At 48.5% G+C, this 144,179-nt stretch overlaps 2 protein-coding genes across 10 annotated transcripts in view; both read right to left on the reverse strand.

Annotated features, from left to right (window-relative positions):
- Positions 1-17,179: 17,179 nt before the first annotated feature.
- Positions 17,180-99,383, reverse strand: CSPG5 (chondroitin sulfate proteoglycan 5). 6 transcript variants are annotated; one of them, XM_040431456.1, is made up of 6 exons: positions 99,158-99,383; positions 92,124-93,693; positions 32,575-32,763; positions 30,373-30,448; positions 19,890-19,933; positions 17,419-17,551 (listed from the first exon to the last, which is right to left on the reverse strand). In XM_040431456.1, exons 1-5 carry the CDS (start codon positions 99,231-99,233, stop codon positions 19,931-19,933), a joined length of 1,914 nt encoding a protein of 637 aa, XP_040287390.1. In that variant the 5' UTR covers positions 99,234-99,383; the 3' UTR covers positions 17,419-17,551; positions 19,890-19,930. The 6 variants fall into 6 exon arrangements, with proteins under 6 accessions (XP_040287388.1, XP_040287386.1, XP_040287387.1 ...); XM_040431455.1 differs by having other exon boundaries at positions 30,292-30,448; XM_040431454.1 differs by lacking the exon at positions 19,890-19,933 and having other exon boundaries at positions 17,180-17,551; positions 30,373-30,445.
- Positions 99,384-137,052: 37,669 nt separating this feature from the next.
- The window catches only part of SMARCC1 (SWI/SNF related, matrix associated, actin dependent regulator of chromatin subfamily c member 1), a 21,868-nt gene continuing 14,741 nt past the window's right edge, over positions 137,053-144,179 (reverse strand). The window contains exons 20-28 of one of the 4 annotated variants that reach the window (XM_040431446.1): positions 144,103-144,179; positions 143,742-143,903; positions 143,034-143,095; positions 142,353-142,467; positions 142,117-142,262; positions 141,712-141,846; positions 140,956-141,262; positions 139,967-140,134; positions 137,053-138,408 (exon numbers count right to left, since the gene is read on the reverse strand). The exon at positions 144,103-144,179 is cut by the window's right edge and continues 182 nt beyond it. In XM_040431446.1, coding sequence (XP_040287380.1) covers positions 138,311-138,408; positions 139,967-140,134; positions 140,956-141,262; positions 141,712-141,846; positions 142,117-142,262; positions 142,353-142,467; positions 143,034-143,095; positions 143,742-143,903; positions 144,103-144,179 — 1,270 coding nt within the window. In that variant the 3' untranslated portion in view covers positions 137,053-138,310. Of the gene's footprint in view, positions 138,409-138,465; positions 138,610-139,945; positions 140,135-140,955; positions 141,263-141,711; positions 141,847-142,116; positions 142,263-142,352; positions 142,468-143,033; positions 143,096-143,739; positions 143,904-144,102 lie in introns of those variants that run through there. The other 3 variants (XM_040431447.1, XM_040431449.1, XM_040431448.1) reach the window with 3 other exon arrangements.

Genomic DNA, 144,179 nt, shown 5'->3' on the forward strand with positions numbered 1-144,179 from the left:
TCTCAGGAGTGACCAGCAGAGGGAGCCAGAGGACAGAGGACACTGTATATATGTACACTACAGATCCCAGGAGTGACCAGCAGAGGGAGCCAGAGGACTGAGGACAGAGGACACTGTATATATGTACACTACAGATCTCAGGAGTGACCAGCAGAGGGAGCCAGAGGACAGAGGACACTGTATATATGTACACTACAGATCCCAAGAGTGACCAGAAGAGGGAGCCAGAGAGCAGAGGTCGGAGGACACTGTATATATATATACACTACAGTCCCAGGAGTGACCAGCAGAGGGAGCCAGAGAGCAGAGGACGGAGGACACTGTATATATATATATACACTACAGTCCCAGGAGTGGCCAGCAGAGGGAGCCTGAGGACAGAGGACACTGTATATATGTACACTACAGATCCCAGGAGTGACCAGCAGAGGGAGCCTGAGGACAGAGGACACTGTATATATGTACACTACAGAGCCCAGGAGTGACCAGCAGAGGGAGCCAGAGAGCAGAGGACGGAGGACACTGTATATATGTACACTACAGATCCCAGGAGTGACCAGCAGAGGGAGCCAGAGGACTGAGGACACTGTATATATGTACACTACAGATCCCAGGAGTGACCAGCAGAGGGAGCCAGAGGACAGAGGACGGAGGACACTGTATATATATGTACACTACAGATCCCAAGAGTGACCAGCAGAGGGAGCCAGAGAGCAGAGGAGGGAGGACACTGTATATATGTACACTACAGATCCCAGGAGTGACCAGCAGAGGGAGCCAGAGGACTGAGGACGGAGGACACTGTATATATGTACACTACAGATCCCAGGAGTGACCAGCAGAGGGAGCCAGAGAGCTGACAGTTCTGATTCTTACCCCCTGAAGTTGCCACATGATTTGTACAGTATATTTTAGGAAGATAAATGTTCCTGATCAGTGGACGGCTACCTGTTAACCCCTTCACCCCCTCTAAACCACCAGGAACATAACGAATAGGTGGTGTACGCTAAAGGACCCGGTCTTGGGATTAGCAGTATTAACCCCTAATCCTCCAGAGACACTACTGAGAATGCCACCACCCCCTCCCCAAACATGTAGCAATAATTTTGGGAGGGGGTATAATAACTGTGGGGGTTGTATTATACGGGCTGGGGGTATGATTGGGCGCAGGGGTCACTTGGTAATAACCCCCTCATTTGTATTTGCCCCGTGCTCCATCACTGCCCCCGATGTCTTCAGAGCCCACCCTGACGGGGGGCATGTTGCCTGGATTTCCCCCCTTCCCCACCATGCTGTTGGCTCTCTGATGTCTGCCATTGCTGGCTGATCGGCTCCTGGGGCCCTCATACTGATTCCATGCTGTCCAGCAGCAGTACGGGGGCCACAGGCCCTTCATCCGGTGAGGAGGGGGCGCTGCTCGGTTCTCGATTCTTGAGACTCTTCAGGATCTTCCTCATCGTAACACGTGAGCGTCACACCGAGAGCGGCGAGACCTCGCGCGTCTATTCTGAGAGTGTCAGAAATCCACAGAAGTGCGAGGTCGTCTGAGGAGCCGCTCACCGACTCAAGATGTCTACTCCAGCATCTACAGCGGGGGCTCAGTCTCACCTATCCAAGGGCCACACAGTTAAAGGGCCACATTGTCATCCCCAAGGGCCTCAGAAATACTGACTGGGGTTCTGCCATGAAAAATATTCTACATTTTTTAAACCAGGAACCGGAGCTGCAGGAAAGTAAAGGCTCTGAGTAAAAAATGTGTCAGTAGAGCTCCCACTGCCCCCCATAACAGTGCCAGGCACACAGTGCTACCCATAACAGTGCCAGGCACACAGTGCCCCCATAACAGTGCCAGGCACACAGTGCTACCCATAACAGTGCCAGGCACACAGTGCCCCCATAACAGTGCCAGGCACACAGTGCCCCCATAACAGTGCCAGGCACACAGTGCCCCCATAACAGTGCCAGGCACACAGTGCCCCCATAACAGTGCCAGGCACACAGTGCCCCCATAACAGGGCCAGGCACACAGTGCCCCCATAACAGTGCCAGACACACAGTGCTACCCATAACAGTGCCATAGGGCCTCCATGATAGTGGCTTTACATCGTGCACCATTACTACTTATCTGTGCCAGGGACCGGACACTAAACCACTGACATAGAAGATACATGTCGGCCACTGTATGTCCTGCCCTGTGTCCCAATGATAGGAGCAGTATTATTCGGGGAGGGGCCGCAACTCTTTTTTTTTCCAGTTTGTGGGGGGGGGGGGGGGGGGGAGTTTTATTATATAGGACCGTTTCCCTTCTGTCTGGCTGCTGCCCTCCTACCCCACTTTATTATAAAGGGCAGATGCTCCCCTTTAATCCCCCTTCACATCTAGATGATGGCCGTCTTTAAATCTGACACCTAATGAAGCGTCGCTAGGCCGTGAAAGCCATGACCGCTCCGCTCAGCGATGATGGAGGTGACTGGAAATCGCTTGTGACTCCAGTATGAATATAGTGACCAGAGACAAAGAGCGAATCATCGGGCCTATGAGGCAGGGGCTGATCCAGAGAGGCGATAAAAAGCTGGTAATGGGTCGGCTGCCCGTACGTTCTCTTCTAGAACCTCACACTCATTCATGTGCAGAGAACTGCAACAATGTAACAACAATGTAAGAAATAAAGCTGCTGCTACAAGGGCCTGTTCCAGGTTCTGCTTTGCTGTTTCTACTTTCTCTCACTTCCAGTTACTACAGTCCAGTGGTTTAGTGTCCCAGTCCCTGGTGTCCTGCTGTTTTAGTGTCATAGTCTCTGGTGTCTAGTGGTTTGTTGTCCCATTCCCTGGTGTCCAGTGGTTTAGTGTCCTGGTCCCTGGTGTCCAGTGGTTTAGTGTCCCAGTCCCTGGTGTCTAGTGGTTTAGTGTCCCAGTCCCTTGTGCCCAGTGGTTTACTTTCCCAGTCCCTGGTGTCCAGTCATTTAGTGTCCCAGTCCCTTATGGCCAGTTATTTAGTGTCCCAGTCCCTAATGTATAGTGCTTTAGTGTCCCAGTCCCTGGTGTCCAGTGGTTTAGTGTCCCAGTCTCTGGTGTCCAGTGGTTTACTTTCCCAGTCCCTGGTGTCAAGAGGTTAGTGTCCCAGTCCCTTGTTTTCAGTGATTTAGTGCCCTAGTCTCTGGTGTCCAGTGGTTTAATATCCCAGTCCCTCGTGTCCAGTGGTTCACTTTTCCAGTCCCTGGTGTCAATAGGTTAGTGTGCCAGTCCCTTGTGTCCAGTGGTTTACTTTCCCAGTCCCTGGTGTCCAGTGATTTCGAGTCCCAGTCCCTTATGGCCAGTTGTTTAGTGTCCCAGTCCCTGGTGTCCAGAGGTTTAGTATCCTGGTCCCTGGTGTCCATTGGTTTAGTGTCCCGCTTCCTGGTGTCCAGTACTGTAGTGTCCCAGTCCCTGGTGTCTAGTGGTTTGATATCCCAGTCCCTCGTGTCCAGTGGTTTAGTGTCCCAGTCTCTGGTGTCTAGTGGTTTGTTGTCCCATTCCCTGGTGTTTAGTTGTTTAGTGTCCCGGTCCCTGGTGTCCAGAGGTTTAGTGTCCCGGTCCCTGGTGTCCATTGGTTTAGTGTCCTGCTTCCTGGTGTCCAGTACTGTAGTATCCCAGTCCCTGGTGTCTAGTGGTTTAATGTCCTAGTCCCTCGTGTCCAGTGGTTTAGTGTCCCAGTCTCTGGTGCCCAGTGATTTACTTTCCCAGTCCCTGGTGTCAATAGGTTAGTGTGCCAGTCCCTTGTGTCCAGTGGTTTACTTTCAAAGTCCATGGTGTCCAGTGATTTGGAGTCCCAGTCCCTTATGGCCAGTTGTTTAGTGTCCCAGTCCCTAATGTCTAGTGCTTTAGTGTCCCAGTCCCTGGTGTCCAGTGGTTTAGTGTTCCAGTCCCTGGTGTCCAGTGGTTTAGTGTCCCAGTCCCTGGTGTCCAGTGGTGTAGTGTCCCAGTCCCTGGTGTCTAGTGGTTTAATGTCCCAGTCCCTGGTGTCCAGTGGTTCAGTGTACCAGTCCCTGGTGTCCAGTGGTTTAATGTCCTAGTCTCTGGTGTCCAGTGGTTTAGTGTCCTAGTCCCTGGTGTCCAGTGGTTTAGTGTCCCAGTGCCTGGTGTCCAGTGGTGTAGTGTCCCAGTCCTTGGTGTCTAGTGGTTTAATGTCCCAGTCCCTGGTGTCCAGTGGTTTAATGTCCCAGTCCCTGGTGTGCAGTGGTTTAGTGTCTCAGTCCCTGGTGTCCATTGGTTTAGTGTGCTAGTCCCTGGTGTGCAGTGGTTTAATGTCCCAGTCCCTGGTGTCCAGTGGTTTAGTGTCCTAGTCTCTGGTGTCTACCGGTTTAGTGTCACAGTCTCTGGTGTCTAGTGGTTTGTTGTCCCAGTCACTGGTGTCCAGTGGTTTAGTGTCCCGGTCCCTGGTGTCCAGTGGTTTAGTGTCCCAGACCGTGGTGTCCAGTGGTTTAGTGTTCCCAGTACTTTCCCAGTCCCTGGTGTCAATAGGTTAGTGTGCCAGTCCCTTGTGTCCAGTGGTTTACTTTCAAAGTCCCTGGTGTCCAGTGATTTAGAGTCCCAGTCCCTTATGGCCAGTTGTTTAGTGTCCCAGTTCCTAATGTCTAGTGCTTTAGTGTCCCAGTCCCTGGTGTCCAGTGGTTTAGTGTTCCAGTCCCTGTTGTCCAGTGGTTCAGTCCCTGTTGTCCAGTGGTTTAGTGTTCCAGTCCCTGGTGTCCAGTGGTTTAGTGTCCCAGTCTCTGGTGTCCAGTGGTGTAGTGTCCAAGTCTCTGGTGTCCAGTGGTGTAGTGTCCCAGTCCCTGGTGTCTAGTGGTTTAATATCCCAGTCCCTGGTGTCCAGTGGTTCAGTGTACCAGTCCCTGGTGTCCAGTGGTTTAATGTCCTAGTCTCTGGTGTCCAGTGGTGTAGTGTCCCAGTCCTTGGTGTCTAGTGGTTTAATGTCCCAGTCCCTGGTGTCCAGTGGTTTAATGTCCCAGTCCCTGGTGTGCAGTGGTTTAGTGTCCCAGTCCCTGGTGTCCAGTGGTTTAATGTCCCAGTCCCTGGTGTGCAGTGGTTTAATGTCCCAGTCCCTGGTGTCCAGTGGTTTAGTGTCCTAGTCTCTGTTGTCTACCGATTTAGTGTCACAGTCTCTGGTGTCTAGTGGTTTGTTGTCCCAGTCACTGGTGTCCAGTGGTTTAGTGTCCCGGTCCCTGGTGTCCAGAGGTTTAGTGTCCCAGACCGTGGTGTCCAGTGGTTTAGTGTTCCGGTTCCTGGTGTCCAGTGATTTAGTGTCCCAGTTCCTGGTGTCTAGTGGTTTAATGTCCCAGTCTCTGGTGTCCAGTGGTTTACTTTTCCAGTCCCTGGTGTCAAGAGGTTAGTGTCCCAGTCCCTTGTGTCCAGTGGTTTACTTTCAAAGTCCCTGGTGTCCAGTGATTTAGAGTCCCAGTCCCTTATGGCCAGTTGTTTAGTGTCCCAGTTCCTAATGTCTAGTGCTTTAGTGTCCCAGTCCCTGTTGTCCAGTGGTTTAGTGTTCCAGTCCCTGTTGTCCAGTGGTTTAGTGTTCCAGTCCCTGTTGTCCAGTGGTTTAGTGTTCCAGTCCCTGGTGTCCAGTGGTTTAGTGTCCCAGTCCCTGGTGTCCAGTGGTGTAGTGTCCAAGTCTCTGGTGTCCAGTGGTGTAGTGTCCCAGTCCCTGGTGTCTAGTGGTTTAATATCCCAGTCCCTGGTGTCCAGTGGTTCAGTGTACCAGTCCCTGGTGTCCAGTGGTTTAATGTCCTAGTCTCTGGTGTTCAGTGGTGTAGTGTCCCAGTCCCTGGTGTCCATTGGTTTAGTGTGCTAGTCCCTGGTGTGCAGTGGTTTAATGTCCCAGTCCCTGGTGTCCAGTGGTTTAGTGTCCTAGTCTCTGTTGTCTACCGATTTAGTGTCCTAGTCTCTGGTGTCTAGTGGTTTAGTGTCCCAGACCGTGGTGTCCAGTGGTTTAGTGTTCCGGTTCCTGGTGTCCAGTGATTTAGTGTCCCAGTTCCTGGTGTCTAGTGGTTTAATGTCCCAGTCTCTGGTGTCCAGTGGTTTAATGTCCCAGTCCCTGGTGTGCAGTGGTTTAGTGTCCCAGTCCCTGGTGTCCATTGGTTTAGTGTGCTAGTCCCTGGTGTGCAGTGGTTTAATGTCCCAGTCCCTGGTGTCCAGTGGTTTAGTGTCCTAGTCTCTGTTGTCTACCGATTTAGTGTCACAGTCTCTGGTGTCTAGTGGTTTAGTGTCCCAGACCGTGGTGTCCAGTGGTTTAGTGTTCCGGTTCCTGGTGTCCAGTGATTTAGTGTCCCAGTTCCTGGTGTCTAGTGGTTTAATGTCCCAGTCTCTGGTGTCCAGTGGTTTACTTTTCCAGTCCCTGGTGTCAAGAGGTTAGTGTCCCAGTCCCTTGTGCCCAGTGATTTAGTGTCCCAGTCCCTGGTGTCCTGCTGTTTTAGTGTCCTAGTCTCTGGTGTCCAGTGGTTTAGTGTCCAAGTCTCTGGTGTCCAGTGGTTTACTTTCCCAGTCCCCGGTGTCACAAGGTTAGTGTCCAAGTCCCTTGTGGCCGGCGATTTAGTGCCCTAGTCTCTGGTGTCTAGTTGTTTGTTGTCCCGGTCCCTGGTGTCCAGAGGTTTAGTGTTTCAGTCCCTGGTGTCCAGTGGTTTAGTGTCCCGCTTCTTGGTGTCCAGTGCTGTAGTGTCCCAGTCCCTGGTGTCTAGTGGTTTAATGTCCCAGTTCCTCGTGTCCAGTGGTTTACTTTCCCAGTCCCTGGTGTCAAGAGGTTTGTGCCCCAGTCCCTTGTGTCCAGTGGTTTACTTTCCCAGTCCCTGGTGTTCAGTGGTTTAGTGTCCCAGTCCCTTATGGCCAGTTGTTTAGTGTCGCAGTCCCTAATGTCTAGTGCTTTCGTGTCCAAGTCCCTGGTGTCGAGTGGTTTAGTGTCCCAGTCCCTGGTGTCCAGTAACTTAGTGTCCTATTCCCTGGTGTCCAGTGGTTTAGTGTCCCAGTCTTTGGTGTCCAGTGGTGTAGTGTCCCAGTCCCTGGTGTCCAGTGGTTTAGTTTACCAGTCCCTGGTGTCCAGTGGTTTAGTGTCCCAGTCTCTGGTGTCCAGTGGTGTAGTGTCCCAGTCCCTGGTGTCTAGTGGTTTACTTTCCCAGTCCCTGGTGTCAAGAGGTTAGTGTCCCAGTCCCTTTTGTCCAGTGGTTTACTTTCCCAGTCCCTGGTGTGCAGTGGTTTAGTGTCCCAGTTCCTGGTGTCCAGTGGTTTAGTGTCCCAGTCCCTGGTGTCCATTGGTTTACTTTCCCAGTCCCTGGTGTCCAGTGGTTTAGTGTCCCAGTCCCTGGTGTCCAGTGGTTTAGTGTCCCAGTTCCTGGTGTCCATTGGTTTACTTTCCCAGTCCCTGGTGTGCAGTGGTTTAGTTTACCAGTCCCTGGTGTCCAGTGGTTTAGTGTCCCAGTCTCTGGTGTCCAGTGGTGTAGTGTCCCAGTCCCTGGTGTCTAGTGGTTTACTTTCCCAGTCCCTGGTGTCAAGAGGTTAGTGTCCCAGTCCCTTTTGTCCAGTGGTTTACTTTCCCAGTCCCTGGTGTGCAGTGGTTTAGTGTCCCAGTTCCTGGTGTCCAGTGGTTTAGTGTCCCAGTCCCTGGTGTCCATTGGTTTACTTTCCCAGTCCCTGGTGTCCAGTGGTTTAGTGTCCCAGTCCCTGGTGTCCAGTGGTTTAGTGTCCCAGTTCCTGGTGTCCATTGGTTTACTTTCCCAGTCCCTGGTGTGCAGTGGTTTAGTGTCCCAGTTCCTGGTGTCCATTGGTTTACTTTCCCAGTCCCTGGTGTCCAGTGGTTTAGTGTCCCAGTCCCTGGTGTCCAGTGGTTTACTTTACCAGTCCCTGGTGTCCAGTGGTTTACTTTCCCAGTCCCTGGTGTCCAGTGGTTTACTTTACCAGTCCCTGGTGTCCAGTGATTTAGTGTCCCAGTTCCTGGTGTCTAGTGGTTTAATGTCCCATTCTCTGGTGTCCAGTGGTTTACTTTTCCAGTCCCTGGTGTCAAGAGGTTAGTGTCCCAGTCCCTTGTGTCCAGTGGTTTACTTTCAAAGTCCCTGGTGTCCAGTGATTTAGAGTCCCAGTCCCTTATGGCCAGTTGTTTAGTGTCCCAGTTCCTAATGTCTAGTGCTTTAGTGTCCCAGTCCCTGGTGTCCAGTGGTTTAGTGTCCCAGTCCCTGTTGTCCAGTGGTTTAGTGTTCCAGTCCCTGTTGTCCAGTGGTTTAGTGTTCCAGTCCCTGTTGTCCAGTGGTTTAGTGTTCCAGTCCCTGGTGTCCAGTGGTTTAGTGTCCCAGTCCCTGGTGTCCAGTGGTGTAGTGTCCAAGTCTCTGGTGTCCAGTGGTGTAGTGTCCCAGTCCCTGGTGTCTAGTGGTTTAATATCCCAGTCCCTGGTGTCCAGTGGTTCAGTGTACCAGTCCCTGGTGTCCAGTGGTTTAATGTCCTAGTCTCTGGTGTTCAGTGGTGTAGTGTCCCAGTCCCTGGTGTCCATTGGTTTAGTGTGCTAGTCCCTGGTGTGCAGTGGTTTAATGTCCCAGTCCCTGGTGTCCAGTGGTTTAGTGTCCTAGTCTCTGGTGTCTAGTGGTTTAGTGTCCCAGACCGTGGTGTCCAGTGGTTTAGTGTTCCGGTTCCTGGTGTCCAGTGATTTAGTGTCCCAGTTCCTGGTGTCTAGTGGTTTAATGTCCCAGTCTCTGGTGTCCAGTGGTTTAATGTCCCAGTCCCTGGTGTGCAGTGGTTTAGTGTCCCAGTCCCTGGTGTCCATTGGTTTAGTGTGCTAGTCCCTGGTGTGCAGTGGTTTAATGTCCCAGTCCCTGGTGTCCAGTGGTTTAGTGTCCTAGTCTCTGTTGTCTACCGATTTAGTGTCACAGTCTCTGGTGTCTAGTGGTTTAGTGTCCCAGACCGTGGTGTCCAGTGGTTTAGTGTTCCGGTTCCTGGTGTCCAGTGATTTAGTGTCCCAGTTCCTGGTGTCTAGTGGTTTAATGTCCCAGTCTCTGGTGTCCAGTGGTTTACTTTTCCAGTCCCTGGTGTCAAGAGGTTAGTGTCCCAGTCCCTTGTGCCCAGTGATTTAGTGTCCCAGTCCCTGGTGTCCTGCTGTTTTAGTGTCCTAGTCTCTGGTGTCCAGTGGTTTAGTGTCCAAGTCTCTGGTGTCCAGTGGTTTACTTTCCCAGTCCCTGGTGTCACAAGGTTAGTGTCCAAGTCCCTTGTGGCCGGCGATTTAGTGCCCTAGTCTCTGGTGTCTAGTTGTTTGTTGTCCCGGTCCCTGGTGTCCAGAGGTTTAGTGTTTCAGTCCCTGGTGTCCAGTGGTTTAATGTCCCGCTTCTTGGTGTCCAGTGCTGTAGTGTCCCAGTCCCTGGTGTCTAGTGGTTTAATGTCCCAGTTCCTCGTGTCCAGTGGTTTACTTTCCCAGTCCCTGGTGTCAATAGGTTTGTGCCCCAGTCCCTTGTGTCCAGTGGTTTACTTTCCCAGTCCCTGGTGTTCAGTGGTTTAGTGTCCCAGTCCCTTATGGCCAGTTGTTTAGTGTCGCAGTCCCTAATGTCTAGTGCTTTCGTGTCCAAGTCCCTGGTGTCGAGTGGTTTAGTGTCCCAGTCCCTGGTGTCCAGTAACTTAGTGTCCTATTCCCTGGTGTCCAGTGGTTTAGTGTCCCAGTCTTTGGTGTCCAGTGGTGTAGTGTCCCAGTCCCTGGTGTCCAGTGGTTTAGTGTCCCAGTCCCTGGTGTCCAGTGGTTTACTTTACCAGTCCCTGGTGTCCAGTGGTTTACTTTCCCAGTCCCTGGTGTCCAGTGGTTTACTTTACCAGTCCCTGGTGTCCAGTGATTTAGTGTCCCAGTTCCTGGTGTCTAGTGGTTTAATGTCCCAGTCTCTGGTGTCCAGTGGTTTACTTTTCCAGTCCCTGGTGTCAAGAGGTTAGTGTCCCAGTCCCTTGTGTCCAGTGGTTTACTTTCAAAGTCCCTGGTGTCCAGTGATTTAGAGTCCCAGTCCCTTATGGCCAGTTGTTTAGTGTCCCAGTTCCTAATGTCTAGTGCTTTAGTGTCCCAGTCCCTGGTGTCCAGTGGTTTAGTTTCCCAGTCCTTGTTGTCCAGTGGTTTAGTGTTCCAGTCCCTGTTGTCCATTGGTTTAGTGTTCCAGTCCCTGTTGTCCAGTGGTTTAGTGTTCCAGTCCCTGGTGTCCAGTGGTTTAGTGTCCCAGTCCCTGGTGTCCAGTGGTGTAGTGTCCAAGTCTCTGGTGTCCAGTGGTGTAGTGTCCCAGTCCCTGGTGTCTAGTGGTTTAATATCCCAGTCCCTGGTGTCCAGTGGTTCAGTGTACCAGTCCCTGGTGTCCAGTGGTTTAATGTCCTAGTCTCTGGTGTTCAGTGGTGTAGTGTCCCAGTCCCTGGTGTCCATTGGTTTAGTGTGCTAGTCCCTGGTGTGCAGTGGTTTAATGTCCCAGTCCCTGGTGTCCAGTGGTTTAGTGTCCTAGTCTCTGGTGTCTAGTGGTTTAGTGTCCCAGACAGTGGTGTCCAGTGGTTTAGTGTTCCGGTTCCTGGTGTCCAGTGATTTAGTGTCCCAGTTCCTGGTGTCTAGTGGTTTAATGTCCCAGTCTCTGGTGTCCAGTGGTTTAATGTCCCAGTCCCTGGTGTGCAGTGGTTTAGTGTCCCAGTCCCTGGTGTCCATTGGTTTAGTGTGCTAGTCCCTGGTGTGCAGTGGTTTAATGTCCCAGTCCCTGGTGTCCAGTGGTTTAGTGTCCTAGTCTCTGTTGTCTACCGATTTAGTGTCACAGTCTCTGGTGTCTAGTGGTTTAGTGTCCCAGACCGTGGTGTCCAGTGGTTTATTGTTCCGGTTCCTGGTGTCCAGTGATTTAGTGTCCCAGTTCCTGGTGTCTATTGGTTTAATGTCCCAGTCTCTGGTGTCCAGTGGTTTACTTTTCCAGTCCCTGGTGTCAAGAGGTTAGTGTCCCAGTCCCTTGTGCCCAGTGATTTAGTGTCCCAGTCCCTGGTGTCCTGCTGTTTTAGTGTCCTAGTCTCTGGTGTCCAGTGGTTTAGTGTCCAAGTCTCTGGTGTCCAGTGGTTTACTTTCCCAGTCCCTGGTGTCACAAGGTTAGTGTCCAAGTCCCTTGTGGCCGGCGATTTAGTGCCCTAGTCTCTGGTGTCTAGTTGTTTGTTGTCCCGGTCCCTGGTGTCCAGAGGTTTAGTGTTTCAGTCCCTGGTGTCCAGTGGTTTAGTGTCCCGCTTCTTGGTGTCCAGTGCTATAGTGTCCCAGTCCCTGGTGTCTAGTGGTTTAATGTCCCAGTTCCTCGTGTCCAGTGGTTTACTTTCCCAGTCCCTGGTGTCAATAGGTTTGTGCCCCAGTCCCTTGTGTCCAGTGGTTTACTTTCCCAGTCCCTGGTGTTCAGTGGTTTAGTGTCCCAGTCCCTTATGGCCAGTTGTTTAGTGTCGCAGTCCCTAATGTCTAGTGCTTTCGTGTCCAAGTCCCTGGTGTCGAGTGGTTTAGTGTCCCAGTCCCTGGTGTCCAGTAACTTAGTGTCCTATTCCCTGGTGTCCAGTGGTTTAGTGTCCCAGTCTTTGGTGTCCAGTGGTGTAGTGTCCCAGTCCCTGGTGTCCAGTGGTTTAGTTTACCAGTCCCTGGTGTCCAGTGGTTTAGTGTCCCAGTCTCTGGTGTCCAGTGGTGTAGTGTCCCAGTCCCTGGTGTCTAGTGGTTTACTTTCCCAGTCCCTGGTGTCAAGAGGTTAGTGTCCCAGTCCCTTTTGTCCAGTGGTTTACTTTCCCAGTCCCTGGTGTGCAGTGGTTTAGTGTCCCAGTTCCTGGTGTCCAGTGGTTTAGTGTCCCAGTCCCTGGTGTCCATTGGTTTACTTTCCCAGTCCCTGGTGTCCAGTGGTTTAGTGTCCCAGTCCCTGGTGTCCAGTGGTTTAGTGTCCCAGTTCCTGGTGTCCATTGGTTTACTTTCCCAGTCCCTGGTGTGCAGTGGTTTAGTGTCCCAGTTCCTGGTGTCCATTGGTTTACTTTCCCAGTCCCTGGTGTCCAGTGGTTTAGTGTCCCAGTCCCTGGTGTCAAGTGGTTTACTTTACCAGTCCCTGGTGTCCAGTGGTTTACTTTCCCAGTCCCTGGTGTCCAGTGGTTTACTTTACCAGTCCCTGGTGTCCAGTGGTTTAGTGTCCCAGTCCCTGGTGTCCAGTGGTTTAGCCCCTGATGGTCCTGCATCTAATGTCTCTTGTTAGTCTTGTGGACCAAGGGTCCACATGAAATCGGTCCTGGTATCCAGGAACAGCACATGATGAGACTTGTAGTCCCCTTTGTATAAGCCGTGTTATTGCAGGTCTGCTCCCCATGTTCTGTTCTTCTGTTTTGGCGTCACTAGATCGTCAGCTCCTGGGGTTTCTCCATGATCAGCACATGTATCATTCAATGTTCGGAGCCTCGTTCATTAGACACACACTAATTCGGGTGGCTGTCGGGGGTGATGCCGCGGTCTGAGGGGTCGTCCTGTCACTTCACATTACAGTATAATAACACCCTCTGATCCTGACACCGGAGAGCCCGCAGCCTCATCTCCAGCTGCGCGCTGATCCACATATCCCGTCTGTCGCCATGGAAACAGCATTTGTCCGACCTTGAAACAGCCCCATTAATGCGAACAGCGGCGCCGTTATCGGAATCGGGAACCGTAGATGAAGCTGCAACATCAGCAGAAAGACCCCGCAATTAGAGCGCACCCAGTGACCCCCGCAATTAGAGCGCACCCAGTGACCCCCGCAATTAGAGCGCACCCAGTGACCCCCGCAATTAGAGCGCACCCAGTGACCCCCGCAATTAGAGCGCACCCAGTGACCCCCGCAATTAGAGCGCACCCAGTGACCCCCGCAATTAGAGTGCACCTAGTCACCCCCGCAATTAGAGCGCACCCAGTGCCCCCCGCAATTAGAGCACACCCAGTGACCCCCGCAATTAGAGTGCACCCAGTGCCCCCCGCAATTAGAGCACACCCAGTGACCCCCGCAATTAAAGTGCACCCAGTGACCCCCGCAATTAGAGCGCACCCAGTGACCCCCGCAATTAGAGCGCACCCAGTGACCCCCGCAATTAGAGCGCACCCAGTGACCCCCACAATTAGAGTGCACCCAGTGACCCCCGCAATTAGAGCGCACCCAGTGACCCCCACAATTAGAGTGCACCCAGTGACCCCCACAATTAGAGTGCACCCAGTGACCCCCGCAATTAGAGTGCACCCAGTGACCCCTGCAATTAGAGCGCACTCAGTGACCCCCACAATTAGAGTGCACCCAGTGACCCCTGCAAATAGAGTGCACCTAGTCACCCCTGCAATTAGAGCGCACTCAGTGACCCCGCAATTAGAGCGCATCTAGTTACCCCCGCAATTAGAGGACACCCAGTGACCCCCGCAATTAGAGCGCACCCAGTGACCCCCGCAATTAGAGCGCACCAAGTGACCCCCGCAATTAGAGCGCACCAAGTGACCCCCGCAATTAGAGTGCACCCATTGACCCCCGTAATTAGAGCACACCCAGTGACCCCCACAAATAGAGCGCACCCAGTGACCCCTACAATTAGAGCGCACCCGGTGACCCCACAATTAGAGCGCACCCAGTGACCCCCACAATTAGAGCGCACCCAGTGACCCCCGCAATTAGAGCTCACCCAGTGACCCCCACAATTAGAGCGCACCCAGTGACCCCACAATTAGAGCGCACCCAGTGACCCCCACAATTAGAGTGCACCCAGTGACCCCCGCAATTTGAGTGCACCCAGTGACCCCTGCAAATAGAGTGCACCTAGTCACCCCTGCAATTAGAGCGCACTCAGTGACCCCGCAATTAGAGCGCATCTAGTTACCCCCGCAATTAGAGCGCACCCAGTGACCCCGCAATTAGAGCACACCCAGTGACCCCCACAAATAGAGCGCACCCAGTGACCCCTACAATTACAGCGCACCCAGTCACCCCCGCAATTAGAGCGCACCCAGTGACCCCCACAATTAGAGCGCACCCAGTGACCCCCGCAATTAGAGCGCACCCAGTGACCCCCACAATTAGAGCGCACCCAGTGACCCCGCAATTAGAGCGCACCCAGTGACCCCCACAATTAGAGAGCACCCAGTGACCCCCGCAATTAGAGAGCACCCAGTGACCCCCGCAATTAGAGTGTACCCAGTGAACCCCGCAATTAGAGCACACCCAGTGACCCCTGCAATTAGAGTGCACCCAGTGACCCCCGCAATTACAGGACACCCAGTGACCCCCACAATGAGTGCACCCAGTGACCCCTGCAATTAGAGGACACCCAGTGACCCCTGCAATTAGAGCACACCCAGTGAGACCCGCAATTAGAGCGCACCCAGTTACCCCCGCAAATAGAGCGCACCCAGTGACCCCTGCAATTAGAGCGCACCTAGTGACCCTTGCAATTAGAGCGCACCCAGTGACCCCTGCAATTAGAGTGCACCCAGTGACCCCTGCAATTAGAGTGCACCCAGTGACCCCTGCAATTAGAGCACACCCAGTGACCCCTGCAATTAGAGCGCACCTAGTGACCCTTGCAATTAGAGCGCACCCAGTGACCCCTGCAATTAGAGTGCACCCAGTGAACCCCGCAATTAGAGCACACCCAGTGACCCCTGCAATTAGAGTGCACCCAGTGACCCCCGCAATTACAGGACACCCAGTGACCCCCACAATGAGTGCACCCAGTGACCCCTGCAATTAGAGGACACCCAGTGACCCCTGCAATTAGAGCACACCCAGTGAGACCCGCAATTAGAGCGCACCCAGTGACCCCCGCAAATAGAGCGCACCCAGTGACCCCTGCAATTAGAGCGCACCTAGTGACCCTTGCAATTAGAGCACACCCAGTGACCCCCGCAATTAGAGCGCACCCAGTGACCCCCGCAATTAGAGCCCATCTAGTGACCCCCGCAATTAGAGAGCACCCATTGACCCCCGTAATTAGAGCGCACCCAGTGACCCCCGCAATTAGAGCCCATCTAGTGACCCCCGCAATTAGAGAGCACCCATTGACCCCCGTAATTAGAGCGCACCCAGTGACCCCCGCAATTAGAGCGCACCCAGTGACCCCTACAATTAGAGTGCACCCTGTGACCCCTGCAAATAGAGTGTACCCAGTCACCCCTGCAATTAGAGTGCACTCAGTGACCCTCGTAATTAGAGCACACCCAGTGACCCCCGCAATTAGAGCGCACCCAGTCACCCCCGCAATTAGAGCGCACCCAGTCACCCCCACAATTAGAGCGCACCCAGTGACCCCTGCAATTAGATTGCACCCAGTGACCCCACAAATGGAGCCGTGTACAGTGACCCAGAACATCTGTCTCTCTGTCCGGAGCTTCTGTTCTGAACCCTTGTCCTGTGACAGCCGGGGACATGATGCTCAGTGTCAGTAAGCTGCAGTGAAAGGCCGTACATTTTTGTAGCGAGCCCCCTGTGATTTCAGTGAAGACAGGGAGTCATAAGTTTAAAAACGTTTTATTTGGATTCTTTTCCTTTTATCCTTTTTATTTTACAGTATTTTCAAAAAAAGTTGGGGGAAAGTACAAAAAAAGTCAGCTGCGCACAGCAAAGGTTTCATATTTTTATCCTTTTAGAAATCACACATGGCAGTAGTACAGGGGCCGATTCAAGCGGAAAAACGGAACACGCGGGGCACACACGCACACGCCAGACAACACTCATTACATGTTTAATGCCTGTCTTCATCCCACGTAGCTCTGTCTTATTGTGATCGCGGTCACAACGTGTCATACGAAAGAGGAAACACAAGATGAAGTGTGTGGGGGAGGGGGAGGATTTAGATGCATGAACGGTCCGTGTGTCTCTCCCAACTAGTGGCTGCTCCAAGCGGAGGACCCAAGGTCCTTATCCAAACCACCGGCACGAGTCACGGGGTCAGAAATCATTTCCCATCAATTGTCTAATAATAAATCAAAATGACGAACTTCCTGTCAATGGGCCAATCAGAGAGCTGACCGCTGCCCAACTTCCTGTCTGGTAATGGCACATTGATCCTTATCAGTGATCCCCAACCAAAGTGCTATCCAGTAGCCAATCACAGCACTGATCACTACGCAATGTCCTGCCCAGTAGCCAATCACAGCACTGATCACTACCCAATGTCCTGTCCAGTAGCCAATCACAGCACTGATCACTACCCAATGTCCTGCCCAGTAGCCAATCACAGCACTGATCACTACCCAATGTCCTGGCCAGTAGCCAATCACAGCACTGATCACTACCCAATGTCCTGGCCAGTAGCCAATCACAGCACTGATCACTACCCAATGTCCTGGCCAGTAGCCAATCACAGCACTGATCACTACCCAATGTCCTGCCCAGTAGCCAATCACAGCACTGATCACTACCCAATGTCCTTTCCATAAGCCAATCACAGCATTGATCACTACCATTTCCATTAAAATGCCACCAGTAGCCTCTCACCACCGTCAATCCCTACCTACATGGCCCATGACTGACGGCAGCTTCCTCACTACCAGGTGCCCGACCCCTATATAAGGCAGTTTGGGCCAGGAGGCCATAAAATCCTCGGCCATGGATTCTTCTCACAGCTTACGAGTCTCTGAGAAGAACCCACTGTCCCGTCTTATCTGCTCCTCTCCGGGAAAGAGGATTACACTGAGATAAGAGCAGTAACCTTAAGGTAAGATGGTCGCCAGCCGCAGATTACGGGCTTATCCTCGTCTCAGCCATGGTGGAGTGTGATGTGTATTGTGTGGACGTCTCTATAAGATATCTCATGGAGTGCTCTTCAACCTGCGGCTCCCTGACTGCTGCAAAACTACAACTCCCTGCCACAGAGTAAAATAAGCGCGAACCTTGCCCAATGCAGCGTATGTAACTACTATGGGGCCCACATTCAACTACTATGGGGCCTACAGAAGCATAAGATGAGGCTCCTGTGTCCTAAGCAACACGTATGTTACAATCCGTTAATGTGTGATCAGATCATGTTATGAAGCGCACTGATTGGATGCACAATTTGCCGCTGTGATGTCACTGGTTCCCAGTGACATCACAGGCCACACACACATGCACGTTCCCACATGCACTTTAGCCTATCTCGGTTTCCTCTTTGTATAGTATTATCAGACCCGTCCTCAACACAGTGGAATCGTTCCTTCAGCATCTCCAAATCACCATTCCATCTTTTTTTTTTTCTTTTTTTTTTTTTTGCATATCTCTGTACAAAATACATCAAAGCATGCCAAGGAATGGGGGCACATTAGAGGGGCGGTGTGGTAATGAAATGTTGAACTCTGTCAGTGCTGGAGGAAATGGTGACTGGCTTTTTCACTGGCTCCTTCGGCACTGAAGAAGTTCCAAGAAGATGGTGCTCACATCTTCTAAGTCTTCGCTCTTTCCTCATGTTAAGTTGTTAAGAACGCAGTTGACATCGACAATATCTGGGTCCCCTTTGACGCTCTCGTGCTTGGGCGACAGAGAGTTCTGTATGTTGAAAGGTTCCTCGTCTTTCAGGCAAGCCTTGGGCAGATCCTGCACCTTCTGAGGAGCGTTGGGATCCTCCTATAAAACAAATAAAACATGTAAGATTAAGCATTAGAGGAAGTGGGGCTTGAGTTGTGCCCATGGCGGTTCCGCAAGATTTAGCTGGAATGATACAGTCACCTCGAAACAATGTTACATCTGGAGAGCAAGGTAAAGTCGTGATGTGTCACCTGATATACGATGTACTGGGGGTTCCACCACTGCAACTAATGGGTTGGTAAAAGTCCTGTGTTAATAACTGGTATTGTTATTAAGTCTAAGGGAGGCCAACTGTGCTATAAACATGACATTTATTCATCCTCTCCTCTACTCATCCAGTGTTTCACCAGTATTCTGGTTCTACTCATAGATATAGGACAATTGCTGACCCAAACCCATCACCAGAAAGACGAACAGTTGCCAGGTAAACCAGGAACCACTTAAAATCCAGAAAAAGTCCATCCTAACTCTTGGCCCTCCTCAGGAACGGCTCTCCTAGGTCCTGTAGACATTTGATATTTACTGACAACTATCTATGTCTATAGCCAGACATCAGATTAAGATGGAGGCAGGACTGGGTGATCAAATAATGGGCTTTCAGACTCTCCTCTGATGGCCGAGGTGAAGGGAAATAAAGGTGCATTTACACAACCTAAGAATCGGACAGATTAACAAAAACGACGTTTCCTGCAAATGGTCGTTCCCGACAATCTGGCCATGTAAATGTGCCATCAATCCTGATCCTGACGTTCATGCAGGCACCATCGCTCATGGCTTCTAGGCAGCAGAATGTGTGGTCTAAACAGTGTGATCTGCTGCTCAGAAAGCATGATTCTGTATGATGACGAGTGGTCGCAATAGTGATCCCTCATCTTCATACAGTGATGGAAATCGCTGCATGTAAATGTGTTTCCTTCACTGAACGAGCCGCCGACTGTCGGGATAGAACGCTTTCTTCCCAACAATCGGCCGCTCAGTCGGCCCATGTAAATCCACATGCATTTCAATTGCCTGATTCTTTTCTTCTCGAAGACATAAGCCACTGCTAGAGGAGGCTGAAAGGGACAAGGGATTCCAGAGGTGACAGAGGAGTCTGGAGAATTCCAGAGGGGATAGATGGGTCCAGTGGGAAAAGAAGGGACCAGAAGAGATAGGAGGGTCTGAAAAAGGACAGAGGAGCATGGAAGGGACAGAGGAGTCTGGAAGGGGAGAGAGGAGTCTGGAGAACAGAGGAGTCTGGACGGAGACAGAGGGGTCTGGAGGGAGGACAGAGGAGTCTGGAGAACAGAGGAGTCTAGAGGAAAACAAAGGAGTCTGGAGGAGGGTAGAGGAGTCTTGAGGGGACGGAGATGTCTGGAAGGACACAGAGGAATCTAGAGAAGGACTGAGGAATGGAGGAAGACAGAAAAGTCTGAAAGAAGACAGATGAGTCTGGAAATTACAGGAGTCTGAAAGGGGAGAGAGGAGTCTGAACGGAGACAGAGAGGTCTGGAAGGAGGACAGAGGAGTTTAGAGGAAAACAAAGGAGTCTGGAGGAGGGTAGAGGAGTCTTGAGGGGACGGAGGAGTCTGGAAGGACACAGAGGAATCTAGAGAAGGACTGAGGAGTCTGGAGGAAGACAGAGAAGTCTGGAAGAAGACAGATGAGTCTGGAAATTACAGAGGAGTCTGGAAGGGGAGAGAGGGGTCTGGACGGAGACAGAGGGGTCTGGAAGGAGGACAGAGGAGTTTAGAGGAAAACAAAGGAGTCTGGAGGAGGGTAGAGGAGTCTTGAGGGGACGGAGGAGTCTGGAAGGAGACAGAGGAATCTACAGAAGGACTGAAGAGTCTGGAGGAAGACAGAGAAGTCTGGAAGAAGACAGATGAGTCTGTAAATTACAGAGAAGTCTGGAGGAAGGCCGAGGAGTCTGGAGTGACAGAGAGGCTTGAAGGAGGAAAGAGGAGTCTGGATGAAACAGAGGAGTTTGGAAAAAGACAGAGTCTGGAGGGGATAAAGAAGTCTGGACACAAGGGTTTGGAAGGGGACAGAGGAATCTGAGAGGTCTGGAGTGGACAAAGAAGTCTGGAAGAGACAGAGGAGTCCAGAGGGAACAGAGGTATCTGACAGCAGCTTTCTTCCCATCTCCCCATTCAGGACACATGCATGCTTGGTTGAATCGAGCGTGCATGTATGTGGGGGTGTCGGAAGAGCTGAATGTTAATTTGCACAGCCAGCAGTCGTAGGGATGGTTTGTCAGTGGGGATGAAGAATTTAAGGGGTTTTACCCTTTAGTCCGGTACAGTGATACAACGACTCAACCACCAAGTGTAATGGCGCAGGCTGACAACTACACACGTAACGCTGCTTAGCTTCATCGTAGTGTAAGGGTTGTACTTACTTTCCATGAGATTTTTTATTTTTCCCGTCGGATATCAGTAATTACTGCAGTCAATGAGAAAAACAGTTTGTGAGCACATAGTACAGCGTCAGTGGCGCAGAAGCGGGGGAGGGGGGCTACGATCTACCAAATCAGACTATGGAGAGATACAAGCAGCAGAGCAGAAAGAAGCAGAGATCCAGATTTTTTGTCCAGCACAGATTGAGTAAGGGGGCTGCTGCCTCTATGACCCCCCTCCATACTGCTAATATCAGCTCCTGCAGACCGCCAGGAGATGGGAGGCAGCCAATGGGAGCATCACGCACAGCGAACGAATAGCAACAATGTATAGATCCAGAATCAGGGGCCAGGATACTTTGTAACAAGCTTCTCTTACAGAAAGCTGTGTGGGGGAGGGGAAGTGACAATCCCTACACAAAAGGGACTTGAGAGTGGTTGTCACCTTTCATATACCTGAACTGTTGTCTACAAGGTTAAGAGACTGACACGCAGGTAACAATCCACCCTGATAATGGCGCCATTGTGTACGAATCTTATGTGCACACTACAACAATGGTAACATTCGGTCTCCCCGTAATCATCACTTCTTCCATATGTATTTATAGGAGATACATGAATCGGTATTCAGTGAGCTCCCCCTAGTGGCGGTGACATTTTGCTTCATTGAATTTGGACGTCCAGTTCAATAAACAGTGGGAAATCCGAACAAAATGGGACCAACAAAGTTTAATTTCTTTTCTAGGGATACTTTGGCTGTGACAGGGCGTGTGCTTGCAATGGGGCGGAGTCTTCTGGAGTGTGGCTTTTCAAAGGGTGGGGCGTTTGTCAGGATATACATTTCCCAAATATTTCCCAAGTATATTGTTTTTACTATAAGCATCTTACAGTGAGGACAGAATAGACAGGGGCCCGCAGCTGTGATCTCAACTCCAATGGTGACTACCTGGCTCTTGAATTATCCCAGACCAAACCCCATCATTCATACCCCAGACCAAACCCCATCATTCAGATCCCAGACCAAACCCCATCATTCAGACCCCAGACCAAACCCCATCATTCAGACCCCAGACCAAACCCCATCATTCAGACCCCAGACCAAACCCAATCATTCATACCCCAGACCAAACCCCATCATTCATACCCCAGACCAAACCCCATCATTCAGATCCCAGACCAAACCCCATCATTCAGACCCCAGACCAAACCCAATCATTCATACCCCAGACCAAACCCCATCATTCATACCCCAGACCAAACCCCATCATTCAGACCCCAGACCAAACCCCATCATTCAGACCCCAGACCAAACCCAATCATTCATACCCCAGACCAAACCCCATCATTCAGATCCCAGACCAAACCCCATCATTCAGATCCCAGACCAAACCCCATCATTCAGACCCCAGACCAAACCCAATCATTCAGACCCCAGACCAAACTCCATCATTTAGACCTCAGACCAAACCCCATCATTCAGGCCCCAGTCCAAACCCCATCATTCAGACCCCAGACTAAACCCAGCATTCAGACCCCAGACCAAACCCCATCATTCAGACCCCAGACCAACCCCCTAATTCAGACCCCAGACCAAACCCCTAATTCAGACCCCAGACAGAACCCCATAAATCAGACCCCAGTCCAAACCCCATCATTCAAATGCCAGACTAAACCCCATTATTCACACCCCAGACCACACCCTGTCATTCAGATCTCAGACAAAACCCCATCATTCACACCCCAGACCAAACCCCATCATTCAGACGTCAGACTAAACCCCATCATTCAGACCTCAGACTAAACCCCATCATTCAGACCCCAGACTAAACCCTATCATTCAAACCCCAGACCAAACTCCATCATTCAAACCCCAGACTAAACCCCATCATTCAGACCCCAGACCAAACCCCATTATTTAGACCTCAGACCAAACCCCATCATTCAGACCCCAGACCAAACCCCATTATTTAGACCTCAGACCAAACCCCATCATTCAGACCCCAGACCAAACCCCATCATTCAGACTCCAGACCAAACCCCATCATTCTGACTCCAGACCAAACCCCATCATTCAGACTCCAGACCAAACCCCATCAGTCAGACTCCAGACCAAACCCCATCAGTCAGACTCCAGACCAAACCCCATCATTCAGACTCCAGACCAAACCCCATCAGTCAGACTCCAGACCAAACCCCATCATTCAGACTCCAGACCAAACCCCATCAGTCAGACTCCAGACCAAACCCCATCAGTCAGACTCCAGACCAAACCCCATCATTCAGACTCCAGACCAAACCCCATCATTCAGACTCCAGACCAAACCCCATTATTTAGACCTCAGACCAAACCCCATCATTCAGATCGCAGACCAAACCCCATCATTCAGACCCCAGACCAAACCCCACCATTCAGACCACAGACCAAACCCCTAATTCAGACCCCAGACCAAACCCCTAATTCAGACCCCAGACAGAACCCCATCATTCAGACCCCAGTCCAAACCCCATCATTCAGACCCCAGACTAAACCCCATTATTCAAACCCCAGACTAAACCCCATAATTCAAACCCCAGACCAAAACCCCATCATTCAGACTCCAGACCAAAACCCCATCATTCAGACTCCAGACCAAACCCCATCATCCTGACTCCAGACCAAACCCCATTATTTAGACCTCAGACCAAACCCCATCATTCAGACCCCAGACCAAACTCCATCATTCAAACCCCAGACTAAACCCCATCATTCAGACCCCAGACCAAATCCCATCATTCAGACTCCAGACCAAACCCCATCATTCAGACTTCAGACCAAACCCCATCAGTCAGACTCCAGACCAAACCCCATTATTTAGACCTCAGACCAAACCCCATCATTCAGACCCCAGACCAAACCCCATTATTTAGACCTCAGACCAAACCCCATCATTCAGACCCCAGACCAAACTCATCATTCAAACCCCAGACTAAACCCCATCATTCAGACCCCAGACCAAACCCCATCATTCAGACTCCAGACTAAACCCCATCAGTCAGACTCCAGACCAAACCCCATCAGTCAGACTCCAGACCAAACCCCATCATTCAGACTCCAGACCAAACCCCATCATTCAGACTCCAGACCAAACCCCATCAGTCAGACTCCAGACCAAACCCCATCAGTCAGACTCCAGACCAAACCCCATCATTCAGACTCCAGACCAAACCCCATCAGTCAGACTCCAGACCAAACCCCATCATTCAGACTCCAGACCAAACCCTATTATTTAGACCTCAGACCAAACCCCATCATTCAGATCGCAGACCAAACCCCATCATTCAGACCCCAGACCAAACCACACCATTCAGACCACAGACCAAACCCCACCATTCAGACCACAGACCAAACCCCTAATTCAGACCCCAGACAGAGCCCCATCATTCAGACCCCAGTCCAAACCCCATCATTCAGACCCCAGACTAAACCCCATCATTCAAACCCCAGACTAAACCCCATAATTCAAACCCCAGACCAAAACCCCATCATTCAGACTCCAGACCAAAACCCCATCATTCAGACTCCAGACCAAAACCCCATCATTCAGACTCCAGACCAAACTCCATCATTTAGACCCCAGACCAAACCTCATCATTCAGACTCCAGACCAAACCCCATAAGTCAGACTCCAGACCAAACCCCATCAGTCAGACTCCAGACCAAACCCCATCATTCAGACTCCAGACCAAACCCCATCATTCAGACTCCAGACCAAACCCCATTATTTAGACCTCAGACCAAACCCCATCATTCAGACCCCAGACCAAACTCCATCATTCAAACCCCAGACTAAACCCCATCATTCAGACCCCAGACCAAACCCCATCATTCAGACTCCAGACCAAACCCCATCAGTCAGACTCCAGACCAAACCCCATTATTCAGACTCTAGACCAAACCCCATCATTCAGACCCCAGACCAAACCACATCATTCAGACTCCAGACCAAACCCCATCATTCAGACCTCAGACCATACACCACATTTTAGTCCTGAGATCCCACTATTCGGTCTCCTCTCTCTCTGGCCTCCAGGCACACATGACATTCTGAGTCTGACCAGTATCAAGACATCATCTGCAATGGCAACTGGAGCTGAAATGGAGGGTGGCCTGCGGAGGAGGAGCGAGGAGAGGCGAGTGACCGATATCGGACATTACCTATTAATCCAAGTGCAGTAAAACGCAGCAACTACAATAGACCCGCCTGAGTCACAGAAACTGCGCCAAGACTGCCCTCCAATCACAGTTGATAAAATATCTGAAAGGGCGGGAATACGGGAAATAAATGAGGTGTGGCCGAGAATCTGCGATTGCTGGCGCTTGTTGTGCAGAACCCCCCCCCCTCAAAAAAAAGTAAGAAACCATAAATAAGGAATCCGATGGCACCGAGTGGCAGAGCCGGACTCTCTTCATGCTGTAAATGGCGCCAGGACGGCTCTGCTCTGACTTGTGCCGCGCGTCACATGATATGACTCAACACTCCTGACTGGCCGCTCGGTTACACAATTCGCCATGGGCATCTCTTCTGCTTTCTGTAAACCGAAACCCTAGGAAACCTATACCATAACATAAAAAAAAAATAAAAATGCTCAAACCTCTATTTCATCTCGTTCCTCTCTTGTCACGAAGCGTAAAATAAATATTCGCTAAATGACCTCAAATTCTGACAGAAGAAGGTTAATTATATTACAAAACCCGGGCGGATTAGCCGCGGCCGTGCGCTCAGACTGTAATCGCCGTCCCTGGGCCTTCTTCCCGCCTGAAGCCTGGACCCGGTTGCCTAGCAACTGCCGTCTCTGCACACAACGGTCCAGTGAGCATCCCTCGCACAGAGCGAGCCCCCCAGAGTCACGGCGATGGAGAGATATTCATCCTGACCACACTGATGGATTGCAGGGAGGACACGCTCGCCGGATCACGCCGCTGCGCTGCTAAATCTTCACATCCTTTAATACGAGTATCCCGTCCATTATACTGTTATAATGGATGTTCTATAACATCATCATAGGCATGTGCACTGAGCACTCCACCCATGTGTGGCCGCCTCAGCGATGCATGAGCACGACGCGGTCACATGTTTGCGATAATTGTGCCAAATTTATAATTGACTTATTTGCATAAATGTGCATAAAAACTGCTTGCTGTCAGTGACTGGAAACGTTCTTAAGGGTTTCGTACAATGCACACACTTCTCTCTCCTGCACTAATACACTGTAACAAAGCCCCAGCTGGGCAGGTTTTCAGAATCTCAATGTATACAGTAATGGTGGGAGAATCTAGATGAGAACATCCCGGTGTACACCTGTCCTAAACTGTTTCTGCTGAGGGTTTGTTACAATGTAGCAGTCCATACAATCCTTGAGTTTTCATGGTTCCTCTAGTAATTTGTCACCTTCCTGTACGGTGTGCACCTAATGCTGCTCCCACTGCGGACGGACGATGATGGCATTACACTTGGTCCAGGTTATCCCAGGACTCCTCCACCCACAGCGGGTCCTGTCTGTGATGCCAGGCGTGGACGCCCAGATGTTGCCAGTCAATCTGTGCGTCGCGTGAAGGAATAAATGTCGGATTTAAGCGCAGACTTGGCCGGACGCCACAGCTGCTGTTTTTTTTCCAGCTGGAACCATATTGCCGCACACAGAACTCTTTTAACCCTTGACGCTCCTCGGCGATTTATATGCAGACGGCAGAAATAGCTCCGCGATCATCAGCTCCAGCTCAGATGCATTGTCTGTTAGAGTCTGAAGTTGCCTGAAATCCCCCTCCTTTCTCATCAAAGGCTCAAGCTGCTGTCTTATTCTTTCCAATGCTTTACACTGCTGCGTTGCTCTATTTGGCTCCACTATTATCAGTGACTCCAGTTTAGCATCATGGCCTATAGAATCTTGAGGTAGTCTGAAATCCATATCTTGTCACTCTGCTCCAAACCCATGATCTACACTGCAGCTAAGCTTCTTCTGTTTAGCTTATCATATTATATTACATGAATCTTAAAGGAACAGTTCAGTTCCATGTAAATAACGTTTAATTGCTGTGTAAAGGAAAGTCCTGCCATTATACTTTGTATAGTTCACCATTTTGTAGATCTCTGACTTCTGTATGTTGAATTCTGAGAGTCATATGAACTGTCTATAATCTTTGGGGGTCAGCACTGAATTATTTTATTTATTACTTATCCTGTACTGATCCTGAGTTACATCCTGTATTATACTCCAGAGCTGCACTCACTATTCTGCTGGTGCAGTCACTGTGTACATTACATTACTTATCCTGTACTGATCCTCAGTTACATCCTGTATTATACTCCAGAGCTGCACTCACTATTCTGCTGGTGCAATCACTGTGTACATACATTACTTATCCTGTACTGATCCTGAGTTACATCCTGTATTATACTCCAGAGCTGCACTCACTATTCTGCTGGTGCAGTCACTGTGTACATACATTACTTATCCTGTACTGATCCTGAGCTACATCCTGTATTATACTCCACAGCTGCACTCACTATTCTGCTGCTGCAGTCACTGTGTACATACATTACTTATCCTGTACTGATCCTGATTTACATCCTGTAATATACTCCAGAGCTGCACTCACTATTCTGCTGGTGCAGTCACTGTGTACATACATTACTTATCCTGTACTGATCCTGAGTTACATCCTGTGTTATACTCCACAGCTGCACTCACTATTCTGCTGGTGCAGTCACTGTGTACATACATTACTTATCCTGTACTGATCCTGAGTGACATCCTGTATTATACTCCAGAGCTGCACTCACTATTCTGCTGGTGCAGTCACTGTGTACATACATTACTTATCCTGTACTGATCCTGAGTTACATCCTGTATTATACTCCAGAGCTGCACTCACTATTCTGCTGGTGCAGTCACTGTGTACATACATTACTTATCCTGTACTGATCCTGAGTTACATCCTGTATTATACTCCAGAGCTGCACTCGCTATTCTGCTGGTGGAGTCACAGATATTACATGACTTATCCTGAGTTATAGTCATATATACATTCAGTAGGAACGAGCATTACATGCAGACTGACGTACACGGTGATAATGGTGGACACCTGATGCGGGCCATGAGAGGGTGACAGGAGGGTGTTGGGACATATAGAGAAGAGCCTCGAGCAGAGAGAATGGTCTAGCCGGGTGTCACTGTTGGTAGGGGGGTTCAGAGGGCGCCCATATATAAAAATGTATACAACATGATCCTGACTGTAAGGTGTATTCAGTACTTCATCTCCATACACAGGGGAGAATGTGCCGCCCTATAACTTATTTAGGACTGAGCAGCCACCATTCTGTACTCCACCTATATAACAGCACATGGCTGTGAGGGACCTCTGACCCTTACAGGATCCTGTCAGAAACCAAGGGCCTAAGCTTCCTATGACCACAGCAATACATAAAGTGAACATCAAGGAGAAGAGAAGGTGTTTGAAGACGATGTGTAATGGAGGGGGCGGCAGGGGTCATTGTCGGTGCGGCGTTATATAGAATAGCTGCAGTTGTAATAGTGCAGACATTATACAACAGAACAGTGACCATTCTAGAAGATACAAGGGATGGAGAGAATGAAGGACAAAGAGAAAAGATCCAAGACTTGGAGAAGAGGAAACCATGTGGAGAACAAGGAACGAGAAGAGACACAACTGGTGGAAAACTAGATAAAAGTGATAGAGAGGAAGAGAGGGTACAGAGGATGGGAGAGCGAGATGGAGAAAAGGAGATCAGAGATGGAGATAAGAAGATACAGGAGATGGAGACAGAAAGTGGAGATGGAGACAAAAGAGATACAGGCGATGGAGAGAAGGAGATACGGGAGATGGAGACAAGGGGATATGGGGGATGGAGAGAAGGAGATATGGGAGATGGAGATAATAAGATAGGAGATGGAGATAAGGAGGTACATGAGAAGAAGACAAAGAGATAGAGGAGATGAAGACAAGGAGGTACAGGAGATGGAGACAAGGAAAAGGAGACAAAAAGATAGTGGAGATGGACACAAGGGGATACAGGAGATGGAGACAAGAAGATAGAGGAGATGAGACAAGTAGATAGAAGAGTTTGAGACAGGGAGATATTAGAGACAGAGACAAGGGAATCCAGAAGATGGAGACAAGAAGATACAGGGTGATGGAGACAAGGAGATGGAGATAAGGAGGTACAGAAGATGGAGACAAGGAAATAGAAGAGATGGCGACAAGGAGGTAGAGACAAGGAGATATAGGAGATGGAGACAAAGAGATAGAGCAGATAGAGTCAATAAGATAGAGATGGAGACAAAAAGATGGAGGATGGAGATGAAGACAATGAGATACTGGAGATTGACACAAGGGGGTACAGGATTTGTAGACAAGAAGATAGAGGAGATGGAGACAAGGAGAAAGAGGAGACGGAGACAAGGAGAGAGAGGAGATAGAGACAAGGAGAGAGAGGAGATAGAGACAAGGAGAGAGAGGAGATGGAGACAAGAAGATAGAGGAGATGGAGACAAGAAGATAGAGGAGATGGAGACAAGAAGATAGAGGAGATGAGACAAGGAGATATTAGAGACAGAGACAAGGAAATCCAGAAGATGGAGACAAGGAGATAATGGAGATTGACACAAGGGGGTACAGGAGATAGAGACAAGGGGATATGGGAGATGGAGAGAAGGAGATACGGGAGATGGAGAAAATAAGATAGGAGATGGAGATAAGGAGGTACATGAGAAGAGACAAAGAGATAGAGGAGATGGAGACAAGGAAGTACAGGTGATGGAGACAAGGAAAAGGAGACAAAAAGATAGTGGAGATGAACACAAGGGGGTACAGGAGATGGAGACAAGAAGATAGAAGAGATGGAGACAAGGAGATAAAAGAGATGGAGACAAGGAGATAGAAGAGATGGAGACAAGGAGATATTAGAGACAGAGACAAGGAAATCCAGGAGATGGAGAAAAGGAGATAGAGACTAGTGATGAGCGGCATAGACAATATTCGAATTCGCGATATTTTGCGAATTTTTGGCCGAATATTTGCCATAAATTCGCAGATTCGAGAATTTGTGATCTCTAGTCATTGTTTACTTGATTGCAAAAAATAGGCAATGTAATATATTCGCGATTAGAATATTCAACACTATTCGCGAATATGAATATATAGCACTATATTCTAAATATTTGCGAATTCTTGAAGTGGTGATATTCGCAATTAAAATTTGCGATTCGAATATTCGCGATCAACACTAGTAGAGACAAGGAGATATAGGAGATGGAGACAAAGAAATGGAGGAAGGGGGTACAGGAAATGGAGACAAGAAGATAGAGGAAATGGAGGAAGGGGGTACAGGAAATGGAGACAAGAAGATAGAGGAGATGGAGACAAGAAGATAGAGGAGATGGAGACAAGAAGATAGAGGAGATGGAGACAAGAAGATAGAGGAGATGGAGACAAGAAGATAGAGGAGATGAAGACAAGAAGATAGAGGAGATGGAGACAAGAAGATAGAGGAGATGGAGACAAGAAGATAGAGGAGATGGAGACAAGAAGATAGAGGAGATGGAGACAAGAAGATGGAGGAGATGGAGACAAGAAGATAGAGGAGATGGAGACAGAGGAGATGGAGACAGAGGAGATGGAGACAGAGGAGATGGAGACAGAGGAGATGGAGACAGAGGAGATGGAGACAAGAAGATAGAGGAGATGGAGACAAGAAGATAGAGGAGATGGAGACAAGAAGATAGAGGAGATGGAGACAAGAAGATAGAGGAGATGGAGACAAGAAGATAGAGGAGATGGAGACAAGAAGATAGAGGAGATGGAGACAGAGGAGATGAAGACAGAGGAGATGGAGACAGAGGAGATGGAGACAGAGGAGATGGAGACAGAGGAGATGGAGACAGAGGAGATGGAGACAGAGGAGATGGAGACAAGAAGATAGAGGAGATGGAGACAAGAAGATAGAGGAGATGGAGACAGAGGAGATGAAGACAGAGGAGATGGAGACAGAGGAGATGGAGACAGAGGAGATGGAGACAGAGGAGATGGAGACAGAGGAGATGGAGACAGAGGAGATGGAGACAGAGGAGATGGAGACAGAGGCGATGGAGATGAGGCGATACAGTGGATGGAGGGAAAATGAGGAGGGTGGAGAGGACTTGTTCTTTTTGCAGGTTAGTATTGATCATGCAGCATTCGGGGCTCCGTTGCAGGCAGGCTATCAGTCAGTGTATGAGGTGATTGTTCCTGGGGGGTCATGCTGCAGGAGATATGGGGGTCCCTGCATACCCCTGCCCCCGCTCTCTGAACCCACCCTCCTCAGTGCTTGCAGCATGCAGAAGCATAGACATGAAACAGACGAGTTACCTGACAGATAACGTTATCATAGTAAGCCATGGCACGGACATGGGGGGACAGTTTAGATGGAGTGTCGCATAGTTTCCTTACATTTGGGTGGGAGCCTTCCGCAATGGTGGAGAGCGAGAAATTATCGTTGTGGAGCTCGGAGGGAGTCCGGTACCTGCTGCGAGAGAAGAAGCATCAGCACCACTGCATACCTAGGTATGGCGGTGTACACAGGCATTCAGCCCATCACTGCCCAGGCATTCACTCTCTGTTATCAGCCAGACAGATCGCGGCTACTAGGCACGGACTGGCCCAGCAGGATCCCACCAGGGGCCCGGTGGGCTCCAGAATAGTGACATGCACGGACTGGCCCAGCAGGATCCCACCAGGGGCTCGGTGGGCTCCAGAATAGTGACATGTACGGACTGGCCCAGCAGGATCCCACCAGGGGTCCGGTGGGCTCCAGAATAGTGACATGTACGGACTGGCCCAGCAGGATCCCACCACAGGCCGGTGGGCCCCAGAATTGTGACATGTACGGACTGGCCCAGCAGGATCCCACCAGGGGCCCGGTGGGCTCCAGAATAGTGACATGTACGGACTGGCCCAGCAGGATCCCACCACAGGCCGGTGGGCCCCAGAATTGTGACATGCACCTGTTCTGTACACTGGGTGGGGGCCTCATCTGATGCCCTCGGTGGACTGGAATCATTCTGCCATGCAGCGACACCAAGTATCTATCAACGAGACGGGCCCTAAGAGGTGGCTGCCCCCCGCTGGTAGGGAGAGGGACCCCTGACCTTGTCGTTTTCTAGATTTATTATGCATTTGGCAACCCAAGACATTTCTATGAGCCCACCAAGTTCTTCTCTTCACTTCTGTGTGGGGGAAGGGTAGTGACAACTTCTGTGATGTCAGGTGATGGGTCGTTATCTCTTTACTACTCCTTGGCCCACGAGGTAGACCCGTACCACTGTAACTGAACGCGCCGTAGAGCGCAGAGTGAAAACGCCGGCTACAAGGCTGTCATCTCAGGGGCCCCCGATGCAAATTCATCCCAACTCTCTAAAGTTGCAGAGAACTCGGTGCCCCCGCTCCACCCGCACAATGCTTACCTCCGCCTGGCAGAACACCCACAATACAAGCTCCTTACACCCCCCACCCGCTGTAAATCCGCAGACAGATGCCGCCCAGTGGGGGCTCCTTATTCTGGGCCTGACAGATGGGGCTTTGTCCGGAGCCGCCATGAAAAGCTTAGACCAACAACCGCCGGACACAAACTACTACAAAGAAGGAGAGGAGAAGAGGCAAGGACGCAGCAAGATGATGGGGGGAGTAGTGCTGTGGGATTCTCTGAGTATCACTCATGAGAGGCTTAGATACAGCGGCCCAGCAGACAGTATCACACGTGACAGGCTAACATACACAGCTCAGCAGACAGTATCACACAGGAGAGGATTAGATACACAGAGGAGAGGATTAGATACACAGCTCAGCAGGCAGTATCACACAGGATAGGATTAGATACACAGAGGAGAGGATTAGATACACAGCTCAGCAGGCAGTATCACACAGGATAGGATTAGATAGACAGAGGATAGGATTAGATACACAGAGGAGAGGATTAGATACACAGCTCAGCAGACTGTATCACACGTGACAGGCTAACATACACAGCTCAGCAGACAGTATCACACAGGATAGGATTAGATACACAGCTCAGCAGACAGTATCACACAGGACAGGATTAGATACACAGCTCAGCATACAGTATCACACAGGATAGGATTAGATACACAGCTCAGCAGACAGTATCACACAGGATAGGATTAGATACACAGCTCAGCAGACAGTATCACACATGACAGGATTAGATACACAGCTCAGCAGACAGTATCACACAGGATAGGATTAGATACACAGCTCAGCAGACTGTATCACACAGGATAGGATTAGATACACAGCTTAGTAGACAGTATCACACATGACAGGATTAGATACACCGCTCAGCAGATAGTATCATACATGATAAGTTTAGATACACATCTCAGGATACACAGCACAGCAGACAGTATCAGGCATGATGGGCTTAGATACACAGCTCAGCAGACAGTATCAGACATGATGGGCTTAGATACACAGCTCAGCAGACAGTATCACACAGAACAGGATTAGATACACAGCTCTGCAGATAGTATCACACAGGATAGGATTAGATACACAGCTCTGCAGATAGTATCATACATGATGGGCTTAGATACATTGGCTATATAGATGATCATTTTCCAGACAGGGGTCACTTACTTTCTTTTACGTAGTTTGTAGTTCTCAGTTTTGAGTAAATAGAGTTTTTTGGCAAAGAAGACGGTCATCATGAAGAGCAGGAGGACGACGAGCGCGGCGGTGCCCACGGCCACACACATGACCTGGAAGTCGGTGATGATGGACTCACAGCGCAGCCCCTTGTGCCATATGTAGTCCTGCGTGTTACACCTGCAAAGCACAAGAGACAGAAGGTTACTGAGCCTGGAGGACCAGGACCCCCACAGACCCCCCAGCAGCCCCATCACCACCAGTTACATGTACAAAATTAAAATGGGATTGTAGATACTAGTATAGAGCCTCCCAGTCACTGTCACCACATCAAATCAGTGAGATAGTACTGAGCATGGAGATAGTACTGAGCATGATGGAGATAGTACTGAGCATGGAGATAGTACTGTGCATGGAGATAGTACTGTGCATGGAGATAGTACTGAGCATGGAGATAGTACTGAGCATGATGGAGATAGTACTGAGTATGATGGAGATAGTACTGAGTATGATGGAGATAGTACTGAGTATGATGGAGATAGTACTGAGCATGATGGAGATAGTACTGAGCATGATGGAGATAGTACTGAGCATGGAGATAGTACTGTGCATGGAGATGGTACTGAGTATGATGGAGATAGTGCTGAGTATGATGGAGATAGTACTGAGCATGGAGATAGTACTGAGCATGATGGAGATAGTACTGAGTATGATGGAGATAGTACTGAGTATGATGGAGATAGTACTGAGTATGATGGAGATAGTACTGAGCATGATGGAGATAGTACTGAGCATGGAGATAGTACTGTGCATGGAGATGGTACTGAGTATGATGGAGATAGTGCTGAGTATGATGGAGATAGTACTGAGCATGGAGATAGTACTGAGCATGGAGATAGTACTGAGCATGGAGATAGTACTGAGTACGATGGAGATAGTACTGAGCATGGAGATAGTACTGAGTACGATAGAGATAGTACTGAGCATGGAGATAGTACTGAGCATGGAGATGGCACTGAGTACGATGGAGATAGTACTGTGGATGAAGATAGTACTGAGCATGGAGATGGCACTGAGTACGATGGAGATAGTACTGAGCATGGAGATAGTAATGAGCATGGAGATAGTACTGAGCATGGAGATAGTACTGAGCATGGAGATAGTACTGAGCATGGAGATAGTACTGAGCATGGAGATAGTACTGAGTATGATGGAGATAGTACTGAGTATGATGGAGATAGTACTGAGTATGATGGAGATAGTACTGAGTATGATGGAGATAGTACTGAGTATGATGGAGATAGTACTGAGCATGGAGATAGTACTGAGCATGGAGATGGCACTGAGTACGATGGAGATAGTACTGTGGATGAAGATAGTACTGAGCATGGAGATGGCACTGAGTACGACGGAGATAGTACTGAGCATGGAGATAGTACTGAGCATGGAGATAGTACTGAGCATGGAGATAGTACTGAGCATGGAGATAGTACTGAGCATGGAGATAGTACTGAGCATGGAGATAGTACTGAGCATGGAGATAGTACTGAGCATGGAGATAGTAATGAGCATGGAGATAGTAATGAGCATGGAGATAGTACTGAGCATGGAGATAGTACTGAGCATGGAGATAGTACTGAGCATGGAGATAGTACTGAACATGGAGATAGTACTGTGGATAGAGCTGTATGTGGCGATAATACTAGATATACAGGCTGCCTGCATTACATGTTCAGCTCTGTTTTCCCTGAGCTTAAATACTCTGTGCTGCTGTAAATAGTCTAATAGTCATATGTAGATGGCCTCTTCTGCAGGAGATTGCGGTGCGATCACAGACATCTACTCCTGTGATTTTCTGCCTGGATTTGGTTTGTGGGTAAAGAGGTCAGAAGTCCCCGGGGCGGCTCCAGCACCGCTCCCTCCGCTGTGCGCCATTCCTGCTCTTCGGAATAAGTTTGTGAATCCTAAATACATCATAACTTTCAGATGAGGAAGAAGGTGAAGATAAAGGGGCCTCTCTGGCCTAGTGGTGCAGTCATGCAGATCACGCTGCAGCAGCATCCATTAAATATGGACAAGTGGAGTCCAAATTCTGCAACAAGATGTAAATCTAAAAGGGGCGACCCCACTGTATATCAGAGGAGGGACCCTGACCCCCTGAGGTCTTCTCCTGCCGCCCCCACCTGAGCTCTTCTAGCGGTGCAGTCATCCATACCGCCACGCTCGCACAGAACAGCATCATTTATAAAATATAAACAAGTTGAGTCCAAGTTCAATGGCTGGAAACACATCCAAGAGAAGCAGCTGTATATTCCTATATACTCACAGCTAATGACCCCCAGTATACAGGGTCAGGGTTAGAATGCGGGTAGACCCCTCATGGTGTGTCACCCACTCCGCGCTTCAGCTCCTCTGGTGAGGACCACTCTCCGGACTAGTGGTGCAGTCATGGCTAACCAGTGGCAGCGCTATTGGGGACACAGTGGCGACCAGGCCTCTAAGACACAGGGGGCCTGGAGAGGTGAGTGACCCTTCACTGCCCTAGACCAGGTACACCAGAAGTAACCCCTTCACTGCCCTATACCACCAGGTATACTAGGATTAACCCTTTTACTGCCCTAGACCACCTAGTATACCACTGTCAGCACCTTGACCACCACATACTAAATCGACCCTATAGTGTGTCGGTGTAGAGTGCCTATATGGCAGCCACTGACTTCCAAGGGAGTTGCCTAGCCACACAACTATCCCTGTGAGAAAAGCGCTTTACAAATGATTGTCATTGTATACCAACATTAACGTCTTCACTGCCCTAGATCACCAGGTGTACTAATAGTCATCCCTTCACTGCTCTAGTGAAGGGGCAGGTATACCAACAAGAACCCATTGGCTTCCCTAGACCACCAGTTATAGTAGAAATAACCCCTTTACTGCCCTAGACCATCAGGTATACTAACAATAACCCCTTTACTGCCCTAGACCATCAGGTATACTAACAATAACCCCTTTACTGCCCTAGACCATCAGGTATACTAACAATAACCCTTTTACTGCCCTAGACCATCAGGTATACTAACAATAAGCCTTTTACTGCCCTAGACCATCAGGTATACTAACATTAACCCCTTTACTGCCCTAGACCATCAGGTATACTAACAATAACCCCTTCACTGCCCTAGACCATCAAGTATACCAACATTAACCCCTTTACTGCCCTAGACCATCAGGTATACTAACAATAACCCCTTTACTGCCCTAGACCATCAGGTATACTAACAATAACCCCTTTACTGCCCTAGACCATCAGGAATACCAACATTAACCCCTTTACTGCCCTAGACCATCAGGTATACTAAGAATAACCCCTTTACTGCCCTAGACCATCAGGTATACTAACATTAACCCCTTTACTGCCCTAGACCATCAGGTATACTAACAATAACCCCTTCACTGCCCTAGACCATCAGGTATACTAACATTAACCCCTTTACTCACCTAGACCATCAGGTATACTAACAATAACCCCTTTACTGCCCTAGACCATCAGGTATACTAACATTAACCCCTTTACTGCCCTAGACCATCAGGTATACTAACAATAACCCCTTCACTGCCCTAGACCATCAGGTATACTAACATTAACCCCTTTACTGCCCTAGAGTCTAGACCATCAGGTATACTACCATTAACCCCTTTACTCCCCTAGATCACTAGGTATACTGATGTTAGCGTCTTCACTGCTCTAGACTACAGAGGACACAGACAATAGCCATCACAACAGAAATCTTGCAGTACCCCCCCCCCAATAGCATGGATTTTGGGAAGAATTTGTAGCTCCATGTCCTGACATTTCTAGACAATATAAAGGATGCAGGATATTAATAATAGAACTAATAATTGACCCACAATTTGTACTGAACTCTCCACAGAATCTATGAAGATTGCGCCGCTCTTCACGTGGCGGAGCCCGGACCCCTGCCCGCCCAGATTGCGGCTCCGCCAACACAAACTGTTTCTATAAAAAAGAATTTGCTTCCTTTGCACTAACGTTCCCGACTCAAACCGTTGTGTTTTGCATCATGAATATTTATGACCACGTCCTTGCAGGAAGCCGAGGCGGAGAGGAGACTCCATAAACGCTTCTGAAGACCCTCAAGGTGATTGCGATGAGAAAACATCTGATTTATCCAGGGAGGGGGCAGAGAAGACAAAGGCAGGAGAACAACATAGGAGGGGGTTCATCGTTACTAAAACCAACACTGCGCCCTTGTAATGTCCCCGCACGACCCACGGTGATCACCTCCTACTGATGTCAGAGAAACCAACTGCACAATGAAGATATGTCCAGAAAAATACAAAGTAACAACCGATATATAATAGTGATACACAGAGCCAGGTAGGTACTGCAGGAAATAGGATCAGACATAGCCCTGAAAGTACCGCTACATGGCCCCTTATCTTTTACACTAATACAATGTTACAGTACGAAAGATGGAGGATTGACCAAAGAAATAGAAAGGGACTGAATTATAGCAGTGATATTCTTGTACATAGGAGGCAGTATTATAGTAGTTATATTCTTGTACATAGGAGCAGTATTATAGTAGTTATATTCTTGTACATAGGAGGCAGTATTATAGTAGTTATATTCTTGTACATAGGAGGCAGTATTATAGTAGTTAGATTCTTGTACATAGGAGCAGTATTATAGTAGTTATATTCTTGTACATAGGAGCAGTATTATAGTAGTTATATTCTTGTACATAGGAGGCAGTATTATAGTAGTTATATTCTTGTACATAGGAGCAGTATTATAGTAGTTATATTCTTGTACATAGGAGGCAGTATTATAGTAGTTATATTCTTGTACATAGGAGGCAGTATTATAGTAGTTAAATTCTTGTACATAGGAGCAGTATTATAGTAGTTATATTCTTGTACATAGGAGCAGTATTATAGTAGTTATATTCTTGTACATAGGAGGCAGTATTATAGTAGTTATATTCTTGTACATAGGAGCAGTATTATAGTAGTTATATTCTTGTACATAGGAGGCAGTATTATAGTAGTTATATTCTTGTACATAGGAGCAGTATTATAGTAGTTATATTCCTGTACATAGGAGGCAGTATTATAGTAGTTATATTCTTGTACATAGGAGCAGTATTATAGTAGTTATAGTCTTGTACATAGGAGGCAGTATTATAGTAGTTATATTCTTGTACATAGGAGCAGTATTATAGTAGTTATATTCTTGTACATAGGAAGCAGTATTATAGTATTTATATTCTTGTACATAGGAGCAGTATTATAGTAGTTATATTCCTGTACATAGGAGCAGTATTATAGTAGTTATATTCCTGTACATAGGAGCAGTATTATAGTAGTTATATTCTTGTACATAGGAGGCAGTATTATAGTATTTATATTCTTGTACATAGGAGCAGTATTATAGTAGTTATATTCCTGTACATAGGAGCAGTATTATAGTAGTTATATTCCTGTACATAGGAAGCAGTATTATAGTAGTTATATTCTTGTACATAGGAGCAGTATTATAGTAGTTATATTCTTGTACATAGGAGGCAGTATTATAGTATTTATATTCTTGTACATAGGAGCAGTATTATAGTAGTTATATTCTTGTACATAGGAGCAGTATTATAGTAGTTATATTCCTGTACATAGGAGGCAGTATTATAGTAGTTATACTCTTGTATATAGAAGCAGTATTATAGTAGTTATATTCTTGTACATAGGAGCAGTATCATAGTAGTTATATTCTTGTACATAGGAGCAGTATTATAGTAGTTATATTCTTGTACATAGGAGGAGTATTATAGTAGTTATATTCTTGTACACAGGAGCAGTATTATAGTAGTTATATTCTTGTACATAGGAGCAGTATTATAGTAGTTATATTCTTGTACATAGGAGCAGTATTATAGTAGTTATATTCTTGTACATAGGAGCAGTATTATAGTAGTTATATTCTTGTACATAGGAGCAGTATTATAGTAGTTATATTCTTGTACATAGGGGACAGTATTATAGTAGTTATATTCTTGTACATAGGGGACAGTATTATAGTAGTTATATTCTTGTACATAGGAGGCAGTATTATAGTAGTTATATTCTTGTACATAGGAGCAGTATTATAGTAGTTATATTCCTGTACATAGGAGCAGTATTATAGAAGTTATATTCTTGTACATAGGAGCAGTATTATAGTAGTTATATTCATGTACATAGGAGCAGTATCATAGTAGTTATATTCTTGTACATAGGAGCAGTATCATAGTAGTTATATTCTGGTACATAGGGGACAGTATTATAGTAGTTATATTCTTGTACATAGGAGGCAGTATTATAGTAGTTATATTCTTGTACATAGGAGCAGTATTATAGTAGTTATATTCTTGTATATAGGAGGCAGTATTATAGTAGTTATATTTCTGTATATAGGAGCAGTATTATAGTAGTTATATTCTTGTACATAGGAGCAGTATTATAGGAGTTATATTCTTGTACATAGGGGGCAGTATTATAGTAGTTATATTCCTGTACATAGGAGCAGTATTATAGCAGTTATATTCCTGTACATAGGAGCAGTATTATAGTAGTTATATTCTTGTACATAGGAGGCAGTATTATAGTAGTTATATTCTTGTACATAGGAGGCAGTATTATAGTAGTTATATTCTTGTACATAGGAGCAGTATTATAGTAGTTATATTCTTGTACATAGGAGCAGTATTATAGTAGTTATATTCTTGTACATAGGAGGCAGTATTATAGTAGTTATATTCTTGTACATAGGAGCAGTATTATAGTAGGTATATTCTTGTACATAGGAGGCAGTATTATAGTAGTTATATTCTTGTACATAGGAGGCAGTATTATAGTAGTTATATTCTTGTACATAGGAGCAGTATTATAGTAGTTATATTCTTGTACATAAGGGCTGCATAATATGTGCTAGTCACAATAATGACTACACCCTGTACAGAATTATTAGGCAAATGAGTATTTTGACCACATCATCCTCTTTATGCATGTTGTCTTACTCCAAGCTGTATAGGCTCGAAAGCCTACTACCAATTAAGCATATTAGGTGATGTGCATCTCTGTAATGAGAAGGGGTGTGGTCTAATGACATCAACACCCTATATCAGGTGTGCATAATTATTAGGCAACTTCCTTTCCTTTGGCAAAATGGGTCAAAAGAAGGACTTGACAGGCTCAGAAAAGTCAAAAATAGTGAGATATCTTGCAGAGGGATGCAGCACTCTTAAAATTGCAAAGCTTCTGAAGCGTGATCATCGAACAATCAAGCGTTTCATTCAAAATAGTCAACAGGGTCGCAAGAAGCGTGTGGAAAAACCAAGGCGCAAAATAACTGCCCATGAACTGAGAAAAGTCAAGCGTGCAGCTGCCAAGATGCCACTTGCCACCAGTTTGGCCATATTTCAGAGCTGCAACATCACTGGAGTGCCCAAAAGCACAAGGTGTGCAATACTCAGAGACATGGCCAAGGTAAGAAAGGCTGAAAGACGACCACCACTGAACAAGACACACAAGCTGAAACGTCAAGACTGGGCCAAGAAATATCTCAAGACTGATTTTTCTAAGGTTTTATGGACTGATGAAATGAGAGTGAGTCTTGATGGGCCAGATGGATGGCCCCGTGGCTGGATTGGTAAAGGGCAGAGAGCTCCAGTCCGACTCAGACGCCAGCAAGGTGGAGGTGGAGTACTGGTTTGGGCTGGTATCATCAAAGATGAGCTTGTGGGGCCTTTTTGGGTTGAGGATGGAGTCAAGCTCAACTCCCAGTCCTACTGCCAGTTTCTGGAAGACACCTTCTTCAAGCAGTGGTACAGGAAGAAGTCTGCATCCTTCAAGAAAAACATGATTTTCATGCAGGACAATGCTCCATCACACGCGTCCAAGTACTCCACAGCGTGGCTGGCAATGAAGGGTATAAAAGAAGAAAATCTAATGACATGGCCTCCTTGTTCACCTGATCTGAACCCCATTGAGAACCTGTGGTCCATCATCAAATGTGAGATTTACAAGGAGGGAAAACAGTACACCTCTCTGAACAGTGTCTGGGAGGCTGTGGTTGCTGCTGCACGCAATGTTGATGGTGAACAGATCAAAACACTGACAGAATCCATGGATGGCAGGCTTTTGAGTGTCCTTGCAAAGAAAGGTGGCTATATTGGTCACTGATTTGTTTTTGTTTTGTTTTTTAATGTCAGAAATGTATATTTGTGAATGTTGAGATGTTATATTGGTTTCACTGGTAAAAATAAATAATTGAAATGGGTATATATTTGTTTTTTGTTAAGTTGCCTAATAATTATGCACAGTAATAGTCACCTGCACACACAGATATCCCCCTAAAATAGCTAAAACTAAAAACAAACTAAAAACTACTTCCAAAAATATTCAGCTTTGATATTAATGAGTTTTTTGGGTTCATTGAGAACATGGTTGTTGTTCAATAATAAAATTAATCCTCAAAAATACAACTTGCCTAATAATTCTGCACTCCCTGTATGCTTGCTGCTCATTAACATTCACCATGCTATCTATATTGGGACTTGTACTTGTCAAGCGCTGAATTCCTCATTCGGTACAATATTTCGCAGACACTATCGGCATCTAACTTTCTATTCCAGGGACGTCTCTGGTTTTTCATTGTTTCAGATGTGAAGCTTTTTTTTCCATTTCTTAGATAATGGAGGGAGTATTTGCATCACAAAACTTCAAAAAGTCCCTCACAGGGCAGTTACTGGCAGAGCCTGGACTCTCCCATCTTTCATGGCTGCTCCAATTACATGAGGAGGACTGAGCAGGTCCCATATCTTGCCAAATACAATTAGTATGTTGGCAGTGGGGAGAGCTCTGGGGTCAGTTTAAACCTCCAGTGATTAGCTGTCTTCGAGGCCATCATCACCACAATGCCAGTCTGTCTCTGGTACAATGCCACTGAGACCCCTTTTATAGTGCGGCTCCCATGTACTCGGAACACATCCAAAGTGACCCCAGTTATCACCGGGTAGAAAACGGTTCAGTGACAAATCAGAGACTGGAAAATAACCTGAGGCTGCGGGGACCTTAACTAAACACCAGGAGCTGGACAAATGTCTGCTGAAGATGGCGTCATATACTATGTATTATCTACCGGTCATTCAGGAATTCTTCACACCCTTTCACTTTCCTCACATTTTGTTCTCTCGCTCCTTGTGCTATACATGCCCCCATCAGTCTGTCCTCAATCCCCCATAATGAGAACGAGAGAACAGAAGGCGAGGAATCTTTACTGATTTTATTAAAAGGTAAAACTAGAATCTTACATTGACACAAGTCTTCAACCCCTTTACTCGGGACACAAGTCTTCAGCCCCTTTACTCAGGACACAAGTCTTCAACCCCTTTACTCGGGACATAAGTCTTCAGCCCCTTTACTCAGGACATAAGTCTTCAGCCCCTTTACTCGGGACATTAGTCTTCAGCCCCTTTACTCAGGACACAAGTCTTCAACCCCTTTACTCGGGACATAAGTCTTCAGCCCCTTTACTCAGGACATAAGTCTTCAGCCTCTTTACTCGGGACATAAGTCTTCAGCCCCTTTACTCAGGACATAAGTCTTCACCCCTTGTATTCAGGACATAAGTCTTCAGCCCCTGTACTCAGGACATAAGTCTTCAGCCCCTTTGGCAGTGATTCTGGAGAGTCTTCTTGGAGATGATGCTACAAGGTTTACTCCTGGATTTGGGGACTTTCGGACGTTCTTCTCTGCAGATCCTCTCCAGCTCTGTCAGGTTTGATGGGGGCCATCGGTGGACAGGCATTTTCAGGTCTCTCCAGAGATGTTCCACTGGGTTCAGGACTCTGGCTGGGCCGTTCCTGTGTTGTCCTGGCTGTGTGCTTAGGGTAAACCTTCGGCCCAGTCTGAGGTCGAGTTCTGGATCAGGTTCTCATTAAGAATATCTCTGTACTTTGCTCAATTCAGCTTTCCCTCCACCATGACCAGTCTCCCGGTCCTCCCAGTATGATGCTGCCACCACCATGCTTCACTGTACGGATGGTATTCAGCAGGTGATGAGCGGCGCCTGGTTTCCTCCAGACATTACTGAGAAGAGGCTTCTTTCCGGCTGCTCTGCCATAAAGCTCAGATTGGTGGAGGCTGCAGTGATGGTCGACCTTCTGGATGTTTCTCCCATCTGCACAAAGGATCTTTGGAGATCAGTCAGATCGACCATTGGGTTCTTTGTCTCCTCTCTTATCAGGGCCCTTCTCCCCTCGATTACTTAGTTTGGGGGGCAGCAGCTCTAGGAAGAATTATGGAGGTCACTGTGCTCCTGGGAACTGTCAGTGCAGCATACATTTTTTCCCCCATTTTTGCCCCTTCTCCAGATCTGTCCCTCCACACAATCCTGTCTCTGAGCTCTACAGGCAGTTCTTTCCTCCTCATGACTTGGTTTCTGCTCTAATATTGATTGTCAGCAGTGAGATCTTCTATAGACAGGGCTGTCTCTTTCCATATCATGTGCGATCCACTGAATTTACCACAGGTGACTCCAATCAAGATGTAGAACATCTCAGAGATGATCTAGAGAAATGGGAGGCCCCAGAGCGAAGTGTCACATGTCATAGCAGAGGGACTGAAGACTTATGTCATAGCAGAGGGACTGAAGACTAATGTCCCGAGTGAAGGGGCTGAAGACTAATGTCCCGAGTGAAGGGGCTGAAGACTTATGTCATAGCAGAGGGACTGAAGACTTATGTCATAGCAGAGGGACTGAAGACTAATGTCCCGAGTGAAGGGGCTGAAGACTAATGTCCCGAGTGAAGGGGCTGAAGACTAATGTCCCGAGTGAAGGGGCTGAAGACTAATGTCCCGAGTGAAGGGGCTGAAGACTTATGTCATGAGTAAAGGGACTGAAGACTAATGTCCCGAGTAAAGGGACTGAAGACTTATGTCCCAGGTGAAGGGGCTGAAGACTTATGTCCCGAGTAAAGGGGCTGAAGACTTATGTCCCAAGTAAAGGGGCTGGATTTCTACAATTCTGTTTTCACTTTCTCATTATGGATTACTGAGTGCAAAATTATGTTTTTTTAGTACAAGAGCCAACATAACAAAATGTAGATGAGTGTGACATAATAATATACAGCCACGTGCAGGTCCACATTACACGTAACAGCGCACTACACCGGCCGCGCTCATCTCTCCTGGAGAAGTCACCGGCGTTCTCTGACTAACTGCTCACCACCTGAGGCTCCAGTTATTGGCACTCTGGCTGGTACTACAGTCAGGTCCATAAATATTGGGACATCGACACAATTCTAACATGTTTGGCTCTATACACCACCACAATGGATGTGAAATGAAAGGAACAAGATGTGCTTTACCTGCAGACTGTCAGCTGTAATTTGAGGGGATTTACATCCAAATCAGGTGAACGGTGCAGGAATTACAGCAGTTTGCATATGTGCCTCCCACTTGTTAAGGGGCCAAAAGTAATGGGACAATTGGCTTCTCAGCTGTTCCATGGCCAGGTGTGTGTTATTCCCTCATTATCCCAATTACAATGAGCAGATAAAAGGTCCAGAGGTCATTTCAAGTCTGCTATTTGCATTTGGAATCTGTTGCTGTCAACTCTCAAGATGAGATCCAAAGAGCTGTCACTATCAGTGAAGCAAGCCGTCATTAGGCTAAAAAAACACAACAAACCCATCAGAGAGATAGCAAAAACATTAGGACTGGCCAAAACAACTGTTTGGAACATTCTTAAAAAGAAGGAACGCACCGGTGAGCTCAGCAACACCAAAAGACCCGGAAGACCACGGAAAACAACTGTGGTGGATGACCGAAGAATTCTTTCCCTGGTGAAGAAAACACCCTTCACAACAGTTGGCCAGATCAAGAACACTCTCCAGGAGGTAGGTGTATGTGTGTCAAAGTCAACAATCAGGAGAAGACTTCACCAGAGTGAATACAGAGGGTTCACCACAAGATGTAAACCATTGGTGAGCCTCAAAAATAGGAAGGCCAGATTAGAGTTTGCCAAACGACATCTAAAAAAGCCTTCACTGTTCTGGAACAACATCCTATGGACAGATGAGACCAAGATCAACTTGTACCAGAGGGATGGGAAGAGAAGAGTATGGAGAAGGAAATGAACTGCTCATGATCCTAAGCATACCACCTCATCAGTGAAGCATGGTGGTGGTAGTGTCATGGCGTGGGCATGTATGGCTGCCAATGGAACTGCTTCTCTTGTATTTATTGATGATGTGACTGCCGACAAAAGCAGCAGGATGAATTCTGAAGTGTTTCGGGTAATATTATCTGCTCATATTCAGCCAAATGCTTCAGAACTCATTGGACGGTGCTTCACAGTGCAGATGGACAATGACCCAAAGCATACTGCAAAAGCAACCAAAGAGTTTTTTAAGGGAAAAAAGTGGAATGTTCTGCAATGGCCGAGTCAATCCCCGGACCTGAATCCGATTGAGCATACATTTCACTTGCTGAAGACAAACTGAAGGGAAAATGCCCCAAGAACAAGCAGGAACTGAAGACAGTTGCAGTAGAGGCCTGGCAGAGCATCACCAGGGATGAAACCCAGCGTCTGGTCATGTCTATGCGTTCCAGACTTCAGGCTGTAATTGACTGCAAAGGATTTGCTACCAAGTATTAAAAAGTGAAAGTTTGATTTATGATTATTATTCTGTCCCATTACTTTTGGTTCCTTAACAAGTGGGAGGCACATATGAAAACTGCTGTAATTCCTGCACCGTTCACCTGATTTGGATGTAAATACCCTCAAATTAAAGCTGACAGTCTGCAGGTAAAGCACATCTTGTTCGTTACATTTCAAATCCATTGTGGTAGTGTATAGAGCCAAAAATGTTAGAATTGTGTCGATGTCCCAATATTTATGGACCTGACTGTATATGATTTGGCATTTGTGGTTGGCACTGTTAGTCTACCTGCACCTGGTGCGGGCTGTGTTGCAGAAATTCCACATATCTGATTGGATTTCTGTGCATTTCCACATCAAATCAGCACTAAAAGCCACATACTGTATGGTATTTGCGGTTGCGGATTTTGCTGCAGATCTCACCCTTGCATTGAAAACGGTGAAATCCGCACAAACATCTGATGTGCTGCAGGTCACTGGTACTGTATTAAGCTGCAGTTTTTCTTCATGAGAATCCATGTGGAATAAATGCACGTAATCCACAAAGTTGTCACGGAAGGTGTACAGCAAACTAGAAGACACAAAAGGAAGATCCGACTGACTGGATCCAAAACTAAGGGACAAAAGGGGGAGCCCTGCAACAGACCTGGCTCTTTCCCTAACTGCTCAGCCTATGCAAAATTCTCAATGGTAGAAGATCGCATATCCTCGTACCTCGACTGGATAACACCTGAACACCCTATAATAGTGAGGGGACATGACCACCGGCTCCCTACACTGATACGGAGGGAGTCAGGGTCACCTGAGATCCAGCAAACAGGGAAATACAAATGGATGAACAAAACTTATCTGTAGAAGATTCAGTAGTAGCATCCAGCATGCACACACTCCAGGAAGTTGTATAAACCGCAAAGTGATGCAGTATGGGAAGGGATTTAAAGGGATGCAATTAGTGCGACTACATGACAGCTGAGAGATTCTAACAAGGAAAGGAAACTAAAGCAAAACAAAAGGAACCTCAAGGAGGAGGTTCTGAGGGACGTCTGTCAGAGCTTCTCAGATGTCTGGTGGTGACAAAAGTGTGTAGGTAGCCTTATGGGGACATTTGTAACTTACACCGATGTCTCATATGTCGTCCAATTGCCTTGACCTGACTTGATGAAGACTCTGGAAAGACTGATGTTGGGTCACCTGAAATCACTAGTCAGTCCTGCTCTCTTTGCACATCAGGATGGCATTGGAGTGGAGGATGCGGTCATCTACCTGATGGACAAAGTGTACACCAACTTGGATACTGTAGGCAGCACGGTGAGGATCATGTTCTTTGATGTCTCCAGTGCATGTAACGTATTACAGCATATGAAACCATCATCTCAAGGATAATGGACTACCTGAATGGTCAACCTCCAGGGTTGTGTTTCTGATACAGCCAAGAGCAGTGTAAGGGCTTCTCAGAGACAGTATCATCACCGCTCCCCTGTTCAACATCTACATCTCAGACTTCAGATACAACTCCAGGAAATACCATCCGCAGAAACTCTCAGATGATATTGTGGGGTGTATTAGGAATGGACAGGGAGCTGGTGTCAGACTTTGTCAGCTGGTGAGAGGCGAACCATCTGCAGCTCAATATCAGCAAGAAGAAGATGAAGGTGGTAGACTTTAGGAAACGTAGACCCTTCCTCTCCGTTACCAGTTTCCATCGATGGAGTGAAAGTGAAGGTGGTTAGCGCTTGCAAGTACCTGGGAGTGCACTTGGATGACAAATTGGATTGGAGAACTAATGCTTGCGCTGTGTTTAAGAAAGGTCAGAGCCATCTGTACTACTTGAGGGAACTGAAATCCTTTGGAGTGTCTCCTAAACTGAATATTCTACCAGTTGTTGTTGCTAATGCTATTCTTTGTGCTGTGGTATACTGGGACGACAGAATAAACACAAGTGCACTAAAAAGACTGGACAAACTGAGCAGAAGACTGGCTCGGTGGTCGGAGTCAAACTGGACACTCTGGAGGTCGTGGCGGAAATCGATCGCTTAATAATCTGCAGGCCATGGATAATGCCTCACACCCCTTGGACACTACTGGGGCAAATAGAAGCTCGTTCAGTGGAAGACTGATATTACTGTGATGCACTAAAGAGCGTCACGCCAGGTCGTTTCTTCCACAACGAGTCTCCTCAGGGTCTGGTCGCACGGTCAGGCTTCCTGATGCAGCTTTGGAAGCCAAAACCAGGAGTGAATTCAAAAAAGAGGAGACATCGTATCTGTCCTTTATATTTTCTCTCCTTTTAGGATTCACTCCTGATTTTTGCTTCCAAAACTGCATCAGGAAACCTGACCGTGTGACCGGACCCTTATAGCAGGACTGCCGCTGACCTCCTAGTACATGCACTGTGCTGAGCTCCATCTCACCGTACATCTCCAGTTCATATGGTCATTTATATTATCATCTTCTTCTGTAGTATGAACAGCACTGTGACCTTCACATTTCCTTCAGGATCAATAAAGTTGTATGTTATATTATGTTATAATGTCTAGCATTGTACCGCGAAGACGGACATTGTGGTTGGCACTGTGATAGTGACGCTGAGGCTGACACTATTATGGGGCACCTTATGGGAGTCTCTTATTAAAGGCCCTGTGGCCTATACTGTTTAGGGGCATTGAGGCTGACATTACGATGGGGACATCTGGTAATTATTGTGACTGGCACTATTTAGGGGCACTGTGGCTGACAGTATTGGCAGGAGATTGTGGGGCCTTGTGGTGGTACTGTAATGCAATCAATGACAAAAAGCCGCTCCTTCCTGTTGAAAACATGGTTTGTCAGCACTGAAGAGTAATATAAGGAATAATGTGCCCGACTATAAGGAATATTAGACCTTGGCCCTGGTGCTCCCTATAGGTACTGCACGTCCTTCTGGGGGCCTGTGTGTAAGTAGCGGTTATCTCTAGAGCCGGCTGCTGGAACTGCCTGTAAACCTGAAGTCACAGCAGAGATACATTGTTGCTTTATTGTTATTGCCATTGCTACAAGTAAAGTTACTTTGTACCCAGCTCATGGCAGGATCTTTACAGTCATCAGCCTTGTGTCTATTATGGGAGGGGGGCTTTATATTAGTCTAATGTCCTCCCACCACCGCCTCACAGGGAAGCTTTCTAATAGATCGAGTATCACAGTTTTCCTTTCCATTGAAATTGGTCAGACATGTTTTCTGCTTAAAAGGCAATTTCCATTGAGTTGTATGAGACACAACGGCTGCTCCCATGACACAAAGGTATTAATGTTATTTCTTGTAGGACAGGAGAATACAGTCTATTGCCCCCTGTTATCAGCCATTTCAGGGGAGAGGATGACTGTAGGACAGGAGAATACAGTCTATTGCCCCCTGTTATCAGACATTTCAGGGGAGAGGACGACTGTAGGACAGGCGAATACAATCTATTGCCCCCTGTTATCAGCCATTTCAGGGGAGAGGATGACTGTAGGACAGGAGAATACAGTCTATTGCCCCCTGGTATCAGCCATTTCAGGGGAGAGGATGACTGTAGGACAGGAGAATACAGTCTATTGCCCCCTGTTATCAGCCATTTCAGGGGAGAGGATGACTGTAGGACAGGAGAATACAGTCTATTGCCCCCTGTTATCAGACATCTCAGGGGAGAGGACGACTGTAGGACAGGCGAATACAATCTATTTCCCCCTGTTATCAGCCATTTCAGGGGAGAGGATGACTGTAGGACAGGAGAATACAATCTATTGCCCCCTATTATCAGTCATTTCAGGGGAGAGGATGACTGTAGGACAGGAGAATACAATCTATTGCCCCCCTGTTATCAGCCATTTCAGGGGAGAGGATGACTGTAGGACAGGAGAATACAATCTATTGCCCCCTGTTATCAGCCATTTCAGGGGAGAGGATGACTGTAGGACAGGAGAATACAATCTATTGCCCCCTATTATCAGTCATTTCAGGGGAGAGGATGACTGTAGGACAGGAAAATACAGTCTATTGCCCCCTGTTATCAGCCATTTCAGGGGAGAGGATGACTGTAGGACAGGAGAATACAATCTATTGCCCCCCTGTTATCAGCCATTTCAGGGGAGAGGATGACTGTAGGACAGGAGAATACAGTCTATTGCCCCCTGTTATCAGCCATTTCAGGGAAGATGTTGACTGTAGGACAGGAGAATACAGTCTATTGCCCCCTGTTATCAGCCATTTCAGGGGAGAGGATGACTGTAGGACAGGAGAATACAGTCTATTGCCCCCTGTTATCAGCCATTTCAGGGGAGAGGACGACTGTAGGACAGGAGAATACAGTCTATTGCTCCCTGTTATCAGCCATTTCAGAGGAGAGGATGACTGTAGGACAGGAGAATACAGTCTATTGCCCCCTGTTATCAGCCATTTCAGGGGAGAGGATGACTGTAGGACAGGAGAATACAGTCTATTGCTCCCTGTTATCAGCCATTTCAGAGGAGAGGATGACTGTAGGACAGGAGAATACAATCTATTGCCCCCCTGTTATCAGCCATTTCAGGGGAGAGGATGACTGTAGGACAGGAGAATACAGTCTATTGCCCCCTGTTATCAGCCATTTCAGGGGAGAGGATGACTGTAGGACAGGAGAATACAGTCTATTGCCCCCTGTTATCAGCCATTTCAGGGGAGAGGATGACTGTAGGACAGGAGAATACAGTCTATTGCCCCCTGTTATCAGCCATTTCAGGGGAGAGGATGACTGTAGGACAGGAGAATACAGTCTATTGCCCCCTGTTATCAGCCATTTCAGGGGAGAGGATGACTGTAGGACAGGAGAATACAGTCTATTGCTCCATGTTATCAGCCATTTCAGGGGAGAGGATGACTGTAGGACAGGAGAATACAGTATATTGCCCCCTGTTATCAGACATTTCAGGGGAGAGGATGACTGTAGGACAGGAGAATACAGTCTATTGCCCCCTGTTATTAGACATTTCAGAGGAGAGGATGACTGTAGGACAGAAGAATACAGTCTATTGCCTCCTGTTATCAGCCATTTCAGGGGAGAGGATGACTGTAGAACAGGAGAATACAGTCTATTGCTCCATGTTATCAGCCATTTCAGGGGAGAGGATGACTGTAGGACAGGAGAATACAGTCTATTGCTCCCTGTTATCAGACATTTCAGGGGAGAGGATGACTGTAGGACAGGAGAATACAGTCTATTGCCCCCTGTTATCAGCCATTTCAGGGGAGAGGATGACTGTAGGACAGGAGAATACAGTCTATTGCCCCCTGTTATCAGCCATTTCAGGGGAGAGGATGACTGTAGGACAGGAGAATACAGTCTATTGCTCCCTGTTATCAGACATTTCAGGGGAGAGGATGACTGTAGGACAGAAGAATACAGTCTATTGCCCCCTGTTATCAGCCATTTCAGGGGAGAGGATGACTGTAGGACAGGAGAATACAGTCTATTGCCCCCTGTTATCAGCCATTTCAGAGGAGAGGATGACTGTAGGACAGGAGAATACAGTCTATTGCCCCCTGTTATCAGCCATTTCTGAGGAGAGGATGACTGTAGGACAGGAGAATACAATCTATTGCCCCCCTGTTATCAGCCATTTCAGGGGAGAGGATGACTGTAGGACAGGAGAATACAGTCTATTGCCCCCTGTTATCAGCCATTTCAGGGGAGAGGATGACTGTAGGACAGGAGAATACAGTCTATTGCCCCCTGTTATCAGCCATTTCAGGGGAGAGGATGACTGTAGGACAGGAGAATACAGTCTATTGCCCCCTGTTATCAGCCATTTCAGGGGAGAGGATGACTGTAGGACAGGAGAATACAGTATATTGCCCCCTGTTATCAGACATTTCAGGGGAGAGGATGACTGTAGGACAGGAGAATACAGTCTATTGCCCCCTGTTATTAGACATTTCAGAGGAGAGGATGACTGTAGGACAGAAGAATACAGTCTATTGCCTCCTGTTATCAGCCATTTCAGGGGAGAGGATGACTGTAGAACAGGAGAATACAGTCTATTGCTCCACGTTATCAGCCATTTCAGGGGAGAGGATGACTGTAGGACAGGAGAATACAGTCTATTGCTCCCTGTTATCAGACATTTCAGGGGAGAGGATGACTGTAGGACAGGAGAATACAGTCTATTGCCCCCTGTTATCAGCCATTTCAGGGGAGAGGATGACTGTAGGACAGGAGAATACAGTCTATTGCCCCCTGTTATCAGCCATTTCAGGGGAGAGGATGACTGTAGGACAGGAGAATACAGTCTATTGCCCCCTGTTATCAGCCATTTCAGGGGAGAGGATGACTGTAGGACAGGAGAATACAGTCTATTGCTCCCTGTTATCAGACATTTCAGGGGAGAGGATAACTGTAGGACAGGAGAATACAGTCTATTGCCCCCTGTTATCAGCCATTTCAGGGGAGAGGATGACTGTAGGACAGGAGAATACAGTCTATTGCCCCCTGTTATCAGCCATTTCAGAGGAGAGGATGACTGTAGGACAGGAGAATACAGTCTATTGCCCCCTGTTATCAGCCATTTCAGAGGAGAGGATGACTGTAGGACAGGAGAATACAATCTATTGCCCCCCTGTTATCAGCCATTTCAGGGAGAGGATGACTGTAAAACAGGAGAATACAGTCTATTGCCCCCTGTTATCAGCCATTTCAGGGGAGAGGATGACTGTAGGACAGGAGAATACAGTCTATTGCCCCCTGTTATCAGCCATTTCAGGGGAGAGGATGACTGTAGGACAGGAGAATACAGTCTATTGCCCCCTGTTATCAGCCATTTCAGGGGAGAGGATGACTGTAGGACAGGAGAATACAGTCTATTGCTCCCTGTTATCAGACATTTCAGGGGAGAGGATGACTGTAGGACAGGAGAATACAGTCTATTGCCCCCTGTTATCAGCCATTTCAGGGGAGAGGATGACTGTAGGACAGGAGAATACAGTCTATTGCCCCCTGTTATCAGCCATTTCAGAGGAGAGGATGACTGTAGGACAGGAGAATACAGTCTATTGCCCCCTGTTATCAGCCATTTCAGAGGAGAGGATGACTGTAGTACAGGAGAATACAATCTATTGCCCCCCTGTTATCAGCCATTTCAGGGGAGAGGATGACTGTAGGACAGGAGAATACAGTCTATTGCCCCCTGTTATCAGCCATTTCAGGGGAGAGGATGACTGTAGGACAGGAGAATACAGTCTATTGCCCCCTGGTATCAGCCATTTCAGGGGAGAGGATGACTGTAGGACAGGAGAATACAGTCTATTGCCCCCTGTTATCAGCCATTTCAGGGGAGAGGATGACTGTAGGACAGGAGAATACAGTCTATTGCCCCCTGTTATCAGACATTTCAGGGGAGAGGACGACTGTAGGACAGGCGAATACAATCTATTGCCCCCTGTTATCAGCCATTTCAGGGGAGAGGATGACTGTAGGACAGGAGAATACAATCTATTGCCCCCTATTATCAGTCATTTCAGGGGAGAGGATGACTGTAGGACAGGAGAATACAATCTATTGCCCCCCCTGTTATCAGCCATTTCAGGGGAGAGGATGACTGTAGGACAGGAGAATACAATCTATTGCCCCCTGTTATCAGCCATTTCAGGGGAGAGGATGACTGTAGGACAGGAGAATACAATCTATTGCCCCCTATTATCAGTCATTTCAGGGGAGAGGATGACTGTAGGACAGGAAAATACAGTCTATTGCCCCCTGTTATCAGCCATTTCAGGGGAGAGGATGACTGTAGGACAGGAGAATACAATCTATTGCCCCCCTGTTATCAGCCATTTCAGGGGAGAGGATGACTGTAGGACAGGAGAATACAGTCTATTGCCCCCTGTTATCAGCCATTTCAGGGAAGATGTTGACTGTAGGACAGGAGAATACAGTCTATTGCCCCCTGTTATCAGCCATTTCAGGGGAGAGGATGACTGTAGGACAGGAGAATACAGTCTATTGCCCCCTGTTATCAGCCATTTCAGGGGAGAGGACGACTGTAGGACAGGAGAATACAGTCTATTGCTCCCTGTTATCAGCCATTTCAGAGGAGAGGATGACTGTAGGACAGGAGAATACAGTCTATTGCCCCCTGTTATCAGCCATTTCAGGGGAGAGGATGACTGTAGGACAGGAGAATACAGTCTATTGCTCCCTGTTATCAGCCATTTCAGAGGAGAGGATGACTGTAGGACAGGAGAATACAATCTATTGCCCCCCTGTTATCAGCCATTTCAGGGGAGAGGATGACTGTAGGACAGGAGAATACAGTCTATTGCCCCCTGTTATCAGCCATTTCAGGGGAGAGGATGACTGTAGGACAGGAGAATACAGTCTATTGCCCCCTGTTATCAGCCATTTCAGGGGAGAGGATGACTGTAGGACAGGAGAATACAGTCTATTGCCCCCTGTTATCAGCCATTTCAGGGGAGAGGATGACTGTAGGACAGGAGAATACAGTATATTGCCCCCTGTTATCAGACATTTCAGGGGAGAGGATGACTGTAGGACAGGAGAATACAGTCTATTGCCCCCTGTTATTAGACATTTCAGAGGAGAGGATGACTGTAGGACAGAAGAATACAGTCTATTGCCTCCTGTTATCAGCCATTTCAGGGGAGAGGATGACTGTAGAACAGGAGAATACAGTCTATTGCTCCATGTTATCAGCCATTTCAGGGGAGAGGATGACTGTAGGACAGGAGAATACAGTCTATTGCTCCCTGTTATCAGACATTTCAGGGGAGAGGATGACTGTAGGACAGGAGAATACAGTCTATTGCCCCCTGTTATCAGCCATTTCAGGGAGAGGATGACTGTAGGACAGGAGAATACAGTCTATTGCCCCCTGTTATCAGCCATTTCAGGGGAGAGGATGACTGTAGGACAGGAGAATACAGTCTATTGCCCCTTGTTATCAGCCATTTCAGGGGAGAGGATGACTGTAGGACAGGAGAATACAGTCTATTGCTCCCTGTTATCAGACATTTCAGGGGAGAGGATGACTGTAGGACAGGAGAATACAGTCTATTGCCCCCTGTTATCAGCCATTTCAGGGGAGAGGATGACTGTAGGACAGGAGAATACAGTCTATTGCCCCCTGTTATCAGCCATTTCAGAGGAGAGGATGACTGTAGGACAGGAGAATACAGTCTATTGCCCCCTGTTATCAGCCATTTCAGAGGAGAGGATGACTGTAGGACAGGAGAATACAATCTATTGCCCCCCTGTTATCAGCCATTTCAGAGGAGAGGATGACTGTAGGACAGGAGAATACAGTCTATTGCTCCCTGTTATCAGCCATTTCAGGGGAGAGGATGACTGTAGGACAGGAGAATACAGTCTATTGCCCCCTGTTATCAGCCATTTCAGGGGAGAGGATGACTGTAGGACAGGAGAATACAGTCTATTGCCCCCTGTTATCAGCCATTTCAGGGGAGAGGATGACTGTAGGACAGGAGAATACAGTCTATTGCCCCCTGTTATCAGCCATTTCAGGGGAGAGGATGACTGTAGGACAGGAGAATACAGTATATTGCCCCCTGTTATCAGACATTTCAGGGGAGAGGATGACTGTAGGACAGGAGAATACAGTCTATTGCCCCCTGTTATTAGACATTTCAGAGGAGAGGATGACTGTAGGACAGAAGAATACAGTCTATTGCCTCCTGTTATCAGCCATTTCAGGGGAGAGGATGACTGTAGAACAGGAGAATACAGTCTATTGCTCCATTTTATCAGCCATTTCAGGGGAGAGGATGACTGTAGGACAGGAGAATACAGTCTATTGCTCCCTGTTATCAGACATTTCAGGGGAGAGGATGACTGTAGGACAGGAGAATACAGTCTATTGCCCCCTGTTATCAGCCATTTCAGGGGAGAGGATGACTGTAGGACAGGAGAATACAGTCTATTGCCCCCTGTTATCAGCCATTTCAGGGGAGAGGATGACTGTAGGACAGTAGAATACAGTCTATTGCCCCCTGTTATCAGCCATTTCAGGGGAGAGGATGACTGTAGGACAGGAGAATACAGTCTATTGCTCCCTGTTATCAGACATTTCAGGGGAGAGGATGACTGTAGGACAGGAGAATATAGTCTATTGCCCCCTGTTATCAGCCATTTCAGGGGAGAGGATGACTGTAGGACAGGAGAATACAGTCTATTGCCCCCTGTTATCAGCCATTTCAGGGGAGAGGATGACTGTAGGACAGGAGAATACAGTCTATTGCCCCCTGTTATCAGCCATTTCAGGGGAGAGGATGACTGTAGGACAGGAGAATACAGTCTATTGCCCCCTGTTATCAGCCATTTCAGGGGAGAGGATGACTGTAGGACAGGAGGATGCAATCTATTGCTCCCTGTTATCAGCCATTTCAGGGGAGAGGATGACAGTAGGACAGGAGAATACAATCTATTGCCCCCTGTTATCAGCCATTTCAGGGGAGAGGATGACTGTAGGACAGGAGAATACAGTCTATTGCCCCCTGTTATCAGCCATTTCAGTAGAAATAGAAAATTCTGATCAGGCGCAAAATCACAGGCTCCAATACAGTTTATTGCTCCCTGTTATCAGCCATTACAGTCTGGCTATGTATGAGACATGTTCTTATATACTATTATGGTAACCTTCAGTATTACACCACTATGAACCCGACACCACAAGTGTTTTCCCTGCAGGTAAATCATTGCAGCTATGACTGCGTCGGGTCAATTTCCATTTGTTCTGTTATTTTTCTTCTACCACAAAATACCAAAAAGTACCTGCAGCTCCTGCCGGGCTTACGGTAATGTATTCACCTAGAGATGGCGCCTGCTGCCGTAGTACACTCGTGTGGATCAATCACGGGATTGTAAGTAAAGTGTAATCAGTTCAAGTTGAGGTAATTATTTCCTGCACAATTACGGCTGGTTTATTATACAGTAATGGCATCTCCTGCTGGTAGATAACAATGCCGTCCCTGGCACTTGAACACGTCACCAGCCACAACTCTGCTCCAATCAGAGAGTGTAGTGTGACATCCGACCACAGAAGATGAGAGGGAACGAGCAGCCCAGCCCTGTCTATGCTGAAGGGCCTACATGTCCCACCATGCCTCACATAGACATCCCATGGCTGGTGTGAGGTCTATGAGAAGCTTTGATTCTATAGATTAGACCATATTGTGAACTGTAGTCTGCAGATACAGATGAAAGTGTCTGGCCCAGGAGAGGCGCAGCCTGTGCAGCAGCACGCAGCATGTCACAGGCCGACCACTGCAGGGAGGAACAGACATGATTGGCTGGCAGCAGCCGACAGTAGTGACAACAGACATCACAGCAGATCATATTTACTAGGTGTTTTTTTAAATTGCCGGACACAAACTTTAATTCCGCAGAGTGGAATATCAGAACATTCACAATGTTTATCGACTCTTCTGTTTGAGACATTAAAACGGTGTTGTTTTTAAAATCATTGTTATTGCCCAAAATACAGGAGGGGAAGCAGAATGACAGGTACAGGGTAGGGGTTACGAGGCGGGAGGGCTCAACGGCTTAGGTAGGTTTAGCGTAGGACCCGCCTGACCTGAGACCACCTTGGCGCTTGGTAGGTGGGCACAGATGTGTTTTGATCAAAATATATTGGCTAAGTGTCTCAGATTTTATCATATGAGAGTGAGGACTTTGTCCATATATAATGCTTGCATCTACTTTACTAAGTGCATTATTATCTTATTTCTGTGATTACTATATGAGGGTAATATACTCTGACTGTAAGGCTGAAGCCTCACGCTGGTGGGTCCCTAGGGGAAATTGAAAAAAACCAAATGGGCCCCTTCAGCCTTTTCTTATGGGAAATATGGGGGCCCGTATTTCTATATTATTTCCTAAAGTGTTTAATATGTGAACCCTTGCAGATCTGTTGAATGACATTTGACCTGGTGGTCTTCTTCTGGCACAGCCCTTTATGCACTATTCACATTCTTAAATAAAATTAAAGAGGATTTATTTTTCTAAAATCAATACGTTATACCAGTGGTGGCGAACCTATGGCACGGGTGCCAGAGGCGGCACTCAGAGCCCTCTCTGTGGGCACCCACGCCCTGGAAAAAGTCTACAGTGTACCAATGTGCCTTAGACTTTTCCTGTCATTCATCGGCACAGGGCGGACTATGAACAGCACAGGCAGCACACTGAATGTAGGCTATTATAACTAAATGATAAAGTACATGGAAGATATACTAATATTAGCATATTAGGTGTCAAAACAGAGCGGGGGGCACCATGGTGCAGTGGAGGGGCCAATTAAAAAAAAAAAATAGCGCAATGGCATCTGCTCGAGGTGGACTACAGTATACGGTATTGATTTTAGAAAAATAAATCTGGTGACAGGACCTCTTTAACCCATCACGTTCTAGTGTGCAGCACAAAGAGCCCTACAAATCACTGAACCATTTGCTGTTTTTCTCTATTCTTTTGCTTTTAACTTCGGGGACATCTCTTCTAATCCGAGTTCACCTGCTTGTGGTAATTTTAACCCCTTTCCCATTGTACATAGAAATCCTGCTAATCTCTAACATTCATTGCATGTCTTCTCTTTTATCTGTGCGCTCTGGATCCCACGGTCGGTGTGCAACAAGCTTTCCTACATTCATGACTTCTTTCATACTAATTCTCATAACCTGCAGCCCCCAGCCTACATCAGCCTCAGATCAGACTCCCATCAAACCTTTCAGCCTCAGATCAGACCCCATCAGACCCCCCAGCCTCAAATCAGACCCCATCAGACCCCCCAGCCTCAAATCAGACCACCATTAGACCCTCCCTAGCTTTAGATCAGCCCCCATCAGACCCTCTCTAGCCTCAGATCAGCCCCATCAGACCCCCAGCCTCAGATCAGACCCTCCCTAGCCTCAGATCAGCCACCATCAGACCCCCTAGCCTCAGATCAGACCCCAATCAGACCCTCCCTAGCCTCAGATCAGCCCCATCAGACCCCGCAGCCTCAGATGAGACCCCCATCAGACCCTTCCTAGCCTCAGATCAGCCCCCGTCAGACCCCCCACCCTCAGAACAGACCCTCAGCCTCAGATCAGACCCTCCCCAGCCTTATATCAGACCCCATTAGACCCCCCAGGATCAGATCAGACCCCCCCAGCCTAGTCTCAGATAAGACCCCCATGAGACCCTCCCTAGCCTCAGATCAGCCCCCATCAGCCCCCCAGCCTCAGATTAGACTTCCATCAGACCTCCCAGCCTCAGATCAGACCCCCAGCCTCAGATCAGATCCCTATCAGACCCCCCAGCCTCAGAACAGACCCCCATCAGACCCCCCAGCCTCAGATCAGATCCCCATCAGACCCTCCCTAGCCTCAGATCAGCCCCCCAGCCTCAGATCAGATTCCCATAAGACCTCCCAGCCTCAGATCAGACCCCCATCAGACCCCCAGCCTCAGATCAGCCCCTATCAGTCCCCCCAGCCTCAGATCAGACACCCATCATACCTCCCAGCCTCAGATCACACCCCCATCAGACCCTCCCTAGCCTCAGATCAGCCCCATCAGACCCTCCCTAGCCTCAGATCAGACCCCATCCAACACCCAGCCTCAGATAAGACCCTCCCAGCATCAGATCAGCTCCATCAGACCCTTCCCAGCCTCAGATCAGACCCCTCAGCCTCAGATCAGACCCCTCCCAGCATCAGATCAGACCCCATCAGACCCCGCAGCCTCAGATCAGACCCCCAGCCTCAGATCAGACCCCCAGTCTCAGATCAGACCTTCCCCACCCTCAATTAGCCTCAGATCAGCCCCTATCAGACCCCCCAGCATCCAATCAGATCAGACGATAAAAATAAAAAAAACTTAACTCTCCAGCTCCGGACGATGCTGCCACTTGGCAGATTCCCTTACCCTTCCTAGTCTTCTTCCAGCCACGTTGTACTGTGACCTGTTAGGACACTGAGCGGGGCCGGAAGAAGACCAAGGAAGGTGAGTACAGCCAGTGCAGTGCTGTTCTCACCTCCCTTGCCTCCCGCATGCTAATGACCACTTCCATAAGCATTTTCACAATATGTTCTGGCAGAGGGCCGGGGGCCACATGAATTGATCTCGGGGGCCATATGGGGCCCACGGGCCGGAGGTTCCCCACCCCTGCTCTACACTTATCATTGTCCTCAATCTTTTCCCTCTCCTGTCCTGATCTGGCTGTAAATCACTATAAATCACTATAATGACACCCTCAGAAGCACCCCGGACGAAGTAGAGCCCCCTACCCCCAAAAGCTCAAAACAGAGACCAAAGCAGCCCTGGCTTACACTGCAAACTTGCTTTCTCCAGTGTTCCTCCAGGAGTGCCGAACACCTATGGAGAAAAACTCACACACCTGAAAATTTCCTCCTTTACAGATTTATGCTAAGAACCTATAACTCTGCCCTCTACCTCGCCAAACAGACCTACTGCATCACCCTAATCTCCTCCTCACTATCCAACAACCCCAAAAAAACTCTTTGACACTTTCCACTCCCTCCTCAGACTTACAGTGCAGGCGCCTATCACCGACCTCTGACCTCAAACTCTCATTACTAATCGTCTCCCCCTCACCAGACTCTCCTCTCTCCAATCTATCCTTAATGCAACAACCAGGGTCACCTATCTCTCCAACCGCTACTCCGATGCCTTCACCCTATGCCAGTCATTGCACTGGTTGCCATTGTGTAGAATCCAATTTAAACTGCTTTTTCTTACCCACAAACTCTCCACAGTGCTGCCCCTCATCTATGTCTACCCCCCCACCCCTGCTCTCCACAGTGCTGCACCCCCAACATCTCTTCCCTCATCTCTGTCTACCCCCTACCCCTGCTCTCCACAGTGCTGCACCCCCTACATCTCTTCCCTCATCTCTGTCTACCCCCTACCCCTGCTCTCCACAGTGCTGCACCCCCAACATCTCTTCCCTCATCTCTGTCTACCCCCTACCCCTGCTCTCCACAGTGCTGCACCCCCTACATCTCTTCCCTCATCTCTGTCTACCCCCTACCCCTGCTCTCCACAGTGCTGCACCCCCTACATCTCTTCCCTCATCTCTGTCTACCCCCCCACCCCTGCTCTCCACCGTGCTGCACCCCCTACATCTCTTCCCTCATCTCTGTCTACCCCCCCACCCCTGCTCTCCACAGTGCTGCACCCCCTACATCTCTTCCCTCATCTCTGTCTACCCCCCCACCCCTGCTCTCCACAGTGCTGTACCCCCTACATCTCTTCCCTCATCTCTGTCTACCCCCCCTGTTCTCCACAGTGCTGCACCCCCTACATCTCTTCCCTCATCTCTGTCTACCCCCCCTGTTCTCCACAGTGCTGCACCCCTACATCTCTTCCCTCATCTCTGTCTACCCCCCCCCACCCCTGCTCTCCACAGTGCTGCACCCCTACATCTCTTCCCTCATCTCTGTCTACCCCCCCACCCCTGCTCTCCACAGTGCTGCACCCCCTACATCTCTTCCCTCATCTCTGTCTACCCCTCCACCCCTGCTCTCCACAGTGCTGCACCCCTACATCTCTTCCCTCATCTCTGTCTACCCCCCCTACCCCTGCTCTCCACAGTGTTGCACCCCTACATCTCTTCCCTCATCTCTGTCTACCCCCCCACCCCTGCTCTCCACAGTGCTGCACCCCCTACACCTCTTCCCTCATCTCTGTCTACCCCCCCTACCCCTGCTCTCCACAGTGCTGCACCCCTACATCTCTTCCCTCATCTCTGTCTACCCCTGCTCTCCACAGTGCTGCACCCCTACATCTCTTCCCTCATCTCTGTCTACCCCCCCACCCCTGCTCTCCACAGTGCTGCACCCCCTACATCTCTTCCCTCATCTCTGTCTACCCCCCCACCCCTGCTCTCCACAGTGCTGCACCCCCTACATCTCTTCCCTCATCTCTGTCTACCCCCCCCACCCCTGCTCTCCACAGTGCTGCACCCCCTACATCTCTTCCCTCATCTCTGTCTACCCCCCCACCCCTGCTCTCCACAGTGCTGCACCCCCTACATCTCTTCCCTCATCTCTGTCTACCCCCCCACCCCTGCTCTCCACAGTGCTGCACCCCTTACATCTCTTCCCTCATCTCTGTCTACCCCCCCACCCCTGCTCTCCACAGTGCTGCACCCCTACATCTCTTCCCTCATCTCTGTCTACCCCCCCCACCCCTGCTCTCCACAGTGCTGCACCCCTACATCTCTTCCCTCATCTCTGTCTACCCCCCCACCCCTGCTCTCCACAGTGCTGCACCCCCTACATCTCTTCCCTCATCTCTGTCTACCCCCCCACCCCTGCTCTCCACAGTGCTGCACCCCCTACATCTCTTCCCTCATCTCTGTCTACCCCCCACCCCTGCTCTCCACAGTGCTGCACCCCCTACATCTCTTCCCTCATCTCTGTCTACCCCCCCCACCCCTGCTCTCCACAGTGCTGCACCCCCTACATCTCTTCCCTCATCTCTGTCTACCCCCCCACCCCTGCTCTCCACAGTGCTGAACCCCCTACATCTCTTCCCTCATCTCTCTCTACCCCCCCACCCCTGCTCTCCACAGTGCTGCACCCCCGACATCTCTTCCCTCATCTCTGTCTACCATCCTACCCGTGCTCTCCACAGTGCTGCACCCCCTACATCTCTTCCCTCATCTCTGTCTACCCCCCCACCCCTGCTCTCCACAGTGCTGCACCCCCTACATCTCTTGTGTCTCCTCTATCTCCTCATAGATTGTAAGCTGTTTGTACATGAACCCCGGAACTGTAAAGATTCATTTATTAAGTGTTCTTGCATGGCAAGAACACTTACTGTTATCTCACATATATATTCTTATTATTATAGCCAAATTTACCACCCTAACTCCTCCCACAGATTTTACACTACATAGACCGTAATATACCGAAACGTGCGGATTGTTCCCAATTGGAGTGCTATTACTTTGTGGAACGTTTCGCCGAATGGTTCACAAAATATCGGCGTTTTAGTGGCCAAATTTGTCCCATAGGAATGAATGGCGGAATGTTTAAAGCTAGAGTGTGAGCTGAAAAATCAGGACATGATTTCTAAACTGCCGCCACTCCCTCTTTTTCAAGCCCACCTACACAAATCTTATATCAAAACGTTCAGCTATCCCTGCTGCCACTAAAAATGTCTACGGCTAAGCCATAGTCCTGATAGTTTTCACAATATGACCATTTGCTTGCAACTCACGCCACCCATTGACATTCATTGATACTCCACTCTAGCCACCTCAAATTTGAAGGGCAATTTCTAAACTGCGACTGTGTCTTCATTTTTAATATTTCAGAGACATACTATGCATCAAAATGTAGGTCTGGGTCTTGTGATTCTCACAATATAAAGCTTTTTAAACTACAACCCTTTGAAGATGGCAACTGCCAGTGCAGTGAGGGAGTTGGAGCAGTTTGTTTTTAACCGCTCTTCTCTGCCCTTGCTGTAGAGTGAGTTGCCATAGGAACCCAGGTGTGTGAGCAGCCAGCAGAGTGACAAAAGCTAGAGTGTGAGCTGAAAAATCAGGACATGATTTCTAAACTGCCACCACTCCCTCTTTTTTGAAGCCCACCTACACAAATCAGCTGCTAATGTTTTTTATAAATGTATGTTTTAATGTGAAGCACTTTGGGCAACAACATTGCAATTAAATGTGCTATATAAATAAATAAAAGTTGAAATGCATTTCTCACTCTCATGTGCACTTTTTAAATTTGACCAATCAATTGGTTAGTGTAATGTTTACTATCTTTACTCACTCCAAACACTCCACACAGTTACTCTGCCTACTCCATAAAGTTACTCTGCCCAGTCTAACCTGTCCACAGTTACTCCAGCCACTCCAGTTGTAGACTACTGGTGGAGGCAAGAACACTTCACACAATTTCCCCAGAAATTGTAGCTTTTCTGGTTATTATTATTATCTCTTACTCTCTCATCTGACTGCAAAACACTATAATGACACCCTCAGAAGCGCCCTGGATGAAGTAGAAACATAGAATGTGTCGGCAGATAAGAACCATTTGGCCCATCTAGTCTGCCCAATATACTAAATACTATGGATAGCCCCCGGCCCTATCTTATATGAAGGATGGCCTTATGCCTATCCCATGCATGCTTAAACTCCTTCACTGTATTTGCAGCTACCACTTCTGCAGGAAGGCTATTCCATGCATCCACTACTCTCTCAGTAAAGTAATACTTCCTGATATTACTTTTAAACCTTTGCCCCTCTAATTTAACACTATGTCCTCTTGTAGCAGTTTTTCTTCTTTTAAATATTCTCTCCTCTTTTACCTTGTTGATTCCCTTTATGTATTTAGCAGTTTCTCTCATCTCCCCTCTGTCTCGTCTTTCTTCCAAGCTCTACATGTTAAGGTCCTTTAATCTTTCCTGGTAAGTTTTATCCTGCAATCCATGGACCAGTTTAGTAGCTCTTCTCTGAACTCTCTCCAAAGTATCAGTATCCTTCTGGAGATATGGTCTCCAGTACTGCGCACAATACTCCAGATAAGGTCTCACTAGTGCTCTGTAGAGCGGCATGAGCGCCTCCCTCTTTCTACTGGTAATGCCTCTCCCTATACACCCCAGCATTCTGCTAGCATCTCCTGCTGCTCTATGACATTGTCTGCCTACCTTTAAGTCTTCTGAAATAATGACCCCTAAATCCCTTTCCTCAGATACCGAGGTTAGGACTGTATCACTGATTGTATATTCTGCTCTTGGGTTTTTACGTCCCAGGTGCATTATCTTGCACTTATCAACATTAAATTTTAGTTGCCAGATTTTTGACCATTCCTCTAGTTTTCCTAAATCCTTTTCCATTCGGTGTATCCCTCCAGGAACATCAACCCTGTTACAAATCTTTGTGTCATCAGCAAAAAGACACACCTTACCATCGAGGCCTTCTGCAATTTCGCAGATAAAGATATTAAACAGTATAAAGTAGTGCCCCCTACACTCAGAGCGTCCATCGGGATGGGGGACCTGGCTTACACCCCAGGTTCGATTTCTCCAGCTGGGCGGCAGAAGTGCCAAACACCTATGGAGAAAACCTCATACATCAGAAGACTTCCTTCACTATAGGTTTATACTCTGCCCTCCACCTATTTCACCTCTCTCATCTCTTCATTATCTGATAATCCTAAAAAACTCGTCAACACTTTTCACTCCCTGAGGTGCAAATATAGAGTCTCTGATCATTTGGAATCCATTGGGTCTGATACAAATATCCTGACCTTTGTCTTAGGCTACATTCACACTAGCGGCAGACTCCTCCGGCAGGCTGTTACCGGCGGGTGAGCCGCTAGTGCACGCGTGCCGCCGGAGGGCCGCTCTGGCCCCATTGACTATGAGCACGGCAAACATGCCGAGAGGCGGCCGGAATAAAACTACGACATCTTGTCCATTTGTGTCTGATAAAATAAACAAAGAAACTGTTGTGGAAATGTTTGTGGAAAGCTTTGTTAATTTTATGTGAAGTATTGTCCTGTGTATCTGATGAGGTGTCAGTGAACGAGGAGCTGTTGGGAAAGGCGTGCGCAGGAGGGTTCGCATTGTCTGCACAGTGTGTCTTGGATTCTGATTTATTGTGACTCTAAGGCCCCTTTCACACGGGCGAGAATTCCGCTCGGAATAACATGGTTATAAGGGAAAATAATAGCATTCTGAATACAGAATGCTAAGTAAATTAGGGGTGGAGGGGTTAAAAAATACCTGGGAGGAAAAGGACCTTTGGTGACGTCACCGCACTTATCACATGGTCCATCACCATGGTGATGGATCATGTGAGGGACCATGTCATGAGCGCAGTGACGTCACCAAAGGTCCTTTTACTCCCAGGTCCTCAAAGAAGAAGAAAGAAGACGAGCCGGGCTGCCCGAACAAGTGGATGAGGTGAGTTTAATTTTTATTTTTTATTTTTTTAACCCCTCCATCCCTAATTTACTTAGCATTTTGTATTAAGAATGCTATTATTTTCCCTTATAACCATGTTATAAGGGAAAATAATAAAATCTACACAACACCAATCCCAAACCCGAACTTCTGTGAAGAAGTACGGGTTCGGGTCTGGGTACCAAACATGCTGATTTTTTTTCACGTGCGTGCTAAACGCATTAAAACGCTTTGCACTCGTTCGGAAAAATCGTGCATTTTCCAGCAACGCACCCACATCTTTTCCAGCAACGCACCTGCAACGCCTATGTGAACCCAGCCTAAGAATTGGCCGCTCTAGGGTTCATAATAATAACAGATGGACAAGATACGCACAGTGACCATTAGGGGTTGCAGCTCTTTGGTTAAAATAGTATAAAATCTGGACCTTTTCAGAAAGCCATTGGAGTTCACCTATGAGAGAGATGTTTTGCATAGGAAAATTGTGGTTCCCAATCAAGCCTCTGATTGCTTTTGCTGAAACGGGCTCCCCGGCGGATGTGTGTCACTGTCAGATGAGGCTAACTACATTGGTGATGTAAGTACCTTCATTCTGGATGCAGTAAGGAGGACTCTAGATGAAGTGTGGTTGTAATTATGTAATTAGTAGTTGTGTGTTGTCTTTTGTTTAAGTCTTATTGATTGTAAGTTTTCCATTCTGTGTATTTACCTAATTTGCTAAAAAAGAACATACATTTGCCTGATTATCCCTATTCCCTTAATACATTTACCTACAGTACAGACCAAAAGTTTGGACACACCTTCTCATTCAAAGAGTTTTCTTTATTTTCATGACTAGGAAAATTGTAGATTCACACTGAAGGCATCAAAACTATGAATTAACACATGTGGAATTATATACATAACAAACAAGTGTGAAACAACTGAAAATATGTCATATTCTAGGTTCTTCAAAGTAGCCACCTTTTGCTATGATTACTGCTTTGCACACTCTTGGCATTCTCTTGATGAGCTTCAAGAGGTAGTCCCCTGAAATGGTTTTCACTTCACAGGTGTGCCCTGTCAGGTTTAATAAGTGGGATTTCTTGCCTTATAAATGGGGTTGGGACCATCAGTGGCGTTGAGGAGAAGTCAGGTGGATACACAGCTGATAGTCCTACTGAATAGACTGTTAGAATTTGTATTATGGCAAGAAAAAAGCAGCTAAGTAAAGAAAAACGAGTGGCCATCATTACTTTAAGAAATGAAGGTCAGTCAGTCAGCCGAAAAATTGGGAAAACTTTGAAAGTAAGGGCTATTTGACCATGAAGGAGAGTGATGGGGTGCTGCGCCAGATGACCTGGCCTCAACAGTCACCGGACCTGAACCCAATCGAGATGGTTTGGGGTGAGCTGGACCGCAGAGTGAAGGCAAAAGGGCCAACAAGTGCTAAGCATCTCTGGGAACTCCTTCAAGACTGTTGGAAGACCATTTCAGGGGACTACCTCTTGAAGCTCATCAAGAGAATGCCAAGAGTGTGCAAAGCAGTAATCAAAGCAAAAGGTGGCTACTTTGAAGAACCTAGAATATGACATATTTTCAGTTGTTTCACACTTGTTTGTTATGTATATAATTCCACATGTGTTAATTCATAGTTTTGATGCCTTCATAGTCATGAAAATAAAGAAAACTCTTTGAATGAGAAGGTGTGTCCAAACTTTTCGTCTGTACTGTATATATTTTAATATTCTTACAGTATTGTGTGTAGTCTCTCTTGACAGAGTATCTGAGCTAGGTATCGACCGATTATCGGTTTGGCCGATATTATCGGCCGATATTGAGGATTTTGAACGTTATCGGCATCAATTTTGCCGATATACCGATAATGTATGGGGAACACAGAACGCGCTGCTCTCAGCGCTCTCTGTGTTCCCTCCGCAGCACAGGGGAGAAGGAAGCAGTGTCTCCTCCCCCTGTGATGCTGCTGCCGCTGCCGCCAATGAGGGGATAGAACATAAGAGGAGGGGAGGGGCTGTGGCCGCTGCGCCACCAATGAAGATAAGCCTCTCATTCATTCATATACAGGAGGCGGGAGCTGGCTGCAGAATCACATAGCCGGCTCCCGACCTCTATGAGCTGTAGCTGCGGTCCGCGGTAGTTAACTCCTCAGGTGCCGCGGATCGCAGCTACCGCTGATAGAGGTCGGGAGCCGGCTATGTGATTCTGCAGCCAGCTCCCGCCTCCTGTATATGAATGATCGAGAGACTTATCTTCATTGGTGGCGCAGTGCGCCCCCCCAAGCCCCCCAGTATTAATCATTGGTGGCGCAGTGCGCCCCCCACCCCCATCCCAATCCCGGCCAATAGTAAAAACATTGGTGGCGCAGTGCGCCCCCCACCCAGTATTAATCATTGGTGGCAGTGGCCACAGGATCCCCTCTCCCCTGCTCCTCCGATCGGAGCCCCAGCTGTGTAAGCCTGGGGCTCCGATCGGTTACCATGGCAGCCAGGACACTATTGAAGCCCTGGCTGCCATGTTCAGCTCCATGCTGCTGTGTGCACTATGCACAGAGCAGCAGGGACAGTGTGAGATCCTATTCACCCTGATAGAGATCTATCAGGGGGAATAGGACAAAGGTTCTAGTCCCTAAGGGGGTTAAAAGTTAGTAAAAAAAACACACAAAAATATTAAGTATAAATGAAAAAGATTTATAAAAAAAAAAATACACATTAGCAATAAACAAAAAAAATACACATTAACAATAAACATATTAATTTTCAGCAGATTTGTGTAGGAATTTTTTTTTTTCTCAAAAATGAAAATTCCTAGAATATCGGTATAAATTATCGGCTATCGGCCTGAAAGTTCACAAATTATCGGTATCGGTATCGGCCCTAAAAAATCAATATCGGTCGATCCCTAATCTGAGCCTCAAATGGCGTATTTGTTAGCAATACACTCCCTCCTTAGTCCTAAAGTGCACTCGCCCGTCACTGATCTCTGTGCTGAAGATATGACCACCTACTGTACTTCAAAGAGAAAACTGAAAACATCCGGCATGTACAGTGTTCATTTTAGGACATGGTCAGATATCATAGTCAAGTATCAAAATAATGCCAATGTGACACCTGACCCTGATACCTGACTCTGACACCTGACACCTGACCCTGACACCTGACCCTGACCCTGACACCTGACCCTGACACCTGACCCTGACACCTGACTCTGACACCTGACTCTGACACCTGACTCTGACACCTGACCCTGACACCTGACCCTGACACCTGACCCTGACACCTGACCTCTGACACCTGACTCTGACACCTGACTCTGACACCTGACTCTGACACCTGACCCTGATACCTGACCCTGACACCTGACCCTGACACCTGACTCTCATATATGAGTTTGACTTATGCTCTTCATAGGTCAGGGTCAAAGTGAGAATGAGTTATAGATATATATTATGTATTTGTATGCTAAATCACACAACCAAAGTATGTCTATTGCTGAGCTTATAGCTCTGTGCCTAAAATGCTGTAAGCTAACACATTACAGTGTTATGAGCGCATAGCGGATAGCTCAGTGGTAAGGAAGGGAGCAAAGGATTTTAGCTTTACTGTGGTTTTGAATGCTACATCACATAGATGAACAAAAAGCCCAAGCTCATACAAGGCAAGCTGGTAGCTCAGAGGTAATGCTGTTGCCCCATGCCCAGGCTTTCTGAATTCAAAGCCCCTTTCAGCCTCAAAAAAAATATTTACATTTTATTATGCCCTAGATAAGAGGCAAATTTAAATGACGTGTGACGCTGACGTGTGACGCTGATATCTCACGTCCTTCACTTCTCAGTGTCACAAAACATTTTAGTTTTACTGTGGTTTTGTATGCTACATCACATAGATGAACAAAAATCACAAGCTTATACAAGGCAAGCTGGTAGCTCAGTGGTAATGCTGTTGTCCCATGTCTAGGCTTTCTGAGTTCAAAACCCCTTTCAGCCTCTAACAAGTGTTTATATTTTATTATGCCCTAGATAAGAGGAAAATTTAAATGATGTGTGACGCTGATGTCTGACGATGATATCTCAGTCACGTCCTTCATTTGTCAGTGTCGCAAAGGATCTTAGGTTTACTGTATTTTTTGCTATACTACATCTCATAGATCAAAAAAATCACCACCTTTGGTGTCTAAAGCTATAGCTCAGTGGTAAGACACTTGCTTTGCATGCAGTCTTCATGGGTTCAAAACCCCTTTCAGGCTATTAATGAAATTTATATTTTATTGAGCTCTGGATCAGAGTCAAATTCAAGTGGTGTGTGATGTAAGTAGTCTTTTTTTGATTTTATTAAGAGTACATGGGCAGCACTATAGTAAAGGGTGCCTGTATACAGAGCTGTATCCTGGATTTTACATATCTACTGTATATATGTGTATTATACACACAGTGTGCTATAGCTTCACCACACTGAGATCTGCTCAGAAAGCTGATCTACATATTACTGGTTTATCCACAGACACGATATATGATCATACAGATGGCAGTCTATGTGAGAGCTTCTAAGTATAGAAAAACCATGTGCTAATGTTATAGCTTGGAGGTTACATTAGTGGCTTTGCAGGTTGAAGTCCCCAGAAAGACATATGTTTTTTTCTTTAATAGCATATACTATAATAAATAATATGTCATTAGCCCATAGGATACCAGCGCTGTACATGTAGGTCGCTGGAAACACTGTCACAAATCCCAGCGCCATACAGGTACAGCGCTCTGATCCCAGGAGCTGCTCCAGCCCGATCAGCTGCAGGGGTCCGGCAGGCACTAATAGTTGGACCCCTGCTGTATGCACCGGCATCGGTGAAAACACTGATGCCTGCTTATTAACCCTTGCACTGCCGCGGTCAGCGCTGACGGCTGCATGTGCGGTATCCCCGTGGTGCTGTGACGTCAGCCTGGTGTCTAGCCCTGTCAGTCAATGGGGGAGGGGTGCAGAGCACAGGGGGTGTTATAGAGCATTGCTCAGAATATTCAGCCCCGCCTCTGAGGGCTCAAATTGTTTATTTGCATATGAATCTCTGCAGCTATTTATCATACATAGTCAGCATAATGAGCCCTACCAGGCAGTACGTATGGTCTAATAGGGTTGATTCTGGTGACAGAGCCTCTTTAACCTCTTATGGACACAGGGCGTACCTGTGTATTTCCGATCACCGCTGTGCGGCGGGCAGTGTTAGGAACGGTGCGCCTGCTGAAATCATTCAGAAGGCACCCTGTGACAATGCCGAGGGGGGGTAATATACACCACCAATCACCCTCCGCAGATCCTGTGAGGTGGCGGTGACGGAGGATGAGGGTGAGGATCGTCTGTGATTGGTGTGAGGGACTGACCTGGAGATAACGTCCTGGAGCTCCGCTCTCCCCACCCACAGAGGTGCGCTGAATGTGGCCGGCACTCTTAGCTGTAAAAGAGCGCCTGGCCACTGTTAGCGCATCGCCCACCCCACCGCTGATCAGCGAGTTTTTGGGCTGTGAGCAATTTTTCGGGGATTCTGTTAGGTTAGGGTGGGTTAGGGTAGGGTATACATAAAAACACACTGCCCCCCACACACACACTAAATAAAGTTTTACACACACACGCACTCCCCTTTAGCGTTCTAAGATGGCCCGCAGGATGTTCTCGGCTGAGGAGGCATATGCCCAGCTGCTCTCCGACTCCGAGAGCCCCAGTGAGGACGAGGATGACCCCACTTTCCTGTTGTCATCCTCGTTCTCCTCATCATCTAGTGATGATGAGCTCCAAGGTGACGGAGACGCCGCCAGGCGGAGCCAGGAGCCCCCCGTGCCAGGAACCCTGTGGCCCACACTAGTATGAGCAGCCCTGGGGCTCGTACTAGTTTTCCGGCCCACCAGGCAAATTCACCTGATCCCTCTACCGGTGAACTTGGCTGGAGTACCCCAGAGGATTTTGAGCCCTTGATTCCTGACTTTGTTGGCCAACCAGGAATCCAGACACAGTGGGCTTCACTGAATATGACATTTTTTGTTTTTTTTCAGTGAACAATTTGTGAATCTGATGGTGGAGCAAACGAACTTGTTCACCCAACAGTTTATAGCCCAATTTCTCCCGAGTCAGAAAATACCTCATATGTGGATGTAGATCGATCTGCGGGTGAACTACGCGGCTCAGAAGACAAAGAACGCTATTGGGATTTTGGACAACCAAAATCACAATGGCGCTACTTCTCTTCTGAGCCATGTAGTTCCCCCGCAGAGCACTTTACGTCCACATATGGGGTATGTCCTTACTTGGGAGAAATTGGGCTACGAATTTTGGGGCACGTTTTCTCCTATTACCCCTTGTAAAAATGAAATAAAAGGGGCTACAAGAACATGTTAGTGTAAAAAAAGGAGATTTTGAATTTTCTCCTCCACTTTGCAGCTATTCCTGTGAAGACGTTGAAATAAATTTAAATGGGGGAAGGGCAGGGGCGGACTGAGAACCCTCAGGGCCCCCGGGCAAAATAAATCAAGGGCCCCCTTACAGGCCCCACCCATGTTCTGCTGCAAGCCCCACCCTTGTCCCTCCTCCAGCCACACCCTACACAATCTTTAATAAGATTTCAAAGTTAAAGTGACACAAAAGGCACCCAGACCCCTTCAGCTCATTGACGTGGTCTGGGTACAGTGTCCCTTTTGCAAATCGAGCTGCGATGTTCTAGAGAAACTGCATTGTTTCCGTTCCAGCAATAAGTCGGCCTCTAGTCGCCGGCAGCCACCTGAGGGCTTCCTGGAGTAAAACAGACCTTTGGTCCGGTATCTGACGCTGGACGTCCTCACACTCGGCATGATGACCTCTAGGGTCAGATTTTTCCCCATAGGAAAGCATTGATTCAATGCTTTAGTATGGGGTGATCTAATCTCAGCGTCCATTAGTGAGCCTCTGTTAGAAACAGTCCCCTCCCACTTGTACTTGTTCCACTGATCTACTACTTGCGGGCTACGTGGGCATGAGTTCAGTCACTTCGGCGCGTGATCCCGCGAGACCCAGGACCTACAGCGGCGGGTCTCGCGGGATCACGCGCTGCAGGACGGGATAGCGCACCGAAGTGACTGAACTCATGCCCGCGCAGCCCACAAGCAGCGGAACAATCACAAGAGGGGTGGGGAATAGCCAAATAAAAAAATATTTTGAACCAAAAGGTGTGCTTTTGGTGGGTTTTGAACTAATGGTGGTCTGTGGATGGCACTGTTATGGGGGCTCTGTGGATGGCACTGTTGTGGGGGATCTGTGGATGGCACTGTTGTGGGGGCTCTGTGGGTGGCACTGTTGTGGGGGCTCTGTGGGTGGCACTGTTGTCTGGGCTCTGTGGATGGCACTGTTGTGGGGGCTCTGTGGATGGCACTGTTGTGGGGGCTCTGTGGATGGCACTGTTGTGGGGGCTCTGTGGATGGCACTGTTGTGGGGGCTCTGTGGATGGCACTGTTGTGGGGGCTCTGTGGATGGCACTGTTGTGGGGGCTCTGTGGATGGCACTGTTGTGGGGGCTCTGTGGATGGCACTGTTGTGGGGGCTCTGTGGATGGCACTGTTGTGGGGGCTCTGTGGATGGCACTGTTGTGGGGGCTCTGTGGATGGCACTGTTGTGGGGGCTCTGTGGATGGCACTGTTGTGGGGGCTATGTGGATGGCACTGTTGTGGGGGCTCTGTGGATGGCACTGTGGGTGACACATATATAGCACCTTATGCTATATATGTGTCATCCACAGATACCCCCATAACAGTGTCCTGTGAGTGAATGACCCCCAATACTGGGTCTGGGGGCTGGCATCTGGTGTTGTAATGGCAGCGGGGCCCGGTGCAGTCGCTGTATTCTATCGCACCGGGCCCCGCTCACTGTAATACTAATTTTCATATGTGAATAAGAACAAGAGAAATCCTCTGCGATCCTCTCCCTCTCTGTACTCACAAACTCAGTAGCAGGCCGGGCGGCAGCGCAACTCACTGACGTCACGCGCCTGCTCCTCCCACTTTATGAATGAAGCAGGCTGAGCAGGCGCGTGACGTCAGTGAGCTACGCTGCCGCCCGGCCTGCTACTGAGTTTGTGAGTACAGAGAGGGAGAGGATCGCAGAGGATTTCTCTTGTTCTTGTTCACAAATGAAAATTAGTATTACAGTGAGCGGGGCCCGGTGCGATAGAATACAGTGACTGCAACGGGCCCCGCTGCCATTACCACCATTACCAGGCCAGCATAACATTTGGAATCGGGGCGCTGGGCATAATACATTATGCTATTCTGCGGCGGGCCCCCATCCCGGCCGGGCCCTCGGACCATGTCCGAAGTGCCCGATCGGTCAGTCCGCCCCTGGGGAAGGGGATTATAAATTTAGTACTCCATGGAAGTGTGGTACTCCCTGAAGCAACCGTCAATACAGAGGCCTGGATGATCGGGGCACGTGTCACACTGAGTGGTGGTGTCCTTCCGTTACCCCCTCCTGTTACACACGCTGCACTTTTTTTGGGACCGTCCCTTCTTTCCAGTATGGGGGAACCACACCTTGAAAGTGTTGGCCAGGGACGATCTGGCGCCTCCAATTCTCGAGGTACTCCGGCCTGCTCTTTCCCGGTCAGAAAAGATCAGGTCCTTGAGGACTGCCTCATAGAACTGGAGGAATTTCCCTGTGTTGCCAGCGCTCCGTGACAGCACAAAAGAGTTGTACAAGGCAACCTGCACCAAGTAGACCACAACTTCTTTGTACCATGCCCGGGTTTTGCGCATGGCGTTTAGGGTTGCCACCTTTTCTTCAAGCCAAACCCGAACAGAAGGGAGGGAGGGCCCCCTTGCAGGCCCCACCCATGTCCCGCCTCCAACCACGCCCATGTCCCACCTCCAGCCACACCCGTGTCCCGCCTCCAACCACGCCCATGTCCCACCTCCAGCCACACCCGTGTCCCACCTCCAACCATGCCCATGTCCCACCTCCAGCCACACCCGTGTCCCGCCTCCACCCCTGGTCGCTGTCGCACCACGATCGTTACGCCCCTGATCCCGTCACTACAGAAATACAGCGCCTCATACCTCTTACATTCAGTGACGTCTCTTTGATGTAGATGTTCTCTTTCCTCATCTTCTCCTTTCAGACCTTCAGACCAGACACCATTTTTCAGCCATTTCTCGTCTCTGCAGTTTGACAATAAAAATCTTAGTTTACTACTTTTCCATCATTCTCCCATCTTCTGGACAAATCATCCTACCACCCCCAATACTGTGCCGCTGTGCTCCCCAATACTATACTGCAGAAACAGATAATACCCCTGATAATAGTAGTACCACACAGAGCCCCCCATATAAAATACCCCTTCTTTGTGGCCTCAGTAGAAGCCCCCAAATAATGTGCCAGTAAGAAGTGCCCCCCATAGATGCCCCCATGTGTCAGTAAGAAGTGCCTCTTTTCTCCCGCCCAATATATGCCAGTATAAGGTGCCTCTTCCCCCCCCTTCCCTTATATGTGCCAGTATCAAGTGCCTCATTTCCCCCCCCCAATATGTGCCAGTATAAAGTGCCTCTTTCCCTCCCTTCCCCCCCATATGTGGCAGTTTCAAGTGCCTCATTTCTCCTCCTCCCCAATACGTGCCAGTATAAGGTGCCTCTTTCCACCCCTTCCCCCATATGTGCCAATTTCAGGTGCCTCTCTTCTCTAAAAAAAAAACAAAAAAACTTTTACTTACCTCCAACGAAGCGATGCAGGCGTCTTCCCGGCCTCGTACCGTGCTGTATGGCTCAGGCGGCGTGATGACATCATCGCGCCGCCTGCACCAGCCTCTGATAGGCTGCAGGCACAAGGTCCGCAGCCTATCAGAGGAACAGGGGAGGGACACGCCTCTCCCTCCCCTGCCCCGCCGCAGCACAGCCGTCTGTATCACCGTCCTGAGGACGGCGATACAGATGACTATGGAGATGAACACTTCCACAATGGCAGCGCTCATCTCCCTGTGCCCAGCCACCGCCGCCATCATTCACAGCTGATCCTGTGCCCGGGTCTGACAAAGGCTTGTACCCGGGCACAGGATTGCAAACCCGAACTGTCATTCCCGTATGGGTGGCAACCCTATTCTGAGCAATGCTCTATAACACCCCCTGTGCTCTGCACCCCTCCCCCATTGACTGACAGGGCTAGACACCAGGCTGACGTCACAGCACCACGGGGATACCGCACATGCAGCCGTCAGCGCTGACCGCGGCAGTGCAAGGGTTAATGAGTCGGCATCAGTGTTTTCACCGATGCCGGTGCATACAGCAGGGGTCCAACTATTAGTGCCTGCCGGACCCCTGCAGCTGATCGGGCTGGAGCAGCTCCTGGGATCAGAGCGCTGTACCTGTATGGCGCTGGGATTTGTGACAGTGTTTCCAGCGACCTACATGTACAGCGCTGGTATCCTATGGGCTAATGACATATTATTTATTATAGTATATGCTATTAAAGAAAAAAACATATGTCTTTCTGGGGACTTCAACCTGCAAAGCCACTAATGTTACCTCCAAGCTATAACATTAGCACATGGTTTTTCTATACTTAGAAGCTCTCACATAGACTGCCATCTGTATGATCATATATCGTGTCTGTGGATAAAGCAGTAATATGTAGATCAGCTTTCTGAGCAGATCTCAGTGTGGTGAAGCTATAGCACACTGTGTGTATAATACACATATATACAGTAGATATGTAAAATCCAGGATACAGCTCTGTATACAGGCCCCCTTTACTATAGTGCTGCCCATGTACTCTTAATAAAATCAAAAAAAGACTACTTACATCACACACCACTTGAATTTGACTCTGATCCAGAGCTCAATAAAATATAAATTTCATTAATAGCCTGAAAGGGGTTTTGAACCCATGAAGACTGCATGCAAAGCAAGTGTCTTACCACTGAGCTATAGCTTTAGACACCAAAGGTGGTGATTTTTTTGATCTATGAGATGTAGTATAGCAAAAAATACAGTAAACCTAAGATCCCTTGCGACACTGACAAATGAAGGACGTGACTGAGATATCATCGTCAGACATCAGCGTCACACATCATTTAAATTTGCCTCTTATCTAGGGCATAATAAAATATAAACACTTGTTAGAGGCTGAAAGGAGTTTTGAACTCAGAAAGCCTAGACATGGGGCAACAGCATTACCATAGAGCTACCAGCTTGCCTTGTATAAGCTTGTGATTTTTGTTCATCTATGTGATGTAGCATACAAAACCACAGTAAAACTAAAATGTTTTGTGACACTGAGAAGTGAAGGACGTGAGATATCAGCGTCACACGTCAGCGTCACACGTCATTTAAATTTGCCTCTTATCTAGGGCATAATAAAATGTAAATATTTTTTTTGAGGCTGAAAGGGGCTTTGAATTCAGAAAGCCTGGACATGGGGCAACAGCATTACCTCTGAGCTACCAGCTTGCCTTGTATGAGCTTGGGCTTTTTGTTCATCTATGTGATGTAGCATTCAAAACCACAGTAAAGCTAAAATCCTTTGCTCCCTTCCTTACCACTGAGCTATCCGCTATGCGCTCATAACACTGTAATGTGTTAGTTTACAGCATTTTAGGCACAGAGCTATAAGCTCAGCAATAGACATACTTTGGTTGTGTGATTTAGCATACAAATACATAATATATATCTATAACTCATTCTCACTTTGACCCTGACCTATGAAGAGCATAAGTCAAACTCATATATGAGAGTCAGGTGTCAGGGTCAGGTGTCAGGGTCAGGTGTCAGGGTCAGGTGTCAGGGTCAGGTGTCAGGGTCAGGTGTCAGAGTCAGGTATCAGGGTCAGGTGTCAGAGTCAGGTGTCAGAGTCAGGGTCAGGTGTCAGGGTCAGGTGTCAGGGTCAGGTGTCAGGGTCAGGTGTCAGGGTCAGGTGTCAGGGTCAGGTGTCAGGGTCAGGTGTCAGGTGTCAGGTGTCAGAGTCAGGGTCAGGTGTCAGGGTCAGGTGTCAGGTGTCAGAGTCAGGTATCAGGGTCAGGTGTCACATTGGCATTATTTTGATACTTGACTATGATATCTGACCATGTCCTAAAATGAACACTGTAGGCATGAAATTATCTCCCAGTCTCCAGGCATCATCCATCCCCTTCTCTACTGCATCTCCTCTGGCTGACTCTTTCCACCATCGACCCAGTCATAGAGAAACTCTGTAGGCTCCTCACTTCTTCTCACCTCACCACATGCACTACTGCCCGTATTCCGTCACACCTCATCCAGTCTCTCTCCCCAACTGTCACTACTCACCTAACTAAAATGTTCAACCTCTCTCTCTTCTGGTATGTTCCCCTCCGCGTTCAAACTTTCTGTCATTACCCTGTTACCGAAAAAGCCATCTCTTGACCTGTCCTGCGCAACTACAGACCTGCCTCTAAACTCCCCTCATCTCTAAATTCTTGGAGCTTCTCATTTTCTATCTCTCCGCTAACTCTCTCCTTGACTCCTTACAATCCCTACATTTTACAGAAACTGCCCTTACCAAAGTGACCAATGGCCTCCTGACAGCTAAGGAACAACGGTGACTACTCTCTACTAATTCTCCTCAACCTCTCTGCAACATTTTACACTGTAGACCACCATCCACTCCTCACCATGCTCCAATCTATTGGTCTTAAGGACACTGCTCTTTCCTGGTTCTCTTCCTATCTCTGCTGTCAGGGTTCCTCAGGGCTCAGTTCGTCTCTGTGCTGATGACTCCTGCTATGCTACACAACACCAGTGACTGTGTGTCCGGTGCCTCTAACATCATGTCATCCAGTGAGTGTCTGTTCGCCATCTCTAACTCCATGTCTTCTCTCTATCTGAAACTGGATCTTTCAAAAACAGAACTTCTTGTGTTCTCTCCATCTACTAACCTACCTAAACCTGATATCTCCCTCTAGGTGTGTGGCACCATCATAACTCCTGAACAGCACACCCGCTGTCTCAGCGTTATATTTGACACTGACCTTTCCTTCACCCCCTATATTCAGTCTCTCGCCCGCTCATGCCGCCTGCCCCTCAAAAACATCTCTAGAATCTGCCCCATTCCGACTGTGGAAACAACAAAATCTCTCATTGTTGCCCTGATCCATTCCCGGCTTGATTATTGTAAATCATTACTAATCGTCTCCCCCTCCCCAGACTCTCCCCTCTCCAATCTATCCTGAATGCAGCAGCCAGGGTCACCTATTTGTCTAACCGCTACTCTGATACCTCCGCCCTGTGCCAGTCACTACTCTGAAGCCTCTACCCTGTGCCAGTAACTACTCTGATGCCTCTACCCTGTGCCAGACACTACCCTGATGCCTCTGCCCTGTGCCAGTCACTACTCTGATGCCTCTGCCCTGTGCCAGTCACTACTCTGAAGCCTCTACCCTGTGCCAGTCACTACTCTGATACCTCCGCCCTGTGCCAGTCACTACTCTGAAGCCTCTACCCTGTGCCAGTAACTACTCTGATGCCTCTACCCTGTGCCAGACACTACCCTGATGCCTCTGCCCTGTGCCAGTCACTACTCTGATGCCTCTGCCCTGTGCCAGTCAATACTCTGATGCCTCTGCCCTGTGCCAGTCACTACTCTGATGCCTCTACCCTGTGCCAGTCACTACTCTGATGCCTCTGCCCTGTGCCAGTCACTACTCCGAAGCCTCTGACCTGTGCCAGTCACTACTTCGATATCTGCAACCTGTGCCAGTCACTACTCCAATGCCTTTGCCCTGTGCCAGTAAGAACTCTGATGCATCTGCCCTGTGCCAGTCAGTTGCCTGGTTGCCCATACAGTATAGAATCCAATTTAAACTGCTCATTCTCACCCACGAAGCTCTCCACAGTGCTGCGCATCCTACATCTCCTCCTCATCTCTGTCTACCTCCCTACCCCTGCTCTCCACAGTGCTGCACCCCCCTACATTTCCTCCTTCATCTCTGTCTACCATCCTACCCTTGCTCTCCACAGTGCTGTACCCCCCTAAATCTCTGCCCGTATCTCTGTCTACCATCTTATCCGTGCTCTCCACAGTGCTGCACCTCCTTCATCTCCTCCCTTATCTCTGTCTACCATCTTATCCGTGCTCTCCACAGTGCTGCACCTCCTACATCTCCTCCCTTATCTCTGTCTACCATCTTATCCGTGCTCTCCACAGTGCTGCACCCCCTACATCTCCTCCTCATCTCTGTCTACCCCCTACCCATGCTCTTCACAGTGCTGCACCCCCTTCATCTCCTCCCTTATCGCTGTCTACCATCTTATCCGTGCTCTCCACAGTGCTGCACCCCCTTCATCTTCTCCCTTATCTCTGTCTACCATCTTATCCGTGCTCTCCACAGTGCTGCACCCCCTTCATCTCCTCCCTTATCTCTGTCTACCATCTTATCCGTGCTCTCCACAGTGCTGCACCTCCTACATCTCCTCCCTTATCTCTGTCTACCATCTTATCCGTGCTCTCCACAGTGCTGCACCCCTTCATCTCCTCCCTTATCTCTGTCTACCATCTTATCCGTGCTCTCCACAGTGCTGCACCTCCTACATCTCCTCCCTTATCTCTGTCTACCATCTTATCCGTGCTCTCCACAGTGCTGCACCTCCTACATCTCCTCCCTTATCTCTGTCTACCATCTTATCCGTGCTCTCCACGGTGCTGCACCCCCTTCATCTCCTCCCTTATCTCTGTCAACCATCCTACCCTTGCTCTCCACAGTGTTGCACCCCCCACATCTCCTTCCTTATCTCTATCTACCATCCTACCCGTGCTCTCCAGAGTGCTGCACCTCCTACATCTCCTTCCTTATCTCTGTCTACCATCCTACCCTTGCTCTCCACAGTGCTGCACCCCCTTCATCTCCTTCCTTATCTCTATCTACCATCCTACCCGTGCTCTCCAGAGTGCTGCACCTCCTACATCTCCTTCCTTATCTCTGTCTACCATCCTACCCTTGCTCTCCACAGTGCTGCACCCCCTTCATCTCCTTCCTTATCTCTATCTACCATCCTACCCTTGCTCTCCACAGTGCTGCACTCCCTTCATCTCCTTCCTTATCTCTGTCTAGCCCCTACCCCTGCTCTCCACAGTTGGCGCCCCCTTCATCTCCTCCCTCATCTCTGTCTACCATCTTATCCCTGCTCTCCACAGTGCTGCACTCCTACATCTCCTTCCTTATCTCTGTCTAGCCCCTACCCCTGCTCTCCACAGTGCTGCACTCCTACATCTCCTCCCTCATCTCTGTCTACCATCTTACTCGTGCTCCCCGTTCCGCTAATGACTTACAACTGACATCAACCGTAATCCGAACCTCTCACTCCTGTCTCCAAGACTTCTCTCAAGCTGCACCAGTTCTCTAGATTGTCCTACCCCAAGAAATTAGGTTAAGTTTTAGGCGCTCCCTAAAAATACATCTTTTTAGGGCACCCCATCACATCCCTTAATCTAACTCTTCTCCATTCACCCTCCTCCTTCATCATCTATCAGTATCCACCGCACTCCGTGCACTCTGAAGCTCTACAGATATCGGCTGGTGACGGCTTATGCAGCTTTATATCTACTCCTCTATTGTATTTAGATGGCTGGACCATTGTATAAATCAAGCACTTTTTACTTTTGTGTCACCCCATCTCCTCTTAGATTGTAAGCTCTTGTGCACAGGGCCCTCATTCCTCCTGTTTTAATTGTTGACTTGGTTGCTCTGTAATGTGTGACTCTGATTGTACATGAAATCTCTGATTATACAGCGCTGCGCAATATGTTGGCGCTATATAAATAAAGTTTATTATCCATTCACTAGAGATCAGCGGTGACATCACTGAGAATGCCGCCTATCCATTCACTAGATATCAGCGGTGACATCACTGAGAATGCCGCCTATCCATTCACTAAATATCAGCGGTGACATCACTGAGAATGCCGCCTATCCATTCACTAGAGATCAGCGGTGACATCACTGAGAATGCCGCCTATCCATTCACTAGAGATCAGCGGTGACATCACTGAGAATGCCGCCTATCTATTCACTAGAGAGAAGCGGTGACATCACTGAGAATGGCGCCTATCCATTCACTAGAGATCAGCGGTGACATCACTGAGAATGCCGCCTATCCATTCACTAGAGAGCAGCGGTGACATCACTGAGAATGCCGCCTATCTATTCACCAGAGATCAGCGGTGACATCACTGAGAATGACGCCTATCCATTCACCAGAGATCAGCGGTGACATCACTGAGAATGACGCCTATCCATTCACCAGAGATCAGCGGTGACATCACTGAGAATGACGCCTATCCATTCACTAGAGAGCAGCGGTGACATCACTGAGAATGCCGCCCATCCATTCACTAGAGAGCAGCGGTGACATCACTGAGAATGCTACCTATCCATTCACTAGAGAGCAGCGGTGACATCACTGAGAATGCAGCCTATCCATTCACTAGAGAGCAGCGGTGACATCACTGAGAATGCCGCCTATCTATTCACTAGAGATCAGCGGTGACATCACTGAGAATGCCGCCTATCTATTCACTAGAGAGCAGCGGTGACATCACTGAGAATGCCGCCTATCCATTCACTAGAGATCAGCGGTGACATCACTGAGAATGCCGCCTATCCATTCACCAGAGATCAGCGGTGATAACGCAGAAGCTTAATGATCTGAGGGTCCTAGGATGATCCATTCCAGATATTCCGGCTCTCCTGGCGCCCGGCGGCCTCATTAGCGGACAGCAGCTCCTGCCAGGAGATGTCAGCACACAAGAAATTCTTTCCACGTGAAGTAGACAATTCTACTGCGAGGAGCTCAGGAGCAACAGAAGAAATCTCTTCACAGGAGAAGCTGATGGACATTTAATCATTTTTTTCTGGTTCTTCCCTCTGAACAATTCATATGACAGCTAGTAATTCAACTAAACAGCAGCACAAAGTATTTCAGGAAAACAATGTACCTGATACATTATGTAAGGTTCCTATAACTGAGAATCTGGCTCCAGATTAAAACAATTCAAAGAAAGAATCAGGAATATTCCGACATCACATCCTCAACGCCCCAACTGACCCTACACGTGGCAGGATCTTCATATCTGCCAGCTGAAAGTCATTACCCGTCCACAGGCTCTAAAGCACACATGGACCCTGCACAGTACCACTTCTCCTGTCCTGTATACTGGGTGTAATCCTCAGTATCTGCTCTTATTCTGTATATATATATATACACTGCACAGTACCACTTCTCCTGTCCTGTATACTGGGTGTAACCCTCAGTATCTGCTCTTATTCTGTATATATGGACACTGCACAGTACCACTTCTCCTGTCCTGTATACTGGGTGTAATCCTCAGTATCTGCTCTTATTCTGTATATATATACACTGCACAGTACCACTTCTCCTGTCCTGTATACGGGGTGTAATCCTCAGTATCTGCTCTTATTCTGTATATATGGACACTGCACAGTACCACTTCTCCTGTCCTGTATACGGGGTGTAATCCTCAGTATCTGCTCTTATTCTGTATATATATATACACTGCACAGTACCACTTCTCCTGTCCTGTATACTGGGTGTAATCCTCAGTATCTGCTCTTATTCTGTATATATATACACTGCACAGTACCACTTCTCCTGTCCTGTATACTGGATGTAATCCTCTGTATCTGCTCTTATTCTGTATATATATACACTGCACAGTACCACTTCTCCTGTCCTGTATACTGGATGTAATCCTCAGTATCTGCTCTTATTCTGTATATATATACACTGCACAGTACCACTTCTCCTGTCCTGTATACTGGATGTAATCCTCTGTATCTGCTCTTATCTGCTCTTATTCTGTATATATATACACTGCACAGTACCACTTCTCCTGTCCTGTATACTGGGTGTAATCATCAGTGTGCAGGAGCCAGTGGACGGGTGTGGTCGTGTGTGCAGGAGTCAGTGGACGGGTGTGGTCGTGTTTGGAGGAGCTCCTGCTGATTGTCCAGCCGCTTCCAGGGATTTTTCCATCTTTCCCAGCCCAGGCCCTGCCTCTCTCCCCAGGGAGGTGGTGGGGTCCTGGGCAATGAAGCGACTGAAGACCCAGGATCCTGCTTCCCGGGGTAGGCCGGCGGGAGGTAGGGGAGGTGAGCTACCGGCCTCAGTTCCATCTCCCGCCTCGGGGGTCAGAAGATCCAGCAGGAGTCGTGGTGCAGCGGCCCCTGCAGCCCCCGGAGGTGAAGCCGTGTCCATCGCCGGCAGTTCCAGGAGGGCGGACAGTAGCCCTCCAAGAGGTACGCGGAGTGCTCCTGGGGATGGGACGGTTCCGGTTGAGGCTGACTGGGGCAACATGAAGCCCCGGGAACTAATCGCCGTTTACAGCTCCCGGATCACGGCCTATCTCCGGGAGTACGAGGAAGCGAATAGGACCCTCAAGAAGGTGAGGGAGAACCTGAAGCTTGAGAGGGGGAAGGTGGACAAAGCGGCCAGAAAAAACAGGCCAGAAGTATCAAAAAAAATAAAAGTCTTAAAAGAAGTGATTAAAGAGCTGCAGGAAAGAATGGGGGCCATTCTGGATAACAGTGGTCCCTTCAAGGAAAAACTCATGAACGATCAAAGGTTTAATGAAATGGCTGGAAACCAAAAGCAGCAAGAAGATGACTCCTCTAGTGAGGAGGAAGAGTCGGACATGGGGGGGCAGCCTGCGGAAACTGGCATCACTGCAGAGCAGGTATGCCTGCCCCCCACTAGCTCTGACGAAGAAGGCGGGTACAGTGAGAACAGCGGAGTTGGGGGGCAGCTTATGGCCGAAATACGCCACCTGGAGTCCCCCAAAATTCGTGAGGACATTTGCTTTGGTGACGAATTGCCTGAAGATGAGCCGATGGGAAAGAAGAGAAAGACAAAGACATTAAAGACATTAAAGCCAGAGGTGAGGTATGTCTATGTGACCCACCCTGCGTGCCCTGGGCCAGCTGCAAAGCCAGCTCAGGGCACGAACCCCACCATCCTCCCTGGCCCGGTCTCTGCTGTGGGATCGGTGTGTAGGAGTGGGGAGACAGATGTGGCAAAGATGGCGCAGGACGCCGTCCCTGTTTGCGGTAACAGGGGCGGTGAGGAAAAGCAGGAGGGGCCAGACAGGTAGGCTCCCAGGGCGGGCGGCGAGGGGGACATGGTGGGTGGTCGGATGGCTCCGCCCGCCTCTGCTGGGGCACTGGACAAGTGCCGGGTGGAGGTGCGGCGGGGCGGTGTGGCTGCCACTGCCCCCCTTGCAGAGGTCGTTGCCGGGATCCCTGTCCTGGGGTCTGCCTCCTCTGCCCCGGTCTGCTTTGCCGCTCCCGTGCGCCCTGCAGTCCCCCCTGTCGGTTTTGGAATGGCGGTGGGGGACGGGGGGCTGGGGGTGGTGGGGACGGCTGTGGGTGGAGGGGGTGGGACCGCGGGTACAGCGGTGTCCCGATCCGGAGTTGCAGGGGGAGGGTGCGAGGTGGCTGCCTCCGCCCCTCCGAGTTTGTATGCCCAAGTCCTTGCCGGGGTTCCAGTCTCCTCTGCCCCGGTCTGCTCCACCTCAGTCCCATCCGCTGGTATTGTTGTGGCGGCGGGGAGTGGAGGCGCAGTGGGAGTGGTCAGGGGTGGAGGGGGTGGGGCTTCGGATATCCACAAAGGAGCTCAGAGCAGTGTGTGTGTAGGCAGAGAGGGAGGGGGCGGTCCTGATGAGAGTGTGGTGCGCACCGCCCCTCCCTCCTGCACTGTCCGTCAAGTGGATAAGGCCGGCGTGGCTGGGACCAGTGGTTCTACAGCCCGCCGGACCGAAAAATCAGGAAAGACTGAAAAATCAGGAAAGACTGTTAAAAATGTGTCCAGCAAGGAGATGCTGGACAAAACAAATAATGTGACCTCGGTCCCCTCTGGCCCAGCAGTGTGTGTGGGGGGAGGGGAGAGTGTGGTAGTGGCCACTGAAGAAGTGGTCACTTGTGTAAATACAGTTTTTGTTAGTGGTGTTGCCCCGGGCCCTGATGGAGGGGTGAATGTTGGAGGTCGGCCGCCCACTGTACAAGTGGCCGGTGCGCCTCATGTAGCCCCTTCAGAGGGGTCTGGAGTGGCACCTGCTGTAGATAGGTCTGGGGGGGACGGGGGTGGGCCCGGTCCGGCTGCCCCTCCTGCGTCGGTTACGCCTGGCAGAAGTTATGCTGGTGTGGTTGCCGGCGCAGGGGGGGAGGGGCGGTCCCCATTGTCCTCCCCATTACCAATGTCTGGTGACGGTAACTTGCAGCGGCAACTTCTAGAGGCTCTTAGGAGAGGGGAGAATTCCATTACAGTAGGGGGGCAGCAGGTGGATCTATCCTTCTGGATAGACAGGCATGGCCTGCGTGCCTTCCGAGAGCAAGGCGGGGGCGAGACCACCTGGTCCTCACCCACAACCGGCCCCGGGTCAACCAGGCGGAATGTTGTCTGTCTGAAGTGGAGAGGCAATGAAGCGTGCCCTACCAGAAAGAGGGTGGCAGAGCTTCTCTTTCGGATGGGCATCAGGGCATGTGACATCTTTGCCCTGATACATCCGTATGGCACCCGGGAGTTTGATGTCAGTTTTGCCCGGCCAGAGGGTCTTGAACTTTTCTGGTCTGGGTATGAACTGGCAAAAGACCAGCCGGACTGGCAGGGGTTTTTTGTGCAAGCGATAACCCGCCAGAATGAGGTCAAGAAGGTGACCGTTCTCCCCCGTAACGAGTCACTTTCTTGTGTTGACATCTTGACCTGGTTGAGCAGGTACGGGGACGTCCAGGGTCTTCCTAGCAAGAACCTGGATGAGTTTGGCATCTGGTCGGGTGCCTGGACGTTTCAGATTAAGTTGAAACATTCAGGGGGGTCGGTTTCCCACATACCATCATCTGCTTTCCTTGGTCGGGATAGAATCATGGTGTTCTACAGGGGGCAGCCTAAGCTGTGTTACAAGTGCGGCAGCCCTTCGCACTTCAGCGCCAGCTGCCAAGTGCAGAGGTGCGCGTTGTGCGGGGGTGAAGGCCATCTAGCTGCATCTTGTGGGCAGATTAGATGCAACCTGTGTGGTGAGCTAGGGCACCCGTTCAGTCGTTGCCCTCGCTCTGTCGCCAACGTGGCACGTGCACGCGCGGAGGCGAGCCGGGAGGCCCCCCACCGCCGAGGCGAGTGCTGGCGAAGGCGACAGGGCAGTGGGGTCGATGAAGAGAAAAGACGGCCCGTCCCAGCAGAGACGGAGGGAGAGGCGTCAAATGGAGAGGGGGCAGGTGGAACCCCGTCCTGGGGTGATGCCTGAGCCCTCCCAGGAGAATGCCTCTCCTAGAGCTGAGACCCTGGGGGATATCGAGGGGAATGAGGAACTCAGGAGACTAGACCGTTCCGAGGTGACTCTGTCCTCTTGCTACGAGAGTGCAACAGAGGGGAGTGAGACAGAGTCTAAAAGAATAAGAAGGAAACGTCTGACCAAAAAAAGATCTAGCCCGACTAGAGTGCCTGTGGAAGGCAAAGCCAGCTCCCCCCTGGACCTCTCTAATCCTGACTCTCTTCCCCTGGATCTTTCCAACCGGTACCTCACCTTGGATGAGATCTCCGCCTCCTCTTCTTCCGGGGAGGAGGTTCAAGGTGGGGGGCTGGAGGGGCAAGAGAAGGAGCCTCTGGAAGGGCCCGCGCCTCCCTCCGGTGAGCATGCAAGGTCCTCGGGAGGTGGGGCGGGTCCAGACACTGGGAATGGGAATGACAAGGGTGGTGCGAAGGGGGAGGCGGTGGTGACTAATGAGATGGACACCACTGTCTCTCTCAAAAGAGATCGTGCCACCTTAGGGGGTAGCCCCAAGAGGGGTAAGAAGAAGAACAAGAAGGGGAAGGGAAGGAAGAAGGCCGTCTAACTTAATCACTCTGTATGGCGGCACTCACTCCGTTGACGCTGGCGACCATTAATGTCGCCAGTATTAAATCGGATGCGGCTAGGTTTGCAGCCTTTGATTTTCTCAGCCGGGTTGAAGCTGACATTTTATTTTTGCAAGAGACCAGGCTGCCAGATTTGGCGGCTGTGTATAAAGCAAAAAAGGAGTGGAGGTGCGGTCCATCATATTGGTCTCTTGCGGCTGAGCCGTATAGCGGAGTGGCGGTTCTTTTTACCGCACCAGTAGAAAGCCGACGAGTGATTGAGTTAGAAATGGGGAGGTGTTTGATTTTAGATGTCCTCATGAAGGGTCAAGAGCTTCGCCTGATAAACATCTATGGTCCCCAAACCAGGTGGGATCGGAAGCGTCTCTTTATGGGGATCAAACCTTTCCTTTTTACGAGTCGGCAGGTGGTCTTTGGCGGGGACTTTAATACAGTCACAAGGTCCCAAGACCGGGGAGGCGCCAGAAACCGGCTGGCTTATGATAGTGTATCCCTGAATAGCATAGCTAGCGAGGCTCGCCTGGTGGATGTCCACATTAGGCACACCCCAGGCCACGGTGGTTTCACTTATTATAGAGGTAGTCAGATTAGGTCTAGAATAGACAGGTTTTATTTAAAGGAGGAGACTACTTTTTCACCTTTAGAGGTGGTAGAGGTGGAATTCTCCGATCACTGTCTAATTATGTTCTCTTTGAATGTTGCAGAATCCCCCCAAATGGGAAGAGGCTATTGGAAGCTAAATTCGGCCCTCCTGGAGGAAGCAGAGGTGAGACAATCCTTTAAGGACTTCCTTCAGAGTCAGGTAGAGTTGCTGGATCTTTGTGACACTAAGTCTGAGTGGTGGGAGATATTCAAAGATCGGGTGGCAAAATTCTTCCGCCAGCTCTCGAGCCTCAGGTCCTTGGACAGGTACCGCTTGTATCAGGGTCTGAGGAGGAAACTCGAACAACTGGTCTCGACTGGAGGTAGCCGAGAGGATATCTCCAGGGTGAAATCTTTGCTTAAGAGGTGCCAGTACGATAGGCACACATCTTTGGTTTTTGAGAGGGATTTCGGGAAGTACCGCTCGCCCGACCCTTACAGAAACTGTAAGATGTCAGTGAAAAGTAAGTTGGTGACGGGACTGGTCGATGGTACGGGATCTCTGGATAGGTCCAGATCAGGGATCTTGGAAATCGTCAAGTCCTTCTACTCGTGCCTCTTGAGGAAGAAGGATCTGAATCGGGACAGGATTTCGGCTTTCCTGGCTGAAACCATCCCTGAGTCAAGAGTAGACCTCTCTCTTGGCGTTTTGATAGAAGAAATCAGAGAAGAGGAAGTCAGCCTGGCGATCGAAGGGCTTGCCCTAAAGAAGTCGCCAGGCCCGGATGGCTTAACATCCGAGTTTTATAAGACCTTTAAGGACTCCTTGGTTCCCCTCTTGACTAAGGTATTCAATGAGTGCCTTTCCTCGGGTACTCTGCCGAAGTCAATGAGGAGGTCAGCTCTGATCCTTATATCAAAGGGTAAAGATCCGAGCCGTATTGAGAATTGGCGTCCCATAGCGCTTCTCAATACGGACAGAAAGATCCTGGCCAAGATACTGTTTTTAACGGTTGGTGCAGTTTGCGCCCCGGCTCCTTTCGGAGACCCAACATTGCTCAGTTCCAGGCCGAAGCACGTTTAGTGCTGTGCTCGGTGTCCGAGAGGCAGTGGAGCAGAGTAGGGCGGGTAACTGGAAGGGGTACATGCTGGCTTTAGATCAGGCAAAGGCTTTTGATCGGGTTAACCACGAGTACCTCTGGGCAGTCTTTCTGAAATATGGCCTGCCGGGAGGGTTTGTCGATTGGTTAAAGATCTTGTATGCAGGGGCAGAGAGTTTCCCGCTGGTGAACGGTTGGTCTGGCAGCCCTTTTGAGGTCGGGTCTGGAGTCCGCCAGGGTTGTCCATTGAGCCCGCTCTTATACGTGTTTGCGATTGATCCTTTTATTAGGAGGATTGATCGGGGACCGTTAGCGGGAGTCAGGATGAGTCTGGAGGAGCCAGAAGCCACTCTGAGGGTGGTGGCGTATGCCGATGACGTCACTGTTTTCGTGTCCTCGGGAGGGGAGGCGGAATACGTGATGTCGGAGGTAGAACGCTACTCGGAAGTCTCCGGGTCCATGATTAACCGGGATAAGTGTGAGAGTCTCTGGCTGGGAGGGGGTGATCCATCTTTCGGTCTCCCGGACACCCTCCCAGAGCCCCAGTCGTCAGCCAAAGTCCTAGGCGTTCAATTCAGCCATGGGGATTATCCCACCCAAAATTGGGACAGCAGGCTTACGATCGCCGCTCAGAAGGTTGACCAGTGGAAGGGTTGGTCTTTGACCCTCAGGGAAAGGGTGAACCTGATCAAGACTTACCTTCTCCCTTTGCTTATCTATTTGGCCAGTGTATGTGTCTTGCCAGAACCTCTCTGGACTCGGGTTTACAGTCTGTTCTTTCAACTGTTATGGGGGAATAGGCTGAACCTAGTCAAGAGAGAGGTGACATACCGTACGAGGAGATTAGGGGGGTTGGGTATGGTCAACCCAGTGGTGTTCCTTGTGAACACCTTTGTTAAGATCAACCTGGCAAACCTCTGGAAAGAGAGGGCTCCTCCGTGGGTAGTCTCTTGCAGGGGTTGGTTTCGGCCTTTCTTCCAGGAGTGGGAGACAGGAGGGCAAGTGAAGGATTTGCGTACACCTCACGGATATCTTCCGGCTTATGTCACCCCGATTCTGAAGGTGATCCGCCAGTGGGGTTTGGGAGTGAGGGAAATCAAGACCCAGTCAAGGAGATCCCTTGACGAGAGGGTCTTGTTGACCCACTTCTGGAAGCCCCTGGCCCTTAAGGATTGCCCAAGCCGGGATCTAGACAAGGGGTTACAGTTGTTAAATTCGGCAAGGATCCCCTTGAAGTTTTGGGACTTGGCTTGGCGCTGCTTTCACGGGAAGCTGTATGTAAGGGACAACTTGAAGTACAGGAACTCTGATGAAAGGGGTTGTCCCCGGGAGGAGTGTGGCGACATACTGGAAAGTATGGAGCACTTCCTGCTTCAGTGTCCCTTTAATACAGAGGTATACAAACGGGTGGGTGCATCCATTGGCTGGCCTAGGCTAGCCAACCTCTCCTATGCGGAATGGGCTTATGGAGCATTCAAAGGTTTAGGAAGAAGGGACCCATGCACAGCTTTTATAGTTAGCATAGTGATCAGGTACTTCACATGGAACGCACGGTGTTTAGTTTCTACCCAGCAGAAAGTCCTCCCTGTGGAAGAGGTGTGTAGGAACATTCTAGGTGACCTGGCGAAGGTTCGCTCTCTTGAGTGCGAGAAGGTGGGTACGGATGGGGTCTCTTACCTCTGGAGAGGCTTCACCTTTGATGTGCCTTAGCCTCAGTAGCACTTTTCCTGGTGTTGGGCTGAGGCTTTCACATTAGGTTTTTGTTTTGTATTTAAGATGAGTTTTTGAAGAAAGGTTTGCAAATGACTGAACTTGGGCCTTCGGGTGGATTTTAATATTGGTTTGTATAGATTGATATGGTTGTTATAAGATGTATATATTGTATGATAGGGTAAGTGGGGTGTAGTTAGGTTGGGTGGGATGGGGTGGGGGGGTTCATATTTTTGTGTGGGGAGACCTGCATCCAGCCCTGGACTATGCGGACATAGGAGGACATGAGGCGAGGGGCTGGGTGTGGGTGGTGGTGGAAGGGCTGGCCTCATGGAGGGACAAGAGGCGGAGGTTGGCCCTGGGTGAAGGTGATGGGATAGATAGATTGGTAGGGTTAGTATAGGTTTGTTTTTCTCATATATGTGTGTAAAAAAAAAAAAAATTCAAAAAAAAAATAATAATAATAATTAATAATAAAAAAATTAAAAAAATTATTAGAGTTATTTGATATTTCTGTTATGATTATTTTATGTTTATTATTTTTTATTGTAAGAAGTTGTAATTTAGTTTCTGTTCTGATTAATTTGTATAAATTTGTATATAGTCGGGGCTCAGCCGGATCGGATGTTTACGTTAGGCTAAGTTTCATTTTCTCCATTTTTTTTTTTTTTAGTAGGTATGAATGAGATAGTATGCATGTAGCTGGGCCAGTAGGGTAAGTGTATATACTTTATACCTTGTTTTGAAAATTTTATGGCAACGTTTTTGTATTTTTGTATAAAATTAAAAAAGAGTTCCTCAGTATCTGCTCTTATTCTGTATATATATATATACACTGCACAGTACCACTTCTTCTGTCCTGTATACTGGATGTAATCCTCTGTATCTGCTCTTATTCTGTATATACGGACATTGCACAGTACCACTGCTCGGGGTTGCCGGTCGCTATAATTTATTATACACTGACACAGGGCAGGAGCTCTTGTCTGATTATTATTAGGGGTAGCTGGGGTGGGGTCAGGGAGATTTTTTGGGGTCAGTAACTGTCACGGAGCCTGAGATGTATGTTTCTGATGGGTGTAGGATTTCTCTAACCTCCTCCCCAGCCAATTACAGATGGAGACAAAGGATCTGAGATTCCCGAATATAGGACTACAAAGGTGCTTAATGTACTCAGCAACACATTCTGGGGCCCAATATCCCCCTAAAACCTCATCCCTCATGTTTTCGGCCTTCATAACCCACCCATAGGTGACACGCCCTGGGTAATGGCCGCTTCATCTGCTGAGGACTGGACCTGACAAACTGGAAAAGAGAATCTGATGTTCTTTCATGGCAATGGTCTGCAACCTGTGGTGGAACTACAACACCCAGCATGTAGCTGTTAGGGCATGCTGTCACAATTTGAGCACAACTGGGGGATCACAGGTTGCAGACCAATGCTGCAGGGGTGAAGACAGGTAAGTCACATTGAAGAGCCAAGTAAGTGGCCATTAACCCTACAATCCAGACCTGAAATGGCTGATAACAGGTAGCAATCAATTCTCAACTGCACAGCAAATGGGAAGAAGAATGACTACCCATGAGGTCACTGACCACTGGTAAGACTTGGGAATGGCCAAGGTCTTACCTGCAGAACGCTCCTATGTTCTCCACAATGTAGCATTGACCGCCGTTGTAGCAGTAGGTGGGGTAGATGTCACATATTGACTTGCACGTGTTGTTGCGCCTCACATAGCCGCTCCGGCACTCAGTGCTGTTGTCGTGTGTCCCTGACAAGCTGTGGGTTTGATCCCGGTTACCATCAGGGTAAGACTTGGGTGGGAGCTCTCCATGGAAGAAGACATTTTGTCTACCGGTTGGTTTTGTATCGAACCCTGGAGTCTGTATGTTCGGAGTTGAGGTAGGTACTTTAGGAATGTCTCCAACTCCCCTGGCAGTGATGTCATCTTCATCATCAACTTCCTCAAGATCGTCATCTTCATCGTCATCCTCGATGCCTACTTCTTCATAACCATCTGCATAGAAGGAAGGAGTGGGGTAAAAATATGTGTCGTCAAAAGGTGGGAAGTCATCATAATGGACCGTCTTGTGCCAAGGGCCAAGTTTGTCATGAATGGATTTGGTTGAGTCCACACCAGCAAAGGGCGATCCCGGAAAATGAGGAAACCTCCAGTGGTCCTCCAAATTAGAGCGTTCATGATAGTCTAGGTCTAGAGGGTCAGATGGGGGTTCAGAGGGCTTCAGAGGACCATTAAGGGGGATGCTAGTAGAAGAAAAATCTTCTTGGGGTTTTTCGGTGAGCAGAGTCTTATTGGTGCCACCCTCGACTCCCTGGCCTGCCAACTGCTCTAATGACTTCTCCATAGTAGGCTCCTGGGATTTCCCTGTCTCAAAAGTGACCTCTCTCTGGTCAGAAACTGAAGAAGATGGAGGCTGAAGGACTGTTTCTCTGGACACTTGTAGGAGATGGTCGATCTCTGCAGAGTCTGGGCTGATGGCTTTTTCCGTAGACATGTTGATGGGAGTGATGCTGTCAGTGGTGGATATCTGGGAGAGAGTTGAAGTCTCTGTGTCCATTAAGTCACTTAAACCTATTTCAGACCCAGACCGTGTGACTTGACCTGAAAGAGTTTTCATGTGAGGGTCACCACTTCCAGAATCTTCTTGGCTTTCAGTCACAGAGGGTCTATCTCCTTTGACCAAACTTTTTCTAAAGTCAAAGTCAATGGTACCTTGGTCAAGAGGCCATACCAGGCCAGTCACTGACTCCACATTGTCAACATCATGTTCAGACAGCAATGACCTAGAGGGAGGTTTCTCATTGTACGTATCTCCTCCACATCCGACACAAGTCAACGACTCGTTCTGTAACTTTACTGCAGCAGAAGGAAGGCTCAATGTACCTTTTGTAGAGGAGATCTCCTTGGCTTGGCCATCAAGAACCTCTGAAGACACTTGACCTCCCGTAGAGGCTGCAGATGATGCTGGGAGCTTCTTTTGAGATTTTTTGGACTTGACTCCCCAGGATTTAATGTCTTTGAATGAGTCTTCTCCACCGGATCCCAGTATCCGAGCCGCTGACTTCTCCACATCCAACACCCCCTTCTGAAGAAGAGTATGAAGAACCCCAGCAGCCAATTCCTTGGGGTTGGAGTTTTTCTCCTCTACGTTGAGGCTCAGACTTCCATTTTTTTCATCTGAAATTAGATGGAAAGCAAAAACATGGAAAAAAAAAGCTAAATGTTATTGAAGGAGGATGATGAAAGTGAACAATGAATGGGGTGGTTATATAGTCATGTGACTAAGGAAGGAATGGGAACATCTACTGTGCCCTCGTTCCATGACACCCCATCACCCAGGAGGAGACGTTACTTCACCCACAGGGTGGTTTCAGTCTTGAGCCATAATCTATAGAATTTAGGTCATGTGAATCCTCTGTATGCTAATGAGACAATGTATATGGCTCTTCTTAAAGGGACAGTAACCTCTCTGTTCATCTGTGTTGTAGGCGGTGGTGGTTCTGTCTCCTTACAGTCCAGTGCTCTGGTACAAAGGAATGAGAAATGGGAACTAAACAGTTAATGATTGATGGGAATGAGACGGTAATATGGCTGAGCTTTAGGGCCCAACACATCCTGGGGGCCACTGTGCACAATTTCATATGCATGCAGTGTCTGTGAGAGTTGAACATCACTGCTGTAGAGACTTCCTATGGTCTGCATGTATATGTATGTACTTTTACTTGTATGTATGTATGTATGTATGTGCGTGTATATATACATGTGCATTTGTGTCTGGATATGTGTGTCAGTGTATATACTGCACGTACTGCTGTTTACATCTGTATGTACAGATGTATCCATGTAGCTTCATGTCTGTATCTGTGGATGTGTTCCTTTTAGGATACTTTTACATTAGCGGCAGCCTTTTCCGGCAGGCTGTTCCCCCCGCCAGATCCGTGTTACCGCAAGTCCACAGTGCCACCGGAAGTCCGCTCCGGCCCCATTCACTATAATGGCCACAGCACGGCAAACATGCCGAGAGGCGGCCGGAATAAAATTACAACATGCTGCGGTTTTTGTCAGGCTGCGGGCAGGAGCGGACTTCCGGTGGCACGGTGAACTTGCAGTAGCACGGATCCGGCAGGCTGTGCCCGGGCCGGAACAGGCTACCGCTAATGTGAAAATAGCCTTACACGCATGGAATGTGTGTATCTGTGTATGTTTTCTTCATGCATACCTGTATGTACAGTACAGACCAAAAGTTTGGGCACACCTTCTCATTCAAAGAGTTTTCTTTATTTTCAGGACTATGAAAATTGTAGATTCACACTGAAGGCATCAAAACTATGAATTAACACATGTGGAATTATATACATAACAAACAAGTGTGAAACAACGGAAAATATGTCATATTCTAGGTTCTTCAAAGTAGCCACCTTTTGCTTTGATTACTGCTTTGCACACTCTTGGCATTCTCTTGATGAGCTTCAAGAGGTAGTCCCCTGAAATGGTCTTCACTTCACAGGTGTGCCCTGTCAGGTTTAATAAGTGGGATTTCTTGCCTTATAAATGGGGTCGGGACCATCAGTGGCGTTGAGGAGAAGTCAGGTGGATACACAGCTGATAGTCCTACTGAATAGACTGTTAGAATTTGTATTATGGCAAGAAAAAGCAGCTAAGTAAAGAAAAACGAGTGGCCATCATTATAAGAAATGAAGGTTAGTCAGTCAGCCGAAAAAATTGGGAAAACTTTGAAAGTAAGGGCTATTTGACCATGAAGGAGAGTGATGGGGTGCTGCGCCAGATGACCTGGCCTCCACAGTCACCGGACCTGAACCCAATCGAGATGGTTTGGGGTGAGCTGGACCGCAGAGTGAAGGCAAAAGGGCCAATAAGTGCTAAGCATCTCTGGGAACTCCTTCAAGACTGTTGGAAGACCATTTCAGGGGACTACCTCTTGAAGCTCATCAAGAGAATGCCAAGAGTGTGCAAAGCAGTAATCAAAGCAAAAGGTGGCTACTTTGAAGAACCTAGAATATGACATATTTTCAGTTGTTTCACACTTGTTTGTTATGTATATAATTCCACATGTGTTAATTCATAGTTTTGATGCCTTCATAGTCATGAAAATAAAGAAAACTCTTTGAATGAGAAGGTGTGTCCAAACTTTTGGTCTGTACTGTATGTACATGTAAGTATGTGTATCCACATAAAGTGTCTGTCTGTCTGTATGTGCTGTACATGCATCTCTCTGTGTACTGGCGTGTATCATGTATCCTGATGTGTGTGTGTCTGCATGCGTTCTCCATGTACAGCGCTGCCGCCTATGTTGGTGCTATACCTATAAGGAAAATAAAGTCAGTGGCGGAGATTTATCTAAACTGGTGTCAAGGAAAAACAACCACCTGTTCATCGCCCCCACGTATCAGTCACCCTGTGGCCCTCGTTAGTAAGCGCTGCCGTCCCGCCCCACGAATCAGTCACCCTGTGGCCCCCGTTAGTAAGCGCTGCCGTCCCGCCCCACGTATCAGTCTCTCTGCAGCCCCGTGATTATACGTGCTGCCGTCCCGCACCACGTATCAGTCCCTCTGCGGCCCCGTGATTATACGCGCTGCCGTCCCGCCCCACGTATCAGTCCCTCTGCGGCCCCGCGATTATACGCACTGCCGTCCCGCCACACGTATCAGTCTCTCTGTGGCCCCATGATTATACGCGCTGCCGTCCCGCCCCAAGTATCAGTCTCTCTACGGCCCCGTGATTATTCGCGCTGCCGTCCCGCCCCACGTATCAGTCCCTCTGCGGCCCCGTGATTATTCGCGCTGCCGTCCCGCCCCACGTATCAGTCCCTCTGCGGCCCCGCGATTATACGCACTGCCGTCCCGCCACACGTATCAGTCTCTCTGTGGCCCCATGATTATACGCGCTGCCGTCCCGCCCCACGTATCAGTCTCTCTACGGCCCCGTGATTATTCGCGCTGCCGTCCCGCCCCACGTATCAGTCCCTCTGCGGCCCCGTGATTATTCGCGCTGCCGTCCCGCCCCACGTATCAGTCTCTCTGCGGCCCCGTGATTATACGCGCTGCCGTCCCGCCCCACGTATCAGTCTCTCTACGGCCCCGTGATTATTCGCGCTGCCGTCCCGCCCCACGTATCAGTGTCTCTGCGGCCCCGTGATTATACGCGCTGCCGTCCCGCCCCACGTATCAGTCTCTCTGCGGCCCCGTGATTATACGCGCTGCCGTCCTGCCCCACGTATCAGTCCCTCTGCGGCCCCGTTATTATACGCGCTGCCGTCCCGCCCCACGTATCAGTGTCTCTGCAGCCCCGTGATTATACGCGCTGCCGTCCCGCCCCACGTATCAGTCCCTCTGCGGCCCCGTTATTATACGCGCTGCCGTCCTGCCCCACGTATCAGTCTCTCTGCGGCCCCGTGATTATACGCGCTGCCGTCCCGCCCCACGTATCAGTCTCTCTGCGGCCCCGTCATTATACGCGCTGCCGTCCCGCCCCACGTATCAGTCTCTCTGCAGCCCCGTGATTATACGCGCTGCCGTCCCGCCCCACGTATCAGTCTCTCTGCGGCCCCGTGATTATACGCGCTGCCGTCCTGCCCCACGTATCAGTCTCTCTGCGGCCCCGTGATTATACGCGCTGCCGTCCCGCCCCACGTATCAGTCTCTCTGCGGCCCCGTCATTATACGCGCTGCCGTCCCGCCCCACGTATCAGTCTCTCTGCGGCCCCGTGATTATACGCGCTGCCGTCCCGCCCCACGTATCAGTCTCTCTGCGGCCCCGTGATTATACGCGCTGCCGTCCCGCCCCACGTATCAGTCTCTCTGCGGCCCCGTGATTATACGCGCTGCCGTCCTGCCCCACGTATCAGTCTCTCTGCGGCCCCGTGATTATACGCGCTGCCGTCCCGCCCCACGTATCAGTCTCTCTGCGGCCCCGTGATTATACGCGCTGCCGTCCCGCCCCACGTATCAGTCTCTCTGCGGCCCCGTGATTATACGCGCTGCCGTCCCGCCCCACGTATCAGTCTCTCTGCGGCCCCGTGATTATACGCGCTGCCGTCCCGCTACGTCTTCCTCTTCTCCAAGGATTTTAGAAAATGCTGAAAAGTAACATCTCAGGGTCATCAAATTGACAAAGTTTCCAGCGAGGGCCAAACTATCAGAAGATGTGACGTCCCTGAGACGCTCAGACCTCACATGTACATCTCCCCATGTTATGGGATAACATTTTTAAAGTGACGCCAGATGAGAGGTTGTCACAGCCCCGCCTCTGGAATATTAGGCCTCATTCACACATCAGTGTTCGGTCAGTGATTTCCATCAGTGATTTTGAGCCAAAAACCAGGTGCAGCTCTAAACCCAGAACAGGTGCAGATCTTTCCCTTATACCTTATGTGTGTGGAGGCCCCACAATCACTGATGGAAATCACTGACCAAACACTGACGAGTGAATGGGGCTTTATCAAGTGATACAAGGTTTCTATAATTAAAGGGGAAGATTTCTCTACCCGATGCTGTTCTTGAGGTCTCTGGACAAAGGACCCATCAGAATGGAAGGTCAACGCCGCTGTATGTTCATTCCATAAGGGTCCCACCGCTGGGGGGGGGGGGGGGGGGGGGTGACAACCTGAATGAGAGTCATTTTGTAAAGCCCTGGGCAGTTTACACCCTCCCTCCTCCATGACCTGCCCAGGGGGTGTTTGCAGAATCTCAGGGCATTTGGGGACATGATCCATCACTGATGGAGTCTGCGATACATGGACTTGCCCTTTAAATTTACATGAGACTTCAAGACAGACCCTGCAGATCATCAATCTTGGGTGGTGGAAGGCTGCACCCCTTGCCACCCAGGAACCCCAAATAAAAAGTCTTGCGTCCTGGAGTGGATGCTGATCTGGACTCGTCAGTGACCGCCCGTCTGCTATCGTCATGGTCACCCTCTGGCCGCACAGCGCAGGGTATATTGTAGGCGGCGTCCTGCAGCGCGTGGTCCTCACATCAGGCTGGGCGTATAAGCCATTCAGGGCACGTGTCGCCACCTATACATCAGGGACCATGTGATGTGCCCTGTCTGCCTAGTTACTGGGGTCTGCACTGCCACCCAGGACTGGTACCCCCTCCCCCCTCTATGTGTAAGGATGATATATGGCGATGGGGCTAACGACCCAATTCCCTGTCGCATTGATCCAGATGGAGAAACCTCAGGAGAATTGTGGGTCCGTCAGGTGCCCCCCGCCGCCTGGAGCTGGAATGCTGCCATTTTCTGCCATCTTCCCGCTGTCTGGAGCTCGTTAACCCCTTCTCTTCCACGTGAGCCATCGCATGCAGCAGTAATGTGGAGTCTAGATCCGTGTTGCTAGGGGCTCGTGGAAAGATAGGGAGTGATCACAGTGATGTGCTAACTACTCGGCCCCCCACCATCACTATGCCTGCACCCAGTACAGCGCTGGCTTCTGTGCCCAGCAGCATGGACAGAGCCATGGTCACCAAACCAAAAACTGGGTCCCCCCTTCTCACCGCCCAGGCTGCAGCAAGCACCTGATCCCACAGGACTCCATCAGTGCATGCAGTGCCCACCGCCATGCCACTCATCATGCAGGTGAATCCCTGCAGGTGCCCCCAGCGTGAGGCTCAGTGCCACCTACCTGCTGCGGTGCTGCACTGGATGAGCAGGGAGCAGAGCAGAGTAGCCAGGCTCCAGCACTGCAGCCAAGAATCCATTGTGAGCTATTGCTGTAGAATCTGGGAGCTCCGGGGTGTCCGCCGAAGGTGGTCGGGGGCTTCAGCTCCAGATCTTCTGCACAGCCGCTCCACTCTGGGCAGGGACAGGCTGGGGGGACATGCTGAGGAGCCCAGTCCTGCTCTGCAGCTCTGAGCCCTCTGTAATGCTGCTGCTGCTGACGAGGGGGAGGGGATGAATAGAGGGGAGGGGGCTGCCGGCTGCAGGGGGCTGTGGACCACTCACTCATGCACTGCTATAATAAATAGCTCTTTAATTAACTGCCCATTAGAGCTGCAGCCTGCACTAAACTGAGGGAGGGGGCGACGCGGAGGCCATAGCCGGACACCTGAGAGGACCTGAGGCCACACCTGGATGGAGGTGACACTGCAGCCGCCCAGGAGCACAGCCAGATTACAGCACTATCAACGTACCGCCTGCGGATCCAGGGGGAGCTGAGCGCATCAGCAGAAGGCACAGCACAACTGCTTAAGGACTAAATACTGGAGGGATTACCAATCTCTGAGGATAATGTACAGAAAAATGTCAACTGATGTATTATAGCAGTAATATTGTTGTACATAGGAGCAGTATTATAGTAGTTATATTCTTGTACATAGGAGCAGTATTATAGTAGTTATATTCTTGTACATAGGAGCAGTATTATAGTAGCTATATTCTTGTACATAAGAGCAGTATTATAGTAGTTATATTCTTGTACACAGGAAGCAGTATTATAGTAGTTATATTCTTGTACATAGGAGGCAGTATTATAGTAGTTATATTCTTGTACATAGGAGCAGTATTATAGTAGTTATATTCTTGTACATAGGGGGCAGTATTATAGTAGTTATATTCCTGTACATAGGAGCAGTATTATAGTAGTTATATTCTTATACATAGAGCAGTATTATAGTAGTTATATTCTTGTACATAGGAGCAGTATTATAGTAGTTATATTCTTGTACATAGGAGCGGTATTATAGTAGTTATATTCTTGTACATAGGAGGCAGTATTATAGTAGTTATATTCTTGTACACAGGAGGCAGTATTATAGTAGTTATATTCCTGTACATAGGAGCAGTATTATAGTAGTTATAATCTTGTACATAGGAGCAGTATTATAGTAGTTATATTCTTGTACATAGGAGCAGTATTATAGTAGTTATATTCTTGTACATAGGAGCAGTATTATAGTAGTTATATTCTTGTACATAGGAGCAGTATTATAGTAGTTATATTCTTGTACATAGGAGCAGTATTATAGTAGTTGTATTCTTGTACATAGGAGGCAGTATTATAGTAGTTATATTCTTGTACATAGGAGCAGTATTATAGTAGTTATATTCCTGTACATAGGAGGCAGTATTATAGTAGTTATATTCTTGTACATAGGAGCAGTATTATAGTAGTTATATTCTTGTACATAGGGGGCAGTATTATAGTAGTTATATTCTTGTACATAGGAGGCAGTATTATAGTAGTTATATTCTTGTACATAGGAAGCAGTATTATAGTAGTTATATTCTTAACCAAATTTATTTTTATTCAAAGTAAGTAAGGCATATCAATCGATCACAAACCATCGTAGCATCACTGGTAAGGCAAAGTCACAAATCGGTCATGGAAGTGACCACAAATGCATGTCAGTGCAACACATGTTGTACAAAATGATACATCAAATGTGACAGACAATAAAAATCAAATATAACACAAATAAGAGGAAAAGAGAGGGAAAGGAAGGGAAAGGAAAGGGGGGGGGGGGTAGGGGAGTTTTCCCCAACTCCGTCAGGGGAACTTCCTATATGTCTTCCAGGGCGACCAGATTTTCAGAAAGCGGGAACGCGTGCAAGATTCCCAGTGGGCCAGCTCTTCAAACCTGTAGATCTGATCCACCTTATCCCTCCACATATAGTAGTTATATTCTTGTACATAGGAGGCAGTATTATAGTAGTTATATTCTTGTACATAGGAGCAGTATTATAGTAGTTATATTCTTGTACATAGGGGGCAGTATTATAGTAGTTATATTCTTGTACATAGGAGGCAGTATTATAGTAGTTATATTCTTGTACATAGGAGGCAGTATTATAGTAGTTATATTCTTGTACATAGGAGCAGTATTATAGTAGTTATATTCTTGTACATAGGAGCAGTATTATAGTAGTTATATTCTTGTACATAGGAGGCAGTATTATAGTAGTTATATTCTTGTACATAGGAGCAGTATTATAGTAGTTATATTCTTGTACATAGGAGCAGTATTATAGTAGTTATAGTCTTGGATATGGGAGGCAGTATTATGGGAGTTATATTCTTGTACATAGGGGGACAGAGTACGTGTCTAGAAGTAGGAACACTGTATTGTAGCAAGCAGATGACAGATCTAGAAGGAAGGGCACAGAGTAATGTATAAGGGGGAGGATATGTCTAGAATTAGGGGGGTAGAGTAATGCCGAAGGCAGATGACAGGTATAGATCAGTGATGCCCAACCTGTGGTCCTCCAGATGTTGCAAAACTAAAACTCCCAGCATGCCCTGACAGCCTACAGCTATCAGCAGCATGGTGTGAGTTGTAGTTTTATAACAGCAGGAGGGCCGCAGTTTGAGCATCACTGGTATAGATTAATATGGAATGCAGAGAACATGCCTAGAGGAAGAGCAGAATAATGTAGCAGGAGGATGACAGAGCAGTGTAAAAGGCAAAGGACAGTTCTAGAAGGAGGAGAACAGAGTAATGTAGAAGGAAGATGCCAGGTCTGGAAGGGGAAGCACGGAGTAATGTAAAAAGCAGGGGACTTGACTAGGAGGAGGATAGAGTAATGTAGAAAGCAGAAGAAAGGTCTAAAAGGAGGAACACGGAGTAATGGAGAAGATTGAGGACATGTCTAGAAGGAGAAGGACAGAGTAATGTAGAAGACGGGAGAGGTCAAGACGATGGAGAACAGAGTAATGTAGAAGGACAGGTCAAGAAGGAGGAGAACAGAGTAATATGCAAGGCATTTGACAGGTCTAGAAGGAGGAGAGCAGAGTAATATGGAAGGCAGAGGACAGGTCTAGAAGGAGCAGGACAGAGTAATGTAGAAGGCAGAGGACAGGTCTAGAAGGAGGAGGAGGAGGACAGAGTAATGCAAAAGGCAGAGGACAGGTCTAGAAAGAGAAGGAAAGAGTAATGTAGAAGGCAGAGAACATGCCTAGAAGATGAACAGAAAAATGTAGAAGGAAGATGACAGAGCAGTGTAAAAGGCAGAGGACAGTTCTAGAAGGAGGAGAAAAGAGTAATGTAGAAGGAAGATGCCAGGTCTGGAAGGAGGAGCACAAAGTAATGTAAAAAGCAGAGGATTTGTCTAGAAAGGGGAGGACAGAGTATTGTAGAATGCAAGACAGGTCTAGAAGGGGGGAAATGGAGTCATGTAAAAGGCAAAGCACACCTCTAGAAGGAAGAGGACAGAGTAGAAGGCTGATGAGTCTAGAAGGAGGAGAATAGAGTAGTCTAGAAGGCAGATGAGAGGTCAAAAAAGGAGGAACACAGAGTAGTGTAGAAGGCAGAGGACAGGTCTAGAGGGAGAACAGAGCAATGTACAAGGAAGAGGACAAGTCTTGAGGTAGAAAAGAGCAAGGTACAAGGCAGAGGACAGGTCTAGAATGAGTAGGACAGAGTAATGTAGAAGGCAGAGGACAGTTCTAGAAGGAGGAGCACATAGTAATGTAAAAAGCAGAGGATTCATCTAGGAAGAGGGGGACAGAGTAATGTAGAATGCAGAAGAGAGGTCTAAAAGGAGGAACACAGAGTAATGGAGAAGACAGGGGACATATCTAGAAGGAGAAAGACAGAGCAATGTAGAAAGCAGAGGACAGGTCTAGAAGGAGGAAAATGGAGTGATGTAGAAAGCAAAGCACACGTCTAGAAGGAAGAGAACAGAGTACTGTAGAAGGCGGATGACAGGTCTAGAAGGAGAACAGAGCAATGTAGAAGGTGGATGACAGGTCTAGAAGGAGGAGAATAATGTAGAAGGAGGGGGAAGAAAGAGTAATGTAGGAGGTAGAGGACATGTCTAGAAGGAAAAGGACAGAGTAATGTAGAAGGCAGAGGACAGGTCTACAAGGAGGAGGACAGAGTAATGTAGAAGGCAGAGGACAGGTCTACAAGGAGGAGGACAGAGTAATGTAGAAGGCAGAGGACAGGTCTACAAGGAGGAGGACAGAGTAATGTAGAAGGCAGAGGACAGGTCTACAAGGAGGAGGACAGAGTAATGTAGAAGGCAGAGGACAGGTCTACAAGGAGGAGGACAGAGTAATGTAGAAGGCAGAGGACAGGTCTACAAGAAGGAGGACAGAGTAATGTAGAAGGCAGAGGACAGGTCTACAAGGAGGAGGACAGAGTAATGTAGAAGGCAGAGGACAGGTATACAAGGAGGAGGACAGAGTAATGTAGAAGGCAGAGGACAGGTCTACAAGGAGGAGGACAGAGTAATGTAGAAGGCAGAGGACAGGTCTACAAGGAGGTGGACAGAGTAATGTAGAAGGCAGAGGACAGGTCTACAAGAAGGAGGACAGAGTAATGTAGAAGGCAGAGGACAGGTCTACAAGGAGGAGGACAGAGTAATGTAGAAGGCAGAGGACAGGTCTACAAGAAGGAGGACAGAGTAATGTAGAAGGCAGAGGACAGGTCTACAAGGAGGAGGACAGAGTAATGTAGAAGGCAGAGGACAGGTCTACAAGGAGGAGGACAGAGTAATGTAGAAGGCAGAGGACAGGTCTACAAGGAGGAGGACAGAGTAATGTAGAAGGCAGAAGACAGGTCTACAAGAAGGAGGACAGAGTAATGTAGAAGGCAGGTCTACAAGGAGGAGGACAGAGTAATGTAGAAGGCAGAGGACAGGTCTACAAGGAGGTGGACAGAGTAATGTAGAAGGCAGAGGACAGGTCTACAAGGAGGAGGACAGAGTAATGTAGAAGGCAGAGGACAGGTCTACAAGGAGGAGGACAGAGTAATGTAGAAGGCAGAGGACAGGTCTACAAGAAGGAGGACAGAGTAATGTAGAAGGCAGAGGACAGGTCTACAAGGAGGAGGACAGAGTAATGTAGAAGGCAGAGGACAGGTCTACAAGGAGGAGGACAGAGTAATGTAGAAGGCAGAGGACAGGTCTACAAGGAGGAGGACAGAGTAATGTAGAAGGCAGAGGACAGGTCTACAAGGAGGAGGACAGAGTAATGTAGAAGGCAGAGGACAGGTCAACAAGGAGGAGGACAGATTAATGTAGAAGGCAGAGGACAGGTCTACAAGGAGGAGGACAGAGTAATGTAGAAGGCAGAGGACAGGTCTACAAGGAGGAGGACAGAGTAATGTAGAAGGCAGAGGACAGGTCTACAAGGAGGTGGACAGAGTAATGTAGAAGGCAGAGGACAGGTCTACAAGAAGGAGGACAGAGTAATGTAGAAGGCAGAGGACAGGTCTACAAGGAGGAGGACAGAGTAATGTAGAAGGCAGAGGACAGGTCTACAAGAAGGAGGACAGAGTAATGTAGAAGGCAGAGGACAGGTCTACAAGGAGGAGGACAGAGTAATGTAGAAGGCAGAGGACAGGTCTACAAGGAGGAGGACAGAGTAATGTAGAAGGCAGAGGACAGGTCTACAAGGAGGAGGACAGAGTAATGTAGAAGGCAGAGGACAGGTCTACAAGGAGGAGGACAGAGTAATGTAGAAGGCAGAGGACAGGTCTACAAGGAGGAGGACAGAGTAATGTAGAAGGCAGAGGACAGGTCTACAAGGAGGAGGACAGAGTAATGTAGAAGGCAGAGGACAGAGTAATGTAGAAGGCAGAGGACAGGTCTACAAGGAGGAGGACAGAGTAATGTAGAAGGCAGAGGACAGGTCTACAAGGAGGTGGACAGAGTAATGTAGAAGGCAGAGGACAGGTCTACAAGAAGGAGGACAGAGTAATGTAGAAGGCAGAGGACAGGTCTACAAGGAGGAGGACAGAGTAATGTAGAAGGCAGAGGACAGGTCTACAAGAAGGAGGACAGAGTAATGTAGAAGGCAGAGGACAGGTCTACAAGGAGGAGGACAGAGTAATGTAGAAGGCAGAGGACAGGTCTACAAGGAGGAGGACAGAGTAATGTAGAAGGCAGAGGACAGGTCTACAAGGAGGAGGACAGAGTAATGTAGAAGGCAGAGGACAGGTCTACAAGGAGGAGGACAGAGTAATGTAGAAGGCAGAGGACAGGTCTACAAGGAGGAGGACAGAGTAATGTAGAAGGCAGAGGACAGGTCTACAAGGAGGAGGACAGAGTAATGTAGAAGGCAGAGGACAGGTCTACAAGAAGGAGGACAGAGTATTGTAGAAGGCAGAGGACAGGTCTACAAGGAGGAGGACAGAGTAATGTAGAAGGCAGAGGACAGGTCTACAAGGAGGAGGACAGAGTAATGTAGAAGGCAGAGGACAGGTCTACAAGGAGGAGGACAGAGTAATGTAGAAGGCAGAGGACAGGTCTACAAGGAGGAGGACAGAGTAATGTAGAAGGCAGAGGACAGGTCTACAAGGAGGAGGACAGAGTAATGTAGAAGGCAGAGGACAGAGTAATGTAGAAGGCAGAGGACAGGTCTACAAGGAGGAGGACACAGTAATGTAGAAGGCAGAGGACAGGTCTACAAGGAGGTGGACAGAGTAATGTAGAAGGCAGAGGACAGGTCTACAAGGAGGACAGAGTAATGTAGAAGGCAGAGGACAGGTCTACAAGGAGGAGGACAGAGTAATGTAGAAGGCAGAGGACAGGTCTACAAGAAGGAGGACAGAGTAATGTAGAAGGCAGAGGACAGGTCTACAAGGAGGAGGACAGAGTAATGTAGAAGGCAGAGGACAGGTCTACAAGGAGGAGGACAGAGTAATGTAGAAGGCAGAGGACAGGTCTACAAGGAGGAGGACAGAGTAATGTAGAAGGCAGAGGACAGGTCTACAAGGAGGAGGACAGAGTAATGTAGAAGGCAGAGGACAGGTCTACAAGGAGGAGGACAGAGTAATGTAGAAGGCAGAGGACAGGTCTACAAGGAGGAGGACAGAGTAATGTAGAAGGCAGAGGACAGGTTTACAAGGAGGAGGACAGAGTAATGTAGAAGGCAGAGGACAGGTCTACAAGGAGGAGGACAGAGTAATGTAGAAGGCAGAGGACAGGTCTACAAGAAGGAGGACAGAGTATTGTAGAAGGCAGAGGACAGGTCTACAAGAAGGAGGACAGAGTATTGTAGAAGGCAGAGGACAGGTCTACAAGGAGGAGGACAGAGTAATGTAGAAGGCAGAGGACAGGTCTACAAGGAGGAGGACAGAGTAATGTAGAAGGCAGAGGACAGGTCTACAAGGAGGAGGACAGAGTAATGTAGAAGGCAGAGGACAGGTCTACAAGGAGGACAGAGTAATGTAGAAGGCAGAGGACAGGTCTACAAGGAGGAGGACAGAGTAATGTAGAAGGCAGAGGACAGGTCTAGAAGGAAAAAGACAGGTCTGGAAGGAGTTTTGAGTCAAACATAATCAGTGAGATGCGGCAATAGCTTGACAGGAGGACAGGTGGTAACCGGTATTGTTAGATGGATTATTCTGAGGCAAATTGTTATTTTGCTTCCCTTTGCAGCATCATCTCTAATTACGGATTATAAATTAGCTGATTGTAAGCTCCTGGACCCTGCAAGATGCAGCTGCTGAGCTCTGGGTTACAGGCGGTTAGAGATTTGGAGCAGAATCTTGGGAGATGTTCAATGTTATGAAGTCTGAATACAACGTGCAGCTTGTCTGATCCAGAATGGCAAACAAACCTCCAACGCAACAGATTCTGTCAGAACCCCCATCCCCCCAGACTGCGCAGAGGAAACGGCTCCCACGCTGCTGGACGAGCTCATGACTGCTCCATCAGCTCCATTTCGAGACCGGCAGCTGGCTCAACCTCCAGTCCTGCTTCCCCGATATCTCACGAATGCGAGAGTTGTATTCCCCTCTCCCATCTGACACTTCCAGCTCTTTCTCCATTGCCAGACGTATTACGTATCAGACCATCCCATTGTTCTCTTTAGGTTGCAGACAGAGCAGCTTTAAACCTTTCCTCTCGTGGGGAAAATATGGCCCCATGTGGACTCTCACCTTAGTGACCTCACGTGGTGCTGATGAAGCCATGGTCACCTGATTGCCAAGGGAGGGTGAAGAAGCTGAATGTGACCAGTGTTCTACCTCATGTCACATCTACAACACTGGAGGCTAGTAACCACTAGACACCATAAATGAAACATAAACCCCTTCACTGCCCTAGACCACCAGGAATATAGGCATTCACTCCTCTACTCATTGCCCTGGACTTAACACTCTGCACACCAGGAGGGGTGTAATCAGTAACACCTTCTCTGCCCTAGACCATCAGGGGTTTAGTCATTAACAGCTTCTCTGCTCCAGACCACCAGGTGTGTGCTCATTTAACACCTCCTCTGCTTTAGACTATAAGGGGTGCAGTCATTAACACCTTCTTTGCTGTAGACCAGGCATCCTCAAACTGCGGCCCTCCAGCTGTTGTAAAACTACAACTCCCACAATGCCCTGCTGTAGGCTGATACCTGTAGGCTGTTCAGGCATGCTGGGAGTTGTAGTTTTGCAACAGCTGGAGGGCCACAGTTTGAGGATGCCTGCTGTAGACCATATGTGGTGTAGTAATTAACACCTCCTCTACATTGGACCACCAGGGATGTTATTATAAACCCCTTTAGTATCCTAGACCACCAGGGATGTTATTATAAACCCCTTTAGTATCCTAGACCACCAGGGATGTTATTATAAACCCCTTTAGTATCCTAGACCACCAGGGATTTTGCCATCATACCCTGAAAAGGGTTTTTCTATCCCAAAAACTGATATAATTTTGTTAGGATGGCGACTGCTGGGACCCTTACCTATCCTGAAACAGAAGGGGCGCATCATTGGATAAGTAAATGGAGTTGGGTGCAGGGTATGGATGGGAGCAGCACTGTGGCCCCTTCATTCTCAGGGTTACTGGAGATCCCAGCAGTCAGATCTGGATGACCTGTGCGTCCTAAGCGATAGGGGTCACTGTCTCAAGTGCAGTGTCGTATTATGACTGCACCCACAATGCTCCACGACTGCAACCTGTTCACACTGTACATAATAATGACGTCAGTCATCGGCTTAAATGCTTCATCAGACTCAATGGACAACATATGTGACACTGTAACGCCCCTCCGCAGGTGAGATCATGCGACGCTCCTGGATATGAGCCCAGATTGTTACACGACCTTGGTTGACATGGCGCCTTTACATGGCGGTTTATTAAGTGCAGCGACACAATGAACCCGTATAGCATTACACCCCGTTCCCTCCATCAGAAGTGTCGTGTGTATTGTGGGCTCTGCCCGCTGTGCGGTGCAGCTGCAGAGAACAATGCATCGTGTCACAGGTCTCCGGATTCCACCGCACTGCGAGCCCCTGGGAAATAGAGCGAGTGTAAAGGAATCTGTGTCTGGCTGGAAGCAGATGGCTCGTCCCCTCCTCCGAATTAACAATGGCAGCCGGCCCTGTCCCCTCCCCTCCCCTCCCCGTCACTCAGGGGCAGCTGTGCCCAAATATTAGCACAGACCCCGGACGCTCCTGATCAAAACAAAGCCTGAGGGATTGAAAGGGTATTTCCACCTGCAGAGAGAACTGCAGAAAAACTACAAGAGGACGACTGTAGGACAGGAGAACACAGTCTATTACCCCCTGTTATCGGCCATTTCAGGGGGGAGGATGACTGTAGGACAGGAGAACACAGTCTATTACCCCCTGTTATCAGCCATTTCAGGGCAGAGGATGACTGTAGGACAGGAGAATACAGTCTATTGCCCCCTGTTATCACCCATTTCAGGGGAGAGGATGACTGTAGGACAGGAGAATACAGTCTATTGCCCCCTGTTATCAGCCATTTCAGGGGAGAGGATGACTGTAGGACAGGAGAATACAGTCTATTGCCCCCTGTTATCAGCCATTTCAGGGGAGAGGATGACTGTAGGACAGGAGAACACAGTCTATTACCCCCTGTTATCAGCCATTTCAGGGCAGAGGATGACTGTAGGACAGGAGAATACAGTCTATTGCCCCCTGTTATCAGCCATTTCAGGGGAGAGGATGACTGTAGGACAGGAGAATACAGTCTATTGCCCCCTGTTATCAGCCATTTCAGGGGAGAGGATGACTGTAGGACAGGAGAATACAGTCTATTGCTCCCTGTTATCAGCCATTTCAGGGTGGAGGATGACTGTAGGACAGGAGAATACAATCTATTGCTCCCTGTTATCAGACATTTCAGAGGAGAGGATGACTGTAGGACAGGAGAATACAGTCTATTGCCCCCTGTTATCAGCCATTTCAGGGGAGAGGATGACTGTAGGACAGGAGAATACAGTCTATTGCCCCCTGTTATCAGCCATTTCAGGGGAGAGGATGACTGTAGGACAGGAGAATACAGTCTATTGCCCCCTGTTATCAGCCATTTCAGGGGAGAGGATGACTATAGGACAGGAGAATACAGTCTATTCCCCCTGTTATCAGCCATTTCAGGGGAGAGGATGACTGTAGGACAGGAGAATACAGTCTATTGCCCCTGTTATCAGCCATTTCAGGGGAGAGGATGACTGTAGGACAGGGGAATACAGTCTATTGCCCCCTGTTATCAGCCATTTCAGGGGAGAGGATGACTGTAGGACAGGAGAATACAGTCTATTGCCCCCTGTTATCAGCCATTTCAGGGGAGAGGATGACTGTAGGACAGGAGAATACAGTCTATTGCCCCCTGTTATCACCCATTTCAGGGGAGAGGATGACTGTAGGACAGGAGAATACAGTCTATTGCCCCCTGTTATCAGCCATTTCAGGGGAGAGGATGACTGTAGGACAGGAGAATACAGTCTATTGCCCCCTGTTATCAGCCATTTCAGGGGAGAGGATGACTGTAGGACAGGAGAATACAGTCTATTGCCCCCTGTTATCAGCCATTTCAGGGGAGAGGATGACTGTAGGACAGGAGAATACAGTCTATTGCTCCCTGTTATCAGCCATTTCAGGGTGGAGGATGACTGTAGGACAGGAGAATACAATCTATTGCTCCCTGTTATCAGACATTTCAGAGGAGAGGATGACTGTAGGACAGGAGAATACAGTCTATTGCCCCCTGTTATCAGCCATTTCAGGGGAGAGGATGACTGTAGGACAGGAGAATACAGTCTATTGCCCCCTGTTATCAGCCATTTCAGGGGAGAGGATGACTGTAGGACAGGAGAATACAGTCTATTGCCCCCTGTTATCAGCCATTTCAGGGGAGAGGATGACTGTAGGACAGGAGAATACAGTCTATTCCCCCTGTTATCAGCCATTTCAGGGGAGAGGATGACTGTAGGACAGGAGAATACAGTCTATTGCCCCTGTTATCAGCCATTTCAGGGGAGAGGATGACTGTAGGACAGGGGAATACAGTCTATTGCCCCCTGTTATCAGCCAGTTCAGGGGAGAGGATGACTGTAGGACAGGAGAATACAGTCTATTGCCCCCTGTTATCAGCCATTTCAGGGGAGAGGATGACTGTAGGACAGGGGAATACAGTCTATTGCCTCCTGTTATCAGCCATTTCAGGGGAGAGGATGACTGTAGGACAGGAGAATACAGTCTATTGCTCCTGTTATCAGCCATTTCAGGGGAGAGGATGACTGTAGGACAGGAGAGAACTGTCTATTGCCCCCTGTTATCAGCCATTTCAGGGGAGAGGATGACTGTAGGACAGGAGAATACAGTCTATTGCTCCCTGTTATCAGCCATTTCAGGGTAGAGGATGACTGTAGGACAGGAGAATACAGTCTATTGCCCCCTGTTATCAGCCATTTCAGGGGAGAGGATGACTGTAGGACAGGAGAATACAGTCTATTGCCCCCTGTTATCAGCCATTTCAGGGGAGAGGATGACTGTAGGACAGGAGAATACAGTCTATTGCCCCCTGTTATCAGCCATTTCAGGGGAGAGGATGACTGTAGGACAGGGGAATACAGTCTATTGCGCCCTGTTATCAGCCATTTCAGGGGAGAGGATGACTGTAGGACAGGAGAATACAGTCTATTGCCCCCTGTTATCAGCCATTTCAGGGGAGAGGATGACTGTAGGACAGGAGAATACAGTCTATTGCCCCCTGTTATCAGCCATTTCAGGGGAGAGGATGACTGTAGGACAGGAGAATACAATCTATTGCTCCCTGTTATCAGCCATTTCAGGGGGGAGGATGACTGTAGGACAGGAGAATACAGTCTATTGCCCCCTGTTATCAGCCATTTCAGGGAAGAGGATGACTGTAGGACAGAAGAATACAGTCTATTGCCCCCTGTTATCAGCCATTTCAGGGGAGAGAATGACTGTAGGACAGGAGAATACAGTCTATTGCCCCCTGTTATCAGCCATTTCAGGGGAGAGGATGACTGTAGGACAGGAGAATACAGTCTATTGCCCCCTGTTATCAGCCATTTCAGGGAAGAGGATGACTGTAGGACAGGAGAATACAGTCTATTGCTCCCTGTTATCAGCCATTTCAGGGGAGAGGATGACTGTAGGACAGGAGAATACAGTCTATTCCCCCTGTTATCAGCCATTTCAGGGGAGAGGATGACTGTGGAACAGGAGAATACAATCTATTGCCCCCTGTTATCAGCCATTTCAAGGGAGAGGGTGACAGTAGGACAGGAGAATACAGTCTATTGCCCCCTGTTATCAGCCATTTCAGGGGAGAGGATGACTGTAGGACAGGAGAATACAGTCTATTGCTCCCTGTTATCAGCCATTTCAGGGGGGAGGATGACTGTAGGACAGGAGAATACAGTCTATTGCCCCCTGTTATCAGACATTTCAGGGGAGAGGATGACTGTAGGACAGGAGAATACAATCTATTGCCCCCTGTTATCAGCCATTTCAGGGGAGAGGATGACTGTAGGACAGGAGAATACAGTCTATTGCCCCCTGTTATCAGACATTTCAGAGGAGAGGATGACTGTAGGACAGGAGAATACAATCTATTGCTCCCTGTTATCAGCCATTTCAGGGGAGAGGATGACTGTAGGACAGGAGAATACAATCTATTGCTCCCTGTTATCAGCCATTTCAGGGGAGAGGATGACTGTAGGACAGGAGAATACAGTCTATTGCCCCCTGTTATCAGTCATTTCAATGGAGAGGATGACTGTAGGACAGGAGAATACAGTCTATTGCTCCCTGTTATCAGCCATTTCAGGGGAGAGGATGACTGTAGGACAGGAGAATACAGTCTATTGCGCCCTGTTATCTGCCATTTCAGCGGAGAGGATGACTGTAGGACAGGAGAATACAGTCTATTGCCCCCTGTTATCAGCCATTTCAGGGGAGAGGATGACTGTAGAACAGGAGAATACAGTCTATTGCCCCCTGTTATCAGCCATTTCAGGGGAGAGGATGACCTTTAGGACAGGAGAATACAGTCTATTGCCCCCTGTTATCAGCCATTTCAGGGGAAGAGGATGACTGTAGGACAGGAGAATACAATCTATTGCCCACTGTTATCAGCCATTTCAGGGGAGAGGACGACTGTTGGACAGGAGAATACAATCTATTGCTCCCTGTTATCAGCCATTTCAGGGGAGAGGACGACTGTAGGACAGGAGAATACAGTCTATTGCTCCCTGTTATCAGCCATTTCAGGAGAGAGGATGACTGTAGGACAGGAGAATACAGTCTATTGCTACCTGTTATCAGACATTTCAGGGGAGAGGATGACTGTAGGACAGGAGAATACAGTCTATTGCTCCCTGTTATCAGCCATTTCAGGGGAGAGGATGACCTTTAGGACAGGAGAATACAGTCTATTGCTACCTGTTATCAGCCATTTCAGGAGAGAGGATGACTGTAGGACAGGAGAATACAGTCTATTGCCCCCTGTTATCAGCCATGTCAGGGGAGAGGATGACTGTAGGACAGGAGAATACAGTCTATTGCCCCCTGTTATCAGACATTTCAGAGGAGAGGACGACTGTAGGACAGGAGAATACAGTCTATTGCTACCTGTTATCAGACATTTCAGGGGAGAGGATGACTGTAGGACAGGAGAATACAGTCTATTGCTCCCTGTTATCAGCCATTTCAGGGGAGAGGATGACTGTAGGACAGGAGAATACAGTCTATTGCCCCCTGTTATCAGACATTTCAGAGGAGAGGACGACTGTAGGACAGGAGAATACAGTCTATTGCTACCTGTTATCAGACATTTCAGGGGAGAGGATGACTGTAGGACAGGAGAATACAGTCTATTGCTCCCTGTTATCAGCCATTTCAGGGGAGAGGATGACCTTTAGGACAGGAGAATACAGTCTATTGCTACCTGTTATCAGCCATTTCAGGAGAGAGGATGACTGTAGGACAGGAGAATACAGTCTATTGCTCCCTGTTATCAGCCATTTCAGGGGAGAGGATGACTGTAGGACAGGAGAATACAGTCTATTGCTCCCTGTTATCAGCCATTTCAGGGGAGAGGATGACTGTAGGACAGGAGAATACAATCTATTGCCCCCTGTTATCAGCCATTTCAAGGGAGAGGGTGACAGTAGGACAGGAGAATACAGTCTATTGCCCCCTGTTATTAGCCATTTCAGGGGAGAGGATGACTGTAGGACAGGAGAATACAATCTATTGCCCCTGTTATCAGCCATTTCAGGGGAGAGGATGACTGTAGGACAGGAGAATACAACCTATTGCCTCCTGTTATCATCCATTTCAAGGGAGAGGGTGACAGTAGGACAGGAGAATACAGTCTATTGCCCCCTGTTATCAGCCATTTCAGGGGAGAGGATGACTGTAGGACAGGAGAATACAATCTATTGCCCCTTGTTATCAGCCATTTCAAGGGAGAGGGTGACAGTAGGACAGGAGAATACAGTCTATTGCCCCCTGTTATCAGACATTTCAGGGGAGAGGATGACTGCAGGACAGGAGAATACAATCTATTGCTCCCTGTTATCAGACATTTCAGGGGAGAGGATGACTGTAGGACAGGAGAATACAGTCTATTGCTCCCTGTTATCAGCCATTTCAGGGGAGAGGATGACTGTAGGACAGGAGAATACAGTCTATTGCTACCTGTTATCAGCCATTTCAGGAGAGAGGATGACTGTAGGACAGGAGAATACAGTCTATTGCCCCCTGTTATCAGCCATTTCAGGGGAGAGGATGACTGTAGGACAGGAGAATACAGTCTATTGCCCCCTGTTATCAGCCATTTCAGGGGAGAGGATGACTGTAGGACAGGAGAATACAGTCTATTGCTCCCTGTTATCAGCCATTTCAGGGGAGAGGATGACTGTAGGACAGGAGAATACAGTCTATTGCTCCCTGTTATCAGCCATTTCAGGGGAGAGGATGACTGTAGGACAGGAGAATACAGTCTATTGCTCCCTGTTATCAGCCATTTCAGGGGAGAGGATGACTGTAGGACAGGAGAATACAGTCAATTGCCCCCTGTTATCAGCCATTTCAGGGGAGAGGATGACTGTAGGACAGGAGAATACAGTCTATTGCCCCCTGTTATCAGACATTTCAGAGGAGAGGATGACTGTAGGACAGGAGAATACAGTCTATTGCCCCCTGTTATCAGACATTTCAGGGGAGAGGATGACTGTAGGACAGGAGAATACAGTCAATTGCCCCCTGTTATCAGCCATTTCAGGGGAGAGGATGACTGTAGGACAGGAGAATACAGTCTATTGCTCCCTGTTATCAGCCATTTCAGGGGAGAGGATGACTGTAGGACAGGAGAATACAGTCTATTGCCCCCTGTTATCAGCCATTTCAGGGGAGAGGATGACTGTAGGACAGGAGAATACAGTCAATTGCCCCCTGTTATCAGCCATTTCAGGGGAGAGGATGACTGTAGGACAGGAGAATACAGTCTATTGCTCCCTGTTATCAGCCATTTCAGAGGAGAGGATGACTGTAGGACAGGAGAATACAGTCTATTGCTCCCTGTTATCAGCCATTTCAGAGGAGAGGATGACTGTAGGACAGGAGAATACAGTCTATTGTTCCCTGTTATCGGCCATTTCAGGGGAGAGGATGACTGTAGGACAGGAGAATACAGTCTATTGCCCCCTGTTATCAGACATTTCAGAGTAGAGGATGACTGTAGGACAGGAGAATACAGTTTATTGCCCCCTGTTATCAGACATTTCAGAGGAGAGGATGACTGTAGGACAGGAGAATACAGTCTATTGCCCCCTGTTATCAGACATTTCAGGGGAGAGGATGACTGTAGGACAGGAGAATACAGTCAATTGCCCCCTGTTATCAGCCATTTCAGGGGAGAGGATGACTGTAGGACAGGAGAATACAGTCTATTGCTCCCTGTTATCAGCCATTTCAGGGGAGAGGATGACTGTAGGACAGGAGAATACAGTCTATTGCTCCCTGTTATCAGCCATTTCAGGGGAGAGGATGACTGTAGGACAGGAGAATACAGTCAATTGCCCCCTGTTATCAGCCATTTCAGGGGAGAGGATGACTGTAGGACAGGAGAATACAGTCTATTGCCCCCTGTTATCAGCCATTTCAAGGGAGAGGATGACTGTAGGACAGGAGAATACAGTCTATTGCTCCCTGTTATCAGCCATTTCAGGGGAGAGGATGACTGTAGGACAGGAGAATACAGTCTATTGCTCCCTGTTATCAGCCATTTCAGGGGAGAGGATGACTGTAGGACAGGAGAATACAATCTATTGCTCCCTGTTATCAGCCATTTCAGGGTAGAGGATAACTGTAGGACAGGAGATTACAGTCTATTGCCCCCTATTATCAGCCATTTCAGGGAAGAGGATGACTGTAGGACAGGAGAATACAATCTATTGCTCCCTGTTATCAGCCATTTCAGGGGAGAGGATGACTGTAGGACAGGAGAATACAGTCTATTGCCCCCTGTTATCAGCCATTTCAGGGGAGAGGATGACTGTAGGACAGGAGAATACAGTCTATTGCCCCCTGTTATCAGACATTTCAGAGGAGAGGATGACTGTAGGACAGGAGAATACAGTCTATTGCTCCCTGTTATCAGCCATTTCAGGGGAGAGGATGACTGTAGGACAGGAGAATACAGTCTATTGCTCCCTGTTATCAGCCATTTCAGGGGAGAGGATGACTGTAGGACAGGAGAATACAGTCTATTGCCCCCTGTTATCAGCCATTTCAGGGGGGAGGATGACTGTAGGACAGGAGAATACAATCTATTGCTCCCTGTTATCAGCCATTTCAGGGGAAAGGATGACTGTAGGACAGGAGAATACAGTCTATTGCTCCCTGTTATCAGCCATTTCAGGGGAGAGGATGACTGTAGGACAGGAGAATACAGTCTATTGCCTCCTGTTATTAGCCATTTCAGGGGAGAGGATGACTGTAGGACAGGAGAATACAGTCTATTGCTCCCTGTTATCAGCCATTTCAGGGGAGAGGATGGCTGTAGGACAGGAGAATACAGTCTATTGCTCCCTGTTATCAGCCATTTCAGGGGGAGAGGATGACTGTAGGACAGGAGAATACAATCTATTGCCCCCTGTTATCAGCCATTTCAGGGGAGAGGATGGCTGTAGGACAGGAGAATACAGTCTATTGCCCCCTGTTATCAGCCATTTCAGGGGAGAGGATGACTGTAGGACAGGAGAATACAGTCTATTGCCCCCTGTTATCAGCCATTTCAGGGGAGAGGATGACTGTAGGACAGGAGAATACAGTCTATTGCCCCCTGTTATCAGTCATTTCAGGGGAGAGGATGACTGTAGGACAGGAGAATACAGTCTATTGCTCCCTGTTATCAGCCATTTCAGGGGAGAGGATGACTGTAGGACAGGAGAATACAGTCTATTGCTCCCTGTTATCAGCCATTTCAGCGGAGAGGATGACTGTAGGACAGGAGAATACAGTCTATTGCCCCCTGTTATCAGACATTTCAGGGGAGAGGATGACTGTAGGACAGGAGAATACAATCTATTGCTCCCTGTTATCAGCCATTTCAGGGGAGAGGATGACTGTAGGACAGGAGAATACACCCTATTGCCTCCTGTTATCAGCCATTTCAGGGGAGAGGATGACTGTAGGACAGGAGAATACAGTCTATTGCCCCCTGTTATCAGCCATTTCAGGGGAGAGGGTGACTGTAGGACAGGAGAATACAGTCTATTGCCCGCTGTTATCAGCCATTTCAGGGGAGAGGATGACTGTGGAACAGGAGAATACAATCTATTGCCCCCTGTTATCAGCCATTTCAAGGGAGAGGGTGACAGTAGGACAGGAGAATACAGTCTATTGCCCCCTGTTATCAGCCATTTCAGGGGAGAGGATGACTGTGGAACAGGAGAATACAATCTATTGCCCCCTGTTATCAGCCATTTCAGGGGAGAGGATGACTGTAGGACAGGAGAATACAGTCTATTGCTCCCTGTTATCAGCCATTTCAAGGGAGAGGGTGACAGTAGGACAGGAGAATACAGTCTATTGCCCCCTGTTATCAGCCATTTCAGGGGAGAGGATGACTGTAGGACAGGAGAATACAATCTATTGCCCCCTGTTATCAGCCATTTCAAGGGAGAGGGTGACTGTAGGACAGGAGAATACAATCTATTGCCCCCTGTTATCAGCCATTTCAGAGGAGAGGATGACTGTAGGACAGGAGAATACAGTCTATTGCCCCCTGTTATCAGCCATTTCAGAGGAGAGGATGACTGTAGGACAGGAGAATACAGTCTATTGCCCCCTGTTATCAGCCATTTCAGGGGAGAGGATGACTGTAGGACAGGAGAATACAGTCTATTGCCCCCTGGTATCAGCCATTTCAGGGGAGAGGATGACCTTTAGGACAGGAGAATACAGTCTATTGCTCCCTGTTATCAGCCATTTCAGGGGAGAGGATGACTGTAGGACAGGAGAATACAGTCTATTGCTCCCTGTTATCAGCCATTTCAGGGGAGAGGATGACTGTAGGACAGGAGAATACAATCTATTGCTCCCTGTTATCAGCCATTTCAGGGTAGAGGATAACTGTAGGACAGGAGATTACAGTCTATTGCCCCCTATTATCAGCCATTTCAGGGGAGAGGATGACTGTAGGACAGGAGAATACAATCTATTGCTCCCTGTTATCAGCCATTTCAGGGGAGAGGATGACTGTAGGACAGGAGAATACAGTCTATTGCCCCCTGTTATCAGCCATTTCAGGGGAGAGGATGACTGTAGGACAGGAGAATACAGTCTATTGCCCCCTGTTATCAGACATTTCAGAGGAGAGGATGACTGTAGGACAGGAGAATACAGTCTATTGCTCCCTGTTATCAGCCATTTCAGGGGAGAGGATGACTGTAGGACAGGAGAATACAGTCTATTGCCCCTTTTATCAGCCATTTCAGGGGGGAGGATGACTGTAGGACAGGAGAATACAATCTATTGCTCCCTGTTATCAGCCATTTCAGGGGAAAGGATGACTGTAGGACAGGAGAATACAGTCTATTGCTCCCTGTTATCAGCCATTTCAGGGGAGAGGATGACTGTAGGACAGGAGAATACAGTCTATTGCCTCCTGTTATCAGCCATTTCAGGGGAGAGGATGACTGTAGGACAGGAGAATACAGTCTATTGCTCCCTGTTATCAGCCATTTCAGGGGAGAGGATGGCTGTAGGACAGGAGAATACAGTCTATTGCTCCCTGTTATCAGCCATGTCAGGGGAGAGGATGACTGTAGGACAGGAGAATACAGTCTATTGCCCCCTGTTATCAGCCATTTCAGGGGGGAGGATGACTGTAGGACAGGAGAATACAATCTATTGCTCTTTGTTATCAGCCATTTCAGGGGAAAGGATGACTGTAGGACAGGAGAATACAGTCTATTGCTCCCTGTTATCAGCCATTTCAGGGGAGAGGATGACTGTAGGACAGGAGAATACAGTCTATTGCCTCCTGTTATTAGCCATTTCAGGGGAGAGGATGACTGTAGGACAGGAGAATACAGTCTATTGCTCCCTGTTATCAGCCATTTCAGGGGAGAGGATGACTGTAGGACAGGAGAATACAGTCTATTGCTCCCTGTTATCAGCCATTTCAGGGGAGAGGATGGCTGTAGGACAGGAGAATACAGTCTATTGCCCCCTGTTATCAGCCATTTCAGGGGAGAGGATGACTGTAGGACAGGAGAATACAGTCTATTGCCCCCTGTTATCAGCCATTTCAGGGGAGAGGATGACTGTAGGACAGGAGAATACAGTCTATTGCCCCCTGTTATCAGCCATTTCAGGGGAGAGGATGACTGTAGGACAGGAGAATACAGTCTATTGCTCCCTGTTATCAGCCATTTCAGCCAGAGAGACGTAGGACAGGAGATCTAGGACAGGAGAGAATACAGTCTATTGCCCCCTGTTATCAGACATTTCAGGGGAGATGATGACTGTAGGACAGGAGAATACAATCTATTGCTCCCTGTTATCAGCCATTTCAGGGGAGAGGATGACTGTAGGACAGGAGAATACAATCTATTGCTCCCTGTTATCAGCCATTTCAGGGGAGAGGATGACTGTAGGACAGGAGAATACAACCTATTGCCTCCTGTTATCAGCCATTTCAGGGGAGAGGATGACTGTAGGACAGGAGAATACAGTCTATTGCCCCCTGTTATCAGCCATTTCAGGGGAGAGGATGACTGTAGGACAGGAGAATACAGTCTATTGCCCCCTGTTATCAGCCATTTCAGGGGAGAGGGTGACTGTAGGACAGGAGAATACAGTCTATTGCCCCCTGTTATCAGCCATTTCAGGGGAGAGGATGACTGTGGAACAGGAGAATACAATCTATTGCCCCCTGTTATCAGCCATTTCAAGGGAGAGGGTGACAGTAGGACAGGAGAATACAGTCTATTGCCCCCTGTTATCAGCCATTTCAGGGGAGAGGATGACTGTAGGACAGGAGAATACAATCTATTGCCCCCTGTTATCAGCCATTTCAAGGGAGAGGGTGACAGTAGGACAGGAGAATACAGTCTATTGCCCCCTGTTATCAGCCATTTCAGGGGAGAGGATGACTGTAGGACAGGAGAATACAGTCTATTGCCCCCTGGTATCAGCCATTTCAGGGGAGAGGATGACCCTTAGGACAGGAGAATACAGTCTATTGCTCCCTGTTATCAGCCATTTCAGGGGAGAGGATGACTGTAGGACAGGAGAATACAGTCTATTGCTACCTGTTATCAGCCATTTCAGGGGAGAGGATGACTGTAGGACAGGAGAATACAGTCTATTGCCCCCTGTTATCAGCCATTTCAGGGGAGAGGATGACTGTAGGACAGGAGAATACAGTCTATTGCTACCTGTTATCAGCCATTTCAGGAGAGAGGATGACTGTAGGACAGGAGAATACAGTCTATTGCCCCCTGTTATCAGACATTTCAGAGGAGAGGATGACTGTAGGACAGGAGAATACAATCTATTGCCCCCTGTTATCAGCCATTTCAAGGGAGAGGGTGACAGTAGGACAGGAGAATACAGTCTATTGCCCCCTGTTATCAGTCATTTCAGGGGAGAGGATGACTGTAGGACAGGAGAATACAATCTATTGCTCCCTGTTATCAGCCATTTCAGGGGAGAGGATGACTGTAGGACAGGAGAATACAGTCTATTGCCCCCTGTTATCAGCCATTTCAGGGGAGAGGATGACTGTAGGACAGGAGAATACAATCTATTGCCCCTGTTATCAGCCATTTCAGGGGAGAGGATGACTGTAGGACAGGAGAATACAATCTATTGCCCCTGTTATCAGCCATTTCAGGGGAGAGGATGACTGTAGGACAGGAGAATACAGTCTATTGCCCCCTGTTATCAGCCATTTCAGGGGAGAGGGTGACTGTAGGACAGGAGAATACAGTCTATTGCCCCCTGTTATCAGCCATTTCAGGGGAGAGGATGACTGTAGGACAGGAGAATACAATCTATTGCCCCCTGTTATCAGCCATTTCAGGGGAGAGGATGACTGTAGGACAGGAGAATACAGTCTATTGCCCCCTGTTATCAGCCATTTCAGGGGAGAGAATGACTGTAGGACAGGAGAATACAATCTATTGCCCCCTGTTATCAGCCATTTCAAGGGAGAGGGTGACAGTAGGACAGGAGAATACAGTCTATTGCTCCCTGTTATCAGCCATTTCAGGGGAGAGGATGACTGTAGGACAGGAGAATACAGTCTATTGCTCACTGTTATCAGCCATTTCAGGGGAGAGGATGACTGTAGGACTGGAGAATACAATCTATTGCCCCCTGTTATCAGCCATTTCAAGGGAGAGGGTGACTGTAGGACAGGAGAATACAGTCTATTGCCCCCTGTTATCAGCCATTTCAGAGGAGAGGATGACTGTAGGACAGGAGAATACAGTCTATTGCCCCCTGTTATCAGCCATTTCAGGGGAGAGGATGACTGTAGGACAGGAGAATACAGTCTATTGCCCCCTGGTATCAGCCATTTCAGGGGAGAGGATGACCTTTAGGACAGGAGAATACAGTCTATTGCTCCCTGTTATCAGCCATTTCAGGGGAGAGGATGACTGTAGGACAGGAGAATACAGTCTATTGCTCCCTGTTATCAGCCATTTCAGGGGAGAGGATGACTGTAGGACAGGAGAATACAATCTATTGCTCCCTGTTATCAGCCATTTCAGGGTAGAGGATAACTGTAGGACAGGAGATTACAGTCTATTGCCCCCTATTATCAGCCATTTCAGGGGAGAGGATGACTGTAGGACAGGAGAATACAATCTATTGCTCCCTGTTATCAGCCATTTCAGGGGAGAGGATGACTGTAGGACAGGAGAATACAGTCTATTGCCCCCTGTTATCAGCCATTTCAGGGGAGAGGATGACTGTAGGACAGGAGAATACAGTCTATTGCCCCCTGTTATCAGACATTTCAGAGGAGAGGATGACTGTAGGACAGGAGAATACAGTCTATTGCTCCCTGTTATCAGCCATTTCAGGGGAGAGGATGACTGTAGGACAGGAGAATACAGTCTATTGCCCCTTTTATCAGCCATTTCAGGGGGGAGGATGACTGTAGGACAGGAGAATACAATCTATTGCTCCCTGTTATCAGCCATTTCAGGGGAAAGGATGACTGTAGGACAGGAGAATACAGTCTATTGCTCCCTGTTATCAGCCATTTCAGGGGAGAGGATGACTGTAGGACAGGAGAATACAGTCTATTGCCTCCTGTTATTAGCCATTTCAGGGGAGAGGATGACTGTAGGACAGGAGAATACAGTCTATTGCTCCCTGTTATCAGCCATTTCAGGGGAGAGGATGGCTGTAGGACAGGAGAATACAGTCTATTGCTCCCTGTTATCAGCCATGTCAGGGGAGAGGATGACTGTAGGACAGGAGAATACAGTCTATTGCCCCCTGTTATCAGCCATTTCAGGGGGGAGGATGACTGTAGGACAGGAGAATACAATCTATTGCTCCCTGTTATCAGCCATTTCAGGGGAAAGGATGACTGTAGGACAGGAGAATACAGTCTATTGCTCCCTGTTATCAGCCATTTCAGGGGAGAGGATGACTGTAGGACAGGAGAATACAGTCTATTGCCTCCTGTTATTAGCCATTTCAGGGGAGAGGATGACTGTAGGACAGGAGAATACAGTCTATTGCTCCCTGTTATCAGCCATTTCAGGGGAGAGGATGACTGTAGGACAGGAGAATACAGTCTATTGCTCCCTGTTATCAGCCATTTCAGGGGAGAGGATGGCTGTAGGACAGGAGAATACAGTCTATTGCCCCCTGTTATCAGCCATTTCAGGGGAGAGGATGACTGTAGGACAGGAGAATACAGTCTATTGCCCCCTGTTATCAGCCATTTCAGGGGAGAGGATGACTGTAGGACAGGAGAATACAGTCTATTGCCCCCTGTTATCAGCCATTTCAGGGGAGAGGATGACTGTAGGACAGGAGAATACAGTCTATTGCTCCCTGTTATCAGCCATTTCAGCGGAGAGGATGACTGTAGGACAGGAGAATACAGTCTATTGCCCCCTGTTATCAGACATTTCAGGGGAGATGATGACTGTAGGACAGGAGAATACAATCTATTGCTCCCTGTTATCAGCCATTTCAGGGGAGAGGATGACTGTAGGACAGGAGAATACAATCTATTGCTCCCTGTTATCAGCCATTTCAGGGGAGAGGATGACTGTAGGACAGGAGAATACAACCTATTGCCTCCTGTTATCAGCCATTTCAGGGGAGAGGATGACTGTAGGACAGGAGAATACAGTCTATTGCCCCCTGTTATCAGCCATTTCAGGGGAGAGGATGACTGTAGGACAGGAGAATACAGTCTATTGCCCCCTGTTATCAGCCATTTCAGGGGAGAGGGTGACTGTAGGACAGGAGAATACAGTCTATTGCCCCCTGTTATCAGCCATTTCAGGGGAGAGGATGACTGTGGAACAGGAGAATACAATCTATTGCCCCCTGTTATCAGCCATTTCAAGGGAGAGGGTGACAGTAGGACAGGAGAATACAGTCTATTGCCCCCTGTTATCAGCCATTTCAGGGGAGAGGATGACTGTAGGACAGGAGAATACAATCTATTGCCCCCTGTTATCAGCCATTTCAAGGGAGAGGGTGACAGTAGGACAGGAGAATACAGTCTATTGCCCCCTGTTATCAGCCATTTCAGGGGAGAGGATGACTGTAGGACAGGAGAATACAGTCTATTGCCCCCTGGTATCAGCCATTTCAGGGGAGAGGATGACCCTTAGGACAGGAGAATACAGTCTATTGCTCCCTGTTATCAGCCATTTCAGGGGAGAGGATGACTGTAGGACAGGAGAATACAGTCTATTGCTACCTGTTATCAGCCATTTCAGGGGAGAGGATGACTGTAGGACAGGAGAATACAGTCTATTGCCCCCTGTTATCAGCCATTTCAGGGGAGAGGATGACTGTAGGACAGGAGAATACAGTCTATTGCTACCTGTTATCAGCCATTTCAGGAGAGAGGATGACTGTAGGACAGGAGAATACAGTCTATTGCCCCCTGTTATCAGACATTTCAGAGGAGAGGATGACTGTAGGACAGGAGAATACAATCTATTGCCCCCTGTTATCAGCCATTTCAAGGGAGAGGGTGACAGTAGGACAGGAGAATACAGTCTATTGCCCCCTGTTATCAGTCATTTCAGGGGAGAGGATGACTGTAGGACAGGAGAATACAATCTATTGCTCCCTGTTATCAGCCATTTCAGGGGAGAGGATGACTGTAGGACAGGAGAATACAGTCTATTGCCCCCTGTTATCAGCCATTTCAGGGGAGAGGATGACTGTAGGACAGGAGAATACAATCTATTGCCCCTGTTATCAGCCATTTCAGGGGAGAGGATGACTGTAGGACAGGAGAATACAATCTATTGCCCCTGTTATCAGCCATTTCAGGGGAGAGGATGACTGTAGGACAGGAGAATACAGTCTATTGCCCCCTGTTATCAGCCATTTCAGGGGAGAGGGTGACTGTAGGACAGGAGAATACAGTCTATTGCCCCCTGTTATCAGCCATTTCAGGGGAGAGGATGACTGTAGGACAGGAGAATACAATCTATTGCCCCCTGTTATCAGCCATTTCAGGGGAGAGGATGACTGTAGGACAGGAGAATACAGTCTATTGCCCCCTGTTATCAGCCATTTCAGGGGAGAGAATGACTGTAGGACAGGAGAATACAATCTATTGCCCCCTGTTATCAGCCATTTCAAGGGAGAGGGTGACAGTAGGACAGGAGAATACAGTCTATTGCTCCCTGTTATCAGCCATTTCAGGGGAGAGGATGACTGTAGGACAGGAGAATACAGTCTATTGCTCACTGTTATCAGCCATTTCAGGGGAGAGGATGACTGTAGGACTGGAGAATACAATCTATTGCCGCCTGTTATCAGCCATTTCAGGGGAGAGGATGACTGTAGGACAGGAGAATACAGTCTATTGCTACCTGTTATCAGACATTTCAGGGGAGAGGATGACTGTAGGACAGGAGAATACAGTCTATTGCTCCCTGTTATCAGACATTTCAGGGGAGAGGATGACTGTAGGACAGGAGAATACAGTTTATTGCTACCTGTTATCAGACATTTCAGGGGAGAGGATGACTGTAGGACAGGAGAATACAGTCTATTGCTACCTGTTATCAGCCATTTCAGGGGAGAGGATGACTGTAGGACTGGAGAATACAGTCTATTGCCACCTGTTATCAGACATTTCAGGGGAGAGGATGACTGTAGGACAGGAGAATACAGTTTATTGCCCCCTGTTATCAGCCATTTCAGGGGAGAGGATGACTGTAGGACAGGAGAATACAGTCTATTGCCCCCTGTTATCAGACATTTCAGAGGAGAGGATGACTGTAGGACAGGAGAATACAATCTATTGCCCCCTGTTATCAGCCATTTCAAGGGAGAGGGTGACAGTAGGACAGGAGAATACAGTCTATTGCCCCCTGTTATCAGCCATTTCAGGGGAGAGGATGACTGTAGGACAGGAGAATACAGTCTATTGCCCCCTGTTATCAGACATTTCAGAGGAGAGGATGACTGTAGGACAGGAGAATACAGTCTATTGTCCCCTGTTATCAGACATTTCAGGGGAGAGGATGACTGTAGGACAGGAGAATACAGTCTATTGCCCCCTGTTATCAGCCATTTCAGGAGAGAGGATGACTGTAGGACAGGAGAATACAGTCTATTGCTCCCTGTTATCAGCCATTTCAGGGGAGAGGATGACTGTAGGACAGGAGAATACAGTCTATTGCTACCTGTTATCAGCCATTTCAGGAGAGAGGATGACTGTAGGACAGGAGAATACAGTCTATTGCTCCCTGTTATCAGCCATTTCAGGGGAGAGGATGACTGTAGGACAGGAGAATACAGTCTATTGCCCCCTGTTATCAGACATTTCAGAGGAGAGGATGACTGTAGGACAGGAGAATACAATCTATTGCCCCCTGTTATCAGCCATTTCAAGGGAGAGGGTGACAGTAGGACAGGAGAATACAGTCTATTGCCCCCTGTTATCAGCCATTTCAGGGGAGAGGATGACTGTAGGACAGGAGAATACAATCTATTGCCCCCTGTTATCAGCCATTTCAGGGGAGAGGGTGACTGTAGGACAGGAGAATACAGTCTAGTGCACCCTGTTATCAGCCATTTCAGGGGAGAGGATGACTGTAGGACAGGAGAATACAATCTATTGCCCCCTGTTATCAGCCATTTCAGGGGAGAGGATGACTGTAGGACAGGAGAATACAGTCTATTGCCCCCTGTTATCAGCCATTTCAGGGAAGAGGACGACTGTAGGACAGGAGAATACAGTCTATTGCCCCCTGTTATCAGCCATTTCAGGGGAGAGGATGACTGTAGGACAGGAGAATACAGTCTATTGCTACCTGTTATCAGCCATTTCAGGAGAGAGGATGACTGTAGGACAGGAGAATACAGTCTATTGCTCCCTGTTATCAGCCATTTCAGGGGAGAGGATGACTGTAGGACAGGAGAATACAGTCTATTGCCCCCTGTTATCAGCCATTTCAGGGGAGAGGATGACTGTAGGACAGGAGAATACAGTCTATTGCTCCCTGTTATCAGCCATTTCAGGGGAGAGGATGACTGTAGGACAGGAGAATACAGTCTATTGCCCCCTGTTATCAGCCATTTCAGGGGAGAGGATGACTGTAGGACAGGAGAATACAATCTATTGCCCCCCTGTTATCAGCCATTTCAGGGGAGAGGATGACTGTAGGACAGGAGAATACAGTCTATTGCCCCCTGTTATCAGCCATTTCAGGGGAGAGGATGACTGTAGGACAGGAGAATACAGTCTATTGCCCCCTGTTATCAGCCATTTCAGGGGAGAGGATGACTGTAGGACAGGAGAATACAGTCTATTGCTCCCTGTTATCAGCCATTTCAGGGGAGAGGATGACTGTAGGACAGGAGAATACAGTCTATTGCCCCCTGTTATCAGCCATTTCAGGGGAGAGGATGACTGTAGGACAGGAGAATACAGTCTATTGCTCCCTGTTATCAGACATTTCAGGGGAGAGGATGACTGTAGGACAGGAGAATACAGTCTATTGCTCCCTGTTATCAGCCATTTCAGGGGAGAGGATGACTGTAGGAGAGGAGAATACAGTCTATTGCTCCCTGTTATCAGCCATTTCAGGGGAGAGGATGACTGTAGGACAGGAGAATACAATCTATTGCCCCCTGTTATCAGCCATTTCAGGGCAGAGGATGACTGTAGGACAGGAGAATACAATCTATTGCCCCCTGTTATCAGCCATGTCAGGGGAGAGGATGACTGTAGGACAGGAGAATACAGTCTATTGCCTCCTATTATCAGCCATTTCAGAGGAGAGGATGACTGTAGTAGTACTGGGGTTGTCTGGTCCTATAATATCCGATAATCCAGTATCACACAGTCCGTTAGTTGGTGGACTATCAGAATCCTGAGGCTCCATGGGGCAACCAATCACATCTGCTTTCATATCCTAACCTGCACTAAAGGTGGGACCTGATTGGTTGCTGTGGGCGATGCCTCATACACAAGGTCGGTGTGTGGTTTCCGGCTGTTCCGGGTCAGGGGCCCTTCTCGTGCTCTGTATTCTCATCACGTGTAGGGGCCCCTCAGCACCATCATCTTCCTCACTCCTCTCCTTTAGAAATGACATGAATGAGAAGAATGGAGCTTCTCACGAAAGCGCCGAGTGCCCCCCCGAAGACCCCGCCATCGAAGCCAATGAATTAATCACAGAGGTGAAGTTCAGAAGACGGAAATCCACAACTTCCCCTCTTCCCGGGATCGCCAGATGTTACACGTCTGTAAATACATTTAATAAGCGCACTGTCCTTTTCATGGCAGAACGGTCACTGCGCCATTTTGCCATAGAAACCATCTGGATAAAGCTCCATGAATCTGCAGCCGGAGCATCCGCTGGCACAGTATGGTCTCTACGTGGTAGCAGTCTAAGGCATTTATCGCCATGACAGCGCACAGGTGTCAGGCTCCACCCACTTATGGCATTTGTCCTTTCAGGTCAGAGGTGAACACTAAGCTCTGTCCAAAATGGGAGATGTAGAATAGGGCATCGGCCTCATGGGACATGTCATGGATCTGGAGCCATCTACACTGGCAGCCTCTCCATCGGTGGAATGTAGCCTATGTCTCGCTAGCTGGTACATAACCATGACTCCCAGCATGCCCTGACTGCCACATGCTGGGAGTTATGGTCTTGCATTGAATAAATCCAAAAACCAATTAACACATAGAACAGAAGAAAAGCAGCGTCATCTGCTGGCCAGGGGAGGTAGTGCCACATAAAAAAGACACATGGCGACTGAAAGTACCGCCATCTGCTGGCCAGGGGAGGTAGTGCCACATTAAAAAGACACATGGCGAATCAAAAAGTGGCGCCATCTGCTGGCCAGAAAATTTAAAATACAGTCACTTGACTGAAATTAAATATTAGTGCAAAAATGTTGCGATATTTGATAAATTTGGCACACATTATGGCCCCAAAGCAGCCGCCTCCCCTTTAGCTACACCCCTGCCACGCGTTCATCGGTAACAAAGAGAACAAGAAAAGCTGAAAAACAACATCCCGAAGTCCACAGTGGAAAGTGAAGATTTTTGGAGTGATTTTCTTGCTGCGATCCAGATTAGAAAAGCAGAATTTTCCAGATTTGGACAAATAATGGCAGAAAGATTTACATTTTTCTGAAAGGTCTGCAGAAACTGAGGTCATAGACAAGGAGGAGATCAATCTCCGGGATGAGGACTGTACTGACAGGAGAGGGACAGAAACTGTGTACATACATTACTTATCCTGTACTGATCCTGAGTTACATCCTGTATTATACTCCAGAGCTGCACTCACTATTCTGCTGGTGCAGTCACTGTGTACATACATTACTTATCCTGTACTGATCCTGAGTTACATCCTGTATTTTACTCCAGAGCTGCACTCACTATTCTGCTGGTGGAGTCACTGTGTACATACATTACTTATCCTGTACTGATCCTGAGTTACATCCTGTATTAAACTCCAGAGCTGCACACACTATTCTGCTGGTGCAGTCACTGTGTGCAGTCGTGGCCAAAGGTTTTGAGAATGACACAAATATTAGTTTTCACAAAGTTTGCTGCTAAACTGCTTTTAGATCTTTGTTTCAGTTCTTTCTGTGATGTAGTGAAATATAATTACACGCACTTCATACGTTTCAAAGGCTTTTATCGACAATTACATGACATTTATGCAAAGAGTCAGTATTTGCAGTGTTGGCCCTTCTTTTTCAGGACCTCTGCAATCCGACTGCGCATGCTCTCAATCAACTTCTGGGCCAATTCCTGACTGATAGCAACCCATTCTTTCATCATCACTTCTTGGAGTTTGTCAGAATTAGTGGGTTTTTGTTTGTCCACCCGCCTCTTGAGGATTGACCACAAGTTCTCAATGGGATTAAGATCTGGGGAGTTTCCAGGCCATGGACCCAAAATGTCCACGTTTTGGTCCCCGAGCCACTTAGTTATCACTTTTGCCTTATGGCACGGTGCTCCATCGTGCTGGAAAATGCATTGTTCTTACCCAAACTGTTGTTGGATTGTTGGAAGAAGTTGCTGTTGGAGGGTGTTTTGGTGCCATTCTTTATTCATGGCTGTGTTTATGGGCAAAATTGTGAGTGAGCCCACTCCCTTGGATGAGAAGCAACCCCACACATGAATGGTCTCAGGATGCTTTACTGTTGGCATGACACAGGACTGATGGTAGCGCTCACCTTTTCTTCTCCGGACAAGCCTTTTTCCAGATGCCCCAAACAATCGGAAAGAGGCTTCATCGGAGAATATGACTTTGCCCCAGTCCTCAGCAGTCCATTCACCAGACTTTCTGCAGAAGATCAATCTGTCCCTGATGTGTTTTTTGGAGAGAAGTGGCTTCTTTGCTGCCCTTCTTGACACCAGGCCATCTTCCAGAAGTCTTGGCCTCACTGTGCGTGCAGATGCGCTCACACCTGCCTGCTGCCATTCCTGAGCAAGCTCTGCACTGGTGGCACTCCGATCCCGCAGCTGAATCCTCTTTAGGAGACGATCCTGGCGCTTGCTGGACTTTCTTGGACGCCCTGAAGCCTTCTTAACAAGAATTGAACCTCTTTCCTTGAAGTTCTTGATGATCCTATAAATTGTTGATTGAGGTGCAATCTTAGTAGCCACAATATCCTTGCCTGTGAAGCCATTTTTATGCAACGCAATGATGGCTGCACGCGTTTCTTTGCAGGTCACCATGGTTAACAATGGAAGAACAATGATTTCAAGCATCACCCTCCTTTTAACATGTCAAGTCTGCCATTTTAACCCAATCAGCCTGACATAATGATCTCCAGCCTTGTGCTCGTCAACATTCTCACCTGAGTTAACAAGACGATTACTGAAATGATCTCAGCAGGTCCTTTAATGACAGCAATGAAATGCAGTGGAAAGGTTTTTTTGGGATTAAGTTAATTTTCATGGCAAAGAAGGACTATGCAATTCACCTGATCACTCTTCATAACATTCTGGAGTAGATGCAAATTGCTATTATAAAAACTTAAGCAGCAACTTTTCCAATATTTATGTAATTCTCAAAACTTTTGGCCACAACTGTACATACATTACTTATCCTGTACTGATCCTGAGTTACATCCTGTATTATACTCCAGAGCTGCACTCACTATTCTGCTGGTGCAGTCACTGTGTACATACATTTATCCTGTACTGATCCTGAGTTACATCCTGTATTATACTCCAGAGCTGCACTCACTATTCTGCTGGTGCAGTCACTGTGTACATACATTACTTATCCTGTACTGATCCTGAGTTACATTCTGTATTATACTCCAGAGCTGCACTCACTATTCTGCTGGTGCAGTCACTGTGTACATACATTACTTATCCTGTACTGATCCCGAGTTACATCCTGTATTATACTCCAGAGCTGCACTCACTATTCTGCTGGTGCAGTCACTGTGTACATACATTACTTATCCTGTACTGATCCCGAGTTACATCCTGTATTATACTCCAGAGCTGCACTCACTATTCTGCTGGGGCAGTCACTGTGTACATACATTTATCCTGTACTGATCCTGAGTTACATCCTGTATTATACTCCAGAGCTGCACTCACTATTCTGCTGGTGCAGTCACTGTGTACATACATTACTTATCCTGTACTGATCCTGAGTTACATTCTGTATTATACTCCAGAGCTGCACTCACTATTCTGCTGGTGCAGTCACTGTGTACATACATTACTTATCCTGTACTGATCCCGAGTTACATCCTGTATTATACTCCAGAGCTGCACTCACTATTCTGCTGGGGCAGTCACTGTGTACATACATTTATCCTGTACTGATCCTGAGTTACATCCTGTATTATACTCCAGAGCTGCACTCACTATTCTGCTGGTGCAGTCACTGTGTACATACATTACTTATCCTGTACTGATCCTGAGTTACATCCTGTATTATACTCCAGAGCTGCACTCACTATTCTGCTGGAGCAGCCACTGTGTACATACATTACTTATCCTGTACTGATCCTGAGTTACATCCTGTATCATACTCCAGAGCTGCACTCACTATTCTGCTGGGGCAGTCACTGTGTACATACATTTATCCTGTACTGATCCTGAGTTACATCCTGTATTATACTCCAGAGCTGCACTCACTGTAAGGTATTCTGCTGCTGAACGTGGTTTGGCGGAGGCTCGGAGAATGTTACCCACCAGAACATATAGTACCTTTATTTCCAGTTAAGGGTTAATTCCTCAGTGTACGAGGTCGCCTCTACCTTTGCGGTATCAGTTTGGGGGGCTGTTTCCTGTTCCACATGAGCTCCATACAGAGGTGAGTTTGGGGTGACAGACCTTCTGCCCCGACATCCGGGCGTGACCTCACAAACGAGGCATAGGCTCCCAGCCACCTCCAAATCTTGCCTTCCCTAAGGCCTCTTGCACAAGAACGTATTTTATTTCCGTTTCGTTTTTGCAGTTTCCGTTTGCGGAACCATTCATTTCAAGGATAGGACTGTTCTATCAGGGGCCAGATGTTCTGTTCCGCAAAAAACGGTATGCACACAGATGTCATCCGTATTTTTTGCAGACCGCAAAATACAGCAAATTACATACGGTCGTGTGCAAGAGGCCTGAGTCACAAATGTCATTAACCCCATGTTTGTGCAATAGGATGTTGGGTTTACATACTTTTGGCTATAGGATCTACAGAAGTGCAGCCACTGCTGATAGAACTGGAAGCGACCTGAAGCTGCAGATGTCTCCAATCTTCTTCCCAGCTGCAATGATCTGCAGGACGCTCTACTGTGCTCTGCAGTCAGGAAAAGCTTCTCAGTTTCCAGCAGAGCATTGAGCCAAACCACAAGAACGTCCTGCAGGAGCCCGAGTCGCCACATGACACCAGCCCTGAATCTCCGCAGCGGATGAAAGGGAGAAGATCTGGAAATGCAGAAGACACTTCAAGGACGAGAGAAGGAAGACAACGCAGAAAATAGAAAAGCAGCACCTGACCCCAGGACCCCCGCGCACTCAATGGAGGACAAAGCAGAGCCAGAAACCGGGGCCTCCACACACAACGGAGGAGATCGCAGAGCCAGACACCTGGGCCTCCACACACAACGGAGGAGATCGCAGAGCCAGACACCTGGGCCTCCACACACGACGGAGGAGATCGCAGAGCCAGACACCAGGGCCTCCACACACAACGGAGGAGATCGCAGAGCCAGACACCTGGGCCTCCACACACGACGGAGGAGATCGCAGAGCTAGACACTTGGGCATCCACACACAACGGAGGAGATCGCAGAGCCAGACACCTGGGCCTCCACACACAACGGAGGAGATCGCAGAGCCAGACACCTGGGCCTCCACACACAACGGAGGAGATCGCCGAGCCAGACACCAGGGCCTCCACACACAACGGAGGAGATCGCAGAGCCAGACACCTGGGCCTCCACACACAACGGAGGAGATCGCAGAGCCAGACACCTGGGCCTCCACACACAACGGAGGAGATCGCAGAGCTAGACACTTGGGCATCCACACACGACGGAGGAGAAGCTCTTCTGCAGGAAGGAGTCATGATGGTTTCCTTGGATCTTAAGGACACACCTTCATGTACCTATCAATGCACAATTTCTCTGTCCCTGTGGGCAGTAGGACGGGTCAGGCTATGGCCTTTCACTTTAAAAATACTTTTACTTTTTGATCGAGATGGGTAAAGGAGGCAATCCGGGAAGCCTTTTTATCTCAAGGCTTGGCTCCTCCATCCTTTGTCACCGTCCACTCCACGAGGGCAATATCCACTTCTTTTGCGGAAAAGAATCTCGTTCCACTTGAACAGATTTGTGCTGCGGCTTCCTGGAGCTCTCACAGCACTTTCATTAGACACTATCGCCTAGACTCTAGGCGATCGGAGGGGGTAACATTCGGACGTACCATTCTGTCTGCCGCCCTCTCATTAAAAAAATAAATAAAAATCTATAGGATTATACCTGGGAAAGGCCCTCCCAATTTGTTCGGTTACTTGCTAGGTCCCCACTTGTGCTGCTGGTTAGGACGTAAGGGAAGCATTAATTTTTTACGTAAATTTGTTTTCCCTTAGTCCTAACAGCAGCACACTAATTTCCCTCCCCTTGTTTGTTTCTACTTGTTATAAAAGCACTGAATTATGGGCAGTCTGCCCTTTATAGGGGTGGGTTTTCTACTAATTATTTAATTAATACTTGGTGGAAAAATTATTGCCAACAAAAATTGCACCTGTCCTACTAATTTCACAGGGGAGAACTCCCCACTTGTGCTGCTGTTAGGACTAAGGGAAAACAAATTTACGATAAAAATTAACGCTTATTCTTGGCAATAACTTCTAGGAAGCGAGTTGGAGGATTACAAGCACATGGGTCATTAGCCCATTTATAGGGTTTCTTCCAAACAAGGTGCTTCTGAGGTTCCAGCTTTCACCCATATCTACCAGGTGATAGGTTTCTCAGTCCTTGTTTATGATTCAGTCCAGGACATTCAATGTTCTTCCCTAACCATGTCTAGGTGCCTACAGATTATGAACTCTTTCCACAAAATGGAAAACATTTTAGACTTTTTCTGGACCTAGAAAGAGATTTAAAGCCTCCATCTCCTGTTGGATAAGATTTTTGATTCTGTAGTCAACAACAACTGCCCTAGATGCTCCTCTGAGAGCACAGCCCCAGATCAGCCTCTACTGCTAGAGCTGAGCACACTTTTTTTCTACACTGAAATGTAAATCTGTTTTCCCTTAGTCCTATCAGCAGCACAAGACTCCCTTCCCTACTTCTAGACATTCTGTAAATAAAAAGTAACTCAAGGGGGAGTGTAGGTGCAGTCTTTCAGGGTCACCATTCACTAGGAGTCCCATCTGCTCCATCAGCCCACAGGGAGGTGAAATCCCCATCATTGTGCTGTTGATGGGACGAAGGGAAAAACAGATTCACAATTAAAATTGAAACCTCCACATTCTGCTGAAAAGGATTTTGTAACAAAACTTCCCACTTGGCTCAATTTCTCTTGAGACACCAGTGTAAAGAAAGAAGGGCTTTTGTGCTTTAAATATACTTTATCTTTTATCATTTCATATGTTCTGTAGCCATCATTTGTCACACAGACCCTGCCCTGTGACTCCTTTTGTTAGAGCGGATGCACAGGACATTTCCTGGACCGACCATGGTTCCCTGGACCCGAGCTGACTGCACCCTAGTGATTTATAATACAGTCAGCTCTGATCCGATTGCAGCTCTGAGGTACTTACTGGACACACAGCATTATGTGAGCACGGTACAACAGCCACAATCAGACAGGAACTATTTGAAATTACAATGATGCAGTGAGTTCAGGTCGAGGGAGCCACAGAGCTGCTGCCACATGGAAGACCGAGCGCAGGTGTGCGAATCAGCTATAAAAGGCTGGGTTCACACCTGAGCGTATTCAATAAGCGCTGTTTACAGGCGTTTTTGTATTTTGGAAATGCGCGTTCTTGCTATTGACCACAGAGGCGTACAATGAAAAACAGAGGTGTTACACACGACAATACACCCCAAAGAAGCTCCTGTACTTCTTGGGGTGTAGGGCGTTTTACAGCGCGTTCGTACGCGCTGTAAAACGCTCAGGTGAGAACCATGCCCATAGGGAAACATTGGTTTTTGCAGCGCGTAGGAACACGCTGTAAAACGCTCAGGTGTGAACCCAGCCTAAGGCTGCAGCTTGACTTCAGAGAATGAATACGACCATGCAGAGCACTCTCTCTCAGGAGCACCAAATACATCCCCAGAAGCAACAAAATGCCACCCACCTACGGATTCAGCACGGTAATAGTCCCAATGCACAATACACACTTTGTGCCGCCACACACCACGCTGACAGGCAGCAGAACATTAAAAGCGGTTTGCAAGATTCAGATACTGATGGCCTATTCGTATAGGGGACCTGTCACCATGAAATGCAATCTGAAAGCTCCAAGTTATAGAGCAGGAGGAGCGGAGCAGACCGATAAATATTTTTGTGGGAAGATTCAGTAAAACCTGTAATTTATACATTTACATCTCTGCTTTTATTACCTCCTGTGAACAGCTATTGTCACTGGGGGGGGGGGGGGGGGGGGTGTCCGTGACGGACAGCTATCCTCGTATGCATTCTGAAGGCCCTTAACATAGGCCAAGAATCATAAAAAACACTTGTATTATCTGGCATTGTAAATGTACTGCCGATTACCTGATGAAACGCTTGTTCATCGAGTAGATTATTGTTTGCCGGCAGCAGATCGTACTGTGCAAATAGCATCTGCCGCCGGCAAACTAGTCAGTATGGGGACGAGCGATGGCATTAGTGATCACTGCTCCCCATACTGTGGAGGAGATCGCTGCATGTCAGGATTTCTCCTCCACTGACGAGCAGGTGATTGCTGCAGCGTCCCAGGTAAAGGGGCCCTCATACAAACCATGATAAAACCTCCCTCCTGTACCAAACGCAGAGATATAAATGTATAAAATCGCAGGTTTTACTGAATTTCCTTTTCCCATAAACCTAGATATCAGTTGTCGGCTCAGCTTCTCCTGCTCTATAACAAGCTGCAGTGTGCGGTGACAGGTCCTGTAAGATCATCGCCTCCTCCGAGGCCGACAGATCCCATCAATCTGATATTTATGGCCTATCCCGAGGACAGGTCAATATCTGAATCACAGAGAACCCCTTTAATGGGAATGTGCTAAATCTTAAAGTTACCCCTCACATCCATAGGATAGGGGGGAATCTGATCTATGGGGGTTCTGTATCTTTGTATGACTGGAGCGATGGTCAGCGATGCTGCTGCTCCACCTCTTTAAACAGTAGGGTCAGAGCGATACCGTAGCAATCTGGGATCCTTATGCCCCGGGACGGCGCTGCTCTATGGCACCTGCCCCAGGAGCCCTCACGTCAGCGGCATCCCATCCGGTAGATAACCCGGGACGGCGCCCAGTCTACAGTCATCACCTTTGGGACTGTGGGAAAGCTGGGCGATGAGCTGTGTGATTAATAGCGAGGGGACATCGCTCATCACCCAACTTTCCCAGAGACACACAACCCGGTACTGGAGGATCCAGAAGAAATAATCAGCACGAGAAATTTCTACAAAAGAAACCGTATTTTATTTAACAAATCTTGGCGGCTGGAGGCCGGGAGAGCGGCCCGTTCACGTACAGAGCGTCCAACGAGTTGACTAAAAACAGCAAGTGACACGGTAACTGACACCGGGGTGGAGGAGGGGCACTCCGAGAAGAAAACCACTAAAAACCTGACGTGTTCACTGCAGCCGAGTCCTGGAGGAAAAGGAAAACTAGACACCAAAGCGGAAGGAACAGATACCCAAGGAAAGTGCAAGCAGTCGTGTGAGGAGGAGGAGCGACGCTCTGCAGACCCACAGATTATTACTACCACTGCAGCTCCACTCAGTGTCACAGGTTAAATCTGCATGTCCCTTCAGCTACATTGCACCAGTCACCTCCAGAGCTGCTGAAATATACTGACACGTCCCAAGCAGATTACCCGTTGTCTACATCACAGCGACTGCGCTGAACAGTACGTCTCCCACAATGCAATACAGCTGGGTCTGTACACCGTAGCTGCATCTCTGGAGGGGACTAGAGCATAAGGGGATACCATGTGGTGGAAGTTTAGTGACTGCGGCTATGGATGTGACTGGAGTAGAGAAGTCCTTAAGTCACCACCATGAAGATTTAACCTGAAGCGACACCAAGTAATCAGAGACGTACTGCAGACCGCTGCGCACAACAGCGAACCCTCCCATTGTTCTCCTCGCCCCGCAAACACCCCAGGGAACCCACATCGGCTGCCCGGCAGAGGTAGATTTCAGACTAGCAGACAAATGGATATCCACGTCTCCCGGGTCAGGAGCAGCAGGACCATAAACTACAACTAGCAGACTGCCCCCTAGTGGACACAACTGACAAGTACCATGAAAGACACCCCGAGCCAGCAGATCAGCTCACCGCCTGTTCACTCAGGAACTTTTATTATAAACAAAATGGGGGTTAGATTCCAAAACAAGAAACACATTAAACAAGCAACAGACCTGCGGGCGAAACCCGAAACTTGCAGCAATAGAGGGAAAACAGGTTATAAAACATAAAAAAAAAGAAAAATGGAAGTGTTAAACAGGGCAGGTAAAGAAGAGAACAACCTGTCCAATAAATACTACAGAATCGAGAGCGGGCGCCGCACGTCAGCCGACAAGCAGAGCCAGGAGAGCGGGCGCCGCAAGTCATTGGTCAAGGAGAGCCGGAGGGTTATATAGATGAACTGTTAAAATGAAACCACGTCACTCAAATGAACGGAGAGACCGGGGGAGGCAGTGGGCTGGCCGTCCTGTCTATGGCGCCGACGATGCTGGGGGCACCATGGGGGGTGGCGTTGGTCCGTCACTGGGTGGAGGCGGCTGCTGCTGCGGTGGTGGTGGTGGAGCCGCGTCTGTGAGGAGGCAAAACAGCAATATAGTGACGAGCAGATAACAGAACAGGCGACAGACATGTTACAGGGCGGAAGGTGGAGCGGCTCCTTTCAAACAGCCCACGTCATGCAGAACCAGGGCAACCGCCGCGGTGAGTTCGGCTCTGTAAATGGCGCCGCTGATCTCACACTGCAGCCAACTGAGGACTTATCAAGTATGTACCGTATTTTTCACCTTTATAAGACGCACTTTTTTCCCCCCAAAAGTGGGGGGGAAATGGCCGTGCGTCTTATAAAGCGAATACTTCGCTGGCCGCTATGCTGCACAGCGCGGCCAGCGAAGTATCAGTGACAGTGTGGAGGGAGGAGGCGGGGCCCGGTGCAGGGACTCTACTCTAATACACCGGGCCCCGCAACTGTTAAACATTCAATCTGATAGTATATGCTCTGTATGGGCGGCTCTTACTATAGTACCGCAAGTATAGCGCAGATCGGCATCTCCATCGGTCATGCGCCGCTTGCCGCACCTCGTTCCTCATGCGCCGTCTGCTCCAGCTCCCTCTGTCATGCGCCGCCTGCCTGTTCATTCATAAAGTGAGATAAGCAGGCAGGCGGCGCATGAGGAGGGAGCTGCGGCAGGTGGCGCATGACCGATGGAGATGCCGATCTGCGCTATACTTACGGTACTATAGTAAGAGCCGCCCGTACAGAGCATATACTATCAGATTGAATGTTTAACAGTTGCGGGGCCCGGTGTATTAGAGTAGAGTCACTGCACCGGGGCCCGCCTCCTCCCTCCACACTGATGCATCTGATGGGGGATCTGTAGATGACACTTATGGGGCGGATCTGTGGATCCCCATAAGTGTCATCCACAGATCCGCCCCATAAGTGTCATCCACAGATCCGCCCCATAAGTGTCATCCACAGATCCGCCCCATAAGTGTCATCCACAGATCCGCCCCATAAGTGTCATCCACAGATCCGCCCCATAAGTGTCATCCACAGATCCGCCCCATAAGTGTCATCCACAGATCCGCCCCATAAGTGTCATCCACAGATCCGCCCCATAAGTGTCATCCACAGATCCGCCCCATAAGTGTCATCCACAGATCCGCCCCATAAGTGTCATCCACAGATCCGCCCCATAAGTGTCATCCACAGATCCGCCCCATAAGTGTCATCCACAGATCCGCCCCATAAGTGTCATCCACAGATCCGCCCCATAAGTGTCATCCACAGATCCGCCCCATAAGTGTCATCCACAGATCCGCCCCATAAGTGTCATCCACAGATCCGCCCCTTAAGTGTCATCCACAGATCCGCCCCTTAAGTGTCATCCACAGATCCGCCCCTTAAGTGTCATCCACAGATCCCCCATAACAGTGTCGTCCACAGATCCCCCCCATAACAGTGTCAGTCATCCACAGACCACCATTAGTTCAAAAGCTACCAAAAGCACACCTTTTGGTTCAAAATATTTTTTTCTTATTTTCCTCCTCAAAAACCTAGGTGCGTCTTATCATCAGGTGCGTCTTATAAAGCGAAAAATACGGTATATTGTGGTCTAAGAGCTTACACATGCCGTTTGGAGCCATCGGAGGTCGCGGTCCGATCATGCCGCTGGGCATCGGGGGAATCCCTGGCTGAGGTGGAGGTTGAGGGGGGCCGGCGGGATGCATGTTCGGTATCATTCGTCCAGGCATAGGTGGTCCTGACATCATGGAGCTGGGTCCTGCCATTTGACCTGCAAGGGTTACAAGGGGAGCCCCATGGATTAGGGAGATAAAAGGGAAATAAAAAAAGATAAGTCATCCCCAACCCCCCCCAAATCAGGCCAGGAGGATCTACCCCCCCCCCCACCCCAGGAGGTCGGAGTACCCACCACCAGCCACAGAACCGCGCACACGTGATTGCACACTAAGCAGAAGGAAAATGTAGAAATTGATTTGGATCCACACAAGGTTTCCTAGTCAAAATTGCATCTGACAACACGGAAGTGGACATGTTGTCAGCCCAAGCTCTCAGTAGTGCAGCCTCAGGCAAAATAAGTATAAAAACATATACAAAAAAAGGACTGTGTAGAGAAGGCCAGTCTATAAACTGCTGGACAATACATCACTCCCATCATCTTCAGGGGCTCAAAAACTCCCCTTCTGACCCACTGAGTAATTCCCATCATCCTGGATACAAAGGGCTCAATTTTCTAGGAAACCAAATCACAAAGAAACCAAAGCAAACCATGGATAGGAGGAAGGTGTGGCCCCCGTCTGGACTGCCTGACACAAGGGCCCCGGTATGAGCAGGGCCCCCTCTTGTCTGGCTGTATTCAGTGGTCTTACCACCGCGCATTTCTAACAGTGGTAGAAACGCTGGCAGTAAGGCCCACGCTGAGCGCTTATGTCAGCCGTGTGTCTGATGGTCACAAGGGGGACACATGTAAGAATCCTCAGTGTGAATATAAAGAGATCTTCAGAATCTGAGAAAGGAGGAGAAAGATGAAAAGCTGAAGACACTGTGTGCACCGCAGGAGCTCCTCTCCCCCACATATCACACGCTCTGACTTACCCCACCCCTGCATATGCCCAGAATACATGCCTGGCTGCGGCGGGTGGGCAGGGGGCATCTGGTGGTGTACACCATATGGAGGGGGCTGCTGTGGTGGCGGCTGCTGCAGGTGACCCATCATACCAGGGTGTGCAGGGGGTGCTATGTGGCCCATCGCAGGTCCAGAGGGGGCGGCGGGGTGCTGAGCGTTCTGTCCGTGCTGCTGCTGCTGCTCCATCTGCTGCCGGGCCCTCATCTCCGCGTACTTCAGCTGCTCCATGTGGAAGTTCTGGCGCTCGGTGAGGAGCTGCTGCCGCTGCTGCTCCAGCTGAAACGGGAGGAAAGACGTCAAACTCATCACATACAGCATGGGCACCGCCAGTCAGGTGCCCCCCTTCACACCAACACAGAGAAGCTGCAGCTGCATCCCCCTCCTCCATCTACTAGGTCACCCGAGAGGAAAGGGAGGATGAGGCTGCTGCAAGGTTTGGGAATTCACTATTTGTGGTGACACTCAGAAGTCTCATCACCAAGTCTTTCCTAAGTGCACACACAATGGGGCGACTTCTAGTCTCCGATACGGTCTGTGCTGATGGACTGAGGTGCAGTGCAGATCATCAGACATCTAATGTGAGCGCTGCTCCGGGGCAGTGGAGATCGGGGGTTTGTCAGGAATATAAAGCAGAGGTAATGTAGGGCGTCACGGAAGGATGGGCCACAGACATGCGATCGCTTCTGTGCAGTCTCTGCAGCCCATTCCCCACACAGACCACTCACCGCTTCCTTCTCCCGATCCATGATGGTTTCCAGTTCCTCAAAGTGACGTAGTTTAATCTCCAGTTTCTTCATCTGTGTCTCCACTAGCAGCGCAACCAGGGACTTGATTTTGCGTTCCTCCACAGCGGCCAGATGCTGCCAATGAGCGAAATGGAAAAGGACATGAGGGGACAAACCTTCTACAGGTCATCAGAAGCTCCAAGAGCCCCGATCTAGACAATGCATCCCCTGTAAGACACCATGAGCTGTGAAGGTAGAACCATAGAGTACAACAGTTCAACGACCCATTCATGGTTAGAGGTCCAGGACTTCTGTAGGACTTGGGTCTGCCCAGCATCAGCAGGAACATAATGGACTCTCGGGCCTTCCAGAGCAGCACATGGAGGATACATGGAGTGACCTTACCTTGGCTTTGGTGGCTGCAGAGGCCAGAGCAGCGGCGGCTGCCATAGCTACATTGCTCTCATTCATATCATTCTCCAATTTCTTCTTTACTGGGTCGAGCTCCTTGGCAGTCTCGACATTCTCTTTCGTTTCCTCCATCTCTTCTTCTGCAGGGAAGAACCAACTACCATTAGACGCATCTATAACCAGCACATCATGCGTTATATACAGCTCTAAGTCTGCAGGTTACACCTCACCAGTCTTGTCTTCTGGGGCCGCCTCGCTCTCCTCCTCCTCTGGTTTCTTCTCCGCGGAGGACTCCGGCTTCTCACACGACTCGGTCTCATTTTCCTTCTCACTTTTAACTTCACTCTAGAAGCGGACAAAGATTTGAGAGGCGGGTGGGTGACCCAATCCTTGTGTGGATGGTAGGCTGGGCCTCCAAACTGAACCCTAAATTCTGCCTCCCTGCATCGATGGTAGTAAGGAGCGGACAATCTGGAGCAGATTCAGACCCAGGGCAGGAGGACATTCAGGGGCAAGTGACTGTACCCCTCAGCCTAAGGCTACATTCACATGACCGTATGTGTTTTGCGGATCCGCAAAACACAGATACCTGCCGTGTGAATGTAGCCGGCCCCATGATAGAAATGCCTATAGGATAGGACATGCTCTCTTTTTTTGCGGGGCCGTGGAACGGATCTAGGGATGCGGACAGCACATTGTCACATTTTTGCGATTGAAATGAATGGGTCCGCACCCATTCAGCAAAATTGCGGAAACGGCTGCGGAGCCAAAAATATGGTCGTGTGAATGCACACTGAGTTTTAATGAATTGCTAAACCCCCTTAATAATTGCAGTTCACCCAGACTATTCGGTGCACACAAAATCCTTTAAGAAATTAAGTTGGAGCTGACCAGGAGCCCTGGATACTGACCTTCTCTGTTTGAGGGGCTTCTGGGGTCTCCGTTTCCATCTTCTCTTCTTCAGTAGACTCTGCTGCAGTGAGAAGGGGTTTGGTTAATGCCGGCAGGAGTTTTAAGCTGCCGTTCACATAAGACATTTGTCTGCAGATGTGGTTTATCTACATCCATTACACAACTACATTCAAGGGCCCATCTATAAAAACCTTAAAGGGAACCTGTCACCGAGATTGTGTATAGAGCCGAGGACATGGGTTTCTAGATGGCCGCTAGCACATCCGCTATACCCAGTCCCCATAGCTCTGTGTGCTTTTATTGTGTAAAATAAAACTATTTGATACATATGCAAATTCCCCTGAGATGAGTCCTGTCCCCGACTCATCTCACATACAGGACTCATCTCAGGTTAATTTGCATATGTATCAAATAGTTTTATTTTACACAATAAAAGCACACAGAGCTATGGGGACTGGGTATTGCAGATGTGCTAGCAGCCATCTAGAAACCCATGTCCTCAGCTCTATACACAAAATCCCGGTGACAGGTTCCCTTTAACTGTAGTAACCGATAGTGACCACAAGATGGGGCTGAGCATGACAATCCTACCATAGTGAAGCTTGGAGTAATACCCCCATCAGGGTCATCTTATACCACACTGTGGACAACCTCTTGTAATTGCAGACAGCTGCACACCTGTACTTGACTGAAATCCCTGAACTTACTGGGTTTCTCTGATTCGTCGGGGGTCGTTCCCGCTATACAGCTGCTCTCTAGTCCATAGGCAGGATCCACTTTGCCCAAAGCCTTGGCCGCCTCTTGAACCTTCTTGATGTGCGCCTCCACCAGCTCCAGGGGAACCTCTTCACGCACTCGAGAGAATTCCTCTGAGATAAGATTGCAGTGAAAACCATCAGCACGTGTCAATCAAGGCCAACCAAATCCAACTGACACTGGTGTATGGTTTGTTACAGTGTGTCAGCAGGACCCAGTTAGGACAGGCTTTCAGATTCTGTATATAACTGTTTTATTCAATGAAAGCAAGCAGATATCTTGAAAACAGAGGAACACTGCAGCAATAGTTACCTAGAGCGGCTTTAGCAGCTGCAGCAGCGACTCTTGGGTCCACCACCGAGGCCAAGAAGGCAACCGTGCTCATAACC

The sequence above is a fragment of the Bufo bufo genome, chromosome 5 (assembly GCF_905171765.1).
Source record: "Bufo bufo chromosome 5, aBufBuf1.1, whole genome shotgun sequence".
Classification (NCBI taxonomy): domain Eukaryota; kingdom Metazoa; phylum Chordata; class Amphibia; order Anura; family Bufonidae; genus Bufo; species Bufo bufo.

Excerpts from the sequence above, each read along its gene's own strand:
- CSPG5 (XM_040431451.1), bottom strand. The coding sequence starts at position 99,233 with ATGGATTCTTGGCTGCAGTGCTGGAGCCTGGCTACTCTGCTCTGCTCC. Across the intron at positions 93,694-99,157 it reads CCAGTGCAGCACCGCAGCAG|ATGAAAAAAATGGAAGTCTG; the intron begins GTAGGTGGCACT and ends ATCTAATTTCAG. Across the intron at positions 30,449-32,574 it reads TACAAACTACGTAAAAGAAA|CAGGTACCGGACTCCCTCCG; the intron begins GTAAGTGACCCC and ends CTTCTCTCGCAG.